Source organism: Idiotropiscis lumnitzeri, chromosome 18 (genome assembly GCF_059441095.1).
Source record: "Idiotropiscis lumnitzeri isolate Australia: NSW breed Sydney's pygmy pipehorse chromosome 18, RoL_Ilum_1.0, whole genome shotgun sequence".
Taxonomy (NCBI): Eukaryota; Metazoa; Chordata; class Actinopteri; order Syngnathiformes; family Syngnathidae; genus Idiotropiscis; species Idiotropiscis lumnitzeri.
The window spans coordinates 11080837-11183201 of record NC_142408.1 but is presented as its reverse complement, the minus strand read 5'-3'; the positions used below and the strand labels follow the sequence as shown (position 1 = coordinate 11183201).

Below are 102365 nucleotides of genomic sequence, written 5' to 3'. Positions count from 1 at the left end.
CACGTTTCAAACAATTCCATATTAAAAATATTCCACTCATTTACCAAATTCCCCAATAAATTTATTATTATATTATAATAAAAACCATAATGTAATATAATATATAATTATAATAAATTCATTAAAATGTACCAAATCAAGACATATTTTCAAACATAACTACCTCCTCCTTCCACATTTCAAACCAGACCAACTTGAAATTGTTCAGCTCAAACTTGCAGGAATTCCGGACATTTTCAAATGTTCACAATGAAATGAAAACTGAAACTGAAAGATGGTGTACGTCTTGGGAAACTATTTAAAACATCAAGTTCGCAAAATAGAAATTCCAGATTTACTCCATTTTATGTCATCAAGTGATTGTACAAAATAAAATCATCTGGATTTTAAATTGGTCGTTTTGGCCAACCGCTTGACATCATAAAATTGTGTAAATTCAACAAAAACTATTTCCCGTACTTAATTTTTCCACAATAAAATTGACAAATGAAGAAATTGTACATATTGATGTCCTTTCTTCACATTTTCAAACCATTCCAATTTCAAATCTCACATTCTGCATTTTCATGAGTCAATTCATTCTGAGCCATTTTAGATCCGCATTGACACATATTTTATACACCATTGATAGTTTGTATGCATAATTCATCTATATACAGTATGTATTTGTGTGTGTGCGTGTGTGTGTGTGTGTGTGTGTTCGCAGCCGCTCATCTGAATGCTAATTGCCTTTCTAAAAATCTTTGCACGCCAACATCGTGACCTTCAATTAACCTATGCTTTTGTTTTTTTATTTTTAAACCAGTGGTGGAAAGGCGTGTGTCTCAGTTGGGGAGTTAAACGCTTCTTTTGTCACTCAGACAGCCTAAATGGAAAGTGAGGGCATTTTTCTTTTTCAATGGCGAAGGGATTAAGCGGATGGACTCCCCGTCGGGACAATTGTCACGCTAGTTAGCATGTGAAAAGGGCACGCATATGTGGCCAAACACACGCGGAGGATTACACCCCCAGATCATATCATTCTATCCTAATCCCTTGATAATCCTGTTAACAATCTCACCGAGTCCATTAAAAACTCCGTTGATCCTTGAAAACAGTGGCCGCCACACAACCACCCACAGCATTATATTAATACTAACTAATACTAATACTAGCTAAAGTCTACTAGCTCAATGCTAGCACATAATGGCAAACATCATAGACAGGCTCTTGGAAATTAGCATTGATATGATAATGCTAGATATAAACTTTCGAAGAACTACTACTTTAAAAAACACAGAGCAGCAGCGCATACAAGCACAACATACAACTAAATTCACAAGCATGTGATGGAGATTATATATATATATATATATATATATATATATATATATATATATATACAAAGAAAAAAATAATTTTACAAAAATAAAGTATTTTTTAGAACAAGCATTTTGATATATGTAATCTTAAGTGGCCTTTTTTAGAACTGTCATTTTGTAATGAAAAATCATTTCAGTCTTTCATAAGCAGGTCCAATTATGGTCTATCTGTTTTTAGAAGTTCATTCTTGAGGTGTATGGTCTATCTGTTTTTAGAAGTTCATTCTTGAGGTGAAAACAAGCATTTTTCTTTTTTAATTTAACACTACAAAAATTCTTGTTTCCTTTTTCAAAAAAATCACCGACATCTATGTATGAAGTTCCATTCTTTTTTTTTTTTTTCCAACCAGAATTTTAAAAAAAATGCTCCTCCAAAAATGAAGTTGCATTTGAGCGGCCACATTGGCATTTTCCTTGCCTTGTGGTGATGGTGGTCGTCTTGTGGCCGAGATGCAATCAACATGCGTCCTATTAGGTGCGCTAATTGCTAATGCATACTAATTAGGCTGGCGGAGGACGTGATGGAAGGCGTGCATCCAAAAGCACTGGCTTGAAATTGATTGACGCCAGACATTGGCCGAGATACTTTTTTTACAATCCAAAATGGCTGCTGGCACAGTGCCTTCTTTCTCTCTGTGTTCTTAATTCAATCTATTTTACTGTTTTATTTTTTTGTATTCGTATTATTATTGTTCTTAATTCTTCTCAAGTTAAAAAGTTGACTAAGGATGGCTTACAGTCAAATCCCTCCTATAAGGTAGCTTCCCAACTGCTTTTCTGTTTACTGGCCTTGCATCTATTGCAACCTAGGCCTGCCCTATTCACAACTTTTTTTTTTTTGCATTCAATGAGTTTACAGTCAGTCTCGAGGGCTGAGATGTTTGATGTTAAGGCTCCTCAGATTTAGCACTGATTTTACACTAATTGTAAACCTTGAAACGAAAGTGATTTTTGCTTTGTTTTTTTATAATGTGAATCACATTGAGTTGCATGTTGATGTTGGAAAAGCTCTACAAAGTTTGATTTGATGCAAACCAAGCATCGAACAATACTCGCTGCCATACAGTTAATAGCAAAAGTCTACACACCCTGTCCAATAGCGACCAAAAAAAAATAATAAAAAATCCAAGCCCTTTCAAAACCCATTGACTGACTTTGAGGATTGGGGCGAGGGCGGGGGACCTTGACACATTTATTTAGCACTCAAAGCTGTTTGATTGGTCGCCTCCCTCCATTCGGCAGACAAATAGCCCAGCGTTAACTGTCAAGCTAAACTTGGGAGCTAATAAATTATTCTAAATTCACCCAGACGCCATCTTCTCCAGGGAGTTTCCCCCGCCCCCCCCGGAGGAAATGCGACTTTTTGATGTGTTTGCACGTGCGCGTTGTCCGCCTCCGTCTGGACATTGGGATGTGTCGTTTTTGATTAGAAGACATGCTGTCAGAGTGTGAAGAGGAAGATTGGGGGGGGCGTTGTGTGTGGGGGGGGGGTTGGTCTGTCATGGGGAAAAAGCGGAATGCATTATTCATACTCACCTGAGGAGGAAGTGTGTGTGTGTGTGTGTGTGTGTGTGTGTGTTAACCTCTCCCTGGAACACTGAGGAGAGAATGCTTTCAACCCAAGACAGCCCCACAAATGCACGTGCATATAACACACATGCACACACGTCATGTATACACACATTTTAAAAGGCAACCATTTTATTTAAAAACCCAAATCACAAAAATATTAAAAAATAACAAAAGCTTCCAAAAAAGAGACAACCTGTCATGTCTGTTTGTATATTTAGGTTTTTGACTTTAGTGTCATGTTTTACCTTGAGTTCCTGTGTCTTCTGTCTCGTCATGTTTATTGTGTCCACCTGTGTTGGTTTACCCAAGCCCTTGTGTTAACCAATCAGGTCCTTCCAACCCTCTGCGTCTTTTCCAGGTGCTCCTCGTTGTCTGTCAATTTGTTTGGATTTAGTTGCCTGTTTTCTTTCAGATCTTGTCTGTGCATTGGTCTTGTCTCTTTCCGTGTCAGATGCTTCATGGTCATGTCTTCCCCAATCCAGTCAAGTTTAGTCAAGTCAAGTCGCTGTTTTGTTCGTCACTGTTGTTTTGCACCTATTTATGTTTTAGTTTTTCCCGAGTTCCTTGTTTGCCTTTTGTTTTCGTAAATTAAATACCATTTAAGTTACCCCCGCCTCACTTCCCTGCGTTTTGGGTCCTCTTCCTCGACCTGCATGTCACCACAACTTGACACAATCATTTTAAAGAAGCGTTTTGAAACCCTCAAAAAAAGATAGAAAATAAGGGATCAAAATTAATATTAAAAAAAAAAACGTTTTAAAAGGGGCAAAAAGACCCCAAAAAATGTTAATTGAAATGAACCCCCAAAAAATTAAAATGAAAGAAAAAATGATAAATGAAAGGACCACATTGTCAGAAAATGGACCAAACAAAACATAAGAAAAAAAGTTGGTAAAAACAAGGAATGAAAAGTTTTTGTATTTGCAAGCAATATTTGCGGAAATCAAACTTGTGATGATCAAAATAATTAAGCATGTTGTGAGTGTGTGTTGAATTTCTCTGTTGGAAATTATTTTTAAGTGTCAATGGGGTGGGGGCAACTGCGCTGAGTTTTTCTCCGCATGCCCCTTGTCGGGATCTGAAAACAGAGGTTGAGAGCCACCAAAGAAAGGTCATGTGTGGACACCAATCCCTGCAACCCCCCACCATGACTCTGCCCCCATTACAACACACATTTGTAAGTGTCTGTCCAGTGACCCGTTAGCGCTTACGGATCCCCCCTCGGCGGGTGATTTGTTTAATCCACGGCAATGGTGGCGGCCACGTGGAAACAAGCCCAGTGTTGAATGAAGGCGCCTGCCCGAGCGTGGCGACGGTTCGCCAGGGCTGTGACGACTTCATTCCACACGGCAGAGCTGAAGTTTGAAGAGATTTCACCACGATCACGTCGACACAAAGCCCAAAAATGCTTCGAGCGAAAGCTCGTAACTCCACCGCAACGCCACAGAAGACGGCCATAATGCCCACGGCCAATGAGCACTAACGACGGCACCATTTCACGCAGCATTACGCTAACACTACAAGAGAGCTGCGCATTTGCATCCCGGCTGGCGGGAATTTATGGAGCGAAGGCGGGAACAATACGAAGGCTTACAGTTAAGGGCTCAGCGCCAAGATTTATGCCGTAAGGCTGAGGGACATGCGTCAGTATGAGACTTAGCTCCTTTTCCTAGTTTAAGGTTTCAAACCAACAACTCAGTATTTTCCTTGAGCCATCACCTTAATCTGGTGGAGAGGTTTGTGTGACCCAAGGAGCACCTTGGCAAGGTTCACCCATGGTAAACATGTCCTAGGTAAGGGACTGGACAAAGTATCCATCCATTATCTGCACCGCTTCTCCTCACAGGGGTCGCAGGGGGGTGCTGGAGTTGATCCCAGCTATCTTCGGGCGGTAGGCGGGGGACACGCTGAACTGGTTGCCAGCCAATCGCAGGGCACACAGAGACGAACAACCATCCGCGCTCACACTCATACCTGGGGGCAATTTAGAGTGTCCAATCTACCTGCCATGCATGTTTTTGGAATGTGGGAGGAAACCGGAGTACCCGGAGGAAACCCACACAGGCAAGGGGAGGAAATGCAAACTTCACACAGGAAGGCCGAAGCCGGTCCAGCTCAGAAAAAGTTTTCCCAGGTGCGGGTAACCGGAACCGCTGATGGAGCCAGAGGTGGAGCTCGTTGGTGAGTGCCTGGCGACTAATGAGGTGAGGCAACATTGGCTCCTCTTCTTTTGGGCTCACCACCAGTGGGAGGAGCCAACGGCCAAGAGACTAGTGTGTTGGCAGAAGGCGGAGACCTCTGTGGTCTGATCCCCAGCCACAGTTGCTGGCTCTAGGGAGGAACGTAAATGCCCAAGGAGGGAAGTAGCATGATCTGTGTGAGTGTGAGTCCGCACACAGTTTGGGCTCTGGTACCAGTCCTCTCAAGAGGGGTTGGACTCTCTTCCACTTCGGAGTTGCGCATGTGAGAGGTACCGTGCAGGTTTGGGCATACTTCTTGCCCTGCAGCTTGGCACCTGTACGCTTTGGTTCACCCCAGTGAACAAGTTCTGACTGTTTGGATCATTGCACCAAACAGTGAGTTCAGTGTAAAACACATCTGGAGAGAGCTCCGACTGCGGGACTCTTTTGTTTACTGTGGGACTTCAAAGCTCATGTGGGCTCATGTGAACTGGTCCGGTAAGAGGTGGGTTGCCAAGTGCTTGTAGTAGGGCAGAGAAGGGAGGGGAGCAATGAGCAAAAAAAAAAAACAAGTTTTCCAAAATCAAAATGCGCCGGCGGGGGGGGGGGAAACAACAAGCGTATTTTACGGGTGCTGTTAATGGGAATAAAGCAGGCGGGCGGATGAGTGCAGATGTGTTTGATCCAAATGGTCATTTTCCTATTTGCTGCCTCATTGAGCATGATGAACGACGGCCGTCAGCCGGGCGGCGTGATGAATGGCGGCGCCATCGCATGCCCTATTGATTCGCCTTCTTTATTACTTGCGCCTGCCTGGCTGCCTGCGAAAGAAGGGGCGCACGGCTTTCCCCGCTCACACCACGAATGGCGCGCGGGGCCTTTAAATTTCAAGCCAAAGTGAAATTTAGAAAATCACCGAGCGACGTCATCCGTGCAAAAACAAATATAAAAGAGAGTGGTTCAAAAGTGTGTGCGTGAATTTCCTCATTGTAAGGATTAAGTAATATTTTGTGTCCCTTTATTCAAATTCACTTAAATGTAATTACTTAACCAAAGAAATGGCTAAATTAATTGTTATTCTTAAAAGTGTTTTTGCTAATGAGTTCAATTGTGGTTTTGTTTCAATGTATGACTATTTTTTTAGGTATAAAAATATTTTATTAATTGAATAATTCACACAGATTTTTTTTTAAGTAAACTGATTTAATTGCAAGTGGTTTGCTTTATGAAATAAAGAACATTTCAAATTATTTCACCAACGTTTTTACATTTTACATATCGTCGCTGTCGGGCGGAGTCCTCATCCTGTCAAAATGACAATTTTACAGGAAGTAAAAAAAAAAAAAAACGTTTTCGTTTGAGTTCCCAGGGACCGCTTGGTTCAAGTTGCATTCTACCTAATATTGCTATTGCACGCTCACATCCACGTTATACTACCGAAAAAATACATTCAATTACTAATTTAATGCTGGGATTGATGAAGATAAAACAACCACAAAGCCGAGGCAGCAGAGTACATACTTCAAAGTCCGCGATCACGTGATTCCCCTCGCTGTGGAAAAAAAAACCTTTAAAAACTCACAAAAGCAAACATCTGCCCAACTTCACTAACGCTTTTTCAAAGGTTTGCTGCCATGAGTGATGCAAAAAATAAAACAATGATCCAAATAACCGTCTATTAAGTGGATGCTAATATGGAACGGCGACTTAATTACCTCCGTGACACATGAGTGTCCTTCTGCAACGAAGCATCTCGGGAATCGCGCAAACATTTCTATTTTCACTCGTTATCGTCAACAAATAAACACCCAGATGTTAAATAGATGCGACAACTACGCCACACAGCTTCCGCAGAACGAGGAAACGGAAGTAGAAGTGCCAACGATTCTGAAACATAAGTTGCCTTCAAGAGCAGCCATGTAACAATTTTTGTGTGGATTTGCTATTTTCACTGCTTTAAAATTGCGTAAGAATTACAGAGAAAGTAGGGCTGGACCATTAGAATCGATTTGTGGGGAAACAAAAGAGAATTTGAGCATATTTGGACATGCGAGGTTTCTGCCGGACAGCGACAATGTTCTGGCTTTTAACATAATTCACACTTTATTTAGAATTGGCCAATTATGTAAGAAATGAAATTAAAACATTTGAAGCTGTTGTTGTATTTCATGTCAAAATGTTCAGGTTACAAATTAAAAATTCACAATGCTTTGATATGTTAATAATTGATACAATACAAAAACAATTGTCCACATTGACCAACATTTTTTGTTCCATGTATGATTGGAATTATATGGAATTAATAATATAATTCCATTCGAAAGATTAGAATGTATTCAATTAAATTGTAATTAATTCACAAAATAATTAATGAAATAAACAAATGTTTTTGTTTGTTTTACCTTATTTGATTTTTTTTTAATACAATAAATCGGTTATATGATACGCCCCTAAAAACGCTGAACAAATCCAAAACCACTGCATTTTTGGGGGGTAAAAAGAAGTCTTTCAGGTCGCGCGAAACATCAGCGTTGGAGCTCAAGGTGGGCTCTAGCTTCTTCACCTCCTCTCTGGCTCTTTTTGTGCTTTTCCCTCTGAGTGGAAGCCTGCCGTGTGCTGTCATGGTGACAAAGTGCATCAGCGTGCGCGTGAGCGGGTATGTAGACTCCGAGTGGACCTCCGGGTGCCAAATAGGTGTGGTAAGCGTCTCCAGTGGAACCTCTGGATCATCACATTCATCTTGTCAAGGACACGGTGGGCCCCCACGGACCCCCTGGACCCGCCAGCCCTGTCAAAACAAACGTTTATCCAGCCACAAGACAACTCGCATCAACAACACGCCTGAAAAGACGCAGCAAGTTGGCCTATTTGGTTTTAAGCAGACCTTTGGGGCTAATTCATTCATTAGGACCCCCCCCCACCGGAAAGGTCGGGAAAAAAAAACCCGGACACCAGTTTCACAGATGGACATGAAATTGGGTGCACGTCTATCAGATCACAGGACACAAAAAAAAGTCTCACACGCATGACTGCAAATAGGTCAATTTGAAGGTACCTTTTTGGACAAACTTTTTAATTTGTGCTCCCGGAATGTAGAAAAAAAAATTCTAGCGTGACACCGATTATACTAATCAACACAAAAATCGGTGGACTAACCAGTTCCCCTCAAAAATTGCTAGGCACAGAATGTCTGCCATTTTGGTTTAAATTAGCCATTTTGGTTCAGTAGCACTCTAGAGCAGGCGTGGGCAAACTACAGGCCGGGGGCCACATGCGGCCCATTAAACGTTTTAATCCGGCCTGCCGAACTTGAAAAAAATTAAATGAATAAACCTTGTTAATGTTTTATTTTCTAAATATTGTAGTTAGTAAGACATATATATTGTTGGAATGCTTTTGTTAACTTGCATTTAAGATTAAATGTAGTTTTTTCTCAGATGAGATGAGGTTACCAAAACACTCCATCCATCTGCTCCTGGTCCGCCTCCTCTTTCAAATTTTAGAACCCATTGTGGCCAGCCAATCAAAAAGTTTGCCCACCTCTGTGCTAAGGGTTTGAGGTTGCGTGAGCGTCTGCGGTGTTTACATCTCGACACACTCGGCGACCATGTTTCCCCCGTCTCCAATTACAAAGGTTGTGTGGGGACATAATGAAGCGGTGCGCCGCACGGAGCTGAGAGGTAATTACCCAGCAGCCTCGGCGGCGGCGAGAAAGTGAGGAGGAGGAAGATGAATAGCCTGCGTGCAAAATCAGTGACCCCCTCCAAAGTTTCATTTACCCACATGTCACCCCTGCGCCCTCCTCATGCCTCCCTCGCAGTGCCAGGATTCTTGGAAGAGGTAATCATGGATGGACACTTCTGCTGACTTGATGAATGAGTGTGTGTGCGTGTACTCTTCAGTACACACACATTCATCTGTTCATCTACACATGTGCCCCACCAACACACTTATTGAGACACACACCGTCATGCATGGTTGGATGCGGGAAGGAAAAAGCGACATTAAGGAAGAAGGAAACAAGAGATGTAGGGGGGTGGACGGAGAGACAGAAGGAAGGAAGTGTGATAGGAAGGAAGGAAGGAACAGAACAGAATGCGGGAGGAATGTAGAAAAGGAATGGGGAGGAAAGGGCGGATAGAAAGTGAATGAAGGAAGGAATTAAGGAGGGAGCGAGGCAGGGAAGTAGCATGGGTAGGAAGGAGAAGAACGACAGAGGATGGGTGAGCATCAACGGAAACAATTAATTAAATTACGACACATGGGACAGCGACACAAACAATACACACAGGCGTAGGTAGGACCGCGTTATGGCCATGCACTTGCGCGTGCGTGCATAGTTCTCTTTCCTTACCAACCGCTAATTGAGCGAAGGCCTTCATACACACATTTCTCGCTAATTTCACATTTGCTATTCAGGTGGTGGGCCGAAGAGGCGCGTGCCACGGAGAACACGCAGACACGCGTGTGCCCGCGCGTGCCACGGAGAACACGCAGACACGTGTGTGCCCGCGCGCGCACGCACGCACATTACCCACTTTCCTTCCATCCAGCCTCCACCACGCTTCCAATTGAGCTGTTTTGTTTAAAAATCCGATTTGCTTCCCTGTATGGAATTTAATTATACAAGTTTCAGATTTTGTAAAGTACAACAGAGTCTACGTATTTGTTTTGGTCAAAAAACATGCAGCGAAAAACCGGTATTGTAATTATTATATTGTAACTCATTCTCCTAGTATGAACAGCGCGACAGCGCACGTACACATATATATATTGGGAAGGGGCATTCCAATATCCCAAAGTCATCTAGTTGCCTCTAATTGTGACAATTAGCAGTGTATTATCACTGGACTCTGACAGACGTTCCTTGTAATTCTCTTTTATTTCCAACTTGCGCTAATCAGTGACTCTCATTATAAACGCTGATTAAACCGCAAATTAGCCAGTAGCGGCTCCCAACCGCCCCCGCCCCCAAGTCCCCCCTCCCTGCTCAATATCAATTAAGTCCAGCAAGCCGCGTGCACTCGGCAAATGTTTGATCGTGCCGCTGTGAGTATGGAAAAGTCGGAAAAGACCAATAATCAACCGCAAACGACTGAGGGGGAGGAGTGTTCCCCACGTGACCTTCCATCCATGGCCGCATTTAGTGACCATGAGCCCCACCCACACACACCCTTTAATCTCAGAATAATTAAAACCGCCAATAGTGAAAATCTGCATTGAATTGATATGACCATAATAATTATACTGGAGGAAAAACATTTTGTAACCCTACAAATTATTGATCAAAGGGACAGTTGATTGACATTATATAATAGGTTTGCGTGACAAAATTACATCACTACCAAAATCCCCCACCCTCTCCCTAAAAGATTCTGTCGTGATTTACAGGATTTTTTGAGATGTGGTTTACGACAAATTGGCACGCCCCCTTTTGGAGCTTGCCTTGTTATTTTTTTTCGTCAGAGCAGTGAGGCGAGCGGGTAATATAGCTCTGAGACGGATCACATAACCCCAATCTTGGCCTCTCTTCACTGGCTCCCATATGTATGAAGGGAAATGCTGTGTCAGTCGATCACACGTGATGACACCACTGACCAATACAATTCAATACAATACAATACAACTTTATTTCTATAGCGCAGGTTGATATTATGATGATTATGATAAAACCGGGCGGCACGGTGGCCGACTGTTTAGCACGATGGCCTCACAGTGAGAGACAGCATCGGGTGTGGGTTCGATCCTGGCTCCGGCCATCCTGTGTGGAGTTTGCATGTTCTCCCCGTGCTTGTGTGGGTTTCCTCCGGGTACTCCGGTTTCCTCCCACATTCCAAAAACATGCATGGCAGGCCGATTGAACACTCTAAATTGCCCCTAGGTATGAGTGTGAGTGCGGATGGTTGTTCGTCTCTGTGTGCCCTGCAATTGGCTGGCAACCAGTTCAGGGTGTCCCCCGCCTACTGCCTGAAGATAGCTGGGATAGGCTCCAGCACCCCCCGCGACCCTAGTGAGGAGAAGCGGTACAGATGATGGATGGATGGATGATAAAACCGTCACTCAATGATCACTGACACTTCATACAATCAAACCAGTGGTTGAGAAGAAGGCAAAACCCCTGACCTATTATTTTAATTGGTCAAAAGACATGTTTACTGGTGGTGCCACCTTTCCTACCATTGTATCATGCGATAAAGCAAGCAAATCATTGTTGAAAAAATGACAATGTAAGTCGTTTTATATTTGTATAATATTTGTGTAATTTGTGTTCTGATTACCTGCTACTTTACATGACCGCATATGGAAAACGCTTTGTTATACCTCCAGCTGTTGTGAAATGCGCTATATAAATAAAATTGTATTGCATTGTATTGTATTGCATTCAATTGTATTGTATTGTATCGTATCGTATTGTGTTGTGTTGTATTGTATTGTATCGTATCGTATTGTGTTGTATTGTATTGTATTGTATTGTACTGTATTGTATTGTATTGTATTGTATTGTATTGTATTGTATTGTATCGTACTGTCTGTTTCACAGTTCTATGCCAGTGAAGCTTCCAAGTTTTTCATGATTGACTCGCCACTGTGATCGATTGCGCCGCCATCATCTGGTCGCGCCTGCCTTGACGACCGCCTGCTTCCTGCTTCCTACTTCCTGCTCGCGAGTTGCTAGCTTGGCTTGAGCACACGACATCCACAATAAACGTCATCCCCCAGAGCCATGGCCGACCCAGTAAAACGACAGATCCAGATCAAAACCGGCGTCCTAAAGCGGTAAGTTTGTCTCACGAGGATTGCATCGGGAGAACATGCTGCTGACGCAGCTGGGAGCTTAATTATCTTAACACTAGCACCGCTATTGCTATTGCGCTACGACTTTTTCTCAGCATTTGGCTTTTGCTAGTTAGCGCCCGTGTGACTAACGGCATGCTACACTGCTAGTATCTATTGTGGCTGTCATACTTCACATTTGCGCTGTTTGTCCCTTTATGATTGGCATTCAGCTCCTTTTCTTTCACAATATGCTCGCAAAGATTTTATATATATATATATATATATATATATATATATATATATATATATATATATATATTGTTTATTTATATATATATATATATATTGTTTATTTATATATATATATATATTGTTTATTTATATATATATATATATATTGTTTATTTATATATATATATATATATATATATATATATATATATATATATTGTTTATTTATATATATATTGTTTATTTATTTATTTCTCTTTAATCCATTTCTCTTGAATCCATATCAGGATGAGGACTCGTTATCGGCAGATCCTCTAATTCAGGTGACATGGACTTGGGCTCGTGTGCAAAAAAGTGTGATTAGGCCATCCGTATTGACAGCAGCTATATGTGGGGACAAAATTGTTGAAATCTTCCAGACAGTCAAGTTGAATGCTCCGTTGGGAGGGCGGAGTTATTTTTGTTCTGTTTTTTTGCAGCTTCTCTTGCCAGATATTCCATAAACATGAGCAGCTTTCACATCTATATTTTCAATGTGGCCAAATTGACTGCGTCACAAATTGGGAAATTATGGCCGATCTTGAAAATAGGCTGGCGGTGCACAGCAAGCTGTCTTCGCTCCGTAATGCTCTATCGATTGCGATTCAATGAGGGTCACATTACTAACGTGCTTCCCCCAGGCGCTAATGTGGAGGCCAATGTCGCACTGCCGGGGGTGGGAGACAACTTTACGCTAGTGGAATTCCTCAAGTGCAGTTTGTTGACTTGACATTGCGCCTGTTTTTTTTCTTTAAATTGAATTAGTTTTGATTAATTATTAGAGCTTTTTTTCGTGTGTTTACATAAAGGCTTGATTTTAGTTTAATTATCCATCCATCCATTATCTGTACCGCTTCTGCTCACTCGGGTCGCGGAGGGTACTGGAGTCTATCCCAGCTATCTTCGGGCAGTAGGCGGGGGACACCCTGAATTGGTTGCCAGCCAATTGCAGGGCACACGTAGACGAACAACCATCCGCGCTCACACTCGTACCTAGGGACAATTTAGAGTGTCCAATCTACCTGCCATGCTTGTTATTGGTATTTGGGAGGTCTCCGGAGTACCCGGAGGAAACCTACGCAGGCTCTGGGAGCACATGCAAACTCCACACAGGAAGGCCGTAGCCGGAATCGAACCCACCACCTCTTTACTGTGAGGCCATCGTGCTTACCAGTCACCCACCGTGCTGCCCTTTAGTTTAATTACTTTTGGTATTTTCCATCCATCCATTATCCGAGCCACTTCTCCTCACAAGGATCGCGGGCATGCTGGAGCCTCTCCTAGCTGTGTTTGGGCAGGAGGTGGGGGACGCCCTGAACTGGTTGCCAGCCAATCGCAGGGCACTCACAGACAAACAACCACTCACGCTCACAATCACACCTTGGGACAATTCTAGAGTCAAGAAATATAATGTGGTAAAGTAAAATCAAGTTCTCAAGCGACTGACCTTTCTTCCCTCTGTACAGACAGCGCAGCACTGACACAAATACACTTATAATGAAAGCGTCTACGTGCTTAGAAATGCAGCCTCTGCGGCTTACCGAATCAAGTATTTTTTGAAGCAGTAGTCAACCAACAGGCAGGGGGCAACCATATGCTTGCGGTGTCATTAAGTTGTCTAAACAACAAGTGAGCCAAAGGGATCCATTTCCATTGTCTGGACTTGTTTTCGATTTCAGGGCAAGTGTTCTTAAACTAAGATTAGAGCCCATTTATAAGATGTAAGATTATGAGTGTTTATAAAGTTAGCCTTAGATGTTTACAGCTTTAGAAATTCCTGTAATTGTGCAGTTGTACCCTTTGAAAAAGGGTTTAAAATATCTGATGCGTCTCGCTGTTATCTCCTATTCCGCCATGTGTCTTCACTTTATTCCAGTGTGTATCCGGGCCTATTTTCTTACACGTTCTCTCTTTTTTTGTTGTCTTGTCTGGCTGGCTGAGAGAGGCAGATGCCCTTAATAAAATGACAATAGTAATTTGCCTTTGTCGTTGCGCTCCCAGCTGCCCGCGACACACTGCCTCAAAAATACAGTGTGCTGGAATATCTTCCTGGCTTTAATTCCTGTCCTCTTCTTCTTTTTCCTATTTTCCAGCAAGCTGCCTTTTCCATTAAGCGGGAGGTGGCAGGTCTATTTAAAAGCCACTGCGACCCTCTGCGCTCCGACTGTGAGAAATAAGAAATTAACATCAGCGCTGGGAAAAAGGGGTGGCGCGGACATTTTGTTATTAGACTGTCCTTCACTTTTATTCAAATGATTCACTTTTTTTTTTTTTTTTTGCGTGTGTGTGTTCTAAACATGCTCCAGCACACACTCCGCTCCAATCGCATATGCCTCCCGCTGTCCGAGATAAAGCGTAATTGATGTAAAATATGGGTACTCGTTATGATCGGGCTGCAAGATCGTATGAATATAATATCTGTATATAGTGTGAAATATTTCTTAATAAAAACATGTCCATGTTTTTCCCAACAACCTTAACCTCAATCTGATTTCCAAAGCCACGAACATTGACGTGACATCTTCGGTTGGCACGCAGCATACCGAATGATGATCCTTGCAAAAGTAGCAGTAAATGTACTGTATTTTTTTTTTTTTATTTAGTAACTCAGAACATACAAGCACAACAACCAGGGGTGACAAACATGGGGCCAAAGAAATATATTTCAAAATTATATGATACAGCGTGATGTCATCAGCAGGCCACCGAAGGACCCCGATACAATCTTGCAATCCTGATCTCACGCACACCAGCGTGCAAAACCTCGTGGCTAATGCGGAAGATTAACTTCCATTCACTGTGCAACTCTCCCGAAAAATGTTGTCTCATCACTTTGGGTTGGGAAGACAACGGTTAGCTGAGGGAATCGTCATCGATTGCAAACGTGTGTTATGCCAATCCGACTGGGAATGTGTTGACTAGATTTCCATTTGGCTACTAATTGATAAATAATCCAAATGGATCAATGTTCTCCTGCTCAATTTTTCCGAACAATCAACGAAAAGAGGCCCATTTACCACCCCCTGACTTGCTGAATTGATGATCAATTAACGTGTGTGGGTTGTGTGGTGTCACATAAGCACTGTGATCATTCAAGAGCTGAAAGATGGTCCACAAAAAAGTTGTTTAGAGTAAACCATCACATTTTGAAAACGTTCTTTGCGACCTTTAACAACCCAGACGGAAAAAAACAACAGCAACCATTCCGCCGCTCAGTGAGAGCTTAAATAATTTTTTTACCACAATTTTTTCTTAAAGAATGCCTTTTTGTGTGCAGGCTGGCCAAAGAGGAGGTGTCATACAGGACGGAGGCCAAACAGCAGGAGGAGAAGATCGAGCAGCTGAAAGCTTCGAAGGCCGACCCTTTCCTCATCAAGCAATACGTATACTTCACGCCTGTCTTCTGGATGTCTGATGTGGTGTTTGTGAACAACATGACACCCAAGAACACATAACACGTCCCAATTTTTTTTTTTTTTTTTAATTCAATGAACCCCTGCGATTGGAGGGAATCTGCATGCCGCATAGCTATGAACGTCTGCTAGCTTAATGCCAACATACAGCGTGAAAAGCCATCAATGGGCTAGCAGATGTTATCATAAATGTTTTGGTTCTGTTAAACCTTAAATTAGCTTCTCCTTAAACACATACAGCAGTAACACCTACAAAAACTAATAGCGAGAATCCAATGATTGTTTTTTTTAAATTGATTGTGATTTGAATTTAATGATTCATGATGTAATTGTGCTTTTAAGTCTTTGTAGAAACAATGAATGTTGTTGGAGTTGGGTAGCTTCACTGGCTCTTCCTCTTGCTGTTTTGCTGTATCTCTTTCATTAGCGCCTCAGCGCTGCCCGCCATGTAGTGGCCAAACTGTGGTACTACACTAAAGGCACACTGTTGTCCGAACCGCGATTTCAAGGGTTTTGCTATCAGTCTGGGTTGGGGGGGGAAAAAAAAGGTCAACCACAAAATATGTCGCAGCAAAATTTTTCCCCACAGATTGGGGGGCTGCAAATCCGTCACTACCACTCAATGGGGTTATAGATTCTACAAAGATTTGGTTGCTCACAGCAATGACATCAAGTGCACTTTTTCTCCATCTTGTTATTGCTGTCCTAATTCCCTTATCTTTTATTCCTCTGACGGTGGCCATGTTTATCGCTAGCATTAAAATTCCAAGCATGTGCGTGTTTATTTTGTTCATTCATAGCGCGACGGTCGGGGGGCCGAGCGGCAGCACGCTTGGCTGGCGTTAATGGCGAGGCGGGGAGGCCAGATGGATGATGGTTGGAGATGATGCGTCTGAGGCAGGATGGATTAGAGCATCTTTGTTTTCATGGAATCAATACGTGGCTAAGTGTCATCTTTTATCCCACAGCTGATGGGATCATTCCACCGCAGCCAGAGGGCGCCGTGACTTTTTTCCAGCCCGGCTCACCCACGCTTAGCCTCACGCCGCCCCAGTCACAGTTGGCTGTTCGCGTGCTGTTGCTTTCAAGCGTGTGCTTTGAAATCGTTTTTAAAATTGGTGACTCTGGAAAAATCCAAGCTGGCTAAACTGCATAAAACAAATCAAGTTGTTCTCTTCTCTTATTGGTCGCCATATTGTAAACAATGCGCTGACTGGTAATTCAAATAATGATTATGGAATTTTGGGTCATCACTTTAGCGAAACTGAAACTCGCGCCGTTCTTCAAATCAGAGGTTTTGTGTAAAACTGACAAAAGAGAAATAAACCAAACCATACATAACATCTACTCCAACATCTACTCAAATTAATCTAGCTTAATGCTAACTCTCTAATGCAAAGCACCCTAGACAACCTAAAGGAAATTAAAATAATTAAAACAATTGCTACTGCTATTTTTCAGATGGCGAGCTTGCAGGAGACTATCTGGATGATCCCAGACAGCCGACGTCGCATGACCGAAGCCTACCAGGACCTGGAACTCTTGCTGGTCAGTTGTCCAACATGGCGGCACACTTATTTATTTTCTATTTAGTTGTTTCTTAGCTCATTAGCATTTTAAATGTGATGTGATTCAAACTGTGAAGAAAACACGGTTTATTTGATCTAAATGATGATCTAAATGTGCTCATCACCGCCCACGTGTGACACCCACCCAAAGAGTCACAGATGTCAAAGACGCCTCGAGGGTGTATTGTATGTCAACAGTGGCACCATATTGGAAGTGGCAAATTGGAGCTGTGTGTGTCTGTGAACGAGACCCATTAACTTTGAGAACATTGTATTTTATTTTTATTTTAACCCGAACCCCGCATATTCACATTCATATTCGCCTGTTTTACACCCTTGAGTCTTTTTCACCAGCGCTTTTGATTGGCTGACTGCTGTCACATAGGAGCAGTTGTAATGTCGCTAAAAGAAGCAACCAATGTGTTTGTCGTTGCAGGAAGCAGAGGAGACGTTCTCGGAGTTGCCCGAATACCAGGAAGCCAAAAGCCTGTTGGACTCCATCAAGTTGGAGGCATGATGTCTTGCCGTGAGCTTGCGTCGAATGTTCTTTCCTTTTTTTCTTTGACCTACCAACTCATCGACTGACGTTCTTTATGATGCCACCGTTTATTTGACGCTTCGGATCAATGCAACAGTTTTTTTTCTTTCCGTCAAATTGTCTTGTTCTGATGATGATGTCTCACAAATATACTGCAAACGACTGGAACACACGCTTGTCTGTCTTTTCTGCAACACTTATACTAACATTAAGCTAGCATTTTTTTTATCAATCCAAATTTCTCTAGCCTACTCTCTACCCTCTACCCTACCCACTCTAACCTAAATCTCTAATCTCGTTGCACACTTGAGTACAATGACAATAAAGGGATTTCTGATTCTGATTCTGATTCTGATTCTATAAACTTTACAAAGATGGGACAAGCTGGCACTTGGACACTCCTCACAGCGTCTGTGGTGGATATTTTGGGTGTCTGCCCCAGCCCTCATAAATGCAAAATGGCCTCCCAAAAAGGCTTTTGTAGCACCAGAAAGGCCTAAGTAAATCAACTCAATTGGCAGACAACACAAGTTATATTCAACTAGATCCTTACATTCCATATTTTGGGTTATTTTGATGACAATACTTACAACACACCCCACCCCAAAAAAATATATCTATATAATGATGCATCTCCACTCGCTCGCCCCACACCACCACCCCTCGCTGCTGTTGTGTTTCAATGGACATTGCACTGCTCAATCAGGTATGTGCACTTTGGCCACCAGGAGGCAGTATAAAGCACAGCTGGTCAAAACTGCTCAGAAAGCTGCAGAAATATTACTTGCACTTTGCAGAGGATAATATCTGTCTACATGATGATGACACCTAAATGCCATTGGTTTACCTGTACAAATCCACATTTTGGATCGTCACATTTACATGTTGCATTGTAGCAGAACCTTAGTGGGCCAACTCCAACTGTCATGTTGAGGTTAATTGTACGCATTAATCTAAAAGTCCAAATTTTGTTACAATTCTGACATATAATGAGCAGTCTTTTAAAATGATTATTTAATTTTTTTTTTTTTTTTTTGCACTCAGACCTTTATTATGCTTCATCAGTGTAACAAGAGACTCAACTCCTACTTTCAAGATTACTTCATCAAACACAAAAATAACCCATAAAGGGCAGCCGGTATGACTGCATTTTAGGATTTTATCTTTCATACAATATGGATTAAAAAAATATTTGGATTTAGACCACAGTTGGACTAAACTTTTTTTTTTCTTACCCCAGTAGTCTCTTTTCAACCTCGATGAGTGAATTGAATCAATGGTGTTCCTTGAGGGCTGTTGTCCTGCCTGTTTTTCCATCTCTCCCTGCTGCAACACACTTGATTCAAATGATCAGATAATCAGCAAGGTCTGCAGAAGCTAGATAATGATCGAGATCATTTCAATAAGGTGTCTTGCAGCTGAGAGAGATGGAAAACAGGCAGGACAACGACCCTCGAGGAACAGGATTGAAGACCCTATAGCGTTAAGAAAACAAAATTAATAAATGACTATTATATGGATTGAATGTACAGTATTAAGGTCTCACATTACTGCTTGTCAGGTGTACCTAAAGTTATACAGTACTTTTCGTACCAATTCGAAATAATTTGAATAGAAACACCCAAATGAAGCATAATTTTTGCCCGCACCTAAAATATGAGAATTTATTATCAGTTAAATGAAGTACAGTAAATACATTAAATAAAAACATATTTAATAGTTATAGATCAAATATATGTCCAATTAAATTCATAATGTTAAAGTTAATACATATTAGTACACATTTCTTTTTGTGAAAGTTTATTTTAATTTGTATTTTTTTTTAACCTTGATTTGATTTTTTTTTTTTTTTCTAACTTGTATTTTGCCATCTTTCCTCTTATAAATCCTCTGCTCTACTATCTCCTATGTCCTTGTATGAGATTAACTCAAGGTTGGGAAAAAAATACTACTAATAAATTGGATTTTGCTAACATTCGATCTTGATAATCATCCTCAAGTTTTAAAAAACAGGATTAAACCAACTTGAAGAAAGAAGTACACTAAGAATAAGTTCTCATTCATTTTCAGTGACCTTGTTTTATCTTAATCAGCTTCCTTCTGCAGTGTCTGTGGCATTTCCTTCCCCACACTAAAGATGATCCACAAAAGGTGAACACAGAACCCTGGAACATGCTTGTCCCGGTACAGCAGAGATGGGAATTTTGTACTTAGGAATGTTTGCAGTAAAAGCAGAACTGTAAACAACAAAAGGATGTTTTAAAATGTAGAAACAACACATTTAGACATCTATATTTTATATCACAAGCCTTAGGAGAGTGCAATTGGGTTTTAACTACGCTGTTTTATTTTTATTATTATTATTATTCCTAAAAATAAACAGATATAAAATGAAATATATCCATATATATATATATATATATATATATATATATATATATATATAAATATTTATATATGGAGCGATTATTTGCTGACAACCTTCAGTGAACGTGTTATTTATGTGCCGACTGAATTGGATGAGAAATGACATAAAGTGTTTTTGAAACCCAATTTGGCGCCCGGTCTTTTATTTTATTTTTTATCACGAAATAACCCCGTTAAGAGTAATTCCTGCGACTTCTTCTAATGCAAAGGAGGGCGATTAGCGTGATATGCGATACTTGTTCTTGTAGAAGCCGTGAGCATCAGTTGAAGACCTTTTTGGGCTTTAATTTGGGGCACAAATCAAAGCCAATTAAGGGGAATCAAGTACTGGATGGATGGATGGGTGTGAGGGAAGGTGCTTCATGGTGTGTGAATGTGCGCGTGTGTGCGCACGTGCATGTGGTTCCTTCATCTCTGATTGGTCGTCGCGGTCGGGTGCCGGAGGCTTCTCTCGCCGGTTAGGCACCTCCCCGTCCTTCAGGTGCATTATAATGCAAGCTGGGACGTCTTTTTAAGGCAAAGTGAATTTGCTTTCATTTAAGGACCGCGAGACTTCCTAAATAGGCATAGACGATTTTCCCCCCCTCTCCTTTTTTTTCCTTTATTCTTGCGGCGGGCGATGCTCTCTCATGCCGACCTCCTGGATGCTCGTCTGGGTGAGTTGTCGTCGCCCAACTCGGCGCTTCAACTCTGCTGTAAGCTCCACTCACACACACACTCACACACACACGCACACGCACACACGTACACACAAACGCACACTCGCCCCATCATCACGATTCGTCGCGCTAATTCATTGGAAAAGCAATTATTATTATATTAACTGTGTGATTTGATTTAACGGTGGTGGAATTGGAGAGTGCATGGCGAGTATTTCAGGGGCAACATATTTTCTCCTATCTGCCCAACTCACTTTTATAAATATGCGGTTAAGTTTGATTTTATATATTTCATGACCCCCCCCCCCAATTAATTGGGGACAAATGGCTAAACAAAAAATAATATAAGGATTCAGGTTTCCAAATTTCCCCATTTTGGGATTAATAACGGCAATATTTATATATGAGTCATACACAGCTCATTGATGTTATTAGATGTTATGCAAATAAGTTTCCATGATATGGTAGAATTGATCAAATATTGACAATTAGGAGGGGGTATGACTTGACTGAACGGGGTCTATTTCATCTTTTTTTTTGCGTTTTCGTTAATGATGCTATGCGTCAACAATATTTCAATTGGGAAAAAAATATCAAATCAATGTGTTTTGCCTGATCGGAAGTATGTTAAATTTGACACGTTGTTTTTACGGGTATTGAGCATATTGTAACGTATTATTATTATTATTATTATTATTACAATTTGTTCATTCAGTATAGCCGACCAATAACGATTCCAATAACCTGTAAACTTGGGCGACACCTTCAATATTCATTTCGAATTGACCCAAACGGATGGAAAAAAATGCCGTGAGGTTTTATGCTACATCATATGAAGAGATGTTTTGCACGTGCGCAGGGATGAAAGATGCCGCCGAGCTATTGGGCCACCGCGAGGCTTTAAAGTGCAGACTGGCTGAAAGTGGAGCGGACTCGGGACACTCCGCGGAGTTCGGCCCGGTCCCGGACGGCGTGGACGGCGCCACCATGCTACCCGCCGAGGACGTCACCTCCTCCGGGCCGGCAAGAAGAGGCGGAGGAGGATCCAACCCGGTGCCGGTGATCAAGGAGCAGGATAAGCAGCAGAGCGGAGGCGGCGGGCACGGGGGTCAGCAGCAACAGAATCAGAACCAGAACCAACAACAGCAGCAGCAGGCCCAGAAACAGAAGCGGCACCGGACCCGCTTCACGCCGGCGCAGCTCAACGAGCTGGAGAGGAGTTTCGCCAAGACGCACTACCCGGACATCTTCATGCGGGAAGAGCTTGCCCTCAGGATCGGCTTGACTGAGTCCAGAGTGCAGGTACTGCAACGCCGTCGTTAACAACAACTTGACCCTATTCCGTTTTGAGTGAAAAAAAAAAATCAAATTGTGCGGCTGCATCGTATATGGCAGAAATACATATAAATGCATTTAAGGAGCACTGCAAAAGTGATCAGATTCCCCCCCCCCCGCTATGCGCAACAAACGTGACAAAAAAACGTAAAATCAAATGATTAATAGCAGGCGCGTTTAAAGTATTTGCATAGGTTGCTGTAATAGGTTTAAAAATAAATAAATAAAAATGTAGTTGAATTTGCCTTTTACACGTTTTCGTCAACACATATTTTTCTTTGATTAAAATGGAGATCTTTCCAACTCCAATAAAGCTTTTTAAATACACTCCTAAATGTATCTTTGTTAGAGCCCACATATGCGCTCGTTTCCACGTATTTTTTATTTGTTTGCTTGTTTGTATGTTTGTTTGGGGGGGGTCAGAATAAAATAGATATCACGTGACCCATTCAGACAAATTATATACTTTCATGTTTGTATCCTAAACCAAATATATTATTATTGCTATTACTGTTGTTTAACACTAAATAATAAAGGTGAGTGTAAACATATATGACCAAGAAGTTCACATAAACAAGAAGCCCGACGTATAAATGCAAAAACAATTGGGCGAGACTGGAAAAGAAAACCTTAAAGCCAAACTAAAGGGGCCTCTCCACTCTGAAATAACACCCCGATAATAATCATTGGCATCACTATCATAATCATCATCATCATAATCATCATGTCGGTTATTGTTCTTCTTATGACGGTATGGGCAATTTGACTGCCATTTGCATGAAATTAAAACGAAGGAAATGATGCTCATCAAACAGACTAGACAAGCTGTCACGTTTTTTTTTTAAAGAAAAAAATGAATAACATTTCTTTTGAATAAAATATGTATATATAAAATGTATGTATATATTTCTGAGGGGGAAATGGAAATTGTTTTGCTTTGATTGGGGCGCTTCGCTGCCTCATGCAAACGTTGCTATTCATCAAGTGATGAGTCGGGAAATAACATCGTCAACATTTGTCACCGGTGCTTTTTTTCCTTCGGATTAACGCGGCGCAGAATGCCTTACTGTGTGAAAATAGCCTACTTTGTCTTCAGTTGGAAATTTAAATAATTTCCCCTCGATCAAAGCGTGATACCCTTTGTGTGCACAAACCGTAAAGACATACAATTGTGACCTGTGAGATGATTGATAATCTTTTTTAACGGTTTCCTTTAAAAATGTACTCAATTGAAGGTCATTCATTTAGGGCGCTTTTGGAACAGGTATTTTTTTTTATTGCTTTTGGAACAGGTAGCATGCAATGCACGTTGTTGTGTTCTGAAATAAGAAGAAAAAAATGAACAAACAAAAAACACTAACAGCGTGTTTCTTTTTTAACTACAATACATTTAAATAGGCGTTCATATCCTATGGCTATGTTGCCTGTTGAGGGCATGTGGCAGTTAGTCTAATCTTAACGTTGAATGTCTCGTCCTGCAACATTTAAAGTGAGAAAGAATATACACAGGTGTAAAAATGTAACAAAAAATGCATTTTGGACTATTGGTGTTGAGCGGGAAGCGTTTTTTTAAATATATATTATATATATATATTTTTTTAAATCTCAGGGGGGGAATAAATGACCCAAGAGAGCACATTTAAAACAACAGAAATACAATACAAATAGATGTAATAATTACCAAATAATTTTATACGTGTATATAAGCAATGTAGAATATGAAGTGAATAGTAATTCTAATAGTTTCATATTACATACATACATATATTTTTTACATATATTTTACTACAGTGGAATTATTTATCGATGGAGCCTTTATTTAGCACCAGTGAATAAAGTTCAAGGCTATAGTCGTCACATCGGAGCAAACTAGCGAACATTTGCGAACAAGATCAAAAATGGATCAAATGAAGGTTTGGATCTGACTCATTTTGATGAGGCATGAAGTGTTTTTTAAACCAAAGTGTGCCCAAACACTAATATTTACCGCAAATTAAAGGCCATAAACGTCATTTAAACGATTCGTGCTCATGCTAATTGTGGCGCTCTTTTCAGCAGCGTTGTAGGATTCAAGGTGTTTGCAGTGACTTTTGTAATATATATATATATATATATATATATATATATATATATATATATATAGAGAGAGAGAGAGAGAGATAGATAGATAGAATATTTAATATTTTTTATATATTTTTTTTTCTGAAACACTCTCGTTTCAGGACTCTAATGCTCTCATATACGCGACAAAAATGTTCATTCATGCAACAGAATTTTTTTCAGTCATATACACCCCTGAAATACCATCTTTCACACAAATGATTTTGATTTCTTTGCTAATATCCACAAGTGAGATTGCTCTCATATAGTGTTGTGTTGTTGTGTGTGTAGGTTTGGTTCCAGAATCGCCGCGCCAAGTGGAAGAAGCGCAAGAAGAGCACCAATGTGTTCCGAGCTCCGGGCACACTCCTTCCCACACACCATGGCCTGCAGCAGTTCACCTCAGCGGCGGCGGCTGCTGCTGCTGCCGCCGCCGCCATGGGCGATGGCCTGTGCTCCTTCCACGCCAACGACGGGCGCTGGGCCCCCGCCAACATGTCCCAGCTGCAGCTGCCTCCCGCCCTGGGTGGTCGCCAGCCCCCCATGGCTCAGTCCCTGGCCCACTCCCAGTGCGGCCTCCAGCCGCCTCCACCGCCCACCTCCATGGGGCTGTCCAATATGTCGGGTGGAGGCAGCGGCGGCGGCGGGCTTCAGTCCCACCTGTACCAGCCCCCCTTCCCCAGCATGGTGCACCCCACCAATGCGACCGGCTCGCCACAGCTGTGTGCGTCTCCGCCGGACAGTGACATGTGGAGGGGCACGAGCATCGCCTCGCTACGCCGGAAGGCTCTGGAGCACACAGTGTCCATGAGCTTCACCTAATACCGCCTTTTGCATTTTCTCTTTTGCCTATTCACGAATCAATACTGAGGAGGATTCTTGTTCTGGACCCCAAAAAATGTGAGATCATTGTTATTTAACTTTTAGCAGTTCTACACTTGCTGCATTTTTCCAACTTTCAGGAAAGACACCGAACTATTTTCCGTGTTGTAAAATTCCCACTTTTGCTACAATTCCACTTTTATGCTTAAAGCAGAAGTCAAGTCAAAAATGTTGTTTACACTAATGTGTTCTATGCACCTCCACTGGTCCACTTGCTGTCGACTGAAAATGACACCACAGTTGCTCCAGTCTCTGGTAACTATACTCACCTGTGTTCTGAGTTTGGTCATGTGACATTTGCAAGCAGTGCCACGATTGGCCATTACCGGAGACTGGAGCAACTGTGGCGTCATTTTCAGTCAATGGCAAGTGGCAAAATGGCCACCCCTTTAGTTGAATCAAAACGGCTCGGTTTTGCTGCTTCATTCATATTCCACAAATACAATATTTATCAGAATGTTGTGTTTGGACTATATTATTGGAACGATCCTTTTTTTTTTTTTTTTAACTTGACTTCCCCTTTAATAAATTATTCAAGTGAATGAGTTATACAAAAAGCAATTGTAAAAGTTCCTGAACATCCTACATGGGAACAGCTAAAATTCCCAAATGACATATTTGATGTTTACATTTGATGTATATCTGCTCCTTCCACATTCTTGGACTGTGTCAAACCGTTGCCACTTGAAAATACTGCGCTCATTCATAACATCAAGGCAAGTATTTACCGTATCTACATTGCAATAATGCCCACATTTCCTAAATTCTACACTTTTCATTGTCAATTCTCAAATGAAGAGATATTTGACACATATTTTACCTCTTTCCACATCTCTCTCATTCAAATCATTCAATCTTTTAAGTAGTTTCAAACCATTTCTACCTCAAACATTTCAAGTCATTCAAGTACATCTCGGGAACTATTTTTTCACATTCTCAGAATTGCCACATTTGTCCTTATTGCACATTTGGCATAACAACATTGCCGACTGTAACGTTTTACATATTGACATACGCCCACATTTCTGGTTCAACCCATTTCAACTTCAACATTTTGACTCACACAGAAAAAATCCCAAATTTAAGAGAGATGTACTGTACACGTTTCTTCTCCTCTTTGCAGATTTCTCCATCAATTCAAACCATTCCAAATTGAAAGCTCATTTAGGACAACTTGGGAAGTATTTCTCACATTCTCTAATGTTGCCAGGAAAAAAATCCCTAAATGAGGAGCAATTTTCCACGTTTGCTGGCCCATGCACATTCCTGGAGCGATATTGCAACACTTCAATGACTTGAACATCGTTTGAGTTCAGCTTCAGATTGTCAGCACTCACATTCAAGATTGTCTTTTTTTATTCCAGCTTGGATTTTCCAAGAGGGATCATTTTGACATGGCACTTATTTATTATTATCTCATTTGAACTTATTGACTCCAAAGTGGACTTTTGACAGCATGAAAACAAACAAAAGAACGATAAAGACTGACTGCACACTTGCTGTCGTCACGCTTGAATTGCCCAAAATGAATTCATTATAAAGTGTACATAGGTTGTTTCTGTGATCACTTGGTTTGCTGCTGCTGCTGATGATAAATAATGACTTTTCAGAATGTCAGAGCCCTTTTTTTTGGTCTTATGGACATGTTTCTATCAATTCCATGTGTAAACGATTTCAATAAAAATGGAAATAAGTTCAGTCACATAACAGAAAAAACTATTGGGCAGAATTACACACCACGAGTGATTTTTTTAAATTCAGTTTTATCCTTTTATGTTTGTGTTTACCAGTGCTATTACATTTTTTAAATTTTTACTGTTTTAAATTTTATTTTGTGCTTTTATTTTGTATATTAAAAAACTTATTTTTTATGGCAGACCTGCTCTGATGGAAAACAAACATAAAAAAACTAAATTTCCTTGCAATTCATCTATAATTGTACGGATTATGAGAAATTTATTTTCAAATTAATATTAGTAGTCATACAATGACTACTAATAGTAATTCTAATTCGTATAGGGTTAATGAATGTGATTACTATTTTTAATGAAGGTCTGTGTTATTGTGAGTGTGGTGAAATAATATGACATCATTATTTGTCGACTGACGTGCAGATTAATTTTCCTCCTGCGTGACGTGTTTCGGATTGGCTCATTTGTCAGCAATGCTCGGCGACGTTTGGACCAATCAGCGAACAGGGCAGCCTGAGAGACGCGGGCGGGCGGTGCGATCGTATTTACCTAAAATGACGTAAGTTAATAACGCAGCTGTGCCGAAAATGCCGAAGGATCGACGTTTGTACGAGAGTGCTTGCGTGTATGTGTGTGTATTTTATGGAGCAAATTTAGTTTAAACATGTAGAAAATGATAGTTGTGCCAAATTTAACTTGTAGTTGTAGAAATACCGCTAGAATCACAAAACCCAAAGTTGGAGGGTTCGGTGTGTGCGTTGGGAGCAACAAAAGATTTGGAACAATTCAAAGTGTTCGCAGCAAACCAACTCCACCTCTCTCTCAGGTTCATGTTCAGCTATTTTGCAGTTTTTTTTGTACAATTATTAACTATTTTGTTATGCAGCTTGTTTGTTTTTGGGTTCAATTCTACTGTCGACCACTCGGTGGCAGCGCACAACTAAGTTTGATTTTGACCAAATTTGAAAGAAGAATGAAAACGAGAAGTATTTCAGCACAGCTCAGTTTTTGTTGAATATAATAAAATATCTATCCAATGCAGTCTTGTTTTTAATGCTCATAAGTTCATTTGACATCTTTGGTCACGATGACTGATTTATATTTTGAGATGAGTTAAGTTAGTTTTGGGGGAAACTGGATTTGTGAACTGTGAGCACGTCAGAAGTGTAAATTGAATATCCATCTCCATTTTTTTTTTAATTTGGGGGGGTTTGTAAAAATAAAAAAGTACTTTCAATAAAAACAAAAATGTTTCATTTTTTTTCTCTGACAGATCATTACACAGTTCTGTTTGTACAATATTTGGGTGTTATTCATTGCTATTGTATTTGTTTAAATGTATCAGTGTGTTGAAAAACCTGAAAAAAATAATTGCTGTACATGTGGATTTCGCATATTGAGTGGGTCAAAAGGTGTCAAACTCAAGGCCTGGGAGACCAGTTCCCTTTAAAATGAATATAAAATTTTTTGAACAAACAATTATTTACAGGCTTCTGATTCCATTCAGAGAACATTATCTCAGTCAGAAGGCTTGATTTACATTTGGCAGTGAATCTTGTCCATTGTTGATGCTTCTGACAACATGATGGAGACAATTATTTTACTAGCACTTGGCGATATTGCTTATAAGAGAAAATGTATAAGCACATAGAAATGTGCATGCAGACTTATTGGGGAACCTGCGCGCCCCATGCTGTAGCATTTTTTCCCATAGAGACATAAAATAACATGAGAACGGTGCAGAGAAATCTACATATGCAAATTAGGCATGTTTAGCGAGTGGCAACGTAAGGTGGCGGACAGTGGCATGGACTTGCCTCGTCTGGCAGCAGAGCGCCTTAGCTAACTGTTTGCATGTGGCCTGCCTTTTCAAAGAAGCCTCTTTATCATCTTCCTTCCCTGGCATCTGATGCTTTCACTCCTTTGAAAACACTTTCTTTACAATTGCAGCAGCACCCTCTCCTCCTCCTTCTTCCCTTTTTCTGCTGCCCTTGAGCTTTTCTATTAGCGCGTGGAAGGCACCTCAGGAGCCCTGACAAGCGCGGCGGATCGACACTAAATCAGGAATCAGCATCTGAGCCGCCATGAAGGTCACAGGGCCCATGCTGGCATGTCATCTCAATCGGCACAGCCGGCCGCACGCCAGACACACCCAGTATGTGTTGTTATTCAGGAAAAATCATGAAATTATGAGGAAAAAATGCAATTGTACAAGTAATAGTCAGAATTGCCTATCATAATTTGTCCACATAAAGAAATGACAATTTTTCTAAAGTATCATCTCAACTGGCACGTCACAAATTCAGAGAAGAAGGTGAAAATCATTCTCTTTTCTCATTGGCTCAGCTTTGACATGACATAAACCCAATCCCAATAGCACCATTTCCGTCTCGTCGTGTCCCTTCCCCCTTGAAATGCGCGTTTATGACAAACAAGACGTAACCCAATTTTCTGTCAACTTTCAGGGCAGGGTCAGAAACTAGGGACGTATGGCCCTTTAGCACCAAGACAGACCCCAGAGAGGAAGGCAGTGGGTCCAGATAGGATTAGCACATGTTCAACTTAAGTCTGAAGCTGGGCAGAGTCCCCCAGCTGAGGAAAACATCCTGCCTGGTTCCGGTACCAAAGACCACCCATCCAAAGGAGCTCAACAACTTCAGACCAGTGGCGCTGACGTCTCATCTGATGAAAACCCTGGAGAGACTGGTCCTCGTCCATCTGTGCCCCCTGGTGAGCTCTTCAATGGACCCACACCAGTTTGCATACCAGCCTGGCATCAGTGTGGATGATCCCATCATCTACCTGCTCCACACTTCACTCTCCCACCTGCAGAAGGCACAGAACTCTGTGAGGTTAATGGTTTTTTTTTTATTTATCCAGTGCTTTCAACACCATCCAGCCCACCGTATTGGGAGACAAGTTGCAGCAGGCGGGAGTGGCCCACCACTTCATCACATGGATCCTCGACCGCCTCACAAACTGGTAGCTACCGTCCATTCTTAGTGACCTTTTGCGCATGCGCTGCAGGCGCCGCCAATAGTCCAAATAATGCAACCATCGCTCCCATCGACTGGAAGGACGAGTGTCGTTACTTTCCTGCTTCTTTACGGAAGTTTTAATATTTCAAACAGCAAAATTGCCAAAACAACAACCCGTGCCGCCATGGTTGACGCACGGGCGTAATTCTGTAATATTGGTACACTTGTAACCTGCAATCCCCTACATTACGTGTACGGAATGGGGTAACCGTGTTAGACTGTTAAGTAGATAAATTTGGTGCCATCGGAGTTTTTGTCACCCGGAAGGATGAAGAAATGTGACGACTTGGTGGATTTATAAAGTACATTTTTTCACCTTTTTGATTTGTAAGATTGGCACATACTGCCATCTACTGCACACTAGCAGAATGGCTGTCCGGGTGCGATCATTTACTTTGGAATTTCAAAGATTCTACTCTGAAAAAGTCCTGTCAAATCTTTTTGTAAATGTTAAAAAAGACATCCACAAAAGGGATCATTACAGCGATAAGATGTGTGACCATTTCATAAGGGATCTCTTAACAATAGTTGTATAATTACAACAATCACAATTATGTCCACTACAGGCTTCCGTAGTCAAGCCAGCAGACTGTTTTGTTGACGTCGAGCTGTAGCTTAAGTTCTCCTTTTAAATGCTTCCTTCCCATCACTTAACGAACCAAATCGCCTAACTGGGTGGGATTTATGAAGCCAATCTCGCAATCAGCGAGTCACATCCACAGCGGACACGTTACACCAATGACCGGTAAGCCAATAGGCCGTAAACGCGGCACAGTGAGATAGCATGTGGTGTTTTGTTTTATATTAACATTCACCGAAACCTACGTGGCTGTATTTATTCCACACATGTGAATCTATCTCTTTCCATTTTTTTTGTGTCCCTAGCTAACTACATTTGCTAAAAACGCGGCAGTTATGCTTCGGTGGATTTTTGGTGCTCGTGATTCTCAAAGCTCCGTGGAGGTGAGATGTTACGTGAACGTCACACACTTACCCAGTGGGGTGGTTCTAGTATTCCAAATAACAGTATCCGAAGTTCCTCAACGTCTCGTGTGTGTGTATGCGTGTTTATGTATGTATGTGCAGACACCCGTATGCGTGTCCGTGAGTATATATATATATCCCTCCATCCATCATCTGTACCGCTTCTCCTCACTAGGGTCGCGGGGGGGTGCTGGAGCCTATCCCAGCTATCTTTGGGCAGTAGGCGGGGGACACCCTAAACTGGTTGCCAGCCAATTGCAGGGCACACAGAGACGAACAACCATCCGCACTCACACTCATACCTAGGGGCAATTTAGAGTGTTCAATCGGCCTGCCATGCATGTTTTTGGAATGTGGGAGGAAACCGGAGTACCCGGAGGAAACCCACGCAGGCACGGGGAGAACATGCAAACTCCACACAGGATGGCCGGAGCTGGGATTGAACCCACGCCCGATGCTGTCTCTCACTGTGAGGCCATCGTGCTAACCAGTCGGCCTCCCTCTCCCTCTCCCTCTCCCTCTCCCTCTCCCTCTCCCTCTCCCTCTCCCTCTCCCTCTCCCTCTCCCTCTCTCTCTCTCTCTCTCTCTCTCTCTCTCTCTATATATATATATATATATATATATATATATATATATATATATATATATATAGTATGTATGTACGGATTTTCAATTTTCGCGGGTGGTCTCGGTCCCCATTAACCGCGATAACCGAGGGTTCACTGTATACTTTCCAATTACTTTTGCACATAGGGCCCGATATATTTGGATTGCTTTCCCCCCTTGGTAAATAAAATCATCATCTAGGAACTGTGTTTTATAAATCCTTGTGTTGTTTCAGTTTGATATTAAAATTGGTTTGATGAAATGAAACCTTTGTGAGTGACCATAATATGCATATAATTTACAAAAAAACCCCCACAGAAATCAGGAAGGGGACATATATGTTTTCACAATACTGAATGTATGTATCTATGTACACAATCACACAAAATAATTATTAGTTTTTAAGCTTCTTACTCATGGATACTAAATTCTGATTTTTTTTTCAGTCTCAAAGTAGGGAAGCTTAAAGTGAAGTTGCTGCACTTTTTTTTTAATTTGCTTGAATTGAAAAAAAAAAAAATCCTGACATCTGCAGAAAAGTGGAGTGTTGTGCATCGGCGAGGAACAGCCCAAAAACTGCTTCACTGAGCTGCAGGTGCTGAAAGGACATTTTGACATTGTTCGATTTCTGGTGCAGATTGATGACTTCAGGTAAAGTCCATCTCACTCCCCTACAAACACACCCACGCACACACACATGTGCACACACACATACCCTCAACCCCCCCCCCCGCCCACATACACTCCAGCCCCTACGCTGATTGACAGGAGAGAGTCACTGCAGAAAAGTCGTAGAGCATGACAAGAACACCATCAGGAGCAGCAGCACCATCATCGTCCTTGTGATTACGTGCGCTCACACACTCACATTTATGGCACACACACACGCATGCACACAAAAACAGGCATTCACACATAATGCATACACATAACATTAAGACCGTGTGTGTACTATATATATGTGATTAAATGTGTATATGTATGTGCGTGCATATATGTGCACAGGCACATACAACCCACACACTGAACAAACACCGGGTCTTGCATGCACACACACTTCTTAAGTCCTATTACACGCGACACACACACATACCTGCTTCCCTATCTATCTCTAAATTGTCACATGTGATTTTGAACACAACAGAGTTTGTTTCAGGGCGCACTTGCATGTGTGGAGATTGAGGAATGGCAAAGTGTTGCAGGTGTGTCGTTCACACTTCCCCTGCTGTCAGTCATCATTCAAAATTCTCTCCCAAGATTGCTTTTAATGTGTTGTCGTGATCGCTTTTCATTTTGTTACCCTGGGGGAGTGTCAAAGTGTAAAATGCGGGTCACAGCAGTTTTTCTGACCCCTCACCTGACCACAAACATTGCACCAGTGGACTTTTTGGATGTCTTTTGTGTTTTTTTGTTTTTTTAGATGCGCTTCAGCCGGGGACGATGGCCTGGTGCTGGTTTGGAACGTGGAGGTAAAGCCTTTGAATGGAGAGTGAAACCGAATGGGGACGGAGCCCCTCTGCCAACAGTCAAAGTTGATGCCCTATCCAAAAAGGATTTTAATTGCAAATAGATACCACAAGATAGCAACAAAGCACTTTTTCTTCTATTGGAGAACACCATGGAGTGACTAAATGAAGCTCCTTCCCTCACTTCAACATAGTTCATTGGCACCGTGATGGCATCAAATAGCGAAGTAACACTGTGGTCCATTTTCAGACGGGCGAGAGTGTGCAGGAGCTTCGGGGTCACTCCCAGCAAATCACCGCCATGGCCGCCTTGCGTTGCAGTGACGTCCGCCTCATCACCGCCTCCTCGGACCGCAGCGTCAGCGTATCCTCGTCCTCACTGGGGCGGTGCCAAAGAGTTTGTTTGGAAGTGACCTTAACTTGAACCCTTGTCAGCTGTGGGACCCAGACACTGGCAACAGACTGCAGACTGTGCTGGACCTTCAGTCATCTGTCAAGGTAAAGTGAAAGAATTAAAGTCAATATTTTGTGAGTAAAAATTGTAATGGTGCCTAAAAAAAAGTGCAAAGTTTTATCAGGAAAAAAAGTTGCATCGTTATGGAAAAAAAGTTGTTTTTCAAGTGTAAATAAATAAGGAAAAAGTCATGGTTTCTTAGAACCAAAACTTAAAATGTAACTTTTTTTGTTGTTGTTGGAGGAGTCACAAGACAAGGCATCTTGATTTCCCGTCAGAGCGCATTTCATACACTGAGCAATGTGCTTCACAGAATTAAAAATACAACATTTAAAAGCATTTCAAACACAGTCATTTAAGATATTCAAAGCAAAAAAGTCACGATGTTGTGAAAACAAAGTTGAATTTTGCCAGAAGTTGGAATGATAATGGAATGGTAGTTTAACAAAAACAAAGTCGTGCTTTTGTGATCATTGAAAAACAATTACAAGAAAAAGATGACGTTTTAGGAATAAGTCATACTTTTACAAAAATGAGGTTGTGATCAAACAAGAAAAAAAGGGTTACGCTATTGTAAGAGTAATAATTTTACGAGAAAAAAAGTCCTAATTTTGTAGGCGACAAAAAAAATCAACATTTAATGAGCTGCTCTTAATGTTTTAAAAAAAGTCGCATTTTTTTGTAAAGTTGTAATTTAAAGAGGAAAAACTTTGATGGAATCTGAGAAAATCTTTACTTTATAGAAAGATGTCATTTCTACGTCTTTTAATTTTATTAGAACAAAATTCACAGTGTTAGACAGATTTCTTTAGAAGAAAAATGGAGGAAAAACTTGTAATTTTATGAGCAAAATGTACATTCTATGAGAATAAATTCATATTAGAGAATTCAGTTTTGAAGCAAAAGTCAACATTTAATGACAAAAACAGTTTTGTGACAAGAATTTAGATTTTATGAGTTAAGATTTGATGGAATTTTACCAGAAAAAAATTGTTAAGGGAAAAAATGTCCACATTTGTACGAGAAAGTCGACATATTGAAAGACATAATGGAAAATTTTAGGAGGGAAAAAAAAGTGTCAATCTGAATAGAAAAAAGTCGTAATTTTACAAATACAAAGTTGACATTTTAGCCTGGACAAAACATTTGGACGGTTTGACTTCGTAATGCGGCGATGAACTTGTTGCGTGCGTGTGTGCATGTCAGTGCATCCTGGTGCTGGAGTGCGTGAGCGCGTGGATCTCGGGCGGCCAGGAATTGTGCGTGTGGAGCAAAGACTTCCGTCTGGAGTGTCTCAAAGAGCGCCACAGCGACACAGGCGAGCGTCCAAACGGCCCTTGCGAACATTCCTGTTTGCATCCCTCTCCGTCTTCTGAGTCGTTTCTGCCTTTTGACAGGAATCAGCTTGTTGATCGAGTTACCCAAGAAGTGCGTGGCCGCCGCCGTGGATAAGACCATCGGTAAATGGTTCTACAAACTTCCTCTGTCGCTCGGCCCAGTTTGTGCTCTGTATCGCGAGGCAAAATTTGAGGTACAATTTGCAGGCTACATGTATTCACGGAATTATAAAGAAGAAAAAAAATGCCGGGCTGGTTAAAAAGAATTATTGTTGAGGAAAGAGTTTTTTCACTAAAATAGTCAACATTTTATGAGAGAAGAAGTAAGTTTTTATGTGGTAAAACTTTAGGATTGTATGAGCCCGTTCTAATGTGAGGAAACTTGCAGAAAAACACAAACAAAAAGAAGTTGTAGTTTTAGCAGAAAGAAAAAGGTTCAAGTTCACTTTTGAAAGTTAACATTTTACAAGAAAAATGATCGGCATTTTATGAGGGAAAAAAAGTTTTATAAAAAAAAAAAAATCTCATAGTTGAGAATAGGAAACAAAAATAAAAGTTTTGGGATGATTTGCCATTTAAAATAAAAAAGTCACAGTGTTCGGAGGAATAATTCCAAATTCCCATTGGAAAAAAATGTAAATATTTTGTTGGATTAAAAAAGGTTTTCCCTTGACCCGATTGATTTTTTTGCTAAAAAGTCGGAATTTTACGAAAAAGTTCATATTTTTAAGAGGAAAAAAGTCGAAATTTTACCAGATGCAATGGAAATATTTCCGAGGAAAAGTCCTAATTGTGCAGACAAAAAAGTCTTAAGGTCATGAGAAGAACCATTAAAATGTAATAATGGCAAAATGCTTTTGTTCCTGTCAGTCATCTACAAGCTAGTGGAAAGCAGCGATACCCTCTCTATATTGGAGCTCCGCTGCCTGGCGGACCACCAGGACCAAATTCGCGCCCTGGTCAACATCAACGGTTAGTGGCTAAATACCCCCCTCGATAATACCCGAGCGAGCGCCCCAACAATGCTTCCCCACAGACGGCGTATTCGCCAGCGGCTCCCACGCGGGTGAGCTGATCGTGTGGGACTCGTTGGACTGCGGCGTGCTGGCCTATCAGCACATCCTGTGGGAGGAGCCTCAGACCCATGCCACGCAGTCCAACATCCAAGCGGGCAGGCCCAAAACCAGCGAGATGTCCATTCAGCACCTGGCCTCCAACGGAAACGTCAGTAACACGTCCTCACACACATGGATAGAAAAGGTCTCCACGCCCCATGTCAAAGAAAGAAAGAAACAAATAAATAAAACTCTTCCTAGAACGATCCGATTCTTTCTGTCTCTCAAAGTGACAGTTGCTAATAATACGTGGATGTAATACGCCTGATAGGGACATCTAAAAACACCACAGGTGGGAGTGGTCTTTCTTTTTAGTACGTGCACTCACCTTTGTGTAATGAGAGTTTGGCTTTGATCTTGTAGTGGGGAAAGTGTGGGGAAGAAACTTTCTTTGAAGTTTGTTCATAAGACTGTCATAATCATGTCATGACACTTGACACATGAATCCTAATGACAGATGTCATTCTGTAAATTATGTCACTTTTGATTGTAAGTTGACATTGACCAAATGACACTTAATGTACTAACTACACTTTTCAGCTGGTGGCAGCGGCGGTGGGCTGCGGCATGTATGTGTTCAATGTGGCGACAAAGGCAGTTGTGGCGTACAGAAAGTGCGCCCACGACTCGGACATCCTGCACATCGCGCTGCTCTCCGAAAGGTCAGCTGGGCCAGAGTTGTTTCCGCAAAATGTGCTTTTTTTTTTTATTTTGTGACTTTGTTATCCTTTCGGTTTCAGTGAGCTGATGTCGTGTTCGGAGGACGGCAGTGTGAGGATGTGGGAGATTCGAGAGCTGCCTTTAGCCGGAGAAGCCGCCACTCCAGGTCATTTGCAACACTTCTATGCTCATATTTACAAAAAAAAAAAAAAATCACAAGTTTGGTTGTGTGAAAGTGCATCATTTGGTCGTCGAATTAGGAAAAAAAAACCACCTTTTTTTCCCTCATAGTACACTGCTTTTATCTCATAAGTTTCTTGTTTTATTTTTGGAAAGTGTCAACTATTCTGGTGAAATGATGACTTGATTGTTGTTGCAATATGCTTTTTTTCACTTATAAATGTATGACTTTGTTCTTGTAAAATAACTTCTGATTTCTTTCTGATATATTTCCCGCAAATTTGTGACTTTCCGTGATTTTTACATATAATAAGTTTTCAGATGTAAAATTGAAACTATTTTTCCTCGTTTAATGAGTTTGTTCTTGCAATATTCCACTTTTTTTCTCTCCTTTATTATTTTGTTACACACTTTTCTTCATGAATTGTTTGATTTCTTCTTTTGAATAATTTAAAAGATTAGTTAACATGTATTTTTACTTGTAATATTGCAATTTTAATCTTGTACCATTAAGCCTTTGTTTCATTTTTTATTCTCTATCAATTTTTATTTTTTCCTCAAAATCCTAAAATTTGCACTTTAGTGTTGTATTTATGTTATTGACAATGTTTTTTTTCTTGTATTATTAACGTTTTTTTTTAACTTAATATCGACTTTACAAGTTCAATCGTCTTTTATGGCTTTTTTCTTGTATTACACATGCTTTGCTTGGGAAAAGAGCAAACTTCATTCTTATTTCTCTGATAAAGTGACGCCTTTTATTTTCGTAAATTGACATATTTTCCCATAAAATATTAAAAAACCTTTTTCCCCGGATAATTGCAAGTGTATTTCTCTTTTACTGTCATCTTGAACACATACTTGTCATGCATGTAGTACTTAACCACAATGTAATCTATTACTCAGGGTTCTTTGGCATGTGGACGTTGGCTCGCTCCAGCAGGCAGCCGTGTCCTCCATCCAAGAAGACCTCGGACCTGGCGCCCGGCAAGACGTTGGAGTTGACGGGCGACTTGATTGGACACTCGGGTGCCGTCCAGGTATGTCTGTCGGGGAGGAGGGAATTGTGAATTGATTGTCAAAATAATTGATTTAATTTACAATCAATGATTTGTTCAGTAATCATTTGATTCTTGAGCCTCTACTTCATTACACAATTGTTATTGAGACTTATTTTAGACTTGAACTCAAATTCTCCAAAAACTGTGTATAAACTAAAACTAATCAAAACAAAATTAAGAGTGTTTTTCAAAAAGGTAAATGTAACATAGATGATCTAAAAACAAATGAGAAGTTACTGAATTAAAAAAAACTAAATCCAAAGGAAATGAAAGCTCACTATGATGAAATCGACTGTTGTCACGTGTTCGTTGTTGGTTCTTTCTTTTCTTGGCGTTGTTGCTCAGATGTTCGTGGTCTTGCCGGACAACGGCCTGCTGACTTGCTCGGCCGACCACCAACTCATCCTTTGGAAGAACGGCGTGAAGCAGTCGCGCCTCCGCAGCTTGGCGCTCTTCCGCAAACTGGAGGAGAACGGCCATTTGTGAAAGACAGACAAGCCTTTGACTTTGAAGCTTCCGGGAATGCAAAACAATTAGACGAGCCCTAGTTCGATTGTGTCTTGTGCTATATTCTATTTTCGTTTCAGAATTAAAAATTTAAATAAAACTGTTTTTGACTCTTACTTATGCGTTCCAGACTACAAACTAGAGTCTAGTCTAGACTAGACAATCAAGCTGTATTTCCATTTTATTGTTCAAGCGAGCGTTCAAGAGGAACACCTACCTGAGCACGCAGGACAATATGGAGGATTGAAAGTGCCAAAATTAAATAATAAATAAATATACCATGAAATGTTTAATTAAAATAGTCATTAATTAATTAAATGCTTCATTTATTAATTAAATGTGGAATTAAATAAATAAATGAGTCATTAATTAAATTATCAGTGATTATGTACAAAAACAAAATCAATATAATCATTTCTGTCTTTAATTAATTATTTCTGTATTTAATTAATTACGTATCTATGTATTTAATTATTTGTGCATTTAATTATTTCATGGTGCCACGTTGCAGTGTTTCATGAGGTAATTATATCTGTCAAACTCGCCCATCAAAGTTATTGGGTGGGGCTAAACGCTGACAAACTCTGCCGCAAAACTCAACTTGACCGGGCAAAACAGGTCGCTAGCGCACGCCTCGCCTCGCCACCGCTTGAGCACGCCTCGCCTCGCCACCGCTTGCGCTAGCCTCTTACTTGGCTCAGTTTGCAAGCTTGTGCTCGCCTTAAGCCTCGCTTGAAGGCTGCCCGGAGTTAAACTTTGGACGACTTCAGTTTATGTCATGTCAGCGCTTTGCTGTCATCTCGTGGCATCGACACGCAGTTACAAAAGCCCTTCCTTCACCACACCTTAAGTTTCAATTTCAAGTGAAGCGTAGTTCAAACTCGACTCAATTTTTATTTACACTAAAATTCCGACTTTAGGCTTGAAAAATTACGACTTTTTCCTTGGAAAATTGCCATTCGTTTCTCTTATAAATTACCCACCTTTCATAACAATGTGACTTTTTTGTTTTGTGAAATTTGGACTTTTTTCCCATAAAAACTTCCAATAAGTCTTGACTCTACTCAACACTTTGTGACTTCCTTCTCATTTTCCTTCTCAAATGTGATTTGTTTTAAGTAACATTTGAGCTTTTTTTTAATCCTCTTTTTCTGATTCAGACTCTCATAACGTTGTGACTCCGTTTTATAAAATCATTACTCTTTTTAATTTTTTGGATTGGTTCTTTGTGTTGTGTTGTTTCTATGAAAGCTTTTGTGTGTGTGTGTGGGTGTGTTTGTGACTATGAATTCTGTATTTATCATTTAATTGCAAACAATTCAGCCGTTCATTTTCTCTCTAGCTTGTCCTCATATTGTGACTGGTCGCAAGCCAATCACAGGTAGCTAGACAAGCGATGAACTGGTCGACAGTCAAAAGTTACAGTTTACCTAGCAAGCGCTTTGTTACAGCTCCAGCTGTTGTGAAATGCGCTAAAAATAAAGTTGTATTGTATTGATGGAAAGTATCATTTTATTTCATTTTATTTTATGCGACGATTAATCGACAACTTATCGATTATTAAATTAATAAATTTTCATAACTGATTCATATTTGAGAGACCTTACTAAACTAAAACGGTCCAAAGCCTCAATTTCAGCCTCTCAATTGTAAATATTCCATTTTTTTTGGAGGGGGGGAGCTTGTTTTTTTTCCCCCCCAAATAAGACATTTGCGAACAACAATGAGTATTTTTTTATTATTATTTCTTAACGGCCGTTAAAACCCGTACCTGAATTCGAATTCATTTACATTTGTGCTGCTAATTTGAAATAATGTTCTTTTTCCGAATAAAGGGATGCAAATGTAATCACGTTTTTTTAACAGTTTTCTTCCAAGCCCGATTCATCTTGTAATTTGTTGTCACGTCACCGCCAGGTGTATATAGTTCTGTTTAATTGTCGAAATACAACATTTGTGCTCACCGACGCCAGGGGTATAAAAAGTGGTGTTTCTTGGTAGTAAAAAGTGTTTTTCAGCTGACTGACGTGAAATTTTGGTTGAAAGTCCACTTCGGACACGGTGTTCTTCACGCCCACTGACGCCCACGTGACCAGCGGCACTTCCTCAAATCGCGAGAAGCACGCGCCTGCTTGCACGTCATCTTCTCCTTGAAACTTGTGCTGCTTTGGATGCTGTAGTTGTCGTCGTTGCTTTAGTTTTTTTGTCTTATCTCTTGACGTTTTTTTTCTGCGGTGATGCGCGCGGGAGTCTTGCGCGTGCTCGCGCTGGCCGCTTTGCTCACCTGCTGCGCGAGGCGCGTGCTCGGCGGGGGGCTCACCAGCAACATCCTTCTTATCGTCACGGACGACCAGGACCAACATCTGGGGGGCATGGTGAGTACGCGCGCTCAAGGGGCCTTTAGATCCCCCTGCAGCCAGCTTCCTGATCACTATTTATTTTTTCATTTTTTACTATTCGATTGCTTGTCTTCAACTTCCACTCTGCTCCTTTCTCAACGCAACTTCACTTCCCAGTTGATTTCTTGACATTTGGTCTTGGTTGGTTGCTAAATTTTCGATCGATTTTGAGTGCCGCCTGTTTGTTTTTAATGCCCACTAAAAAAAAATTGATTTTGGTTTTCTCAGCATGTATGCTGTTTTGTTCACCTCTCTCAGGGCGTTCGAACTTGCCCCTCCCCCTTGCTAAAGTACAGGAATTGTCATTATTGTTACAAAATCAGTGTGCTAACTGATCGTACTTGATTAGAATCAAATGAACAGTGTCAGAGTACTCGCCTTCCAACTATTTCTTTTCTCTTCAACTTGTAGTCTAGGACAGAATAATTTGAAAGAATACTCATCATTGCGATTTGTTATGATTTAGCTTTCAAGGTCCTCTTCTTTGTGTATTTTTTGAAAAAAAAAAGCAATAATCTGATTAAAAAAAAAAAAAAAAAATTTCCATGCATGTTTTGTTCTGGTAGTTTTGTCCCACGCTGAAATCAAGGCAAATGATGAACCAGGAACTGATCTGAAAGGCAGTTTTTTTTAGACTCAAAAAAGGAGTTTTTGCAATTGGCTTGTTGTATTGAAAAGCTCATGTGTTTATTTTGATGATTGCATTTGTCAACATAAAGAAATCCCATGATGGTCTTCTGTGCATGTATATGTGTTGCCATGTCTTGACTTTCACTTCCTGTTCCCAGACACCAATGAAGAAGACCAAATCCCTCATTGGCGATGCCGGCGCCACCTTCGTCAACTCTGTGAGTCCTCAGTGACTAGGCTCCTCCTATTGCCGGCCGCAACGTCATTCTTCCTATCCCCTTCAGTTCACAGTGACGCCGCTGTGCTGCCCGAGCCGCTGCAGCATCCTGACCGGTCGCTACCCTCACAATCACCTGGTGAGGAACAACTCGCTGACCGGGAATTGCTCCAGCGCGGCCTGGCAGAGCCAAGGCGAGTCGCAGGCCTTCCCCATTTTCCTCAGCAAGAGTGGCTACCAAACCTTCTTTGCCGGGAAGTACCTCAACCAGGTGGGGACCTCGTTCGCCGACTTGCGCACGCTCATTTTGTAGCCGTGGCACATGATTGGTAGCAAGCCACTGAAAAAAGTGAGGACTGGAAAGCGACTACCCCATCCGTCTAGCAAAGACGCAAACATGAACGAGTTATTAACTATTATTCAGTAGTTGAATTATTGCTGATTCAGTGGACAAAGACTCAAAATAATCACACAAACGCACTTTTATGGCGCATCTGCGAATGGGACGTGGTGGCACCTTGATGGCTTGCGAAGCCTGTCCACTGCTTTTGGGCTGTAATATCTCCCTCCTCGCAAACACTTAGCAAAGTTCTTAGTTAGTTCTGTTGCATGTTGAACTGGAGTGCACATACAAGGGGGATTGAAATGCCAACTTCTGATTGCGAGACCTTCATTTGACGCTTCTTTTGTCTCTCAACAGTACGGCAAGAAAGAAGCTGGAGGTGTTGGCCATATTCCTCCCGGGTGGGACCAGTGGCATGCGCTGGTCAGTGACGCGCACATATATGCGCAATTTGTCGCACATGTTCCTTCATGACTGTGTGTGTCCACAGGTGGGAAACTCTCGCTACTACAACTACACTCTGTCCAGAAATGGTGCCGAGGAGAAGCACGGTGACAACTACACGGACGACTACCTCACTGACCTCATCGTAAGTCATGCATGCATGCGTTTCGTTGGTCCTCCGCCAACGTGGCTTTCGGCTTTCCCGCCCGCAGGCCAACCGCGCTCTTCAGTTCCTGGACAACTACAGCCCTCAGCGTCCGTTCTTCCTCATGCTGGCGCCGCCCGCACCCCACTCGCCCTGGACCGTCGCACCGCAGTACCGCCGGCGATTCGCCGACGTCAAAGCGCCCAGGGACGGAAGCTTCAACAGGGCGGCCAAGGTGCGGCCAAATTCACTCGGTGGCCTCTGGTGACGGCTGACATCCGCGCTGACTCGAAATAATCCTCGTTGCGGTTTTGCAGGACAAGCACTGGCTGATGCGCCAGCCCGCCAATCCGATGTCCAACAGCTCGCTCGCCTTCCTGGATGACGCCTACCGCAAGAGGTGCCGTCAGGAAAACATATATACAATATACGATGACGATTATAACAATGGCAGCGATGGTGCCGATGACGTCGATGACCTCAGCGATGTGACTCCGCCCCACAGGTGGCGGACGCTGCTGTCGGTGGACGACCTGGTGGAGACGCTGGTGAGGAAGCTGGAGGAGCTGAAGGAGCTCAACAACACGTACGTCTTCTTCACGTCAGACAACGGCTACCACACAGGTCAGTGGAACGCACACACGCATGACTCCAACTTGTGGACTTTGATCAGTGCAGTTCCTGAATTTACCAGCAGGTGATGGTGATGTGGTTTTTGCCGGCAGGTCAGTTCTCTCTGCCAGTCGACAAGCGTCAGTTGTACGAGTTTGACATCCGCACGCCGCTGCTGGTGCGCGGCCCCGGTGTGAAAGCCAACACCACGATGAAGGTCACAAAAGATGCACAAACACGTTCTGCCTCAATTAATCGTTTTTTCCGTGACTGGTTATTTTGTTGCGCAATGACTGCGGATGTGGCTGTGTTTGAAATGAACCAATCACACTCGGGTTAACTTTCGATCAATTTCAGATGTTCTATTAGGCTTTTTCCGACATGTTTTTCTGGCAGAAACCTAAAAGTTTTGCGCCAACACAGACTGCAATTTGGAATGGATCTTTATTTTCTGACAGAGCCTTCAAAGTCCTCATACTCGACCTACGACGTTTCGACTCTACGATGGCCGTTCCTCAGCCAATATTTTAGGATCACCCTTCCAGGCTAATGTGACCCCGATCGGATATTTTTTTTTTAAATGACAGTCTAAACCAGGGGTGGGCAAACTTTTGATTGGCAGGCCACAATGGGTTCTAAAATTTGACAGAGGGGCCGGACCAAGAGAAGATAGATGGAGTGTTTTGGTAACCTCACCTCATCGGAGAAAAAAAACAAACATTTAATTTTAAATGAAAGTGAACAAAAGCATTACAACAAAATGTATGTCTTCGAAACACCACAGTATTTAGAAAATAAAACATTAACAAGGTTTATTCATTTAATTTTTTTCAAGTTCGGGGGGCCGGATTAAAGCGTCTAACGGGCCGCGTGTGGCCCCCGGGCCGTAGTTTGCCCACCCCTGGTCTAAACGGTTCAATTCCATTATTTTCAAATCCGACTTTTGCCACTTTCACATGTGGTCCAAGATTGGATACTTACAATTCAATACGAGCCGGTTAAATTAGCCGGCCTGTTCATCAGTTGGGTCGTTCTCGTTACCAATCTTCTGGGTCAATGGAACCAATTCGATATTACAGCCAAACTCGGTCCTCTGGTTCATTTTTCAATTTTGTATTTGCCTCAAATTGAATTCTGTGCAATATTACAATAGAAACTTTTTTTTCTTTTCGATAGCCAATTGAAAATGGAAAGAACGAAGCTCCACTGTGGAGGCCGTCGACAATGTTTGTTTTTATTTTTCTTGATCTTCAGGCTCCCGTGCTGAACATTGACCTTGCGCCAACTATTCTGGACATCGCCGGCATCAATGAGTCAGCCGCCAACGTGGACGGGCAATCCTTTTTGCCTCTGATGGTCCGCTGATGACATCACTGTCCGAAAGCATCAACGTGAGCTAACGTCTTCTTGTTCTGCATCAGGCGCCGTCGTTGCGCAACGGCTCTGCGCGCCCTTTCTTCCTGGTGGAGCACATGGGCGAGGGGCTGTCCAGCGGAGACCCCACCTGCCCCAAGATGGGCCCCGGCCTGGCGGTGAGTAGACGGGTATGCGCTTGGTAGCGGAGGGGTGTGGATGACTGGGAGAGCTACGCTGATTTCTGTTAGCCTTTTTTAAAACCGATGTATTAGGCTAGCTGACTTTTGTCAGGATAAAATGATAGGTTGGTTGCACGTTGAGTTTTTTTGTAGATGCACAAAGTTGACTTGAATTTGTCATTTTACGTTTTGATCTGGACGTTTGAATTTTCTTGCTCAATTTGTCGTTGGTTTGGTCAGCAATGTTACCCCGACTGCGTGTGCGAGGACTCCTTCAACAACACGTACGCCTGCGTCCGAACGCTGGACGGACGTGACGACATGCAGTACTGCGAGTTCGCCGACAGCGAGGTAGAGTTTGCCTGCCACAATTCCTAAAAAGGGTTAGAATTGCTTACACCTGCCACAAAAACGTGGCCAAGTACAACTTTGTGTTAGTGAACAAAGCTCCTCAATGCACTTCAACATACTTCCATGGCATCAGGATGCCTCAAAATTGGAGCAAACCACTACTTTTGTCCAAATGAAACTCCCCACATCACTTGAACACAGTTCCTTGTCACTAACGCGTCATGAAATGGTGGCAAAGCACTACTTTTGTGTAAAGGAAGGCCCTCAACTCAATTGACTAAGTTCCTTGGTGGCTAGATGCGAACAAGATGGTGGCAAAGTGCTCCTTTTCTTTCACCAAAGCTCTCAACTCACTTTTAAAGTCGTAACAAAGCATTACTTTTGTCGAAAATAAGCTCTTCAACTCACTCCACCAGAGTTCTTTCTCAGCAGACTGCCACAAAAATAGCAGCAAAACAGCACGTGGGTGTAAATAAATAATGCTCCTCAACTCATTCAGTTTCCTGAAACTAGGCTGCCACAGAATGATACCAAAGCATTACTTTTGTCTAAAAGAAGCTCCTCAACTCACTTCACCATAGTTAATTTGCACCAGGCTACCGTAGAAATGGCAGCAGAACACTACTTTTGTGAAAATGACGCTCCTCAACTTACTGCGGCATATTTCTTTGGCACCAGGATGCCACAGGATTGCATGGAACTCCTTTAATCACTCCAATGTTGTTCGTTGGCACTGAGATGCTTTTACGGTGCATCCCAATTTTCACTAACGTATTTTTCATTAGCTGAAAGTTGATCGAATCTCCGCAAGCGGGAAGTGATTTGAGCTTGGCTTTCCCCCTTTCAGTCATTTGTGGAGGTTTACAACCTGCGCTCGGACCCCCACCAGCTGGAGAACATCGTGAAGAAGGTGGACCCAGCCGTGCTGCAGACTATGAACCAACGGCTCATTAAGCTGCAGTCGTGCCAGGGCGCCGGATGCCGCGCCCTCTCCACGTGAGGGCCAATCATGGCCGAGCAAGTCGTCTAACCACGTTCGTCAACACCGTGTTGAGACACCTCTAATTTTTCACTTGAAAAGCATCGGAACCAAAGCCGCCATTTTGATTACTGCCGGCCACGAGGACCTATTTCCTGTGTTTCACTGTCTGAACATGTGCTCCACTTCCTGTTTTGACCCAATTGCACCACAAGATTGAGACTTGTCACCCCCTCCACTCCTCTAAATCAAGCATTTTTTTTTTTGCCAGATGGCACCACAAGCAATATTTTTATGGGACATGGCTTCGATAGGTACGCTCCAGAAATCCACAAATCCCGAATACATGGGGGGGGGGATTCTGTAAAAATCAACCTCACCACTGTGGACTGGCTTCATGCTAACCGAAACTTATTTTGTTCACTTTTTCCAAATGAGGGCTCCCACTTGTGCAGCTGAAAGTTGAACTCTCTTAATCGTTTCAATTCCCTCTTCATGCTCCGCCAGTTATCTTAGCTTGGTGACATGAAATGCAAGTTTTTTTGTTTTTTTTAATTATTCCATCATCGCTGTGCCATGGTCATTTTTTAAAAATCAGACTTGCCACCAAATATTCACAAAGAGATGAGTTTGCATCATTTTTAATTGTTTTGTTCTGTTATGTGTTGCAACTGTTTGCACTGCCGACACCTTTGATGTAAATGTTTGCACTGCGATGAATGGAAATAAATCAAAAGTAGCTTTCTCATCTTTACTTGATGTTTTTATTGCATCATTTTCTGTTGGGCTCAACTAACTTTCCATGACAATCAACCAGGAATGGAAGGTTGGATTTTAATAGAAAACACATTTTAGCTTCATCCTGACTAAAAAAAACAAATTTCACCCAAGTACTGTTGCACCTCACATTAAAACTGAGTATCTATATGTTTGGTATCAAGAAAGTGTGTGTCACGATTGGGAGAAGAAAGTCCGTTATGAGAAAAGATGGGAGTGAATGGCAAACGGCATGTAGAAGAAGAAAAAAAAGGTTTAACTCGATGACATGAAAAGCTCAGCCGAAGCCAAACACTATTAACCTCGGTCACTGCTTGACGTGATTCTTATACTAGAGAGCAGTAAAAGGTAGAAATATTTTTTGGGGAGGGAGCGGACCAATCATCAAAAACAAAAATAGAATCAGCACTTGTTTTTTTCCCCTTTATTCATCAAGTAGGCCAACGCAAACGATCTTGTGAGTGTGCCTCATCGCCCTTCAAAATAAGATGAAGAGAAACTGCTGGGCTGCCCCGACAGGAAACTGGAAGTGGAAGGCAAATTGGCCGTCAGAGATATTTGTACACTTGCTTCTCCTGCAGTGTCTGCACGTTCAGCTTGACGGGACATTTATAGAAGTGCGACAGCAGCGACTCGGCGTATCCGATCAGGAAGTAGAACTTGTGCGGCGGCAACTTCTGCACCATGAGCGCGCACACGGTCAGCAGATTGCCGCGCCGCTTGATCACCAGCTCGTCGGCCAGGCAGCCGTGGAAGGTGCCGAACATCAAGCGGCGAATGAAGGTGTCCTCCACTGCACGCTCCGCCGCGCCGTCCTCACCTTTCAGGTTACCTGGCAGGGACGCAGACAGACCAAATTTTAAAAACTTCAAATCATGTATAATAATAAAACAACAAATGTGAGTGATTTTCTTCTTTTTCCCCTTTTTTACAATGGACAGAACTGTGTGAACTTTTTCCCTACTTTTACAACAAGTGCCACACAAATTCCTGTTGACACTTGTGCGCGTTTGGCTGGTAATTAGTTCAGGCTGTACCCTGCCTGTTGCCCAAAGAAAAGACAGCTGGGATAGGCTCCAGCACGCTCCAGACCCTCGAGAGGAGAAGCGGCTTAGATAATGAGTGGATGTACTTGTATGACAGTTAAGAACATTGACAGTTGGACTCTAGTACAGGTTATCGATTTCCTTTATTTGCTAGATTGAAAATACGCATTGAATGAATTGTTGCCTTGGCGAGCTCTCAGTTCAAGACTCACTGGTGTGCTGCGACAGCCATCCTTTATGGTGGCCTATGTGGTGAGGTTTCAGGGCCTGTTCATAGGTGAGAGGACGGTCGCCTTTTCCTACTCGGATACGAGCGGCTCGGTTCTGCCCAGCAAAAGAACAATGAATTCACTTAACATTTGTCATGTTTCTTGGACGTGGACACAGCTGTCCTTACCTTGCAGCAAACTGCTGTGACGTGAAGAGCTCTGCTTCCGGGCAGACTTGACCTGCTCACTGCAACCTACACACAAAATATATCATTTTATTAAGAGCAGGGTGCCAATATTCCATGTATATGTCCGTTTTGGAACAAAAATAAATAAATAATCCCTCGTTTTAAATGTGCTGGTAACTATCAGGAGATGTAATTAGTTATGAGCGAGACTAAAAAGATAACTAAAAGAAACATTTAGTGAATTTGTTTCAATTCTTTTATGTATTAAAGATATTCTCAGTAACTGTATTTCCATCTCACCATAGACAACTAGCACAACGAACAGATATGAGATGCGACTAATATAAGCACAGCTCCCAATAACAAAGTTCCGCCTTGAACGTAGGTAGATACGAGCCGTTTCCATACAAAAAAAGTTAATTATGTGTTACCTGAAGTGCATTTAAATCCCTTTACTCACCAGGAACCTCCAGCATCCTGTGCTGCTCAAGGGCGCCGCCATCTTGCTTTCACCTATTACGATACTAACGCAATTTACCTTCACTTCGTCCGTTATAGGATTCAAAACACACAAAAAAATAATTTGGATATTTAATTGAACAAATGAATTAATATAACATTTGATTTTGAATCATAATATTTTCATTAAATGCAGAACTATTACGGAACTATTTATCGTTTCTCTCGTTCCCGGTCCTGAACGAATACTGTACATGAAGGAACCGGATGTAAAAACAAGTAATAATTTATATATTTTTATGCATATATTTATTTACATGTATCGATTTTAAAGCTGTATAAACAATTTCTGTTCACATATTAAATATGTAATATGGATATTTATATTTTAATAATGTGTTTGAATTGATTTACTATGTCAGTTTAGTTTGTTCCTGTTACACTCAATGTAAGGTCAATTTATTTTGAAGGTGACCAGCCGGAAATGTGTCATTATTCTGGAAGGAACCTCCACGGACGCTGAAGAAATGCTCCTCAGCTGGAGGAAGCATTGATTGTTTTCCTCCAAAAGTCTGCTTCTTTTTCTCTTTTGTACAGTTGTTAAGCTGTTTTATTAAGACACTTTGCAGCATCTTTGACGTAGCAACGTGGAAAGCGTCGCCATGTCGTTACCACTCGAGATGACGGAAATGTACGACAACGCGCTGCTTGGCATCCTGCAGCACGTCGGAAACATTCAGGACTTTCTGCAAGTCTACTTTGGCTTTTTGTATCGCAAGACCGACTTTTATCGCCACCTCTCTGGTCCCGGCGACAAGATGGGCTTCCCGCCAGGTGTAGCCGAGAAGATGGTCTTGAAGGTGTGCTCACTTTTTGACCCAACAAAAGCTTTGAAATGCATTGAACCTGTTTTGGAGCTTTTACATTTGTTAAACTTTTGGCCTGTGTTTGACTCGGGAGGCAACGATTTCCATGTTATCACATTTTTTTACAGTTAATCAACATTTCTGGCAAGGTTTGATCACTGTTACTTTGTTCAATTGAACTTTATTGACAAAGCGATAATATACAATTTAACTAATCAGTCAAAATGGTTACGTTGCTAACGAAAAAAAACATTGGGAACTTATATATTGGGAACTTATATTGGTTTCTTTGCGATATTTTATCTCACTTAAAGCAACTTTTTTGACCAATTTTGAAACATGCAATTCAAGTTAAGTTTTTTGACCAAGCGGGACTTTGCAATGTTAATAAAAGACAATCAAAAATGATTTCTTAACGAAAATTCTGAAGTTGAATTTTTTTTTTTTTATTCTGCTTGTATTTGTACTTTACATTAATAAATTGGTCCCTTGCAGCCATTTTGTCAAAAGGTTTTTGACATTTCAGCAGTGTTTTTAGCTAGTTTTAAGTTCATCCCTTGACTGTAACTCTTAACAACATACACAATCTAACAACTTTAATCTCCCTTTACCCCGCGCAGACGTTCAAGATGTTTGAGAGGTTTTCCGAGGATATCCGCGAGCTCCAGAAGCAGCGGGACGAGGCGGCGACTGTTCCTATGGCAGTCAAGGAGCTGGAGGTTATTTCGGAGGCCACACAGGGGGCAAGCGCTTCGTTGTCCTCAGATCCCGTTGAAGAGTCTCAAACCTCTGCCAAACCTCAGGCTGATGGTGGTGACGCTGCCATAATTCAAGCCGACCAGGAAGCGGCTCCGTCCCTCTCAACAAAGTCAGTTCTCGCCTGTCAATCAAAGTTGAATTGAAACACAATGACAAAAAGTGCGAGGGTGAATGTGTAAATTTCGTTGGAGTATTGACGCTTCCCGTTGGCCCCGAATGCAGCAAGTGTTGGTCCACAGACTGACCGGAGGTGGTGTAATGGCATTTCCGAGAGTACCTGACACAACATCTCTTAGTCCCCTAGATGATTGTGTGGCTTTATTTAGAGATGTGACGTCCTTCATTATCACTGTCCACAGCAGCATGTGTTGGTTGATGAAAAGATTGCAGAACTTAATCAGAGATTGTGGCTCTTTTGAGTGTCCCTGAATGCAGGAGCCGCAGTATGATTTGAGGGCAAGTTCTTCATTTCCCTGTATTCCTGAATGTAGCATAGTTTGGATCACAGAATGTTTGTGAGCTTTTTGTAAACGTGTGAAGTTTTCACGTGTCCCTAAAGGCAGCATGTGCTGGCTAGATGGATAATGTGTGATTTATTTTGGAGATGTTACGTTAAGGGAACATGATTAGTCCGCAATCCGCATAATAGCAGCAGAAGAAGTTGAAAGCCAACATGATCACGCAAGTCGCACGTATGGGAACACTTTGGCAGCTTGAGGTGAAACGAGTCCTCAAATTAATAATATAATATTTTATTTCTGTCTCTTGTTCTGACACGTCATTTCAGACAGACATGTCTAGGATTCTGCAAACATATTCGAACACGCTGCCTCTGTGATGGCTAACTTTGAAATAAAGCTTACCAAATTATACACCGGGTCATTGTTGCCAATGCAATAGCATTAGTAGACTTTTACTTTGAAGTTGGCCCTTGTGGTGGCGTAACTTCGTAACTTTCATTTTCGACCTTTCGGCTTGCTTTATCACATTTTTAATTGGCATGACAGTTTTACCACCAACATCAACACATCATCCCGAAATTATATTCAGTCACTAATTTAGGACGCTAACAATCCATTAGTTAATTACGCCGTCATGACACGACTCAAGTCTCCGCCGTTAGTGAATTAGCAACAACTGCCACCCCACCCACAAAAAAAAAAGGTCAAAGGTCCGCAAAATTTATAGACTTGTATGAAACTGTCCGTGGCGAAAATGTGAACCACTGCTCTACTGCATTGTGTGACTTAAGTCAGAGTTGGGATGTTTGCCAGTGTCCCTGAAAGCAACATGTTGGTCTACTGTACTGGATTATGTTGGAGTTGTCTGTTGTTCCTAAAGGCAGAACGTGTCTGTCCAGGCAATGGTGTACTAATTTATTTGGAATGTCAGATTTCCCAGGGCTCCTGAATGCAGCATGTTGGTGCACTCTACTGGATTGTGTGACTGGATTTACGATGTTTGCCAGTGTCCCTGAACACTTCTCGGGTTTTTATTCAGGCCAAACCAGAATGTGTCAGCGTTGGACTCGGACAGCTACAACGGTGCCGTGCGGGAGAAGTACGAGTGGTCTCAGGACTACAATGACGTGGAGATGCGTGTCTTCGTGCCCAAGGAGGTGGTCAAAGGCAAGCAGGTGAGCGCAACGGGGGCGGCTGTGGTGACAGCGGAGAGTTCATGTGCGTACATTTTATGTACTCAGGTGAACGTGAGCCTGCACAGCGGCGGTGTGCGTGTGTGCATCTGCATGGGCCCTGAAGAGCAGACGCTGGTCGAGGGCAAATTCTCGCACAAGATCAACACGGAAAATTCCCTGTGGAGCCTTGAACCGGGAAAATGCGTCGTGGTAACAGACCACTTCGTACCTTATTTACTTCGTGCCTAATCTTGCAACATCCCATCTGCCCAGCAACTCTTGACGGCTCCAGATTCTCACTCCTTTTTTTTTTCCCTCAACCCCTTTGGTTGGCGTTTGCCCACGCTTGCCCCCTGTGCACCTTTTGCACTTTTGTGTCCAGCTATCCTTGAATAAGTCGTCGGAGGTGTGGTGGAAGTGTGTCCTGGAGGGTGAGGAAGAGATCGACGTGGACAAGCTGAACCGCGAGCGCTCCATGGCCAGTGTAGACGAGGAGGAGCACGCCGTCCTCGACCGCCTCACATTTGACTATCACCAGAAGCTGCAGGGGAAGCCCCAGAGTCACGAGATGGTCAGTGTGCACCATAGCACCGAAAAGCAACATGGAGGGCGAAGGGGTCAAGTTCATCAGACAGTGTGAAAGGGGCATGCCACTTCATTAGGAACACCCAACAATGACATGTCATTCGTTCTCTTTTTAAAGGGTGAGTCTTTTTCACTTTGGGTGTTTTGGGAGCGTGTTCCTAATCAAGTGGCTGTGTGCGTTGTGTCAATTCGCCACAGGATGGCGCCATGTTACCACACCACCTCATGATGTACAGTGGCGGTCTGTTTTTTTCTCACAGCGATAAGGCTGGAACGGTTGAATTTAGATATTTTATTTGAACAAACTTGAGATTTACTTTACTTTATAGAAGTCAACACAACTATGAAAAGGTCCAATAAGCTGGTTAATATAAAGATTAAATTCCTTTTGTAAACGTAATGCGTATATTAAGGCTGGGTGACAGAGATAAAAAAATTCTTCATAATATAACTATTTTGTAACCGTCAACATTGATAATTACTGATTATTTTGTTTAACCCATTTAAAATAAAAACACAACAAGACTTAGAACAACTGTATCTTTTTAGGGGACTCATTGCCATATTCCATTCATATTTGACTTGCCTTTTTCGTGTTTGTCTGACATTGCCAAATGTGTACGTGTGCTTTGTGTGTGTGTGTGCATGGTCGTGTGTGTGTGTGTGTGTCCGTTGTTTTGTATTTGTGGTTGTTTGCCATTGTCTGTTTGTGTGTGCCTTTTGTGGATCATGTTTGCAAGTTTGTTTTAAGTGTGTTCCTGATTATGTTGTGTTTTTGTGATCATGTGCAGTTTATTGTTCCTGTCTCTTTGTTGTGTCGTGCGTGTGCACACAGGCGTTTTTTTTTTTTATTTGAAATCGTGTTTCGTCTTAGTGTGTGCAAGTGAGTTATTTATGTGTTGTTGTTTGTGTGCAGTTGTTTGTGTTTAAGTGTGTGCATGAGTTTTGCCCATGCATGTATTTGCCTGAGGACAGCTGAGATAGGCTCCTGTGTGCCCGCGACCCTCGTGAGGAGAAACAGATCGGATAATGGATGGATTTGTTGGTGTGTGCGTGTGTTTTTATGCTTTTGTTTGTCTGTGTGTGTGTGCATGCGCGCAGAAGGTGCACCAAATGCTGAAGAAGGGTTGGGAGGCGGAGGGCTCTCCGTTCAAGGGTCAGCAGTTTGACCCGTCCATGTTCGACATCCCGCCAAGCGCCGTCCAGTTCTGAGCTGACAGCGCCAACTGCTGCAACTTGTGGGTGACTTCCTACTTGTTGGTGACATCACATGGCCCCAATCAAGCCAAGGATGAAGGTGACGCTAGCAACAAAATGGATGATGTCGGTCTTGATGAGGACATAAAAAAAAAAAAACTTAAAAAAATAACTGCACTGACTGGCGCGGCTAGTTACCCAAACACTCCGCCAGGTACCCTGACGGACAAAGTAATTTCTGAAATGAAATAAAATACAAAGTGCTCACTTTTTACTATTGTCTTTCTTGATATGTTCAGCATGAGGTTCCTAATATTTTGGTTCCACGTTGTTTTTATAAAGTCCAGGATTTTCACGTTAGCCTGCCCACAGTGTGAATGTGAGGTTTGTCTTTATGTGCCTTGACATCAGCGGCCGCTCCATTGTTTGGTCAGAATGTGCCCTGTGATTGACTGGCAACCTGTCACTGATTTGCATTGATTCGTATGCAGGCCATTGGCTGTGCTCACTGTGTGGAAGAACCATTCAGTGCTTGGTGGCACTCCACTGGGGCTGGCGGGATGCCATTGATGAGTCTAGCACTCTCAGAAATAAGTGAAATGGGAGGCCAACATCAACTCCATCCTGAAAAAAGGTCCAGCCAATGATGTGCTTGCTAAGGTAGAACAGGAACTGTTGAGACAGTTCTCCACTGCAGTCATCAAAACAGTCCTGTGTTTCTCCATCAGTCTGCTTCGGTGCCACCACAGAAAAAGGACAAGATATGAGTTAGGACTGCGAAGAAATAAACTGGTACCCTCTCCAAACTTGAACAGCTGTTGTTGATCAATGTTTGATCAACTGACTGACACTTTAAAGCACTTAAGGACCTGCATAATTATACATCCAAAGTTGCATTTCATGTACTGCTACTGGATACTCCATAAATGGTGCAACGATGATCTGCATCATTAGCACAACCGTCATAGTATTGTAAGTTATGCATCATTGTTCATTTTATCACTGCTCTTATGACTGTCCAAATTGTTGCACAGCTGTCATTGGGTGGTACTATTCTACGATGGTCCCCTTACATTGCGAAAAGACTTTCTATATACTGTATACGTCACGTCTTTGTTTATCGTAGTTGCCTGTTACTGTAATACAAGTGGAGTTCATACTGCCGGAGACAAATTCTTTCTATGGTTCACCGACTTCATTCGACCTGCCTTGCCCTCTATCTGAAGGAAATTTGCGGTACGGGAACCGAGCGGCCCGGCTAGCTCAGTCGGTAGAGCATGAGACTCTTAATCTCAGGGTCGTGGGTTCGAGCCCCACGTTGGGCGCAGCAGTTTTTTTTGCTCTAATTTGGATGTAATCTCGGGGACATGTCATACAGGTCGGTTAGCACTTGTGTTACGAGCATGTTAACCGCTAAATCTAATCTCTCTCCACATCGATGTTCCGAAAAGGGAGCACATAGCCCCAATTGTGTTTTCGCTTCGCTCCTAGTACATTTTAGAGTTAATTTTAAGATACTTGTGTATTTGTCTTAAATGTATTAAATGGCCTCGACCCAGCGTACCTCTCTGAGGTTCTTCACCCCTACACACCTGCCCGTTGCCTCAGGTCTGCAGATCAGATGCCAATGGAGGTGCCGAGGACAAAGTAGTGTCACTGCGAGCCTTTTCTGTCATTCCCGCTTCCATGAAATGTTAGGGAAGCCCCCCTCTCTGTCCACTTTTAAAACGCGTTTGAAGAACCTTTCTGCCCAACATGAGACACTGACACTGTTATTGTTCTGCTTTTTTCTGGTGTCTAGTCTGTGTAGTATGTTGCTGTATTATTGCTATATTACGTTATCAATATAAAGTGATTCTGAAATGATCTATGTAAAGTGCTTCGTTACAAATGCAGCAGTCGTGGAAAGCCGAGCGTGCCCGTAGAAAGCCAGCCAAGTCCCCACATCCACGAGTGCGTGCATGCGTGAGCGCGCACGTGTTTCAGTCCGGTGCGACGAGACGCCCGCAGCATTCATTTGAGTCCTTTTCAGAACCGGAGCGACAAACCGAACATCCCTCGGGACAATGGCCACCACCACCACGTGCACGCGCTTCACCGACGAGTACCAGCTGTGCGAGGAGCTAGGCAAGTACGTACACACTCGCCGTTTGTTTTTCCCCGAACACCAAAAATTTGGGGGTCCCCCCCAAACCCACCACAATGACACTCACGCGTGGATGTGCTTGTGTGAAAGCGCACTTTAGCCTGTAAAAGTGAGCGTCAGGATGTGCGTGGGCATGTGTGGTACTTCACAGGGACACGTGTGACTCTGTTTCGTATTTTCCTCGTATTTTCCTACACTAGTATGTGTGCGTGTTGACGTCTGATCACGCACGAACGTATGTATGTTGTTTATTGAAATTTGTTACAGAGGTTTATTTGAAAACAAACACTCGATCGCTCTTCAATCGGCTTTGAAAAAACAACAAACAATCCAAGCAAGCTGCTCACGTTTTGCGAACTATAGCCAGCTGGAAAAAAAATAAAAAGTTAACTACTTTGAGGCTCATAATGATGATGTCATCATGTCAGTTCGGGTTTCAAGGTCCTAGTTTGAGATTCAAGCTGTGCTTAAGGTTTGCGAGGGTTAGGCTTTCAAGTTTGCGATTCAAGCCTGACATAGGTTTTCAGATGAGGGTTTAAGTCAGCGTTAGGGTTTCAAAGTATGGTTTTAAATGAGGTTTTGAAGGTGTGTTCACATTAGCTGTCCAGCATGCAATATCTTTGCACTTTCATATTTGTGCCATCATGGGGTTTTGCCCTCCAACTAGGTAAGGGGGAAGTGAAGCCCCACTCACTGTGTCTGCCGTGATGCATTCAAGGACTGCTGAGAGGTTCTTGTTGCTTTGAGAACAATGATATTTCTGAATAAGACAAAAAACGGCTGGATAAGGAGGATTTGATTAATGGTTTCAACCAAAGCGTCAACTATATAAAAATCCATATGTGGTAATGATGGATGACTTGTTTTGTGGGGAAGCAGTGAAAGATGATAATGAAAGCAGTTCTTCCCAACTCTTCATTCACTCTGCGTCAAAACCCCGGGTGGCCGTTTTGACAGACGAAATGCTGAGCCGTCTTCTTGTCCCGTTTGCTTCTTCGCCAGGGGAGCCTTTTCGGTGGTCCGCCGCTGCGTCAAAGTGTGCTCGGGGCAAGAGTACGCCGCCAAGATCATCAACACCAAGAAGCTGTCAGGCAGAGGTGAGACCAGAGTGCCCCGAGGTCAGGTTTCAAACCAGCGTTAGGATTTCAAGTTGGGGTTTCGACCGTGCTGAACAAGAGTTTCAAATCATGCTTTCGGAGAAGAGAGAGAGGATGTGAAACGAAGTTTGGGCTAGTGCTTCAAAACATGATTAGGCTTTCAAACGAGAGTTAGGGTCTCAAGTTATGATTTGAAACCATGTTACGGTTCTAAACAAGGGTTTGCAGTAAAGTTTGAAAGCCTTGGTTTCGCTTAGAACAAGAGTTTGGGTTTCAAATTAGAGGTTCAAGATATGGCCAGGCGTTTAAGACAAGATTGGAGTGATAAGTTACGGTTTCAAACAAAATTTAGGTTTTCAAGGTAAGGCTTCAAACAAGGTGCGGGGTTTCAAGTTCAGAGTCCAAAGTAGCGAATCAAGCCTGAAATTGCGTTTTAGACGAGAAGTACGGTTCAGGTTTCAAGGTTGGTTTTCAAGCACACAAATAAAGTGTTGCCGTTGTTGTTACTGGGTTGAAAGGTCAACAATCTCGATGTCAGTACTCAAACGTCCACACTCGACTTCTCCTTCCGGGATTCACGTCAACTTGCTTCCTTTGCTCTCTTCTTGTGTCCTTCTTGCACGTCTTCATTGTTTCCTCCGTCCTTTCCTTTGCTCTCCGTTTTTTCGTCTTGCTTCTGTTTGCCTTCCTTCCTTCCTTGTCTCCTCTCGTTTTCTTCTTCCTTGCCTTTGTTCCATCCTTCCTTCTTTACTTTGTTTGCCTTGTCTCCTTTCCTTTCCTTCATTTCCTCACCTGTTTCACCTGTGAATGTGAGGTTTGTCTTTATGTGCCTTGACATCAGCGGCCGCTCCATTGTTTGGTCAGAATGTGCCCTGTGATTGACTGGCAACCTGTCACTGATTTGCATTGATTCGTATGCAGGCCATTGGTTGTGCTCACTGTGTGGAAGAACCATTCAGTGCTTGATGGCACTCCACCGGGGCTGGCGGGATGCCATTGATGAGTCTAGCACTCTCAGAAATAAGTGAAATGGGAGGCCAACATCAACTCCATCCTGAAAAAAGGTCCAGCCAATGATGTGCTTGCTAAGGTAGAACAGGAACTGTTGAGACAGTTCTCCACTGCAGTCATCAAAACAGTCCTGTGTTTCTCCATCAGTCTGCTTCGGTGCCACCACAAAAAAAGGACAAGATATGAGTTAGGACTGTGAAAAAATAAACTGGTACCCTCTCCAAACTTGAACAGCTGTTGTTGATCAATGTTTGATCAACTGACTGACACTTTAAAGCACTTAAGGACCTGCATAATTACACATCCAAAGTTGCATTTCATGTACTGCTACTGGATACTCCATAAATGGTGCAACGATGATCTGCATCATTAGCACAACCGTCATAGTGTTGTAAGTTATGCATCATTGTTCATTTTATCACTGCTCTTATGACTGTCCAAATTGTTGCACAGCTGTCATTGAGTGGTACTATTCTACGATGGTCCCCTTACATTGCGAAAAGACTTTCTATATACTGTATACGTCACGTCTTTGTTTATCGTAGTTGCCTGTTACTGTGATACAAGTGGAGTTCATACTGCCGGAGACAAATTCTTTCTATGGTTCACCGACTTCCTCCTTCGACCTGCCTTGCCCTCTATCTGAATGAAAATGCTGTACGAGAACCGAGCGGCCCGGCTAGCTCAGTCGGTAGAGCATGAGACTCTTAATCTCAGGGTCGTGGGTTCGAGCCCCACGTTGGGCGCAGCAGTTTTTTTGCTCTAATTTGGATGTAATCTCGGGGACATGTCATACAGGTCGGTTAGCACTGGACCATAATATGTTTTACGAGCATGTTAACCGCTAAATCTAATCTCTCTCGACATCGATGTTCCGAAAAGGGAGCACATAGCCCCAATTGTGTTTTCGCTTCCCTGGCTCCTAGTACATTTTAGAGTTAATTTTAAGATACTTGTGTACTAGTAAATTTTTTAAATGGCCTCAACCCAGCGTACCTCTCTGAGGTTCTTCACCCCTACACACCTGCCCGTTGCCTCAGGTCTGCAGATCAGATGCCAATGGAGGTGCCGAGGACAAAGTAGTGTCACTGCGAGCCTTTTCTGTCATTCCCGCTTCCATGAAATGTTAGGGAAGCCCCCCTCTCTGTCCACTTTTAAAACGCGTTTGCAGAACCTTTCTGCCCAACATGAGACACTGACACTGTTATTGTTCTGCTTTTTTCTGGTGTCTAGTCTGTGTAGTATGTTGCTGTATTATTGCTATATTACGTTATCAATGTAAAGTGATTCTGAAATTATCTATGTAAAGTGCTTCGTTACAAATGCAGCAGTCGTGGAAAGCCGAGCGTGCCCGTAGAAAGCCAGCCAAGTCCCCACATCCACGAGTGCGTGCATGCGTGAGCGCGCACGTGTTTCAGTCCGGTGCGACGCGACGCCCGCAGCATTCATTTGAGTCCTTTTCAGAACCGGAGCGACAAACCGAACATCCCTCGGGACAATGGCCACCACCACCACGTGCACGCGCTTCACCGACGAGTACCAGCTGTGCGAGGAGCTAGGCAAGTACGTACACACTCGCCGTTTGTTTTTCCCCGAACACCAAAAATTTGGGGGTCCCCCCCAACCCACCCCAATGACACTCACGCGTGGATGTGCTTGTGTGAAAGCGCACTTTAGCCTGTAAAAGTGAGCGTCAGGATGTGCGTGGGCATGTGTGGTACTTCACAGGGACACGTGTGACTCTGTTTCGTATTTTCCTCGTATTTTCCTACACTAGTATGTGTGCGTGTTAACGTCTGATCACGCACGAACGTATGTATGTTGTTTATTGAAATTTGTTACAGAGGTTTATTTGAAAACAAACACTCGATCGCTCTTCAATCGGCTTTGAAAAAACAACAAACAATCCGAGCAAGCTGCTCACGTTTTGCGAACTATAGCCAGCTGGAAAAAAAATAAAAAGTTAACTACTTTGAGGCTCATCATGATGATGTCATCATGTCAGTTCGGGTTTCAAGGTCCTAGTTTGAGATTCAAGCTGTGCTTAAGGTCTGCGAGGGTTAGGGTTTCAAGTTTGCGATTCAAACCTGACATAGGTTTTCAGATGAGGGTTTTAAGTCAGCGTTAGGGTTTCAAAGTATGGTTTTAAATGAGGTTTTGAAGGTGTGTTCACGTTAGCTGTTCAGCATGCAATATCTTTGCACTTTCATATTTGTGCCATCATGGGGTTTTGCCCTCCAACTAGGTAAGGGAGAAGTGAAGCCCCACTCACTGTGTCTGCCGTGATGCATTCAAGGACTGCTGAGAGGTTCTTGTTGCTTTGAGAACAATGATATTTCTGAATAAGACAAAAAACGGCTGGATAAGGAGGATTTGATTAGTGGTTTCAACCAAAGCGTCAACTATATAAAAATCCATATGTGGTAATGATGGATGACTTGTTTTGTGGGGAAGCAGTGAAAGATGATAATGAAAGCAGTTCTTCCCAACTCTTCATTCACTCTGCGTCAAAACCCCGGGTGGCCGTTTTGACAGACGAAATGCTGAGCCGTCTTCTTGTCCCGTTTGCTTCTTCGCCAGGGGAGCCTTTTCGGTGGTCCGCCGCTGCGTCAAAGTGTGCTCGGGGCAAGAGTACGCCGCCAAGATCATCAACACCAAGAAGCTGTCAGGCAGAGGTGAGACCAGAGTGCCCCGAGGTCAGGTTTCAAACCAGCGTTAGGATTTCAAGTTGGGGTTTCGACCGTGCTGAACAAGAGTTTCAAATCATGCTTTCGGAGAAGAGAGAGAGGATGTGAAACGAAGTTTGGGCTAGTGCTTCAAAACATGATTAGGCTTTCAAACGAGAGTTAGGGTCTCAAGTTATGATTTGAAACCATGTTACGGTTCTAAACAAGGGTTTGCAGTAAAGTTTTAAAGTCTTGGTTTCGCTTTGAACAAGAGTTTGGGTTTCAAATTAGAGGTTCAAGATATGGCCAGGCGTTTAAGACAAGATTGGAGTGATAAGTTACGGTTTCAAACAAAATTTAGGTTTTCAAGGTAAGGCTTCAAACAAGGTGCGGGGTTTCAAGTTCAGAGTTCAAAGTAGCGAATCAAGCCTGAAATTGCGTTTTAGACGAGAAGTACGGTTCAGGTTTCAAGGTTGGTTTTCAAGCACACAAATAAAGTGTTGCCGTTGTTGTTACTGGGTTGAAAGGTCAACAATCTCGATGTCAGTACTCAAACGTCCACACTCGACTTCTCCTTCCGGGATTCACGTCAACTTGCTTCCTTTGCTCTCTTCTTGTGTCCTTCTTGCACGTCTTCATTGTTTCCTCCGTCCTTTCCTTTGCTCTCCGTTTTTTCGTCTTGCTTCTGTTTGCCTTCCTTCCTTCCTTGTCTCCTCTCGTTTTCTTCTTCCTTGCCTTTGTTCCACCCTTCCTTCTTTACTTTGTTTGCCTTGTCTCCTTTCCTTTCCTTCATTTCCTCACCTGTTTCCTTCTCGGCAAACCTGATGTGACGTCTTACGAATGATGACGTAATGACCTCGTCATTGTCGTTGACGTGTGTTGTTGATGTCGTTTGTGTGCGCAGATCACCAGAAGCTGGAGCGGGAGGCTCGCATCTGCCGGCTGCTCAAACACTCCAACATCGGTCAGAAGTTGTATGCGTGCTTGGCAATTGCGATAGAATATGACATCACGCGTCATGTATGCGACAAGTTCGCTTGAGGTCACTTGCGCATACGTAGCTCACGTAGCTGACAGTGAGCTCGCCGACTGTCCCGCGTCATCATACGCTGTAAAACGTTGGTGTGGAATTTACGCACTTTTGCACCAATAGGGGTGTGCGTGTGTGTGTGTGTGTGTGTGTGTGTGTTTGTTGCTGCGGCAGTGCGGCTCCATGACAGCATCTCGGAGGAGGGCTTCCACTACCTCCTTTTTGATCTGTGAGTTCCTTCCTCCTCCTCTTCATCCCCATGCCCCCCCTCCCCGCCCCCCATTACATAACACCCCACCCACCCCGTTCCTCCTTTGCTGCTTTAGCGCACACTCACCCGCAGTGCCAGAGTCAGTCGCCATGGCAACACGGCCCCAGTCAGCGATTCGGTCGGGGTTTCCCCCTCAGTAGGACATCCCCCTCCACTCACTCCCTGTGCGTGCGTGCCTGTTTGTGCTTGTGTGGTGCTTTTTGCATTGTGTGTGGGAAGCTGTGTGCGAGTGTGTTTATTTGTGTATTTTTTAATACTGGTGCGTGTGGTTTGTGTATATTATCGTATTTGTGTGCATTTGTGTGTACGGTGCTTGTGTGTGTGTGTGTGAGTGTGTTTGTATCTGCATCTTTAAGAGTGTTTCCTTGTGTGTTTTGTGGGAGGGGTGCAGATATAACCATCTTGGTGTGTGCGTTGTCAGGGTGACAGGAGGCGAGCTCTTTGAGGACATTGTGGCGAGAGAGTACTACAGCGAAGCAGATGCCAGGTAGCCCCCCAAAGACACACACACACGCACCTTTGTGGGGGTGCCTCTGCAGTCGTCCAGTTTGTTTGTTCTGACAACCTCTGTGACACCGTTGAAAAGGATGATGATGGTAGTGGAGCACTTTTTCCGTTGTCTAGACACAGAGACAGATGGCTCCCGCCCACGCCTTCATCCCTCAGGAGGTGCATTTAAATCAGTTGCTTTCCCCTTGGTGAGCCAGCCAGGATGGGGGAGGAGGACAAGGAGGCAAAAAATAAAATATGAAAAGATACAGAGAGGTTGAAAACGCATCAAAATCTGCACCAGGATGATTAAGAGCTGCTGGAGCAGGCCAATTAGCATAAGACCAATTTTGAATTCGCACAACATGTTAACCCTTTTTCCATTAGCGATGTGGCCACATGCTTTTGACTAGAACATATTTCTCCTTTGAAATGACTGGTTTTGCCTTTCACCTAGTCTAGTTGAAAAAAAATGTTTGAAGAATATTTTTAATAAGAGAAAAATAGCATCCATCCATTATCTGAGCCGCTTCTCCGCACGAGGGTCGTGACGTGCTGGTTCCTATCGCAACTGTCTACAGGCAATAGGCGGGGGTTTTCCTGGCCTGGTTGTCAACTTTACAAAAACATACAGTAATTGTATAATTAAATCTACTATAAGTACGTAAAAATTTTTTTTTGTTGATTCTATTAAATGGACTGCGCAGATTGTTCTGGTGTGCGCTCATTGGCCACCTGAGGGCAGTATAATACAAATATATAGATTGACAAAAAGGAGGCAGTTACACTTCCTTAGTAAATTGTACATTTAGTTATTTTTTCGCCCGTGAGTACTGTCATCTTATCTGTCTCCATGTGTTGCTCCACCGTTTGTGTTCCAATATTCAATTGCTCCAAGAGTTATGCAATTTGATTTGTTTGTGTTTGAACAGAGGAAGTAAAGTGGCCGATTGTTTGGGAATAAAAATCCTGTTTTACAACGATACGATAATAATAATAACAACAATCAAAGGTATTGATTCAACAATATCCTTACCTATGTTATGATGCATTCAATATAATCAGAACTGTTCCTACTCGTTTGCTCATTGTCAGCTATTGTGCAGGTGTACCTAATAAATTGACCACCATATTCATGGTGGATATGCAGCACAAAAATAGCAGAGAATGTTTCTGATTAATTTTTCTCCCTCGTTTCGTCTTCTCTTCTCAGTGTCAGCACATAAATTAAAGTTAACCATTTGTGCCCGTTTTCGTGTGTTAGCACTTGCGTCTCTGTCCCTGACACATTCCTCTCGCTTTTCCATCTGTGTTTGCAAGCCCTGCTTAATTTATAACACACCAATATGATTTTTAGGGCTACCAAAATGCAGCCCTGCCAAACTCACGCAGTGGCGCCGCCTGGGAAATTTAAAAACAAAATAACAGGATGCACAAAAAAGTCTCAAGGACCCATGACCGAATTTGAACATGGTCATTTTGGTTTGAATCTGCCGTGTTTTGGCGCTAATTAACTCCCCTGAATTGCATGAAAAGAATCCTCCGACCAAAATTTCACACGAAATTGGGTGTAACTGTACGTTTAAGGATTAAAGAGGGTGCAAGATACACACATTCAAAACAGATACACAAACTCGCATGTACACTCTCACAAAACACGCAGCATAGAAAGCACAAAAATAGATATTTACACAAACTTAGCACACATACTCACCAATGCACAAAAGTACCCCCGACCACACACCCACGCGCACACTTTCACTTGGCTGATGGCGCCCGTGCTTGACTAACCCTCTGCCCCCTGCTGTCTGCATGCAGCCATTGCATCCAGCAGATCCTGGAGGCGGTGCTTCACTGCCATCAGATGGGCGTGGTCCACCGAGACCTCAAGGTGAGTGGTCGCTTGACACATCACGTCACACACAGACTGACTGGTGAGTGAGGAACTGTTTGCCGTCGCTTGCTCCACTCTGCAATTTGGCATAGCCACACAGTTGAATTTGTTGTGTCAACAAGCTCTTAGCTCAATCTACCAAAGATTTTGAAACCATAAAATTTTTTTTGGTATGCGTTTTACGCCGTGAAACAAAATACGACGACTAGTTAGTGTGCTTGTGAAGGTCAGGGTGTGAGTTGTGGTCGACAACAGCACCTTGTCAGTGTTGGCATATTTTGTGTTTGTGTCTCTCCTTGCCCCTATGCGAGGGCATCGCATGATTGCTCCATTTTTTTTCTCGCTTTATCAAAACATATGAGCAAGCTTCAGATTTGCTGCTTGTTGTATCTGAAGATGGCTCATAAAAGTCACTTTTTTGCTTGGAACACAAATAAATAAATAAATCTACCAAGTTGGGTCGCTTGTAAATCCAGGTACCAAGAGTTGTCAGTTGTGATATCGCTTCCCTATTGATAACATCGCACACATATTAGTGACGTGAACGTGTAAAGTGGTACAAAATTCTATGGACTCTTTTGTGTCTCTTTATATTATGCTTGACTAAATAGCTGCTAAAGTCCTGAGTCTCTGAGAAGCTGTTGCCGTTAGCATGTGAATTGTTAAAACTTGGAGCAGAAATGTTGGGTTTGGTTTGTGAGCTGGCTGTTCCAATGCTAACATTTGCTTGTTGGCCGCTAGCTTCATTTGCTCTAAATGATGTTTGCGTTTCAGCCAAACTGGAGTGAGATTAATTTACATAAGCAGTTTGTTATCCCTCATGCATCCTCTTACAGGTGGTTGTAATTAAAGTTTTCATTAAATTCAGCTATTAGTTTTGTTTACCTAATTAGCTCCTCACGTAAAGCACTGCAATTAAAAGATCTTCTTGTATTTGAGGATTGTAATACTGTGTCTTTAGTAGTGTTGCAGTCTTATGTTCATTTGTGAGCAAGCTCTCCTAGCTTCTAATTGTAATGCTAACATGAGCTAATTGCTAATTGGTCCCTAGTGTTGGCTTTATTTGCTGTAAAGTGTTTTTGTTTCTTTGAAACGTGTTGCCTTGCTAAATATATGTACAGTGTGTGGTTTGTCCTTCCTCATAGGAAGTTTTAATTAAAGCTCTAATTAAATTCTGTCTTTTGTTGACTAGTGGCACAAATAAGCATCTAGCATAATGCTCAGCAAAGGTGACAGTTGTCTGTCCAAAGTGGTGTGCGCCTCTGGTATTGTTTTCTGCTAGTGTGAATTAGTAAAGTGTAACTTTGGAGTGGTTTGTTCTAATTGTGTGTGCTTAGTAGTTTCTGGTTGTTCTGTCTGCTTTCTAGTGTGTTTTAGTCGTGTGTCGTCTTATTTGTGTAACCACAGGAATGTGACCTATAGGTGTGTGGCCTTCTGAAAATGTTTTCTACTAGTGTGTGCATAGACGTGTACTATCTTAGTCGAGATCTCTTAGGGAAGAGTTTGTTACCTGTGTATTCTTTGTTGTGCATTCTAGTAGTGTGTCCGTAGTTGTGCGTTGTAGTTGTGTGTCATTAGCAGCGTGTTTGTGCCTTGTGTTGTATGGTAAGAGCAGGTTGTGACGCTTGTGCCGTTTGTGTTGTGGTGCAGCCTGAGAATCTTCTGCTGGCCAGCAAGTGTAAGAACGCGGCGGTGAAGCTGGCCGACTTCGGGCTAGCCATCGAGGTGCAAGGAGACCAGCAGGCCTGGTTCGGTATGTCGTGCACGCCCACTTGCCGTTTTGCGCTCGCCGTCGTGATGTCTGTGTGTTGTGTGTTTAGGCTTTGCGGGCACGCCGGGCTATTTGTCTCCGGAGCTGCTGAGGAAGGAAGCATACGGGAAGCCGGTGGACATCTGGGCGTGTGGTGAGAGCCGCGTTGACGGCGACACGGCCGGGAGCGGTTCTTTCTTGCTGCTTGACGTGTGCGTGTGTGTGTGCGCAGGTGTGATCCTGTACATCCTCCTGGTGGGCTACCCTCTCTTTTGGGACGAAGACCAGCACAAACTCTACCAGCAGATCAAAGCGGGAACCTACGATGTGAGCCTTCACCGTGACCTCGGTGACCTCCTCATAGTCGCTCCTGTAACACGAGTGCTTGCATGCGTGTGCGTAGTTCCCGTCTCCGGAGTGGGACACGGTCACGCCTGAAGCAAAAAATCTGATCAACCAAATGTTGACCATCAAACCGGCCAAGAGGATCACGGCCCAGGAGACCCTCAAGCACCCGTGGGTCTGCGTACGTATGCAGTAGTTTTTGAATGAGTGCTCGTAGTAAACATATTAGCTGATTGTTGAGAAATCTAAATAGCAGAATTAGAAGTAGTGGTATTAGTGGTCTTCATAGTTAAAATACTAGTTCAAATTAAAAGTAGTCGTAGTAGTGGTTGCAGTAGTTGTGTTAGTGATGGTACTAGTAATAGAAGTAGTAGCCATATTGGTAGAAGAAGTAGTGTTTTAATTCAGAACACTCATTTGGTACTAGTTGCGCAATGATCGAAAGAAGTTCACTTCTTGGGACTGACAGCTACTAGTTGCTAGTTCGTGGTTGGTGACAAGCAGACAAAGTAGTTGTCGGTTGTTGGCGCGCTGACGCCGATCATGTGTCGACAGCAACGTTCCACGGTGGCTTCCATGATGCACCGGCAGGAGACGGTGGAATGCTTGAAGAAGTTCAACGCCAGGAGGAAGTTGAAGGTGACCAATCAAGCACACAGCGTCAACCTTGCAACCTTGCAACATTCTCATCTTCCTCCCATGGGCAGGGCGCCATCTTGACCACCATGCTGGTCTCTCGGAACTTCTCGGGTGAGACATGAGATTTACATACATGTTTTAATTTGAGTGTTGCAATTCTTACGGTCAATATGTATTATTCATCATGAATATATGCGGTGATTTACTTCGTACGTATGTTCTAATATGCGGCACGGTGAGCGAATGGTTAGCATATCCGCCTCACAATGCAGAGGTGCAGGGTTTGATTCCGGCTTTCCTATGTGCCTTTTGCATGTTCTCCCCGTGCGTGCCCTGCGATTATCTGGCAACCAGTTCAGGGTGTACCCCACCTACTGCAGAGGACAGCTGGGATAGACTCCAGCACGCCCGCGACCCTTGTGAGGAGGAGCGGTTCAGATAATGGCTGGATGGATAGCAATAATTTAATTAGATTCTTTACAAAAAATCATGACACAATTTACCACTGATTGAATGCAAGAAATGAGTCCACTTGACTAGCCCATGTTAGTTACTCAATGACTTTTTATGGTTTTGCGCCCCCTAGAGGCCTTGCGCGTGCGTGCGCCACTTTGATCCTGGTCCTGTTGTGTCCTTCCAGTTGGCCGTCAGACTACGGCGCCGGCGTCGGTCAGCAATGTGCCGGCGAGTAGCGGCGTCATCGTCGAACAAGGTCCGGACCGCGGCTTCGTTGCTGTCATGCTCCCGGTCGTCCTCGTCTAACCTTTTGTCTCCTCCTCCTCCTTCCTTTCTGTGCCATTGCCGACGCTGCCTTTCGTGACCCTTGCGCTTACCAAGGTAAGCGGGCTCCACCTTCACCGCAGCCTCCTGACCATGATCACAAATTGCAATGCGCGGAGACTTACAAGTGGTCGTTGGCGTGAAAGCTGTGACGGGCAGTCGTGCAATGCAAACCAAACCAAACATTTTCAAATACTTTCTCCGAGTCTACAAAGCGCATGTAGGATGGTCGAGCGATCTCACATTCACTCTCGAGTACCCTGCTGAGGGTGTAAAGCTGGTCCACTTTTCTGTGGCTGGGATAAAAACCTGCGTCGCTCTCAATTTACGTGTCGATCTACGATCCTACCCTCACCTTTGGCCACAAGCTGTGGGTCGAGACGGAAAGAACAAGATCACGGTGACAAGCGGCCGAAATGAGTTTCCTCGGCAGGGTTTCGGGGCTCTCCCTTCGAGGTAGGGTTGAGAAGCTCGGTCATCCGGGAGGTGCTCAGAAGCGAGCCGCTGCTCCTCCACGTTGAGAAGAGCCAGATGAGGTGTCTGATAAACAAACGTGCTGTGTGCACAAAGTATTTTACAAAAAGAACCCACTTTTTGTGAACAAGCACTTGATTTCAACATAATCTGTTTATATCACTTATTCTCTTGTATTTACCTTCATTTATATTTAACTTAAAATGAATTAAAATCTTTTTGTATTCAGAAAAATACGAAACAAATTTACATAACTGTCAAATCGGTCACATTGACAGTTACACACAAAAAAAAACCTCAAGTCTGTATGGAAAAACTCACTTTTGTAATCTGTGTCGTAAAACTCACTCTTTTTGTAGGCAAATGTTTTAAAACACTTACTCTTTTGATAGATTAAAAAAATCTTTGCGATCAAACTCTTTTGGTTTGCAAAGTGGCTCTTTAATCCAAACTCTTTTTTTTTCTAAGCAAACAAACTGACTTTTTTACTCAATCTTTTTTTTTTTGTCCAAACAAACTGGACGGGGGCTGCTGTCATCTTACTTTGAGTGTGGCGGCACGATTTGGGATTATACGGCAAATGACTTCCTGCTGATCCTGGCGCTGATCTCACATCATGTGACGCCAGGATCTTTCATGTGCGTGCTTGAGCGCTGCTTTCATGTGAGGGAGGAGATCAGGGGGGAGGGATTCTCTCTCTCTCTCTCTCCTTTTTTTAATTTTTATTTTAAAGAGCGCCACTGATGTGCAGAGATGGACACTTGGCGTGTGCGTGTGCGGCAGCCGGGCGACTAAGGTGCAAACTGGGTGCGCCATGTGCACGCTCCCCGCTGAGGGTGTGTCCTTTTGCCTCTCCGCAGCAGCCAAGAGCCTCCTCAACAAGAAGGCCGACGCCAAGGTAGGACGACGCACGGCTTCCGCAGGTGCGACGAGTCATTGACTGCTCATCGATCAAATAAGCAACAACGATTTTGATCATAGATGAGTCATTAGAACTGATCTCTGCAGTCTGCGTCTTCCTCCATGAAACCAGACTTATTATCTTGGAGTTCTCTCAAAATTAAACATTAGCAAACATCAGCTTTTATACTTTGGAAAACAGCCATCAACGGTTTTGCCAATTTTCTGACAAATCAAACCAATAACTGATTCATAACCTTTTGTGTGCATTTTCTGCCGTTATATTGAAATAATGTCATGTTTTCCAATTCAGATTCATCAATTAATCGAAAAACTAATCAACAGGTTAATCATTTATAAATCCATTGTTGCATCCCTACTTGTGTGTGTGTGTGGGGGGGGGGGGCGGTGGGGGAGGCTGGTTGGTGTACAAATAAAGTTGTATTGTATTGTATATGGCCTTAAAATTACAATTTGAAATTTTAACTGCTTTTTTAACCTTTAATTGTAACAAGGTGAACCTTTTGCTTTATTTCCCTTAAACCAAAAAGCTTTGTGTATTTATTTATTTATTTTTTTTTTAAGTCAACGGCCGCAAAAAGAATCTAAATCAATTCTCGTACCGTACATTAGCCTGACTCAGTTCCCACTCGGTGACGGTGTCTATTTCTGCCCTGTGACTGGCTGGCGACCAATTCAGAGTGTCGTGCGCCTCACGCCCGTAGTCAGCTGGGATCGGCTCCGGCACCTTCCCGTGACCCTGCACAGGAAAAGCGGTGTGGATAATGACAATTCTTGTACTGGACCGATAACATTTTGAAATTGGAGCTGGTCAAAAAGAAAGCTTGTGCTTTGTTCTTCTGAACTCATTGCCGAAGTATCGGATCACACTCGTTACTCGGTTACTCAAATTGAAGTACCTCCACTCGGAATTGGGGCGCCAAAAAAGGTGAAGAAACCGAGTCGTTCGTGTTTTGTTTTTTATCGATAAAAAGTGCTTCCGGTGCCACTCCCTGAACAAGGTCTTCATCTAAATTGCCCCGCAACAAAATTTCCTCAGTCTTGTCGCCCTTTCAAATCAAGTTCAACAAACGGATTTCTTGCTACCTGAACTTCTTGGTACTAAAAGCTTTCAATTTTTCAACTTGGTCCCTCGGTCCACCAACACCTTTTTGGGCTCACATCGTTTTCCTCACTCACACACACACGCGCGATCGCACACACACAATTTGACCCATCCTTTCTCATACGCACACAATTTCGCCTACATATTTTGACATGCACACTTTGACACACAGACACACACACGCGCAAAATTTGCCATACATAGCACACACATACACGCATATTTACACACTTACACACACTTACACACACCTGCACACACCTACAAATTTTGACACACAGTTTTAAAACACTTTCACATGCACATTTACACACTTTGGCACACATGTTTTGAGACTCACACACATGAACATACCCATTTTGACACATAATTTGACAAACACACACAAACAGATTTGGCCTCTACACACACTCGTTGAGACTCCCACTTTTTGACACAGACACATATATTATTCCATGTGGAATTTGAAGGTGGTTTATTTGTAGCGTGCTGCAATAAGGTGACACACTTTCCTCCGTCCAATTGGGAATTCTGTTCCTGTCTTTCATTAACCTTCATCTTCTTCTTCTCATCTGCCCTCCTTTAGCTTCATCCTCCCATCGAGCCAAAATCAGACCCCAGCCCTTGGCATCCCCCACACCACGCAACCTTTGAATAGTGGTGCTAATCTCAGATTATTTGCGTCCAGATGATTAATCTAGCGTTACATCATCAGGACACACACACACATGCGCGCTGCTTTACTGGAGTCTTGTGTGAGAGTCACATGATTTACATACGGAAAGTAACATGATTTCAAATCACGTTCAGTATATGCTAATGAAGCATGTCATTGTTTTTAAATTGCCATCGCCAAATAGTGACCCGGCGTGCATATAAGACTTCACTTTTGTTGTTTTCGTGACATGCAAAAAGGCGCTTGCGTGAAAGAGGCTTTGAGTCACATGACTTAAATGTATGTTACATGACTTGAACTCAATATTTATGAGTAAGAATGCGAACTTGCAGCCTAACATTGGCACTATAGATTTTTCTCTTTTATTTTTGTTTGGGTTTCTTACCCACGGCTTTTAATCGTACAAACGACAGGTCGGACAAAAAGTTCCAAACTTCCTGCAAAATCTCCAACGCATTGGTAGGCTTTCCCAAACGGTAGGAAGGAATTTCAGAACACCTGGTATGGATGCCAGCTCGTCGAGTTTTTTTTTTTGTGTTTCCCGCAGAGCCGCAATTGCAGGAACAACAACAAAAATAACACCAACACAACCACAGTCAGCAGAAACTCGGTCACATCTGCTGCACTGGTTTGCCCTGTGCGTGTGTGAGCCAGTCTGAGAATGTGGGAGAGAGTTTAAGTGCGTATCAGTGTGGGCTTTTGAGTATTTAATTCAATGTGTTTGTACTTTATGCCAAAGTGCGCGTGTATTAGCGCTTGTGATGGCGTGTGCGTGTCTGAATGTGCACTTAAGTGCATGTAAGCGTCAATGCGCGCGCGACAGTATAAATCCGCGTTGCGTATTTTTGTAGGCGGCACGGTGGTGACTGGTTAGAACGATGGCCTCGCAATCCAGAGGTCGTGGGTTTGATTCCGGCTTCGGTCTTCCTGTTTGGAGTTTGCATGTTCTCCCCCGTGCCTGCATGAGTTTTGTCCGGGTACTCCGGTTTCCTCCCACATTCTGAAAACGTGCATGGCAGGTTGATTGAACACTCTGAATTACCCCCAGGTGTGGTCGTGAGCAGCAGGTCACCCATGTGACAAGTCATTATCCAGTCATACTTTATGTTCATTAGCATTTGGATTAGCATGACTAATCAGTCCTCCTTCCTCATTCAAATTAATCTGTCACTCATTTCACCCTCTTTACAATTTATCACAACGCTCCGCACTGTTACTCTTCATCTTCCTTTTTCTGGTCATCGCTCCTCCAGGAGCCTCAGACTACCGTAATCCATAATCTGGTAGACTGGTTCAAGCATCTTCCCGTCATTTCGTACTCGCCGTTCAACATTTTTTTGTGTGTCTGCGAGGACTTTTTTTTCAGGATTTGTGCCCTCGCTTACTTGTTCGCTCGCTATGTCGTCATTTGGAGAGACTTTTTTGTTGTACAGCGCGTGTAAGCGTTCATGTCCTCGTTAACAAGTGCCTTGCTTGCAGGAATCATCAGACAGCAGCAACACAACGATCGAGGATGAAGATGTGAAAGGTAAAAGATGCTACGCTATAACTACATCCGAGACATGACAGTTTTTGTCTTTTGCAAGCACAAGAAGCAAAATGAATGATTAGAATATACACTGTTGCCCTACTTGCAATGATATAATTTTGTAAAAAACGATTGTCGATGAAGTTTTACATTCAAGAAGACACAGGCAAGTCCCAATTTCGATTTGCGCATATTTGGCGCAATGCCATGTTGTACCACAACATGGGGGGCAGCACTGAGCAGACGTGATGCTTATGCGCTCTTTCTGTTTCTGTGTTGCTGATATGTGCGTGGAAAGGTGCCATTTTCTGGGGCAGGTGTGGGCAAACTCCGGCCTGGGGGCCACATGAGGCCCGTTAAATGCTTTAATCTGGCCTGCCGAATTTGAAAAAAATTAAATGAATAAACCTTAATGTTTTATTTTCTAAATACTGTGGTTTTTCAAAGACATATATATTGTTGTCATGCTTTTGTTCACTTTCATTTAAAATTAATTGTATTTTTGTTCTCCAATGAGGTGAGGTTACCAAAACACTCTAACCATCTGCTCCTGGTCTGGCCCCTCTTGTCAAATTTTAGAACCCATTGTGGCCCGCCAATCAAAAAGTTTGCCCACCCCTGGTTTGGGGTATTATAATTACCGTAACGTTAGTGTGAATTTGCATGAAAATGTCGATGGCGTTTCATGTTATCTGTTAGCATTAAGCTAGCTGACTTTTGTTTTATCCGTTGGGTGAACATTTTGCTGCTTGAACGTATGGCCCAATATAGAATTTTCAGTTTAACTTTAGATGGGAGTGACAAATGAACAACTTGAAGCAAGCACACTCTGACTCTTATTTGGTGAAGCGAGTCTTTTCATTTCCTCAAAGTAATGCTAATCAATGGTCTAATCTCATCATCTTCAGCTTCATGTTGTTCTTTTCTGTGCTTTTGCAGCTCGCAAGCAGGAGATCATCAAGATGACGGAGCAGCTGATCGAAGCCGTCAACAACGGCGACTTTGAGGCCTACGTGTGAGTCGTGAGGTTGCGGGGAGTGGTGGCGGAGGGGATTGGCGCGCCATTAGCAAAGAAGCATCAACGGGATTGATGTGCAAATGTATTTGTGTTCAGAAGATTACGGAGTAATTACAGGCCGGCTTTATGAATAGATGGGACTCTTTGTGCCACGTCCAAAGTCACGTAAATCGCCATAAAAACGTGAACATAAGAATGCACCACTAGATGGATGTTAATGCTGCTGCTGTTCTTCATTCTATGGATTCTTTGTGTGCGTCTGCAGAAAGATTTGCGACCCTGGCCTGACGTCCTTCGAGCCCGAAGGTCTCGGCAACCTCGTGGAGGGCATGGACTTCCACCGCTTCTACTTTGACAACCGTGAGTAGCAAACACCACAATCACTCAAACAAAACTGTGCGCAGTGTACCCACAACCGTAACTAACAAACGCAACTTTGTCCTCCAGTTTGATGACTATGACGAATGCACACGAATACAACTAACGTAAAAATCAGACTACACTTGGGCTTTGACAAACATAACAAATCAAACGCATCTCATGCTTGTCTCATCAAACGTAAGAATTGGAACATTGAAACAGAGATTACAACAATCCTAAATTGGAACAGAAAAATCATTGACGTCAAAAACAACAACCATGACAATCAAACGCAATGATTATAGCAAGAGTATAACCATGGAACATAATACAAATTTAATAGAACTGTAATGACAATGGAAACAATTTAATGCCACGCTCGTAATCATCGGCGATCATGACAATCGTTGCTCTGAAGCATAACAATCCTGCGCATCTGCCATCAGAGCTGTCGAAGAAGGTGAAGCCCATCCACACGACCATCCTCAACCCGCACGTTCACATGATGGGCGAGGACGCAGCCTGCATGGCGTACATCCGCCTGACGCAGTTTGTGGATGCCGGCGGTCGCCCGCGCTCCAGCCAATCGGAGGAGACCAGGGTGTGGCAGCGCCGCGACGGACGCTGGCACAACGTCCACTTTCACTGCTCCGGAGCGCACGCTACACCGCTGCAAGCCTGAGGTACCCCACATTCTGTCTGTCACGCATCGTTTACACTGACTTTGCGTTTACACCAGTTTTTGTTTTTTGTTTTTTTTGGGAGGGAGGGTGATTAGTTGGTTATTTTTTTCAATCACCTTCAATAAGTAGATCTTGCCTTACTTGAACCACTTATAACCATTTGAAAAATCCCTCACAAATCATCTTTCCTGTCCTTGCGTTTTTACACTAATTGCTTTTATTGTTTTGAATGGTATAATGGCATTTTCTGTCATTTTTGTAAATGTTGTAAATGTACATTGTGAAGAAAATGGCAAATGAAATCGAAATCCTAAAATCGTTCAACCCTAGTGGACACATGTGTAAATGTAAACATGAAAGAAAAGCAGGTTGGACCCTCGGGTGGGGAATTCAAATAAATTTTTTTTATAAAATATGGCAAATGTTCAAATTGCAATTAATTATGATTAATTTTTAGGCTGTGAATTTTAATCGTATGACTGATCTAGTTACAACAGGATCTGAATCGCGCGTTAGCGCAGCCCTTGCAGCTTTGCACATTCAGATGATTTCATACGTGGTGACGTAGATTCAACATTTCTAAATTGCATTTTGGTCCCTTTCAAAAAGGGGCGTGACCAGCAAGTCTCGGGTGCCCAAGTTTATACTCACACTGTCTTCCAGTTTGGGGTTCCAACACCGCCTGTGTGCAGTGGCCTGACAATGTCTTTTTCCCTTTCTGTGCTCCTCAGCGTCACATTTTGGAGACGAAGAGCAGTGGGTGGGCGGAACCTTTCGGGCCCACGCCTCGACACCCACTGGATGTCTCTTTCAGATTGGATGCTTCTGACCGACAAGCCACACTGGACCCTCCTCGCCACCTCCACTTGACTGTGGTGCCTCACCCCCGCCCAGATTAGCCCCGCCCCCCCGGACTTGCTGAGGTTTACGCCGCTTGGTGGTGCTCCTGTGCGTTTATATACCCACGAAGACGCCATATTGAATGTGGAAAAGTGGAGTGATCAGAGGGACTTGAATTTACTCTCTATCGCAACCTTCTTTTGGGACTCGACCTTCACTTGGGAAGAACCTTTATTTTGTACGAGAGCATTATTTTAGGACTTGACGATTCTCCCTGGACTAGAACTTCTCTCAGGTCGAGAACCTTCTCCCTGGACTATGACCTTCACTCGGGATGAGAATATTTATCTCAAGCCTACCACTTCATTTCATCTTTGACCGGAAAAATGTCTTTTGTGTATGCAACTTTGTCTCAGGACTTGAACCTTCACTTGGGACAAGAAACTTCATTTTGTACTAGACCATTATAGACCTGACTTGAGATTGAAACCTTCTCTCTTCCAAAACTTTATCCTATGATAAGAACCTTCTCTCTCAGGACTAGTACCTTCTCTCTGTACTAAAACCTTCCTTTGGGACTAGACAATTCTCTAGAGACTACTACCTTCTCTTGGAATGAGAAATTTACCTCTGGACTGCAATTTCTCCTGGACTACATATAACCTTCCCTTGGGATGAAAATCTTCCCCCTGGACCACAACCTTCTCAGAGGACAAGAAACTACTCTTAGGACAAAAACCTTCACTCATGACTACTAGATCATTCTCTTGCGACGACAAAGTTCCCTGGTGATGCGAAAAGTAGACTACACCTTCCCTTGGGGTGAGAACATTATCTTGGGACTAAAACCTTCTCTCATTGTTTACTGACTGTATATGTTTTCCACATTCAATATGGCTGACACGCTGGGATATAGCCACTATGATGTATCCTGTGACCAGCATGGCTCCTCCTCCTGCACGGCTGCTGTGATGGAACCTTCTCCACTCCACATGTGTGGCGTTGTCACCATGTTGGCAGTCCGTCCACCTGTCTTTGTGTGAGTGAGTTGAAGTGCATGAAGTTGTCTTTTTGGAGCAAGCTGCTGCTGCTGATAAACTTTGTTGCCGTTTGTGTGCATGAAGAACAAGTATTCAAGCAAGAACCGCATTCGGAGGATCCTTGTAAAAGTAAAACATCACCCACATTGCTTTGCTGTTTAAAAATAGATTTTAGTCATTCCTTTCTTTTGGACCAAGAAGTCCTAAAAGAGGCATGACTTGTTTTTTGTTTTACAATTTTCGCACATTCCCCAAGTGTTTTGACTTGTTTTGTTTTCAGTACCCCAATTATGACAGTTAAAAAAAAAATTGCGATGAGGCGAGCAGCTGCAGCGAGCCCTCATTGAGCATCTGTCAGAATGTTGTGTTTTTACTGGTGGATGCAGCACTTCACGTGCCCAATTATGCTTGTGCATTAGCCTTGAGATGTTAACCAAATATTTGTGGACAATCCTCATTGCAGAGATACTCGGTTCCAGTTCCATGTAAATTAGCCGAGTTGTCACACATTGCCTACAGCAGATGTTAAATTTCAAACTCACACAAAAACACCAAACAGTTAAAAAGCCAAATTTACACCATGTGTTGACTTTAAGATGCACTTGATGTGCTGCTTTTTTTCTCCTTTAATTAATTTCACCTACAATTAAACTTTTGTTACCCTTAACGAAACTACGTATCGGAGACTTTCACTAAGATGGCTCGAGATTATGAACACATGCACAATGTCAAGAAGTCCAATAATAGCAGCAAAGACACTTTTGATTGACACATAATAGTTGTGGTTCTGGTATAGCTGTATTGCATGATTAAGATTAGGATCTTGCAAATTTTTGACCCTCTCATGTAGCTGAAGGAGACAACCAAAATATTTGGAACTAGTGAAGGGACACCATCATCCAAGAGACACTTAGATGAGTTTAACATTGGCATCTATATAATAGGTTTACATGTAAAAATGACATCAGTACTAAAATGCGCCCCACTAAATGACTACTCAAAGGCCTTTTTTGTGATGAGATTTCCGACAAATTGGCACACCCCCCTTTTTGGAGCTCGGCTTGTTATTCTTATCTTGTTCAGCGTCTACGTCACAGCAGGGAGGGAAGCAAAATAATATTACCGGAATTGTCGGTTCTGTTGTCTAAAACGGCGACCGATCGAATTTCAGTTTCCTGAGCTTGTTAGTAAAAAAATGTCATTTTGTCATTAGCCTCAGGCCAAATGTCAGCCCTGTCCTTGGAGCCCCTCTCATCTCGGAGCCATTGGCAATTGCCTCGTATGCCTCTCATTTGTGGACCCAAACCCAATTAGAGAATGCGGGTGGTCATGATTTTGTTGCAATTCCCTACGTTCCCCGGAAGAGGACGCCTTTGTACCACATATGCAAAATTGACATGATACTGTTGGATAGGCGAAGGAAGACTGGTTAGCACGATAGCCTCACAATGCAGAAGTCGTGGGTTCGATTCCAGCTGCATCCTTCCTTTGTGGAGTTATCATGTTCTCTCCTTGCTTGCTTGGGTTTCCTCCCGCATTCCAAAATCAGAACCAAACACAAAAAGAATTGTAACATTGAACTTAACAAATAACAGTCATAACTGTCAAACAACAATCATAACTATTATAGTGTTACAAATTTCAGCTAACTTTCACATGGAGTTAGCCTCCTGCTTGTCAGCCCACAATATGGCTGCCCCTCATTTGACAAACGTACCCTCAAGTTTTTGCTGCACAAATATTCAAGTCGTCATATCAAATATATATATATTTTTCAACAATGTGACTATACACCTTATTGAGGGTTCTCATGAAGGAACGATTATGTGCGTGACCACCTGCAAGACACCGGAAAACGCAAGGAGTCATTTGTTACAGCGGCTCACATTTGACGGAGTAGTTTATTTGGTCAATTTTGTTCCCTTTTCCCAAATGGTACTGATATCTTCCTACCTTGTTACATTAGCAGGTGGCGTTATTGAAATGTTTTCTATTTTAAGATGCAACAACAGGCATTCCCACATTGTTTAAGTAGACTCGCACAACCAGTTGCTATCCAATCAAAATGCAGTAGTGGTTCATACCGGAAGTCACGCACATAATTCAGGCTCAGGCGTAGGAATAAGGTACATAGCTGAAGGCTCATCGAAAGCCTAATCAAGATTATCATCATTATCATCACAATGACTTCATGAGTATGACATGAAAAAAGAGCACCAAGCTTTCAAGGGGAAATACTTGAAGGGCCTTTTTATATTCCAACAGCTCACAGCAAAATGCCAAACTTTATTTAAGCAAGCAATTGAAATTCATGTTTAAGGGTAGGCATTTAAAGAGATAAATTCAACCAAAAAATGGGGAAAGAGAAAAAATATTTGACTGTGTAAAGATTTTTTGCCCAAACAAATTAGAATATATATGCTCAAAACTGGAACCATTGTGGGATTTTCCAGTCTTGTATTTTTTTGTCCCCCACACCTCCTCATTTTTAAATTTAACTTTGCTATTATCATATTTGAAAATCATTGGTATATAAAACAACAAAAATCAACATTTTTCAACGTGTATTATTTTATTCGCAAAAAACGAATAATCAAACCCCCAAAAGTAAATCAAAGACGAAATAAAATCAGAACAAATAATATAAGGCACAATAATCTTTAATTCAAGGTCTGTTAGTGATAGCTCACCAAAGCATTGCAGCATAACGTTATTTGGTTTCTGTGTACAGATTAAATTCAGCAAACAAAAACTTAAATATATAGACGGAATTGGGAAATGCTCATGTTGTGTAAGTAAAATGTGCCAATTAACAGCAAATGATTGCTCACAAAGAATACAAATTTATGTACAAAACTTGTAATGGTATTTTTTTAGACCAATCGCAAATGTTTATCCAGTATTTCCCACACACGTTTTTTACCCTACCGAGCAAATTCAAAATAAACGTAGAACAGTCTCTGACAGACTCCCACAGGTGACGCATTTCACATCGTACATTCGTCCGCTCGTGAAGTCGACTCTTCGTGACGTCACAGCCGGCTTGTGGAACCCCGCCCCTGCGGGGAACGCGCACTGGCACTCACGCACCAGACGCGACGGAACTCACGCAAAACACACGCACACACAGCAGGTAAGTCAATGAACGTCTTTACATTCAACTATTTCCCTCCGAGTTCAGTTACCTCGTTGCTAAAATGCTACAATGACGCGTGCTAACGTGTGAATGATTTTTAAGCGCATTTTAGGACGTCATGTTTGTTGTCAATGTCTGTAAGTGTCGTTAAATTAATGTTTGACTCGCGGCTAGGGCATCATCGGAGTCAGGAAAGAGCATTTTGGAATGTGTTTCTAAATATTTACATTAAGCAAGAAGTGATCGATGGTCACTGAAAAAGCAATGATTTGCTCGTATGACGCCCCGCACCTCGTTAATTGCTGTGTGCCAGCCTGCGGGATGATTGAAACCGGTAATAATGATGACGATGATGATGATGATGATGACGATGATGATGGTGATGATAATAACAAGAATAACAGTGCATTCTATCAGTTGTTTCAGAAGGTTTGAAGCCGATAAAAACTAACAAACCCTTCCTCAAAAATAATTACAACCAACAATAGAAAAAAAAGTCAAAATGAAATAATAAAAATATATATATATATTGTGAAAAAAATCTAACCTATTATAACCTTGCAAAAAAACACAGCTTACCTCGGTGCAGCTTAGCTCAGTGCAGAATGGTCTGCCAAGTTTCTAAACAACTGCAGCTAGACTAGCACCTACATAAAAATCAGGAGACGGCAACATTTTCCCATGCGGCATCAACAAAAATGTAATCCTTTGTGTTTATGGCACACAGAAGGGCGAGTCGAGTGGCCGCCGGTTGTCGCTTCATTCTTCTTCCAAGCGTGGGGTAGCCAGATGCATCGCTTGATGAGCTCGGCGGCAGCCAGGCTGCAACCACTGACCGCGGCCCCGTGGATGTCCCGTTGCAGTCTGGTCCAGAGAGGACGCAGGACAAAGTCGGCGGCCGCTGCAGCTGAAACAATTCTCAACGGCACCAACAGAAACTACGTGGATGAAATGTATCAGGCGTGGCTGCAGGAGCCCGCCAGCGTGCACGAGGTACACAAACTTTGTCGCCCTTCGTTGGGGAATTACCTGACCAACTCCACTTCTCATATACCACCACTGACACAATTATATAAATGACCAATATAAGGCTGCAACTATCGAATATTTTGGTATTCTGATAGCCTACTGAAATTCTATCGAATAATATTCAAGTATTCTGATCAAATAAAAAGTTTTTTTGGGCTTGTTAGAGCACAGCCACTCACTGCCAGAAACAACAAAACAAAAGCATGCCAAAGCATTGATGCCCATGTGATTATCTGGTAAGATTTTATTTGGAAATTGGCCTTTTCACCACATTGGCGGCACGTTCTTGTCATGGGGAGCATGAAGAATTGTTGCGGCTGACTTGTTTTCCTGCCAGGGCACACCAAATAAATGGGTACTCGAGATGGAAAAAAAATTTCCTCAAGTATTTTTTTTTTTTGATTGAGGCACATGAATTACACCCCAAGAGTCGACTAATACAATACATTCCAACTTCATTTGTGCATTTCACATACCACACAAAACGCAATAAAAATGCACACAAGTGTACAATGGCTTTGCTGCCTGGTGTTGGATGTTATTGTCACGCTCGGTGGCTTTTGTGAATTTTTATCATGCGGCCCATCGACATGCCGCACTTCCTGTTTGGCCACTGACTGGCCAAAAGATCCTTCAGGAATGCGGACGACTTTTCATTTGACGTGTCAAAGACTTCAGAGAGCATCAATGCAATCACACCACAAAATGTTAATAAAATGGAGAAGGCCATGCTGTGCGTTGCGTCTACTTTTAAAATGTCCTCTGTCAGCACAGCAGGGCTCTTAGTTTGAGATCCAACATACCAGAAGAAGGATTTTTTTTGTTTTTTATGAGTTGCTGGTCAAGCAATTCATGTTCTAGCGGCAGACAAATATTAACATTGAGTCTTAATGAATACATGAATATCATGACATCTCCACTGCCAAAAAACAAATTTCCACTCCAGTCCTGCTGGTGGCAGTGATGCGCACTGACCTCATTACAAATCAGCTCCTTTTTCAACTCTATTGCACAATTAGAAATGTATATTTTTGTATTTTTTAAAATGTATTTTGGCAACCTGGTGGATGAGTGGTTTGTGCATCCGCCTCACAGACAATCATGTTTTGTCTTTTTTCCCCCCCCTCAGTAGATGATCGTGAATGGAAGCATTGTAAACACCATCCTTTAAAACTGATAAGAGCAACCTCTGCCTTGTTTTGTTGGGGGGGGTACTCAAACAATAAATCAGTCACCTATGGAAAACATCAAGATAGCAAGGTCTTTGTAAAAACGAAATTAAATCTGTCTTGCAAATTTGACACAATATCTAAGAGTGTTTGAATGATGAAATAAAATTGCTAAGTCGATCAGATGAGACTTAAAAATCGTGACAATCCCCTCTCAAAAGCCTTGGGTAGCTGCTTATGTATCCCACAAAGTCATCGAGGGGCTTTCCCACGCCGCAACAACTAAGTGCTCTAATTCGGCCAAGTGCGCGAGAAAAATGGCAGGATGGATGGATTTTGGGCTATGTGTCGCACTTCCCTCGAGCACATCAATAAATCATCGATTGTAACATTCCATCAAAATATGTGAAAGCCTGTCGTTTGTCTCCGTGCAGTCATGGGACGTTGTTTTCCGTAACGCGCACGCCACCCACCAAGGCCCGCCGCCCCTTCAAGGGACGTTTCCGCTGAACGCCGAGCCTGATGTGGAGAAGCTGGTGGGAGACCATCTGGCTGTCCACACACTCATACGCACCTACCAGGTACACTGGATCCCATTTATTATGACCAACAATATGTCACAAAGGGACCTTATTGTTGGTGCAGGTGCGAGGACATCACATCGCCAATTTGGACCCTCTGGAAATCAGCTGTGTGGACCTGGATGATGCCCCGTGTAGCATCGGCTCCCAGAAAGTGGGTGAGGGACCTTTTATTAATTTGGATTTATTCATCTATTTTCTATAACTTGCCATTTGTCTTGTGATGATATCATATTTCTCAAATCACTGTCACGGCAAGGCTGGCAATATTAGTGAGAAGCACGTTAGTTGAGCTCATCTACTGGAAATGTAATGCAACATTTTTGGATATGTGACTTCCTCACTGGTCCCAGTATGGGGGGCCAAATTGTTCATTTTTGCGTCCCTCTGGACACAAAGCGCTTAACGCGTGGCCCCCTTTGCTACACTGACAAAAACAACACAATAAAGCGATTAGCATGGTATGTTTCCATAGTGTCCCTCGGGGAGATAACAATTGACATTGTACACCGCTTTTAAAAAGGGTTGCCATGTTTGAAGTCATCAACATGCTTGCTGTGGTCCGAACACAGAGACTTCTCGGAGACTCGAGTCTTATCTTGATTAAGTCATTACTTTGAGGACGTGGGCTTGCTTTGTGAAAACTTGACGTCTTACACTTTGAACCACATGACTTGGCGAGTCTTGTCTGTTTAAATGTGAGACTCTTGAAAAGAAACGACTTGACTCAATTTGCTTGGACTTTAGTGATGAGGGACTTGTGGCTTTTGCTACAGAAACTTGGGACGGGACTTGCTTGAAAGTTGAAAGGTAAGACTTTAGACTTGTGACTTACAGGCACCGTACATGACTAAGTCCCATTTCTTTGTTATAATTCAGTCGGAACTTTGCTTGTTCATTATGACTCTGACTGCGTATGTGTGAGAGGTGCACCCCATGATGCCTCGTCAGCATCAGGTTCAAAGGTTGCTTATCAGCGTCTTCTTGGATGTACTGTAATGCAATTATATTGCGTCTGCGGAAGGTGGGGGTTAAAGTCTAACGTGGTTTGAAATAACATGAGTTGAAGCGACCATCTTGTACTAACCCCGCATTCCGCTCCCCCTCATCCCCCCCGCCTGCTGGCAGTACAAGTTTCTTATCTGAGGTCCACACGCAGGATTGTGATAAACACAGGGTGGCCGCCAGCAAGAAGACAGACAAACAGAAGTGTCACTGCTTCATATGGTTCCTAATATTGTGACCTGACTTCACATATGACACGCCAATAGTTTCCAACTCTGAGGCCGTGCTCCTCAACTGGAAAAAGGTCGGTTGCAAAGTCCTGCCTAAGGTGGAAGAGTTGAAGAGCCGCTGTTGATCCCCTTTCCCTACCTCAGCAAAGTCTTGTGCAAGATCGCAGATACAAGCAGCCAAATTTAGTGACAGTAAGAAGCTTGGTCATTTGGAAGGTTCTCATAGGGGAGCCACTGCACCTCCAAAATTGAAGCTATGTTCCAGAAATGGAAGGTTGCGGGCGCCAGGATGAGAGGAGGTCCTCCTTGTGATGAAGGAGTTAAGGTATCTCGGGGGTTCTGTTCACCAGTGAAAAAAAATTTACCGGTCCAAGTATGTCAACAATCACAGATACTAGCGGGTTGCATTTGCACCTTTATTTCAACAGGTTTGTCCCATTGAGATTAAGAGCCTCTTTTTCTAGAGGGACATAACCAAGCTTGGTAGCAGCAAAAACTCAAAATTGGAGCCATACAAATAGAGACAACATACTATCGACAATGCAGAAAACTTCGAGATTAGGTGAAGACTTTGGTCACCCAGGAGGGAGTCGGAGTAGAGTGCCTCGATGGTTCGATGTTTTGGCCATGTCAGAAAGGAACGAGACCCATGGGAAGAACGCAAATATTATGACTGGCCTCACTGTAACGAAGCTGCCTCTCGCCGGCAGGTTCTTATGGTCTGGATCATTCCGACTTGGACAAGATGTTTCGCCTTCCCAAAACCACTTTCATCGGCGGCAACCACGATGCCTTACCACTCAGGGAGATCATTCGACGCCTCGAGGTAACAAGCCCTAAATTGCTGCACCCACTAAGAAATAAAAACTACCTGGGTTCTGATCATCTGACCTTCAAACCTTCCCGATGTGTAGGAGGCGTACTGCCAGCACATCGGCGTGGAGTACATGTTCATTAATGACGTGCAGCAGTGCCAGTGGATCCGACAGAAGTTCGAGACCCCGGGAATCCTGCAGTTTAGTGCAGAGGAAAAGCGGATCATGCTGACGCGGATGATCCAATCCACCAGGTACGTTCATGTGAACGATGAGATGGTCACGGGAGTGTGACGCAAGATCATGCCACGTCTGTATCGCTTGACAGGTTTGAGGAGTTCCTCCAGAGGAAGTGGTCGTCCGAGAAACGTTTCGGTTTGGAAGGATGCGAGTCGCTCATTCCTGCTCTCAAGACTATCATTGACAAGTCCAGCGCTCGTGGCGTTGAGAGCATCATCATGGGCATGCCGCACAGGTTCTAAAAGAAGCCATAGTTCTTCATCAGCTCTTTGCAAGATGTTTGATGCTTGTGTTTTTGTCCAGAGGGAGGCTCAATGTTCTTGCCAATGTCATCCGCAAGGAACTGGACCAGATCTTCTGCCAGTTTGATCCCAAACTGGAGTCAGCAGATGAGGTCCGGGATTAAAGCATTGTTATCGTGTCTTTGTTCATGAATGCTCACTTCAATTTCCCACATTACTCTCAGGGTTCCGGTGACGTCAAATACCACCTGGGAATGTTCCACAGGAGGATAAACCGCATCAGCAAAAAGTTGGTTACGTTGTCGCTCATGGCTAATCCGTCCCACCTGGAGGCGGTGGACACTGTGGTCCAGGGCAAGACCAAAGCCGAGCAGTTCTACAGCGGAGACACAGATGGCAAGAAGGCAGGTGTCATCAAATGCGCCATCTCCGCCGTCTGAAGGCAGCATTTTTCTTATGCTTTGATGTTTCTTTAGGTGATGTCCATCCTTATTCATGGTGATGCAGCGTTTGCCGGTCAGGGCATCGTCTATGAGACCTTCCACTTGTCAGACCTGCCGTCGTACACCACGCATGGCACCGTGCACGTGGTGGTCAACAACCAGGTGCCACATTCACGCCTCACCTCCGACATTTCCCTTTTACTGAGAGAATTCTTTTTAGGAACGTGCAACATCAATAGTTTGTCTTTTTAGTGAATGAAGGAGTGCAACGGGAACAGTTTGAAAAATCTGAATGGATATGCTACTAGAATTAGAATTAGAATTAGAAATCCCTTTATTGTCATTGTACTCAAGTGTGCAACGAGATTAGAGGGCTCCCCTCTCCAGTGCAATACAACAATAATACAGACAAATATATAAATTAGATAAATAAATAAGAGAGTGCAATGGAATTTAGTACTGAATAGGGTATAGAAAAACACATCACAATGCTGTTCTGCAAGGTAAGGGTGTTCTCGTGTGTGTGTGAGAGTTCAGAATGGAGATGGCTCTCGGAAAGAAACTGTTTCTCAGTCTATTGGTCCTCGATTTGATGCATCTGTAGCGCCTGCCAGAGGGCATCAGGTCGAACAGGTGTGAGTTTGGGTGGGTATTGTCTTTGACGATGTTGAGAGCCCTTCTGAGGCACCGGGCGGTGTAGATGTCCGATAGTGAGGGGAGAGGGCAGCCAATAATCCTTTGCGCTGTTTTGACTGTCCTCTGGAGCCTCACTCTGTCCGCCTCAGTGCAGCCGCTGTACCAGGTGGAGACACAGTACGTCAGCAGGCTCTCGATGGACGCTTTTGATGCAGAGGCTGAGCTGCACTGCATATACATATACTTGTATATGTATTTGTATATATTTATTTTTTAAATGTATAAAGGGACAGTGCATATTAATTACAGTTTCCCGTAAATATGACAGATTGTAGCCAATGGCTAATTTTCATCTGTTGTCTCTGTGGCAGGTTGATATTAGAGTAAAAAAAAGAAAACAACATGCAAGTTTAAAATACAGTACCGGTTCAAAGAACAAAATGTACATGATAATGAACAACCATAAAAACATTGAATGCAACCAAGTATGACTTGTAAAGTGCTGCAGTGGTAACTTTCATACATGTTGAAGAGCTATAGTGCAAAGTGTTTGACTGTTTAATTGCAACGTGTGAGTCAGCTGATGTCTCAAGTAGTAAAATCTGCACTTCAGTAATCTACACAAATGTTTTATTTATTATGGCATTTAAAAACACTTTTGATGAGTTAGGTTATACCAAATACAGTGGAACCTCGGTTCTCGACCATAATCCGTCCCAGAACCCTGTTGGAAAAGCGATTTGTTCAAACACCGAAATCATTCCTTTGCTGCTTGCACTGACTTTCATTGGAGGCATGATTAGGGGCTAAAACACTTCGTACACCTATATAAAACGCGAGAGCAAAACGCAGCACGTCCGCACGCGACAACAGTTCCCGTACGCCGCTCAGCATCCCACCCTCGCGTACACACTCACGCACTCACGCGTCGTACCGGCGTTCGAACTCCGATTTTTGTTCGAACTACGAAGCAAGTATTTCTCGAATTTTTTGTTCGGACTCCGATTTGTTCGAACTGTGAGTCGTTCGAAAACCGAGGTTCCACTGTATATCTAAAGTTAGAGAGATTAAATGTGATGTGATTCATTAATCGTTTTAGTTGTTGTCTGAACTGCAACTGTGAGTCCAACATATCTGCTCTACAACCTCGATTCTTGGTCCTTGCACAAATATGCTAACATTTCTATAAGCGCATCCCATAATTGAAAAGAACATACAGTCTTTGTCACATTAAGATGAAAATGAGAATGTTCTAGCCAGTTTCACACCTCAGACATGGCGACTGGTAGATATTGTGCAGCTTGATTTGTTTTTTCGGACTAGGTGTGTGGCCAGAGCACCAAGTACGGTAGTTGCAGCTCCTTTGTTCTGTGTGAGAAGCCGAATCGCTCTATCATATTACATACTGTCATTGCAACTGCACTTGGTTGCAGTGGAACTTAATTTGTTGCGAGACAACATTCGGATATGGAAACATTTGAGAAACAAAGCTTTGATTGCCACTGAAATAAATGGACTTTTGGTGAATTGAAGCCTAGTGCGTATACCGAGGCAATATTTCTTTGAATTTTCTATTGCTACACCATTTGCATATATGTTCATATAGAGTCGATTTGAGAAGAAAAAAAAAAAGTGAAAATGATGGCAGGTGTAACAAACTGACCTGGAGGGCTGGATCTGGCCCACAGGCCTTGGGTTAGACACCTGCGCTCTAGCTGACCAGCTTGTTGCGACACAGATCGGCTTCACCACGGATCCCAGAATGGCTCGTTCGTCCGCGTATCCCACAGACGTGGCTCGCGTGGTCAACGCGCCCATCTTCCACGTCAACGCCGACGACCCGGAGGCCGTCACGTACGTGTGCGACGTGGCGGCCGAATGGAGGAACACCTTCCACAAAGACGTGGTGGTGGACCTGGTAGGTGACCAGTACCTCGGGATGGTTCTCGTCTCTAAAACGAATTTTGAAAACATAAGCGTGTGTTCAGGTTTGCTACCGGCGAAACGGTCACAACGAGATGGACGAGCCCATGTTCACGCAGCCGCTGATGTACAAGCAGATCAAGAAGCAGAAGAGCGTCCTGCACAAGTTGGCGCAGAAACTTATTGGAGAAACAGTGGTCACCGTGCAGGAGTACGAGGTAAATGTCTTGTACGTACGCTCGATGTTTCAGGTTTGAGTCGCGAGTCGGGTTTCCCTACTTTTGTGCTAGTCTTAATCTTCACGTTTGAAGCCAGTTACAAGTAACTGTGTCAAAAATCAAGCAAGTCGAGTTGAGTCCAGTGGTCCAGTCCACCTGGTTTAAGCAGGTCCCAAGTCCACTCATACAATCTTGCCCAAATCTGTACTTCTGTTCGACAGCTGTCCTAACACATCCGCATTCACATGGCTTTTAACAGTCTCAAAACACTATATGCATTTTTCTTCTTATTGAAACACCTAAAATGCCAGAGGGCCCATTTTGTGTCTCAGGAAGAAGTGGCCAAGTACGACGCCATGTGTGAGAAAGCTTACGCTCGCTCGAAAGATGAGAAGATCCTACACATCAAACACTGGCTGGACTCGCCCTGGCCTGGTGAGACTTTTTCACGCCAACAACATTGATTCTTATTTTTACAATACAATACAATACAACTTTATTTATACAGCACATTTCACAACAGCTGAAGCAGTAACAAGGCACTTTACATATGGTGTAATATAAATTAGCCGGAAATGAGGACACAAATTAAAACAAACACAAATGTCGGCCCACAAATGTTGAGTCAAAAACTAAAGAGTAAAAATGAGTCTTCAAAGGAATTTTAGAAGTGGACACAGAGGGGGCTTGCCTAACATTTCATGGAAGCGGGAATGACAGAAGAGTCTCCACCCCATCTGAGGCTGCGCTTAGTCCTCGGCACCACCAGCATTGTAGTATCTCGTTGTATCTCTCGCCCAAAAAGCCCGAATCGTCAGCGACAGCCTCTCCGTTTTGACTCGCATCCAGTCAGCGCACCCATCCCGACCGTGCACAGACAACGATGAACAAATCATACTCCAAGCCTTATCGGTGCTTTCGGAGTGAGGATGCCAAGTGACCTTCACCTGGTGCCCAAGTCACTGTGGTATAGTCGGCAATGAGTTGGCAGACGCCCAGGCGAGGCAGGGGACGGACGCTGACCAAACCAGTCGACCACCATTATGACTCCGCTAAAGCAGCCATTCGGAGAGCGACAAGGGGCGGCCCGGCGTCCCATGAACGCACCCGGCGGAACTACAATGATAGAGGAGAGAAAGTCAATCGTCTCGCAGAACAACACGTCGAGAGGAGGGACCAGGTGACCACCCCAGCCTCAAATATTGGCTAGCCAAGATCGACCGAGCTACGGACACAATCTGCAGAAAATGCGACTTGGGCGACGAAACTGCCGAGCACGTCATCTATGATTGCCCGCGCATCCACAGGCCGCCTGCTTCCACTTCTTCGATTCAAATGTAATTCTTCTCGAATTTTTATCGTTTTGTTTCGATGTCTTGCTAGATTTCTTCACAGCGGATGGCCGTCCAAAAACTATGAGCTGTCAGTCCACTGGCCTCACTGAGGACGAGCTTTGCCACATTGGCCAGGTGGCCGCCTCTGTCCCCGTGGAAGACTTCACGATCCACCCAGGTACTAAATGCTTTTAATTGTGATCATGTTTCAAGTTGGTTTCAGGTTGAAGACTTTTTGCATGTCAGATAAGATTCTGTTGTCATTGCGGTTTGATTCTTATCCAGTTCAGGTGTGAGTCTTGACATTTTTTTGGTTTCACCTTTGAATGGGATTAAAGTATTTCAAGTGTCAGGTTTGACATGTTTGACATTTCAGCGTCGTATTTGAGGTTTGAGTCTTGACATGTTTCAACTCTGACTAGTCATGTTTCGGGTTTGAGTCTTGTCATGCGTTAGCTTTGAGACTTGATGTGGGAGATGTTGTTTTAGGTTTGAGTCTTTTTGTGTTTCAGCTTTTGACATGTTTCAGGTTGTCTTGTCAAGTCTTGTCATGCTTGAGGTTTGTGTGTCAGGTTTAAGTCGGTGGTGTTTCATGTTTGAGTTTTGTGCCGTTTCAGGTCTGAGTCGGATCCTGAAAGGCCGAGAAGGTCTGGTGAAGCAGCGCCTGTGCGACTGGTCGCTGGCTGAATACATGGCCTTTGGCTCTCTGCTCAAACGAGGCGTCCACGTTCGTCTCAGTGGTCAGGATGTGGAGAGGGGAACCTTCAGGTCAATCGAACTACAGAATCGCCAAAAATGTTCCAGCGGTCAGCATCCAACTTGTTTTGTTTCATTTGCATCTCAGCCATCGGCATCACGTTCTTCATGACCAAAACGTGGACAAGAAGATTTGCATCCCCATGAACCACATCTCCAGCGACCAAGCCACATATACCGTTTGCAACAGCTCGTTGTCAGAATATGGAGTCCTGGGTGAGTACTGCTTAGACATTCTTGGCTCCCGACCCGAGCGTTATCCCTAACTCAATTCACAAGCCACAAACACCCTTACCACCCAACTCTAAACCTAGTCCCAAACCCGACACCCTAACCATTAAATACTAACCGTAACGCTCCACCCTAATTATAAATCTAAGCCCTGACTCAAATCGCAAACCACAAACAACTAATCCTCCAAAATCTCATAACCCTGAACCTCCGCCATGTCCTTGTTCTCCTCAGGTTTCGAATTAGGCTTTGCCATGGCCAACCCCAACGCGTTGATTCTGTGGGAAGCCCAGTTTGGAGACTTCCACAACACGGCTCAGTGCATCATCGATCAGTTCATCAGCTCAGGACAAGCCAAGTGGGTCCGACAGAATGGCATTGTGTTGCTGCTCCCCCACGGCATGGAGGGAATGGTACGTTCCAAGTGTGTTTGTTTGCAGCCTTACTCTCATTTTTGCATTTCAAACTAAATCCTGAATTTCAAGTTGCACAGCTTCACTAAAGCACCGCCTTTTGCCTTTTGGTTGAAAAGGAGAAAAAAATACATGTTTACATGTTGTTTTGCATTTTCATCCATTGTGGGTGGTTCTTTAACACATCCTCTCCAATAAACGGGCTTTACTGGAACCGCAAACGCTTGTATTTAATTGCTAATGATGGTGCCTCAGGGTCCCGAGCACTCGTCAGCCCGCCCTGAAAGATTTCTCCAGATGTGCAACGACGACCCAGATGTGTTTCCGGTGAGTTTGTGTCTGCTCTTAGTGCCCATGTCGCCTGGTTGACTTCAGTAAATCTCAGTTTTCATTTCGCTGGACTTCTCAGAAACAGCACGACGACTTTGCCGTTCGGCAGCTGTACGACTGCAACTGGGTGGTAGTCAACTGCTCCACTCCCGCCAACTATTTCCACGTTCTCCGCCGGCAGATCCTGTTGCCTTTCAGGAAGCCGGTCAGTGGCTCCGTTACTTCACTCTACCTTGAACCCAAAACAAGAACCCCCTAACTTGATGCGAAACCCTGGACCATAACAGAACCATGGTCCCTAATGCGAAAATGAATCTGAACCCAAACACCAACCTGAACTGTAACACCGTAAAGATGACCCGTAATCTTCCAACCCTGAACCCTAAAACTAACCAACTCCCTGACTCTAACTCCAAACCCCGAACTTAACCCCGGATTCATATCCTTTCTCTCATGACAGCTTATCGTGTTCACTCCAAAGTCGCTGCTGCGCCACCCGGAGGCTCGGTCCAGTTTTGACCTCATGCTGCCAGGTGAGCAAGTGAAAGAACTCTTCTTTGTGTAGGTTGTGTTCCCTCACCACTACATCGGAAGTTTGCCGTTGTTTGTCTCGTTCAAATTTGTTGTGAGTATAAGAAATGATCTTTTCTTGACCCGCTGAGTGTAAATTCAGGTTATACCCTTGAGTGCCCTCCATGTAATCCACGATGCATCGAACATGAATGCCTGATGCTAATTCAATATATGCCATGATGTGTTACGTACAAAAGGTTTGTTTCTCTGTTATTATTTGATTTTTGGTGTCACAGAAATTATTGTGTTGTGGTAAGGAAAATACTTTATTTATTGACTGAACGGTCCAATATGTAAAGTACAAATTGCGATGTAGTGATTCGTGAGATGGTAATGAGTTAAATATTCTGAACGCAGTCTCTTTTCTCTAAATAATTGACACTGCCCTACTCTATATACCTACCACATAGTGATTAGGGAAACCTTTCGCTGTCCCTGCTACAGGAACGCACTTCAGGCGTGTGATCCCAGACGAGGGTCCGGCGTCCACCCAATGCACAGGCGTAAAGCGAATCGTGTTCTGCAGTGGAAAGATTTACTATGACCTCCATCGCGAGCGTAACAAGCGACACCTGGACACCACAGTGGCGCTGGTCCGTGTGGAGCAGGTACGGCCTCACCGGATCTACCACGTCACCTCGGCTATCCAAGTGTCAGGGTTCTGACTTGTGACTGGTCATCGCAGCTGTCGCCGTTTCCGTTTGACCTGCTGAGGACTGAGACGGAGCGCTACGCCCAGGCCGATTTGGTATGGTGTCAAGAAGAGCACAAGAATCAGGGCTACTACGATTATGTCAAGCCCCGCCTCCAGACGACTGTTGGCCACTCCCGACCCATTTGGTGAGCGGGCAATCTAACACTTAACCCAAACCTTTACTACTACTGAAACCCAGTCCTAGCCCCAAACCTAAACCTTACTGTTACCTGTAACCACGTTACTAACTCATAACCCTGAACTCAGTCTTAACTCTGAACCTGACCCTAACCCTTCGTCCCAACCACAAATCCCTAACCTTGAATTCCAACCCTAACTGTGAATTGAACCCCTAACCCTGCACTCCTAATTATTTCCCTACGACCATAACTGTACCTCAAACAAAACCCAGAGCCTAACCGCTTGGTTGTGGGTGTTCTGTCAGGTACGCTGGGCGAGATCCTGCAGCTGCCCCAGCGACTGGAAACAAACAAACCCACCTGACAGAGTTGCAACGTCTCCTCAACACCACCTTTGACCTCAATGCCTTCTCAGGAAACCACCGCTGACTTCCTCCAATGTCCTTGAGCCGCTCTCAGGGTCCACCATCACGACCTTGCGTAGCATCGCCGTAAACATGCAAATATGTTCATCTGCACAATCATAGACTGGAAACCACACAAGAACTTTTTAAAGAGACTTTTTATTATCGTTTCATGTGATGTTATTCTTCTCCAACCTGAATCAATTATTCTTCACGATAATTTTTTTTTTTACTGAAATACTCGCAATAACTATCAGTAATTACTAATCACTACTAGGATGCAGTGTAGTAAGAAAAATAGTGAACCCCTCTTTATTTCGGGACATACGTTCCAGAGCCACTTGTGATGCGTGAAAATCTGTCACATCATACCACTTTTAGCGAATGAAATGAAGACTCTCCAAATAAGAGGCAAAAATGACTCAAGCTGTTTATCACTCCCAGATAAAACAAAGGACAAAACACACATCGTATATTTAAAATGCCAAAATGTGCCAACTGAGCATGTCAGTCTATCTGATGAAGGTTACCTAGCTTAATATAATGTAAGACACCATCAACAGGCTAACATCAATTTGCAAAGTTATTACAATGCTTGGTGTTCAATATGAAAGTGAAATATTTTTTGACAGCCTTAACTGTAGTCCAAGGGACAATTCTCAGGGATTTGTTGCTTTTTTAAAAAAACAAAAAACCACACATTTTATGATGTGAATAATCATGGACATAGATAACAAGTTTGACTTTTGATGTGAAGACAAATGAATGTAATTTTTTTAATGTTGCACTTGTGACGCCACCAATTAAACAATGTTCTTGAGAAATGTTGCAGGTGTTAGGTTATCCTAGCCCCATTGACCACTGGTGTGAATGCATATGTGCTTAATTGTGACGGTTGGCCTGTGACCAGTCCAGTTTAGGTTTAATGGAGACGCTAATTGTTCTCAGGTGTGAATGTGCCCATGAATGCCAGGGTGACCCCCACTTCTCGCTCAAAATCATCTTGAATATTGACTGCAGGTGACCAGATGGATGGTTAAGGTTGGAACGATGTAATTTAGTTTTCTAGCACGAGAGGGCAGCATACGTCAAGTTGAGGCTCGTAGTTGAGCAAGGAGCAAGAAAAAAGACACTAAGGCCGACGCTTGTTTGATTGTCTTATTTGTTTTTTTGCTTCATGTTGCGAGACAAAATTTTAATACAATCGAGCTTCAGATATGCCGTATCTGGAACTCGCCGACATTACTCACTTTGCCACACCCCATAAAGGTACACCCAAATGGATTTGGTTTAATTAAACTTGATAGGCTCTTTGTTTCTTTGCATTTTCTTTATTTGTTTTACTTATATTTTAAGATACTGTGCTATTCGTCTTCATAAAATTGTGTTTTGTGGGGTTGGAACGCAATAATGTCATTATCATCATCATCAGTATCATCGTTATGGTTATCACATGTCAATTCATATCAATTGGTAAATTTGATGTCATATACTAGTGTCTTGAGAGAAACGCTTCGTCCCAAAGTAATTTCTACTTAAAATGTTTTCAGGTTCTCTCATGACGACATTCATTACATGTCTTTAAAGGTCGTTAGAGGTTATTGTTATTTGACTCCCATTACCCCTTCTTCCCTCCTCCCTTCCTAGCCTCCTGTTTGCTTCCTCATTCCCTTCTCTGGCCCCCTTGTAACCTTTCCTCCTCCCTTACCCCCCCCCCCCCCCCCACAAAAAAAAAAAAACCTCTATTCCCCGTCCCCCTCCTAGTCAGTCATGTTGTGTGTTATTCTAGGTCATGAGCATCAGCCATTTCCCTGGAATGTTCCAGCGCTTGCCAAAGCCTTCCCATTGGAATGCACACACACACGCACGCACCCAAACAAGACCAGGAAGCAGGCGTGCGCGCTGCTCACCATGGCAACCGACTGCTCCGAGTGTGTGCGCGGACGTCGTGTGTGTGCTTCGTTGTGACAAATAGCGAAAAATCATCCCTAAATATTCCACCTTTCTCCTCGCCTTCCCTGATAGAGGTTCAGCCCAAAGAGTCGAACCGCCACCAACTTCCCCCTCGACCCCCCGCCCCTTTCTCACTGCTTGTTTTGTTTTAAGTGACATTGTGTAATGACTGCAGTAGGTCGCCACTATGCGGCAGGTCGTTGGGGGGCGGGGGTGACGAGGGGGAGGGGGCTGATATGATAGTGTGGAGAGGAAAATGAAGAAATGGGAAATCTCTGCACCTGTTTCCACGGCAACCCAGCTCTGAAAAACACTAATGGGTTGCGACATCTCTCTCTCTCTCTCTCTCTCTCTCTCTCTCTCTCTCTCTCTCTCTCTCTCTCACGTACACACGTCTACAAAAAGACACACACATACTTCGACAAACACTCTTGGAAGGACCAATTCAACAACATTGCACTTGCAAGGCCGGGCTAAAGGACTTCAAAAAACACACGCACACACGTTTGCAAGGACACTAGCATACAGGGGCATACGACACACCTCAAAAGCAAAGCACACTTGTAAGTACTACAACACACACAGCTCTGCAAATAAAATAATTTGTAAGGACACAAACAAGCGACAAAAAATTCTACAAAAAGACACAAACACCTCAACAACAAGAATGTTTGCACAAGCTCACAAACACACAATCCTGTAATAGAAGACACGGACACACACTAGTAAGGACTACATGACGCATGGTCATATATACGTCTACAACAATACACACTTGTACGTACTACAACACATGCGACACACACACATTTACAATAAGACATACTGTAAGGACTACAACGCGCACTCGCACACACGCGCGCGCGCACTCGCACGCACGCACACACGTTTATTTGACTTGATGCACATTTGTAGGGGAAAAAACACGCGCGACAACACACACCCACGCACATTATGGATAAGTAATGTGAACGAATCTTTACAAATATTTTCGAGGATTTATTTTTTTAATTTTAATCCCCAAACTGTCAGTACCTTCCCAAGATGGCAAAAGTAAAGACGCACGGCAAGTACCTGAACATTTCCGGGTGATGTCATGTTCACCCAGCAAGAGTAGGAGGGGCGAGCGAGTGGCGGTGACGTCATGAATTCATTACAGCTTGTCATTGTGCAATGCTCTGTTTTTACGAAAGTGAGCTTCATGTCCTCGACAAGCTAGCTGTAATTGGCTCGCCAAGTTAGCGTAATTAAACGTGACGGCAACCGGAAGTGTTCAGTCGCCCCTATTTTAAACCCTTGGACTGCGCCGCCTGGCTCATCCTTGTGGAAACAATGAGCGCCGAAAAGGGAGACTTTACGGCCGAACTTGACAGCTAGTCCAGCGTTAGCCGACTGCGACACCACACGAGCTAGCTTGCCTGCTATGCAGAGCTAAGCTAAGCTAAGTTAAGCTATAACAGCTAGCTCGCCGAGGTGTCTGGCTTCGGGACGTGGACGCGCTCGTGCAGACAGGTAAGCTGCGTGGGAATGTCACGACGCGAGCACGGCGGCGTTGGGCTCCCCGCTCAACCCCACGCCGCGTTTGCGCGAACACGCGCACAGTTTCACGCGCCTTTACCGGGGTCGCGAGCCCGCACTAACGCACGCTCACACCAGCCAGGTAGGCGGTACCGAACACGTATCGTGCGTCGCATCGTGCCGCGCCGCGTGCACGCCGCTTTGTTCCGTTGTTCCCTAAAAGCGGTGAGCGCCGTGGCGAAAAAGCCAGGAGGTGCGCTTTGTGCACGTTGATGGTGATCGCGGTCATCACGCGCAGGCACAGGTAATGGTATCCTAAGTGTGCGCGTGCACACGCGTGCTCATTGTCTGACGGATAGATGTCTCGCCGGGTCGTGCGCGTGCACAGCAACCGTGTTTGTCTGTGCAGTGGGTTCGTGCTGTTTTGTTTTTTGGGGGGAATTTTTTGTGTTGTTTTGTGTGATTCTTTGTTGTTGTGCGTGTGGGCACCTGTAGCGCTTTCCACACGTGATGATGAATGGCGTGAGGAATGGATTTTTGCGTCGTATGCATGTGCACGTTTACGCACAGAACTGACAATATTCTATAACGTTGATGTTAAACGTGTTTGAGTTGTTCCTGTAATTATATTGAGGATTATGTCCAGGATATTGCTTTGGTTTTCCTCCTCTTTGGAAAAGCAGAACGCCACCTACTGTTTAGGATAGTTATTCCGCATGTTATTAACGTGTCATCATCAACGAGGCTTATCCTGTCTAACTTGTAAAATCTTAACACTGGTTTGAAACCCTTGGCCTTGAAACCTCAACCTTGGCGTGGCTTTGTAATTCGTGTTGACTGCAAGTTGTGAGGTTGTGCCCTCATGGCTGGCGTCGTCTTCCGATTGGGTGAGAGTTCATGCTCAGTTGACATATACTGCAAAACTGAGGCAAAAAACACGAGATTAATTGTTGTTTATTCAAACACAAAATGTTCAACCAAACTTTGTGAGTCTGCCATTCATGCTAACATATATTGTAATGCAAAACACAATTAACAAGCTCGGGTGCTTAGCATTGATGTTGTGGTAATTGTAAACTTTCAAACTGCTGCTACTTGAGCGCACATGGCGTAACAACACAGAGTACAACAAATGTCAAGCATAGAATGGATGAATGGATGCATATTCTCTGAATTCACTGAAGCTTAATAGAAGACCTTCTCCGCCGCTGCCACAATGCTGATAAGGGATGTTGCTGTACTACATTGACGTAGCACAACTCTAAATTTAGGCTTGCCTAAAAATGTTCAAATCCCATTAAAAAGCGGTTTCGTAATAATCGACATTTATTATGATCTGTGAAGTAGCTGGGGTTAACTGATGTTTAGTCATGTGACCTGCGGAGGCTCATGACTTAAATTTTAGGGATGCATCAGTACCGCTGTTTTTCAGTACAAGGATCGGTTTTTAATTTTCATTGATTCCTGACTGATACGAAGTACTGCTGCTTCAAAACGCTTTTCCATCTTGCAATTGTGATGCAAAAGTGTTTTATTTTAATGGAGCATTGTCCAAAAACACAAAGTACAAACCATTCTTGACCACGGTATTTTCTCTTTTTTTCTCGCGTCCCTTTTTCGAGTAAGGTGTCGTTCCTGAAAATTTAAAATACAACTGCAAATTTTTCAAGCAGTCTTGCCATGTTTCACTTCATTCACTGTCAGCCCTCACGGTTACAGTGCATACTTGGCAAATTTCTGCCATCAATGGCATTAAATTGAAATATAGCTTGTAACACAAGGTGAATTCAGTTATGTGCTATCTCAATCTATCCAAAAGGTGTATGAAGCTGAGAGACGAGGAAGAGTCTCGTGGCTATACAAGTCGGAAAACAGATGGCATGTTACCTCTGTGTGTTTGTGGTACTTTATCCTGCCATTGCTCAATTCATTTTATTCGAGGTGCCACACTGCATTGCTTCGTCGCGGCACCTTCATGCCAGCAGTGCGACCTGCTCGATATCTCCACATGGCAGACATGGCTTCTACTCTACCTGTCTGAGAGGTGTATTCATTAGGTTGGTAAAATGGTATTACTTGTATTTATAAAAAATGAATACAGGTGCAGAGTATTGAATGCTGATTGTGGTGTTGACATCAGTGCATCCCTGTTTAATTTACAGGATGAAATGTCGACATTAAATCAGAAAGTGTTTCCTTTTGAAATCAACAACCTAAATTTAGCTCCGAGCTTAAGCCGCCGCCCTCCCCAGGCCCTCCTGGTCCCAGTGCGAGGAGGCAAGCGCTCGTCGTGTCAGCGTACAATCATACATGAAAGGCAGCGCGAGGGCGTTGCGTCGTTGACGCCGTCGTCGATGGTGACCATGACGACGCCATAGTGGCTAACTGAGCTTCTTCTTCTTGGTGTTTATCTCTTTCAGGGGGGCTACCCCAGTCACCCCCATGATCCTTCAATGAAACCCCTCAACTCCATGAAACGAGCCCCGCATCCCACTCCTCAAAGGTAGTTGCACGCAAACACACAGGAGGGCCGCAACAATCCTCATTTCGGTCAGGAACACTTGGTACATCTTCATTTTGGCGTGACGCGTTCTTGACACGTCCAACCGATCTTTTACAAGTAGAAACTGTTCACGTTTTCTCAAGAATTCTCCTGCAAACAATCATTCAGCAATGAAAACATTGACTTCAGAAAGTGTTTGACTGCAGAAATAATTAAATGTTGACTTAATGTGCAATTTGTATCTCACGCAACATGTTGTCCTTATTTGATACTCCAAGCCACCAGGGGGTAGCATTTCCCCAGAAGGTTGTATTATATTCATCCATGAGGACGAAGGCATTGTGAACTTCCTATTGCTTAACTTGGTCCACAGCAGTTTTCAAAAGAAGCGGTCTAAAGAGGTGACTGCCTGGTAAACGCTCTCAAAGAGCTAATCCGATGCGAATTGCTACAAGTGTAAAAAACATAAAAATTGTTTGTTGTGGCGCAATGGTGATGTGGTCATTTCCTTTTGGCATCTAGAAGCAGGAAGTGTCTGACCTTCATCCCCTGTCTGTTTCCGTACAAAGAGGTCATAACAGGCCGCTGATTTTTAAAAAGTTAATTCATGATTGCACTTTAGCACAGCTAGCGGGGACACTGTGAGGTGGTGGTGTGAACAATCGCTAACGCCCGCCACCTCCTTCGTGGCTTTTTTTCCCTCTCTCTCCCTCCGCAGCGGTGACAGCGCCTTCCTCCATGAGCCAGTCTCCTGGCAACCAGCAGCCAATCAGCACGCAGGATCTCTCTCTGTAGTAACCACAGTGTGGGGTGTGACCAATCCCACGCACAGCCAGGTAACACGTGACACTGCTTCGTCAAATAGCAAAGGAAAAGAAAAGCTGGCATTAACATTTACTACTACCAAATGAATTTTTACAAAATGCCGACAAATCTGAGCAAAATCTTTCCTGTGGGCCACATACAAAGGTGGCAAACCGGTGAAAAAAAATGCAGATGTTGAAGCTAATATTGAAAGCCGGCAAATTAAAATGCGGTAAACTACTGTCATTTCTCCCCTCGTTTCCTTGAAAATAGTGAAATAATTACATAAATTCAAATGACTTTTTTCAATAAACGCAACATGGTAAGTTTCATGCCAGCAAAGCACTGACTTCTGGTTCATGTCACTGGTGGCGTTAATAGCTAGGTAACTATTAATACTAAAATTATTAATACTAATATTAATAAGGCCAAGTGTTTAAAATGATTTAAGATTAAAAAAAGAAAACACGGATGACAAGAAAAGGCTCCTCTAGTTACCTGAACAGGAATTAATTGCGTTGTTTTGTAATGCCGAATGTGAAAGGACAAGAAGCTACAATGAACAATTAAATATATATATATATATATATATATATATATATATATATATATATATTTATATATATATATATTTAACGTTGTCTACGAATGAGCTGGCCCGTCTGTATGTTTTGAAAATCAAATGAGGTCCTTAAGCGCTACCGTTTTTGCCCACCCCTGAGAAAGTATCCTTGTAATGCAAGTGTACCTATTAGTGTCCCGAGAGTGTAACCATGTTTTGTGTGCAGGTGATCGGTGCGCCACCCATGGGTCCTGGCGACAGTTCGGGTGGTCACATGATGCCCGGCGGAGGCGGCGGGCCCGGTATGGCCGGCGGCATGGGGCCGCAGTTCATGACCCAGCAGGGGTATGGCGACGCCATATCTAAAGGCTACGGCCACCCACTCATGTACGGGCGCTCCAATGCGGCGTACAACCCTGGAGCAGCCTACGGTGGCAGGTACCATTTCCTACAATAAATGGGGCGGGGGGTGGGGTGCTGGAATGTGGGTGAACACTGTATTGCAAGCAAAATTATAATCAACATGAAATATCCAAGCTATGGTAATTAATTAACTGGAAGTAAACATTGGCGGCAAAATCGCAAGCTATTGTTGGAAGCTAAGTCTTTTTTTTATTCCCCTAACATTAGAAGCTGACACTAGAAATTATCATTTGATTGGTAATTATAAAAGCTAACTTCGGAAGCAAATATTGAAAGCCAATGTTAAAGGTTACGCTGCAAGTTCATGTTGGTCTTGCTTAGCAAGAACCTTTGCAAACATGTTAGAAGTGAAGTTCAAGCTCATATTGAAAGCTATCATATCTTGGAAACTTAAGAAGCTGAAGTTGAAACTAACAGCGGAAACTAACAGCGGAAGCTAACATTGATCTCTTTTAGCTCTTACGATAGAAGTAACATTGGAAGCTGAGGTTAGAGGTTATGGTGGAAGCAACCGTTGGAGCTAACATCGGCTAGAGCCGGACGGTCGAGAACGGAAGGGTACAGAGATCGCAGCCGGAGGTTGGGGGACTGACTGTCAAAAAGGGTCAAGTCCCCCGCTCTGTCAGATGCTAATATTGGTCTTCCTGAGCTCTAACCTTAGAGGTAATGCTGGAAGCTAATTTCAGAAGCCAAAATTAGAACCTAATGTTGTGAGATAACATTGCAATGTAACGTCACAGTAAATGTTAGAGGCTACCAACAGCTAACTTTGGACGTTACATTGGAAGCTTACACGGGAGACTTGCAGTCTTTGGAAGTTTTAATGTTCAAGTTTGATTGTGTCTGTAAATATGACTCCTCCCCTCTGTGCAGTTACCCTGGTAACAGCGGTGGCATGGGTCCGCGCCCCCCTTCAGACTTCACCACCGCTGCTGCCGCTGCCGTGGCCGCCGCCACAGCTACCGCCACTGCCACCGCAACCGTGGCGGCGATCCAGGAAAAGCAGAACCAGGACATCAGCTACGCGCAGGTACACAAATGCTTGAAGCCATTATATGAAACCCTAACCCTTGTTCAAAAGTGGGCTTCTCTGGTTGCACAGTGGTTTGGGTTTGGCTGTGCCGTTTTTGGTGCACTGTTGGCATATGTTCGATTATCGTTGCATAGGATGGCTGTACTTGGGAATGACTGTATCACCTTAGTGACTTTTTTTTTAATTACATTCTGTGATGCGTACGATTGTATGAATGTTCTGTTGTTGTTTAGAAACACCCTTTACAAAGTGTAAGTTCTAAAAAAAAAAAAAAAATGGGCTTGAATCCCTCACACAAACTTGGGACTCTAACCAGTTTTAAAATGCTTACGTAGGCATCAAACACTAATTTTAAACCTTAACACATGAAACGCTTCAAACGAGCACTTGTGTAAAACTCTGAATCCAGGCTGGCAACTTAACTTAAAACCCTCACCTATATTTGATGCTGATCCTTGGAATCGAATCTTGATTTGAAACTGTCAGGTTTAAAAGGTCCTGACGCCTTCATTAGACTGAATTAAATGCAGAGAACCAGAGGAATAACCAGGGAAGGTTTTGTCTTTTCTCCATCGCGGATGGGAGGAGAAGCCAGGAGGTGGAATAGGCGTCTTGCCAGTTCAATCTCCCGTACTCTCACTGACTTCTTCGCCCATCCCTCGGGACTTTATTCAGAGAAAAACGAAACCTATGGAAAGTGAAACCC

The 102365-nt window shown here is 43.2% G+C and overlaps 9 protein-coding genes and 2 non-coding genes across 18 annotated transcripts in view; 10 read left to right on the top strand and 1 right to left on the bottom strand.

Moving 5' to 3' along the window:
• Positions 1-11721: 11721 nt before the first annotated feature.
• On the top strand, positions 11722-17847 carry tbca (tubulin cofactor a). The gene is made up of 4 exons (XM_088281665.1): positions 11722-11890; positions 15438-15543; positions 17035-17121; positions 17578-17847. Exons 1-4 carry the CDS (start codon positions 11838-11840, stop codon positions 17656-17658), a joined length of 327 nt encoding a protein of 108 aa, XP_088137791.1. The 5' UTR covers positions 11722-11837; the 3' UTR covers positions 17659-17847.
• A 2270-nt stretch (positions 17848-20117) lies between these two features.
• Positions 20118-27912, top strand: otpa (orthopedia homeobox a). Of its 2 annotated transcripts, none has more exons than XM_088281664.1 (3): positions 20118-20762; positions 21625-22067; positions 24492-27912. In XM_088281664.1, the coding sequence occupies exons 1-3, from the start codon at positions 20726-20728 to the stop codon at positions 25020-25022; spliced, it is 1011 nt and encodes a 336-aa protein (XP_088137790.1). In that variant the 5' UTR covers positions 20118-20725; the 3' UTR covers positions 25023-27912. The 2 variants fall into 2 exon arrangements, with proteins under 2 accessions (XP_088137790.1, XP_088137789.1); XM_088281663.1 differs by having other exon boundaries at positions 20118-20801.
• A 2468-nt stretch (positions 27913-30380) lies between these two features.
• On the top strand, positions 30381-38284 carry wdr41 (WD repeat domain 41). The gene is made up of 14 exons (XM_088281321.1): positions 30381-30556; positions 30697-30774; positions 31937-32052; positions 32822-32870; positions 33118-33231; positions 33303-33365; positions 34528-34639; positions 34719-34781; positions 35529-35630; positions 35695-35882; positions 36314-36435; positions 36514-36599; positions 37520-37653; positions 38020-38284. Exons 2-14 carry the CDS (start codon positions 30727-30729, stop codon positions 38158-38160), a joined length of 1338 nt encoding a protein of 445 aa, XP_088137447.1. The 5' UTR covers positions 30381-30556; positions 30697-30726; the 3' UTR covers positions 38161-38284.
• A 1889-nt stretch (positions 38285-40173) lies between these two features.
• gnsb (glucosamine (N-acetyl)-6-sulfatase (Sanfilippo disease IIID), b) lies at positions 40174-46590 on the top strand. The gene is made up of 13 exons (XM_088281320.1): positions 40174-40556; positions 41369-41428; positions 41495-41698; positions 42128-42193; positions 42261-42359; positions 42427-42594; positions 42677-42759; positions 42865-42983; positions 43085-43188; positions 44226-44327; positions 44393-44503; positions 44747-44857; positions 45705-46590. The coding sequence occupies exons 1-13, from the start codon at positions 40419-40421 to the stop codon at positions 45855-45857; spliced, it is 1518 nt and encodes a 505-aa protein (XP_088137446.1). The 5' UTR covers positions 40174-40418; the 3' UTR covers positions 45858-46590.
• On the bottom strand, positions 46587-48770 carry mrps24 (mitochondrial ribosomal protein S24). The gene is made up of 4 exons (XM_088281322.1): positions 48517-48770; positions 48057-48122; positions 47872-47983; positions 46587-47445 (listed from the first exon to the last, which is right to left on the bottom strand). Exons 1-4 carry the CDS (start codon positions 48556-48558, stop codon positions 47162-47164), a joined length of 504 nt encoding a protein of 167 aa, XP_088137448.1. The 5' UTR covers positions 48559-48770; the 3' UTR covers positions 46587-47161.
• Positions 48771-48992: 222 nt separating this feature from the next.
• nudcd3 (NudC domain containing 3) lies at positions 48993-53716 on the top strand. The gene is made up of 6 exons (XM_088282270.1): positions 48993-49375; positions 50002-50249; positions 51641-51776; positions 51843-51986; positions 52159-52347; positions 53463-53716. The coding sequence occupies exons 1-6, from the start codon at positions 49178-49180 to the stop codon at positions 53571-53573; spliced, it is 1026 nt and encodes a 341-aa protein (XP_088138396.1). The 5' UTR covers positions 48993-49177; the 3' UTR covers positions 53574-53716.
• A 1094-nt stretch (positions 53717-54810) lies between these two features.
• Positions 54811-54883, top strand: trnak-cuu (transfer RNA lysine (anticodon CUU)). The gene has a single exon. It is a non-coding gene; the product is annotated as a tRNA-Lys (tRNA).
• A 3602-nt stretch (positions 54884-58485) lies between these two features.
• Positions 58486-58558, top strand: trnak-cuu (transfer RNA lysine (anticodon CUU)). Its single transcript has one exon. It is a non-coding gene; the product is annotated as a tRNA-Lys (tRNA).
• A 631-nt stretch (positions 58559-59189) lies between these two features.
• On the top strand, positions 59190-76577 carry camk2b2 (calcium/calmodulin-dependent protein kinase (CaM kinase) II beta 2). 4 transcript variants are annotated; one of them, XM_088281764.1, is made up of 21 exons: positions 59190-59375; positions 60393-60487; positions 61383-61442; positions 61683-61737; positions 62201-62266; positions 64087-64159; positions 65813-65915; positions 65983-66066; positions 66145-66239; positions 66316-66438; positions 66813-66896; positions 66965-67007; positions 67537-67608; positions 69011-69048; positions 71400-71480; positions 72106-72159; positions 72332-72380; positions 73320-73395; positions 73664-73758; positions 74205-74441; positions 75173-76577. In XM_088281764.1, the coding sequence occupies exons 1-20, from the start codon at positions 59311-59313 to the stop codon at positions 74438-74440; spliced, it is 1647 nt and encodes a 548-aa protein (XP_088137890.1). In that variant the 5' UTR covers positions 59190-59310; the 3' UTR covers position 74441; positions 75173-76577. The 4 variants fall into 4 exon arrangements, with proteins under 4 accessions (XP_088137890.1, XP_088137888.1, XP_088137887.1 ...); XM_088281762.1 differs by lacking the exons at positions 71400-71480; positions 72106-72159; XM_088281761.1 differs by lacking the exons at positions 71400-71480; positions 72106-72159 and having other exon boundaries at positions 65983-66239.
• Positions 76578-79306: 2729 nt separating this feature from the next.
• Positions 79307-94177, top strand: ogdhb (oxoglutarate dehydrogenase b). 2 transcript variants are annotated; one of them, XM_088281758.1, is made up of 23 exons: positions 79307-79454; positions 80185-80450; positions 82090-82236; positions 82301-82394; positions 84182-84297; positions 84386-84540; positions 84615-84761; positions 84830-84920; positions 84993-85172; positions 85245-85373; positions 87586-87765; positions 87836-87988; positions 88321-88423; positions 89372-89500; positions 89940-90090; positions 90167-90294; positions 90544-90722; positions 90978-91049; positions 91132-91257; positions 91513-91585; positions 92070-92233; positions 92311-92465; positions 92765-94177. In XM_088281758.1, exons 2-23 carry the CDS (start codon positions 80247-80249, stop codon positions 92886-92888), a joined length of 3000 nt encoding a protein of 999 aa, XP_088137884.1. In that variant the 5' UTR covers positions 79307-79454; positions 80185-80246; the 3' UTR covers positions 92889-94177. The 2 variants fall into 2 exon arrangements, with proteins under 2 accessions (XP_088137884.1, XP_088137885.1); XM_088281759.1 differs by lacking the exons at positions 79307-79454; positions 80185-80450; positions 82090-82236 and having other exon boundaries at positions 82301-82390.
• Positions 94178-95986: 1809 nt separating this feature from the next.
• zmiz2 (zinc finger, MIZ-type containing 2) overlaps positions 95987-102365 on the top strand; it is an 18543-nt gene continuing 12164 nt past the window's right edge. For 2 of the 3 annotated variants that reach the window (XM_088281603.1, XM_088281601.1), the window contains exons 1-5: positions 95987-96328; positions 98755-98837; positions 99556-99673; positions 100430-100641; positions 101500-101656. In XM_088281603.1, the coding sequence (XP_088137729.1) occupies positions 98788-98837; positions 99556-99673; positions 100430-100641; positions 101500-101656 (537 nt within the window). In that variant the 5' untranslated portion in view covers positions 95987-96328; positions 98755-98787. Of the gene's footprint in view, positions 96329-96379; positions 96639-98754; positions 98838-99555; positions 99674-100429; positions 100642-101499; positions 101657-102365 lie in introns of those variants that run through there. The other variant, XM_088281602.1, reaches the window with a different exon arrangement.

What these genes read in the sequence shown, in the direction of transcription:
- gnsb (XM_088281320.1), top strand. Translation starts at nt 40,419, where the DNA reads ATGCGCGCGGGAGTCTTGCGCGTGCTCGCGCTGGCCGCTTTGCTCACC. An exon ending in GCGCCACCTTCGTCAACTCT is followed by an intron (nt 41,429 to 41,494) that starts GTGAGTCCTCAG and finishes TATCCCCTTCAG; the next exon opens with TTCACAGTGACGCCGCTGTG. An exon ending in GCGAGTTCGCCGACAGCGAG is followed by an intron (nt 44,858 to 45,704) that starts GTAGAGTTTGCC and finishes TCCCCCTTTCAG; the next exon opens with TCATTTGTGGAGGTTTACAA.
- otpa (XM_088281663.1), top strand. Translation starts at nt 20,726, where the DNA reads ATGCTCTCTCATGCCGACCTCCTGGATGCTCGTCTGGGTGAGTTGTCG. An exon ending in CTCGGCGCTTCAACTCTGCT is followed by an intron (nt 20,802 to 21,624) that starts GTAAGCTCCACT and finishes GCACGTGCGCAG; the next exon opens with GGATGAAAGATGCCGCCGAG. An exon ending in TGACTGAGTCCAGAGTGCAG is followed by an intron (nt 22,068 to 24,491) that starts GTACTGCAACGC and finishes TTGTGTGTGTAG; the next exon opens with GTTTGGTTCCAGAATCGCCG.
- nudcd3 (XM_088282270.1), top strand. Translation starts at nt 49,178, where the DNA reads ATGTCGTTACCACTCGAGATGACGGAAATGTACGACAACGCGCTGCTT. An exon ending in AACCGGGAAAATGCGTCGTG is followed by an intron (nt 51,987 to 52,158) that starts GTAACAGACCAC and finishes TTTTGTGTCCAG; the next exon opens with CTATCCTTGAATAAGTCGTC. An exon ending in AGCCCCAGAGTCACGAGATG is followed by an intron (nt 52,348 to 53,462) that starts GTCAGTGTGCAC and finishes GCATGCGCGCAG; the next exon opens with AAGGTGCACCAAATGCTGAA.
- wdr41 (XM_088281321.1), top strand. Translation starts at nt 30,727, where the DNA reads ATGCTTCGGTGGATTTTTGGTGCTCGTGATTCTCAAAGCTCCGTGGAG. An exon ending in AGAGCGCCACAGCGACACAG is followed by an intron (nt 34,640 to 34,718) that starts GCGAGCGTCCAA and finishes GCCTTTTGACAG; the next exon opens with GAATCAGCTTGTTGATCGAG. An exon ending in CGCCCTGGTCAACATCAACG is followed by an intron (nt 35,631 to 35,694) that starts GTTAGTGGCTAA and finishes GCTTCCCCACAG; the next exon opens with ACGGCGTATTCGCCAGCGGC.
- mrps24 (XM_088281322.1), bottom strand. Translation starts at nt 48,558, where the DNA reads ATGGCGGCGCCCTTGAGCAGCACAGGATGCTGGAGGTTCCTG. An exon ending in CAGGATGCTGGAGGTTCCTG is followed by an intron (nt 48,123 to 48,516) that starts GTGAGTAAAGGG and finishes TTTTGTGTGTAG; the next exon opens with GTTGCAGTGAGCAGGTCAAG. An exon ending in ATGGCTGTCGCAGCACACCA is followed by an intron (nt 47,446 to 47,871) that starts GTGAGTCTTGAA and finishes CGTCCCTGCCAG; the next exon opens with GTAACCTGAAAGGTGAGGAC.
- ogdhb (XM_088281758.1), top strand. Translation starts at nt 80,247, where the DNA reads ATGCATCGCTTGATGAGCTCGGCGGCAGCCAGGCTGCAACCACTGACC. An exon ending in CCCACGGCATGGAGGGAATG is followed by an intron (nt 90,723 to 90,977) that starts GTACGTTCCAAG and finishes ATGGTGCCTCAG; the next exon opens with GGTCCCGAGCACTCGTCAGC. An exon ending in CGCTGGTCCGTGTGGAGCAG is followed by an intron (nt 92,234 to 92,310) that starts GTACGGCCTCAC and finishes TGGTCATCGCAG; the next exon opens with CTGTCGCCGTTTCCGTTTGA.
- tbca (XM_088281665.1), top strand. Translation starts at nt 11,838, where the DNA reads ATGGCCGACCCAGTAAAACGACAGATCCAGATCAAAACCGGCGTCCTA. An exon ending in AAAACCGGCGTCCTAAAGCG is followed by an intron (nt 11,891 to 15,437) that starts GTAAGTTTGTCT and finishes TTTTGTGTGCAG; the next exon opens with GCTGGCCAAAGAGGAGGTGT. An exon ending in AGGACCTGGAACTCTTGCTG is followed by an intron (nt 17,122 to 17,577) that starts GTCAGTTGTCCA and finishes TTGTCGTTGCAG; the next exon opens with GAAGCAGAGGAGACGTTCTC.
- camk2b2 (XM_088281764.1), top strand. Translation starts at nt 59,311, where the DNA reads ATGGCCACCACCACCACGTGCACGCGCTTCACCGACGAGTACCAGCTG. An exon ending in TCAAAGCGGGAACCTACGAT is followed by an intron (nt 66,240 to 66,315) that starts GTGAGCCTTCAC and finishes GCGTGTGCGTAG; the next exon opens with TTCCCGTCTCCGGAGTGGGA. An exon ending in ACGCCAGGAGGAAGTTGAAG is followed by an intron (nt 66,897 to 66,964) that starts GTGACCAATCAA and finishes TCCCATGGGCAG; the next exon opens with GGCGCCATCTTGACCACCAT.